This window comes from Mytilus trossulus, chromosome 9 (genome assembly GCF_036588685.1).
Source record: "Mytilus trossulus isolate FHL-02 chromosome 9, PNRI_Mtr1.1.1.hap1, whole genome shotgun sequence".
Taxonomy (NCBI): domain Eukaryota; kingdom Metazoa; phylum Mollusca; class Bivalvia; order Mytilida; family Mytilidae; genus Mytilus; species Mytilus trossulus.
Window position 1 is genome coordinate 76800026 of NC_086381.1, and position 144179 is coordinate 76944204.

Here is a 144179-nt window from a genome sequence, read left to right on the forward strand (position 1 = left end):
AAGGGTTGCTGTCTGATACTTCCTATCTGTATACAACTGAAATATTGTGATTTACTTTATTACACTGATGAATACCACTCCAGTTTGTTTGTCAAATGGTTGCTGTCTGATACTTCATAACTGTATACAACTGAAATATTGTGATTAACTTCATTGCACTGATGAATACCACTCCAGTTTGTATGTCAAAGGGTTGCTGTCTGATACTTCATAACTGTATACAACTGAAATATTGTGATTTACTTCATAACACTGATGAATACCACTCCAGTTTGTTTGTCAAAGGGTTGCTGTCTGATACTTCATAACTGTATACAACTGAAATATTGTGATTTACTTCATTACACTGATGAATACTACTCCAGTGTGTTTGTCAAAGGGTTGCTGTCTGATACTTCATAACTGTAGATTACTGAAATATTGTGATTTACTTCATTACACTGATGAATACCACTTCAGTTTGTTTGTCAAAGGGTTGCTGTCTGATACTTCCTATCTGTATACAACTGAAATATTGTGATTTACTTTATTACACTGATGAATACCACACCAGTTTGTTTGTCAAATGGTTGCTGTCTGATACTTCCTAACTGTATACAACTGAAATATTGTGATTTACTTCATTACACTGATGAATACCACTCCAGTTTGTTTGTCAAAGGGTTGCTGTCTGATACTTCATAACTGTATACAACTGAAATATTGTGATTTACTTCATTACACTGATGAATACCACTTCAGTTTGTTTGTCAAAGGGTTGCTGTCTGATACTTCCTAACTGTATACAACTGAAATATTGTGATTTACTTCATTGCACTGATGAATACCACTCCAGTTTGTATGTCAAATGGTTGCTGTCTGATACTTCCTAACTGTATACAACTGAAATATTGTGACTTACTTCATTACACTGATGAATACCACTCCAGTTTGTATGTCAAATGGTTGCTGTCTGATACTTCCTAACTGAAATATTGTGATTTACTTCATCAAACTGATGAATACCACTCCAGTGTGTTTGTCAAAGGGTTGCTGTCTGATACTTCATAACTGTAAACAACTGAAATATTGTGATTTACTTCATTACACTGATGAATACCACTCCAGTTTGTTTGTCAAATGGTTGCTGTCTGATACTTCCTATCTGTAAACAACTGAAATATTGTGATTTACTTCATTACACTGATGAATACCACTCCAGTTTGTTTGTCAAAGGGTTGCTGTCTGATACTTCATAACTGTATACAACTGAAATATTGTGATTTACTTCATTACACTGATGAATACCACTCCAGTTTGTTTGTCAAAGGGTTGCTGTCTGATACTTCCTATCTGTATACAACTGAAATATTGTGATTTACTTTATTACACTGATGAATACCACTCCAGTTTGTTTGTCAAATGGTTGCTGTCTGATACTTCATAACTGTATACAACTGAAATATTGTGATTAACTTCATTGCACTGATGAATACCACTCCAGTTTGTATGTCAAAGGGTTGCTGTCTGATACTTTATAACTGTATACAACTGAAATATTGTGATTTACTTCATTACACTGATGAATACCACTCCAGTTTGTTTGTCAAAGGGTTGCTGTCTGATACTTCATAACTGTATACAACTGAAATATTGTGATTTACTTCATTACACTGATGAATACCACTCCAGTGTGTTTGTCAAAGGGTTGCTGTCTGATACTTCATAACTGTAGATTACTGAAATATTGTGATTTACTTCATTACACTGATGAATACCACTTCAGTTTGTTTGTCAAAGGGTTGCTGTCTGATACTTCCTATCTGTATACAACTGAAATATTGTGATTTACTTCATTACACTGATAAATACCACTTCAGTTTGTTTGTCAAATGGTTGCTGTCTGATACTTCCTAACTGTATACAACTGAAATATTGTGATTTACTTCATTACACTGATGAATACCACTCTAGTTTGTTTGTCAAAGGGTTGCTGTCTGATACTTCATAACTGTATACAACTGAAATATTGTGATTTACTTCATTACACTGATGAATACCACTCCAGTTTGTATGTCAAATGGTTGCTGTCTGATACTTCCTAACTGTATACAACTGAAATATTGTGATTTACTTCATTACACTGATGAATACCACTCCAGTTTGTATGTCAAATGGTTGCTGTCTGATACTTCATAACTGTATACAACTGAAATATTGTGATTTACTTCATTACACTGATGAATACCACTTCAGTTTGTTTGTCAAAGGGTTGCTGTCTGATACTTCCTAACTGTATACAACTGAAATATTGTGATTTACTTCATTACACTGATGAATACCACTCCAGTTTGTATGTCAAATGGTTGCTGTCTGATACTTCCTAACTGTATACAACTGAAATATTGTGATTTACTTCATTACACTGATGAATACCACTTCAGTTTGTTTGTCAAAGGGTTGCTGTCTGATACTTCATAACTGTATACAACTGAAATATTGTGATTTACTTCATTACACTGATCAATACCACTTCAGTTTGTTTGTCAAAGGGTTGGTGTCTGATACTTCATAACTGTATACAACTGAAATATTGTGACTTACTTCATTACACTGATGAATACCACTCCAGTTTGTTTGTCAAAGGGTTGCTGTCTGATACTTCATAACTGTATACAACTGAAATATTGTGATTTACTTCATTACACTGATGAATACCACTCCAGTTTGTTTGTCAAAGGGTTGCTGTCTGATACTTCATAACTGTATACAACTGAAATATTGTGATTTACTTCATTACACTGATGAATACCACTCCAGTTTGTATGTCAAAGGGTTGGTGTCTGATACTTCATAACTGTATACAACTGAAATATTGTGATTTACTTCATTACACTTATGAATACCACTTCAGTTTGTTTGTCAAAGGGTTGCTGTCTGATACTTCATAACTGTATACAACTGCAATATTGTGATTTACTTCATTACACTGATGAATACCACTCCAGTTTGTATGTCAAATGGTTGCTGTCTGATACTTCCTAACTGTATACAACTGAAATATTGTGATTTACTTCATTACACTGATGAATACCACTTCAGTTTGTTTGTCAAAGGGTTGCTGTCTGATACTTCCTAACTGTATACAACTGAAATATTGTGATTTACTTCATTACACTGATGAATACCACTTCAGTTTGTTTGTCAAAGGGTTGCTGTCTGATACTTCCTAACTGTATGCAACTGCAATATTGTGATTTACTTCATTACACTGATGAATACCACTCCAGTTTGTATGTCAAATGGTTGCTGTCTGATACTTCATAACTGTATACAACTGAAATATTGTGATTTACTTCATTACACTGATGAATACCACTTCAGTTTGTTTGTCAAAGGGTTGCTGTCTGATACTTCATAACTGTATACAACTGCAATATTTTGATTTACTTCATTACACTGATGAATACCACTTCAGTTTGTTTGTCAAAGGGTTGCTGTCTGATACTTCATAACTGTATACAACTGCAATATTGTGATTTACTTCATTACACTGATGAATACCTCTCCAGTTTGTATGTCAAATGGTTGCTGTCTGATACTTCATAACTGTATACAACTGAAATATTGTGATTTACTTCATTACACTGATGAATACCACTTCAGTTTGTTTGTCAAAGGGTTGCTGTCTGATACTTCCTAACTGTATACAACTGAAATATTGTGATTTACTTCATTACACTGATGAATACCACTTCAGTTTGTTTGTCAAAGGGTTGCTGTCTGATACTTCATAACTGTATACAACTGCAATATTGTGATTTACTTCATTACACTGATGAATACCACTTCAGTTTGTTTGTCAAAGGGTTGCTGTCTGATATTTCGTAACTGTAAACAACTGAAACATTGTGATTTATTCCTTACACATGTTATACTGATGAATACCACTCCAGTTTTTATGTCAAAGGGTTGCCGTCTGATACTTCTTAACTGCATACAACTGAAATATTGTGATTTATTTTATTATACTTTATGAACCTTACCATACACTGTCATGGTATTCTATAAAAAAAATCCTTTGGTTTTACATAAATCTTGCATCATCATGACACAAGACATGATACATGATCATACAACATTCATTTACCACTCCTGTACTGAACATGTCATGTGACACCTGATCATACAACATTCATTCACTACTTATGTTCTGAACATGACATGTGACACCTGATCATATAACATTCATTCAACACTCCTGTACTGAACATGACATGCGACACCTGATCATAAAACATTCGTAACCACTCCTGTACTGAACATGACATGTGACACCCGATCATACAACATTCATCCACCACTCCTGTACTGAACATGAGATGTGACACCTGATCATACAACATTCATCCACCACTCCTCTACTGAACATGACATGTGACACTTCATCATACAACATTCATTAACCACTCCTGTACTGAACATGACATGTGACACCTGATCATACAATATTAATTTACCACTCCTCTACTGAACATGACATGTGACACCTGATCATACAACATTCATTCACCGCTGTTGTTCTGAACATGACATGCGACACCTGAGCATACAACATTCATTACCACTCCTGTACTGAAAATGACATACGACACCTGATCATACAACATTCGTTACCACTCCTGTACTGAAAATGACATGTGACACCTGATCATACAACATTCATCCACCACTCCTCTTCTGAACATGACATGTGACACCACATCATACAACAGGCATTAACCACTCCTGTACTGAACATGACATGTAACACCTGATCACACAACATTCATTAACCAGTCCTGTAGTGAACATGACATGTGACACCTGATCATACAACATTCATCCACCACTCCTGTACTGAACATGACATGTGACACCTGATCATACAACATTCATTAACCACTCCTGTACTGAACATATCATTTGAAACCTGATCATACAAAATTCATCCACCACTCCTGTTCTGAACATGACATGTGACACCTGATCATACAACATTTATTTACCACTTCTGCACTTAACATGACATGTGACACCTGAACATATAACATTCATTCACCACTCCTGTACTGAACATGAAATATGACACCTGATCATACAACATTCGTTACCACTCCTATACTGAACATGACATGTGACACCTGATCATACAACATTCATCCACCACTCTTCTACTGAACATGACATGTGACACCACATCATACAACATTCATTAACCACTCCTGTACTGAACATGACATGTGACACCTGATCATACAACATTCATCCACTCCTCTACTGAACATGACATGGGACACCTCATCATACAACATTCATTTACCACTCCTGTACTGAACATGACATGTGACACCTGATCATACAACATTCATCCACCACTCCTGTACTGAACATGACATGACACCCGATCATACAACATTCATCCACCACTCCTTAACTGAACATGACATGTGACACCCGATCATACAATATTCATACACCACTCCTGTCCTGAACATGACATGTGACACCTGACCATACAACATTTATTCACCACTCTTGTACTGAACATGACATGTGACACCTGATCATACAACATTCATTCACCACTCTTGTACTGAACATGCCATGTGACACCCGATCATACAACATTCATTGTTCCCTTTAAAAAGTTTTGGATTCTCATATATTCTATGTATAATTTTTGGACTAGTTTGAATCTCGGTCTATTTCTGTAATTTATTCTTACATACTTTTGATTTTTTAACCCTGTATGCGTACATTGCCTATGTAAATTTTAAAATTGTTTGTATGCACATTGAACGACAAATTTATGTGACGTATATAATTTTTCTGACGTCGGACACTCAAGTAGATCCATGTGTTCGTGGATAGGTTTTTGTGTCCTGTTAAATTGTTCCTTTTAAAAGTTTTGGATTCTCATAAATTCTATGTATAACTTTTGGACTAGTTTGATTTCTGTAATTTATTCTTACATACTTTTGATTTTTTAACCCTGTCTGCGCTCATTGCCTATGTAAAATTTAAAATTGTTTATAATCCAGGTACTTTGGATAACTATTGTATGCACATTGAACGACAAATTTATGTGACGTATATAATTTTTCTGACGTCAGACACTCAAATCAATCCATGTGTTCGTAGATAGTAGATGTTGTTGTGTCCTGTTAAATTGTTATACGATGATGACTGATGTTCCCATATTTTGACTATTTTATTGATTGTGACTGTTTATTTAACGCATCATGTAAATGTAACGGAATTTGATGAGACTGTTATTAAAGTGAGAGGGTTAGCGCTATAGAACCAGGTTTAATCCACCATTTTCTACATTTGAAAATGCCTGTACCAAGTCAGGAATATGACAGTTCTTGTCCATTCGTTTTTGATGCGTTTTGTTTTTTGATTTTGCCATGTGATTATGGACTTTCCAAATTGATTTTCCTCAGAGTTCAGTATTTTTGTGATTTTACTTTCCACCACTCCTGTACTGAACATGACATGTGACACCTGATCATACAACATTCATTCACCACTCTTGTACTGAACATGACATGTGACACCTGATCATACAACATTCATCTTCCACTCCTATACTAAACATGACATGGGTAACCTGCTAACATGTGACATAGTAATGACATACTTACACCAACATGTGACATTGCAAAAACACTCTTATACTCAATACCAACCTGACATGTGACATAGCAATAACACTCTTATACTCAACTCCAACATGTGACATAGCAATGACACTCTTATACTCAACACCAACATGTGACATAGCAATGACACTCTTATACTCAACACCAACATGTGACATAACCATGACATGCTTATCCTCAGCACCAACATCTGCATAGCACTGACACTGTTTTACTAAACACCATCATTTGACCTAGCCATGACACTATTTTTCTTAACACCAACATGAGACATATCACTGACACTCTTATACTCAACACCAACAATTGAAATATCACTGACACTCTAAACTCAACCCTTATATGTGACATAGCAATAACACTCTCATACTCTACACCAACATGGCACATAACAATGGTACTTATACTCAACACAATCATATACCATACAATTGACACTCTTATACTTAACACCATAATGTCACATAGCAATGACACTCTTATACTCAACACCAACATGTGACATAGCAATGACACTCTTATACTCTACACCAACATGTCACATAGCAATGATACTTATACTCAACACAATCATATAAAATACCATTGACACACTTATACTCAGCTCCAACATTTGACATAGCAATCGCACTCTTATACTCAACACCAATATGTTACTTACCAATGAAACTTATACTCAACACCAACAAGTGACATATCACTGACACTCTTATACTGCTCACAAACATGTGACATATCACATTTATAGGCAACGCAAACAAAAAGTAAAAACACGGCTTATTGAAGTTCTTCATTTATATTCCACACAAACATTTTACATGGAAATACCACTGAATTCTTAAAAGCTTTGATCAGTATTCTGAATCAACACAAAATACTGTTAATCGAAAGGTGTAATGGGCATTAAATACTTGTTAGAATTATATAAAGTGGGGTCTTATTTTCCTGTCTCATTAATCTGACTTAGAAAAAATAACTCGTTTTTATTTTTTTTTTAATTTTGCTTATTCGTCATCGTTAATCAGACAGATTTAATAACAAATATTTGTTAGAATTATATAAAGTGGGGTCTCATTTTATTCGTAACACAGAACTGAATCAGATAGTAAAGGTTTTATTTTGTTTTCTGACGAAAAATTATTTTGTAAACATCTGATTTTAATGAGAAGTTGATGAGAACAAGTTGTGTTAACATCTTTAGTCAGATAATGTTAATTCTACAGATCTAAAGTAAAACATCTTTTAAAAATAACAAATACTTGATAGAATTATATAAAGTGGGGTCTTATTTTTCTTGTCTCTTCGTACTGAATCAGAAAATATAACTTGTTTTAATGTTTGTTGAAAAAAGTTTTTTTTTTTTAACTTTGATCATTCTTCTTAATCATTGTTAATCAGACAGATTTAATGGACAACACATATTTGTTAGAATTATATAAAGTGGGGTCTCATTTTAATTATCTTGTCCAGCTGAGTCCATTGATATAAATATTGTTCATGTTTCTTGAAAAAACTTATTTTTTAACCTGACAGTTCTGATGGAAGTTCTGACATCTCACAATAAAACATGTTGTTTATTTGTTGTTTATGTAGAATATAAATACAAGTGTGACTGGTCATTTTCTTCAGTTTTGACCACTGATTCATGTGATATATATTTTGTTTATATTTATTACACAACTTTGTCCAGTTTATGACACAGGTTTTGATGTCTGTTTTATGTTGATATTACAGTATGGATGGACATCATTAATGTGGGCGGCTGATAGAGGACACCTGGAGGTAGTGACGTACCTCGTCACTCACGGCAGTCAGTTAGAGGCTTCAGACCGCTTGGTAATGATAGATATAATCACCTTACTCTGATAAAACACAACTTTATACAGAATCTACACAAAATCATGTTGTTAATCAGACAGGTTTAATGGACAACAAATATTTGTTAGAATTATATAAAGTGGGGTCTCATTTTATTCGTAACACAAAACTGAATCAGATAGTAAAGGTTTTATTTTGTTTCCTGACGAAACATTATTTTGTAAACATCTGATTTTAATGAGAAGTTGATGAGAACAAGTTGTGTTAACATCTTTAGTCAGATAATGTTAATTCTACAGATCTAATGTAAAACATCTTTTAAAAATAACAAATACTTGACAGAATTATATAAAGTGGGGTCTTATTTTTCTTGTCTTTTCGTACTGAATCAGAAAATATAACTCGTTTTAATATTTCTTGAAAAAAGTTATTTTTTTTACCTGACAGTTCTGATGGAAGTTCTGACATCTCACAATAAAACATGTTGTTTATTTGTTGTTTATGTAGAATATAAATACAAGTGTGACTGGTCATTTTATTCAGTTTTGACCACTGATTCATGTGATATATATTTTGTTTATATTTATTACACAACATTGTCCAGTTTATGACACCAGTTTTGATGTCTGTTATATGTTGATATTACAGAGTGGAAGGACACCATTAATGTTTGCCGCTGAGAGAGGACACCTAAAGGTGGTAACGTACCTCATCACTCACGGCAGTCAGTTAGAGGCCAGAGACACCGTGGTAATGATAGATATAATCATCTTACTCTGACCAAACATCATTTTATACAGAATCTACACAAAATCATGTTGTTAATCAGACAGATTTAATGGACAACAAATATTTGTTAGAATTATATAAAGTGGAGTCTCATTTTATTCATAACACAGAACAGAATCAGATAGTAAAGGTTTTATTTTGTTTCCTGACAAAAAATTATTTTGTAAACATCTGATTTTAATGAGAAGTTGATGAGAACAAGTTGTGTTAACATCTTTAGTCAGATAATGTTAATTCTATAGATCTAATGTAAAACATCTTTTAAAAATAACAAATACTTGACAGAATTATTTAAAGTGGGGTCTTATTTTTCTTGTCTCTTCGTACTGAATCAGAAAATATAACTTGTTTCTATGTTTCTTGACATTTTTTTTTTTTTTAATTTGATCATTCTTCTTAACATGCTTAATCATTGTTAATCAGACAGATTTAATGGACAACAAATATTTGACAGAATTATATAAAGTGGGGTCTCATTTAAATTTTCTTGTCCAGCTGAGTCCATTGATATAAATATTGTTTATGTTTCTTGAAAAAACTTATTATTTTTAACCTGACAGTTCTGATGGAAGTTCTGACATCTCACAATAAAACATGTTGTTTATTTGTTGTTTATGTAGAATATAAATAAAAGTGTGACTGGTCATTTTCTTCAGTTTTGACCACTGATTCATGTGATATATATTTTGTTTATATTTATTACACAACATGGTCCAGTTTATGACACAAGTTTTGATGTCTGTTATATGTTGATATTACAGGATGGAAGGACACCATTAATGTGGGCCGCTGTGGGAGGACATCTGGAGGTAGTGACGTACCTCGTCACTCACGGCAGTCAGTTAGAGGCCACAGACAGGGTAATGTTAGATATAATCACCTTACTCTGACCAAACACCATTTTATACAGAATCTACACAAAATCATGTTGTTAATCAGACAGGTTTAATGGACAACAAATATTTGTTAGAATTATATAAAGTGGGGTCTCATTTTATTCGTAATACAGAATTGAATCAGATAGTAAAGGTTTTATTTTGTTTCCTGACGAAAAATTATTTTGTAAACATCTGATTTTAATAAAAAGTTGATGAGAACAAGTTGTGTTAACATCTTTAGTTAGATAATGTTAATTCTACAGATCTAATGTAAAACATCTTTTAAAAATAACAAATACTTGACAGAATTATATAAAGTGGGGTCTTATTTTTCTTGTCTTTTCGTACTGAATCAGAAAATATAACTCGTTTTAACGTTTTTTGAAAAAAAGTGTTTTTTTAAGCTGACAGTTCTGATGGAAGTTCTGACATCTCACAATAAAACATGTTGTTTATTTGTTGTTTATGTAGAATATAACTACAAGTGTGACTGGTCATTTTATTCAGTTTTGACCACTGATTCATGTGATATATATTTAGTTTATATTTATTACACAACATTGTCCAGTTTATGACACAAGTTTTGATGTTTGTTATATGTTGATATTACAGTTGGGAAGGACACCATTAATGTTGGCGGCTGTGGAAGGACACCTGGAGGTGGTGACGTACATCATCAGTCACGGCAGTCAGTTAGAGGCTACAGACACCTGGGTAATGATAGATGTAATCATCTTACTCTGACCAAACACCACTTTATACAGAATCTACACAAAATTATGTTGTTAATCAGACAGATTTAATGGACAACAAATATTTGTTAGAATTATATAAAGTGGGGTCTCATTTTATTCGTAACACAGAACTGAATCAGATAGTAAAGGTTTTATTTTGTTTTCTGATGAAAAATTATTTTGTTAACATCTGATTTTAATGAGAAGTTGATGATAAACAAGTTGTGTTAACATCTTTAGTCAGATAATGTTAATTCTACAGATCTAATGTAAAACATCTTTTAAAAATAACAAATACTTGACAGAATTATATAAAGCGGAGTCTTATTTTTCTTGTTTCTTCGTACTGAATCAGAAAATATAACTCGTTTTTATGTTTCTTGAATTTTTTTTTTTTTTTCACTTTGATCATTCTACTGAATCAATGTTAATCAGACAGATTTAATGGACAACAAATATTTGACAGAATTATATAAAGTGGGGTCTCATTTTAATTGTCTTGTCCAGCTGAGTCCATTGATATAAATATTGTTTATGTTTCTTGATAAAAGTTTATTTTTTAACCTGACAGTTCTGATGGAAGTTCTGACATCTCACAATAAAACATGTTGTTTATTTGTTGTTTATGTAGAATATAAATACAAGTGTGACTGGTCATTTTATTCAGTTTTGACCACTGATTCATGTGATATATATTTTGTTTATATTTATTACACAACATTGTCCAGTTTATGAAACAAGTTTTGATGTCTGTTATATGTTGATATTACAGATTGGAATGACACCATTAATGTGGGCCACTATGGGAGGACATCTGGAGGTAGTGACGTACCTCGTCAGTCACGGCAGTCAGTTAGAGGCCACAGACGAGGTAATGATAGATATAATCACCTTACTCTGACAAAACACAACTTTATACAGAATCAACACAAAATCATCTTGTTAATCAGACAGATTTAATGGACAACAAATATTTGTTAGAATTATATAAAGTGGGGTCTCATTTTATTCGTAACACAGAACAGAATCAGATAGTAAGTAAAGGTTTTATTTTGTTTCCTGGCAAAACAATATTTTGTAAACATTTGATTTGAATGAGAAGTTGATGAGAACAAGTTGTGTTAACATCTTTAGTCAGATAATGTTAATTCTACAGATCTAATGTAAAACATCTTTTAAAAATAACAAATACCTGACAGAATTATATAAAGTGGGGTCTTATTTTCCTTGTCTCTTCCTACTGAATCAGAAAATATAACTTGTTTCTATGTTACTTGAAAAAAGTATTTTTTTTTCAACTTTGATCTTTCTACTGCATCATTGTTAATCAGACGGGTTAAATGGAGACCTTATACTTGACAGAACTATATAAAGTGGGGTCTTATTTTTCTTGTGTCTTCGTACTGAATCAGAAATTATAACTTGTTTTAATATTTCTTGAAAACAGTTTTTTTTTCAACTTTGATTATTCTACAGAATCAACATAAAATCATGTTGTTAATCAGACATGTTAAGGCGAAGTGTATGTAATATAACTACTCAATGGAATTTTTTTAAATTTTAGATATGGATTCTGCTAGTAAAAATACATCAGAATATAGAATAAAAAAGGGGGTAACCGTTTTCGTTTTCCAGATACAAGCTGTTGAAACTAACAGCATTATAAGCGAGAAATACAAAGGATGTATAGTAGAAATCATAAAAAACGGCAGATATTTTTACTTAAAATTATTTTCTAATTCGTTGGTCAATAGAATATTTTTTAAATTCGAAGTTCGATTAAAAAAAAACAACGAATCCATTGGTGCAAAGAAATTCCTTAGCAACCGTGCTGGTTTTCAAGCTATATTCTCTTGAAATTTGATTTTAAGCGGAGAATTATAAAATATTCGGCGACGTTATTGATGTCTTCTGTAAAGTCACCACAAATTCTATTCTATAACGCTATTATACCCATTGTACCGTACAGTATTGTCATACAAATCGTGACTGTGGTTAACACATTTTCATAAGTATTGGAGATGCTAAAAAGATAAAAGCATAATGGGTTGACATGGTTGATAATGATACAAACTGAAAAATGTTTATGAGGAATATTTCTGATGCCAAAATAATGCAAATTGGTAAATAAATATACTTCAAGTGAAAGAAAGTTACTGTATAGACTTTAACTCCATCTTTTCTTGATTAGACAGGGTTCCACATCTTTTTTTATACGACCGCAAATTGTGAAAAATTTTCGTCGTATATTGCTATCACGTTGGCGTCGTCGTCGTCGTCGTCGTCCGAATACTTTTAGTTTTCGCACTCTAACTTTAGTAAAAGTGAATAGAAATCTATGAAATTTTAACACAAGGTTTATGACCACAAAAGGAAGGTTGGTATTGATTTTGGGAGTTTTGGTCCTAACATTTTAGGAATTAGGGGCCAAAAAGGGCCCAAATAAGCATTTTCTTGGTTTTCGCACTATAACTTTAGTTTAAGTTAATAGAAATCTATGAAATTTTAACACAAGGTTTATGACCACAAAAGACAGGTTGGGATTGATTTTAGGAGTTTTGGTTTCAACAGTTTAGGAATTAGGGGCCAAAAAAGGGCCCAAATAAGCATTATTCTTGGTTTTTGCACAATAACTTTAGTTTAAGTTAATAGAAATCAATGAAATGTAAACACAATATTTATGACCACAAAAGGAAGATTGGTATTGATTTTGGGAGTTTAGGTCCCAACAGTTTAGGAATTAGGGGCCAAAAAGGGACCCAAATTAGCATTTTTCTTGGTTTTCGCACCATAACGTTAGTATAAGTGAATAGAAATCTATGAAATTCAAACACAAGGTGTATGACCATACAAGGAAGGTTGGTATTGATTTTGGGAGTTTTGGTCCCAATAGTTTAGGAATTAGGGGCCCAAAGGGTCCAACATTAAACTTTGTTTGATTTCATCAAAATTGAATAATTGGGGTTCTTTGATATGCCGAATCTAACTGTGTATGTAGATTCTTAACTTTAGGTCATCTTTTCAAATTGGTCTACATTAAGGTCCAAAGGGTCCAAAATTAAACTTAGTTTGATTTTGACAAAAAATGAATCGGTTGGGTTCTTTGATATGTTGAATCTAAAAGTATTGTGCAATGGCAAGAAATATCTAGTTTCACAATATTGTGAAATAGCAAATTTTTTTTTTAATTAGAGTTATCTTTCTTTGTCCAGAACAGTAAGCAAGAAATATCTTATTGCAAGAATTTTTTTTTAATTGGAGTTATCTTTCTTTGTCCAGAATCAACTTAAATCTTTGTTATTTACAATCTATTGTATATTCACTTTTTACTACCAACTGATAAATTTAAATAATCTTTACCATTCAGTGATAACAAGCAGTTTTTTTCACATCTTAATATTATATGATGTATTTAAATGAGTAGTTATTGTTGCAAACTCCATTAGAATATTTTAATTGAGATTAGTTTTTGAATAAGGGAAAGGGGATGTGATTAAAAAATTGGGTTCAATTTTTCTCATTTGAAATTTCATAAATAAAAAGAAAATTTCTTCAAACATTTTTTTGAGAGGATTAATATTCAACAGCATAGTGAATTGCTCTAAGAGAAAACAAAAATTTTAAGTTCATTAGAACACATTCATTCTGTGTCAGAAACCTATGCTGTGTCAACTATTTAATCACAATCCAAATTTAGAGCTGAATCCAGCTTGAATGTTGTGTCCATACTTGCCCCAACCGTTCAGGGTTCAACCTCTGCGGTCGTATAAAGCTACGCCCTGCGGAGCATCTGGTTAAATATTTGTATTGGTCTAATAATTATTAATCAAATATAGAGTTGTCCAGATTAGTACAGAACAATTCTATACATATTTGAAAAAAATCATTATAAAATTGGGATCGTTTTTTTCATTCTCACCATTTCAGGCGCTATTCGAGGTATTGTGTATACAACCCATTATATTTGTCAAGTTCACACACGTGCACGTGATTCTACAATTATACTTTAAAATTTCCTTTCACGATAGCTTGCTTTTTTCTTTAACTAAACGACATGTCATTATCTTGGAATCAATTTGTGCTTGAAATTCAAAGGAAATAATTGCTTGTACCATTATTTCTTAAATTTCCACATGTACGACTCATAAAAAGTAAGAAATCTGCAACTGCATAAGATGTCATCTTCAGAATGGCTATTATAAGGTCAAAAGAAGAACCTGTATGTGAATTTCAGAAAAAATAAAACAGATCGGAGTTTTTTTTATATAATTTCCCGTTGCATAGATCAATGCCTGTTTAAAGCCTTACATTGTGTATATGCGTATTGTTAAGTGTAATTCTAAAGTTTTGCACAATTACAGTTGTAGTTATATGCTGTAAAAAATGTGCTGGTTTCATGATATTAATGTACTGGTGTCATGATATAAATGTACGTACTATGTAATGTATTTAGGTATGTTTTAGTGTACTGCTATATGATTGTGCCAAGAGCGATGTAATAAGAATATATGCATCCATGATGCTAAAAATATTTTGTAAATTTAAAAGTACTAATTGTTTTACAAATGGTTTACAAAGTATCATTCAATACGTATATAACAAAATACCTACAACTTGAAATTTAAAGATTGAACTATCAATATATTTTTTTCAAGAAAATTAGGCCCGTGACCCTATTTTCTTATATATATATATTTCCAGAAGTATTAGTAAACGAAATTAGCCCGTCGAATCTTAGACAAATCTATTGTTAAATGTTTCTTTAATAAGAAAAACTTATGTTTTCTTTATATAAATAAAATGAATACCCTAAATGTGGTTAATTTCAATGTATTGTTACGAAAAAACAAGGCCCGCGATCCATTTTTTATATTGAAATTTGAAATTTCTTTGAACGAAAAGTCAGAAGCTTACGAAACATTTATCGCCGAAAATTTTGACACCACAGCCGCCTTATTGAATGAAGTGGATATAAGCAATTATTATAAGCAACCTTAAGGCCATCAACCATGAGAAAAATCCCTAACATTTCGTCGGTTATTAAAGGCTCAGACATAGTAACATTATTTTCTTCACCCTCTCTCTTCTTCCCTGTACCTTATACTCTAATAGTTCTATAATACTAGTAATCTTCAATATTGAGACTTGAGAAGAAAAAATACTTCAGAATTGTATTTTCTACTTCTGAATGATAAACAAAAGAACAACACAAGAATGCACATTTCGCTATCCTTTAGAAATTGGAATTTGATCAAGAAAAAACTGCATATTCTATTTTCATCATACATGTGTAGTTTCAGTTTCAACCATTGTTCTAAATATAGATTTTACTTTCCAAAAAATTGTGGACAGAATAGAAGACATCTGTTTATTTTCTGCTCAGTGAGAACTGAGATTTGGATGAGATAGATGATTAATTTTACTTATTCTGGATAAATGTCACTGTGTTAATACCTTAGTTTCTGTGTAATGTTTTGTAGACGCAATCTGATTATTTTGTTCGTTTTTTTCTCTGTAAGTTTTGTCCTGCCACTTATACTTGTTAAAATTGTTTTCCTTGAGGCCTATCGTTTAAACTTTTCACACAAAAAAAATTATCATAAAATTTTCAATTGCATAAAAAACGGGACATGCCCACCCCTTTTTAGTTCAACACACATTTACTGAAATTATTCGTTACCTTCAAGATTGCGGTACAACAATTCATTCAAATAATATATTGTGGGGTCAATTCTGGTTTGATTTTAACGAGTATGATACGACTAGAAGCAGAATTGTCACTAGTTTATTTGTTTATTCTTAATTTCTGTTGAAATAAATACAAGCGATAGTATGTACCCGGCCGCTCCTGTATGAGGCTAAAACAAAAACAGTTGCAGACTAACACACAATACTAAAATTTCGAATTGGAGTCTGATAATTTCTTTGAAATTTTGAAATAGCACAGGAATACTTATTTGGGTTCATGATAGACCGCACAAAGTCAATCAATGATTTTTTTCTTTTTCATGTGCCCATTTCCCGTACTTGGAGTTAGGGAGATAACTTGCGTAACTAATGACGCACATTTTGTATCCCTTTTTCCGCTAGAGGCGTGCAATTACGTATACTTCGCCTTAAATGGACAACAAATACTTGTTAGACTTATATTAAATGGGGTTTGCTATCATTTTTTCCTGTTTTGTAGAACTGAATCAGAAAATATATATTTAGTTTATATATCTTAATCTACCATTTATCAGTTTACACAAATATAATTGTTTATTATCCTACCCAATGTTATATTTCTTACATTTTGATAAATTGTTTGACTCCTCTCTTGATTTATTATCACACTACATTAACATGTTTATATTTTTATATTGTTATAGGATGGAGAAACAGCTTTACATTGTGCTGCTAAGTATGGACGGATTGATACAACAAAATGGTTAATAGATCAAGGATGCAGTCCTTGGATGAAATCAAAAAAGGTAACATTCAGTGTTCATTCTTATTCTGTATCTTTATTAACAAAAAATGTATACATTTTAAATTGATATATAGGACAAAATTTCACATGATATTATGTGAACCAAGTATTTAACATGGAGGAGTCATCTGATTTACCATTAATCAAACCAACCCACAATCCACACTTAAAATGATGTCAAAACACTGATCACCAATCAAATGTTAACACACGGACAAATAATCAAATGTTAACACAATGACAACCAATCAAATGTTAACACAATGACAACCAATCAAATGTTAACATAATGACAACCAATCAAATGTTAACAAAATGACAACCAATCAAATGCTAACACAATGACAACCAATCAAATGTTAACACAATGACAACCAATCAAATGTTAACATAATGACAACCAATCAAATGTTAACACAATGACAACCAATCAAATGTTAACACAATGACAACCAATCAAATGTTAACACAATGACAACCAATCAAATGTTAACACAATGACAACCAATCAAATGTTAACATAATGACAACCAATCAAATGTTAACAAAATGACAACCAATCAAATGCTAACACAATGACAACCAATCAAATGCTAACATAATGACAACCAATCAAATGTTAACACAATGACAACCAATCAAATGTTAACACAATGACAACCAATCAAATGTTAACACATGGTGCAGTCATTTGATTAACAATTATTAACATGAGTCATAAAAACTGAAATACCATAATTCAAACAATGTCAACAAAGGGATAACCAATCAAATCATGTCAATACAATGATCACCAATCATACACTACAAACACAACTTTTCATCAATCATACATTACAAACACAACTTCCACCAATCATACATTACAAACACACCTTCCACCAATCATAAATTACAAACACACCTTCCACCAATCATACATTACAAACACAACTTCAACCAATCATACATTACAAACACAACTTCCACCAATCATACATTACAAACACATCTTCCATCAATTATACACTACCACCATACCTTCCACCGATCATACACTTCCGACACCTTCCACCAATCATACACTACAAACGCAACCTCCACCAATCATACACTACCAACATAACTTCCACCAATCATACACTACCAACATACTTTTCACCAATCATACACTACCAACATACTTTTCACCAATCATACACTACCAACATACCTTCCACCAATCATACACTACCAACATACCTTCCACCAATCATACACTACCAACATACTTTTCACCAATCATACACTACCAACATAACTTCCATCAATCATACACTACCAACATACCTTCCACCAATCATACACCACCAAAATACCTTCCACCAATTATACACTACCAACATACTTTCCCCCAATCATACACTACAAAATACCTTCCACTAATCATACACTACCAACATACTTTTCACTAATCATACACTACCAACATACTTTCCAACTATCATACACTACCAACATACCTTTCCACCAATCATACGCTATCAACATACCTTCCACCAATCATACACTACCAACATACTTTCCACCAATCATACACTACCAACACACCTTCCACCAATCATAAACTACCAACAAACCTTCCACCAATCATAAACTTCCACCATAACTTCCACCAATCATACACTACCGACATACTTTCCACCAATCATACATTACAAAACACCTTCCACCAATCATACACTACCAACATACTTTCCACCAATCATACACTACCAACATACTTTCCACCAATCATACACTACCAACCAATATACCTTCCCCCAATCATACACTACCAACATACCCTTCACCAATAATGCACTACCAACATACCTTTCACCAATCATACACCACCAACATAATTTCACCAATCATACACCACCAACATACCTTTCACCAATCATACACTACCAACATACTTTCCACCAATCATACATTACAAACACACCTTCCACCAATCATACACTACCAACATACTTTCCACCAATCATACACTACCAACATACTTTCCACCAATCATACATTACAAACACACCTTCCAACAATCATACACTACCAACACACCTTCCACCAATCATACACTACCATCCTACCTTCCACCAATCATACACTACCAACATACTTTCCACCAATCATACATTACAAACACACCTTCCAACAATCATACACTACCAACATACTTTCCACCAATCATACATTACAAACACACCTTCCAACAATCATACACTACCTACATACCTTCCAATCATACATTACAAACATACCTTCCACCAATCATACACTACAAACATATCTTCCAATCATACATTACAAACACACCTTCCACCTATCATACACTACAAACGCAACTTCCACCAATCATACACTACCAACATACCTTCCACCAATCATACATTACAAACATACCTTCCACCAATCATACACTACAAACATACCTTCCACCAATCATACATTACAAACATACCTTCCACCAATCATACACTACCAACATACCTTCCACCAATCATACACTACCAACATACCTTCCATCAATCATACACTACAAACATACCTTCCACCAATCATACATTACAAACATACCTTCCACCAATCATACACTACCTACATACCTTCTACCAATCATACATTACAAACATACCTTCCACCAATCATACACTACCTACATACCTTCCACCAATCATACACTATAAACGCAACTTCCACCAATCATACACTACCAACACACCTTCCACCAATCATACACTACCAACATACCTTCCACCAATCATACACTACCAACATAACTTCCACCAATCATACACTACCAAAATACATTCCACCAATCATACACTACCAACATACCTTCCACCAATCATACACTACCTACATACCTTCCACCAATCATACACTACAAACATACCTTCCACCAATCATACATTACAAACATACCTTCCACCAATCATACATTACAAACATACCTTCCAACAATCATATACTACCAACATACCTTCCACCAATCATACATTACAAACATACCTTCCACCAATCATACATTACCAACATACCTTCTACCAATCATACACCATCAACATACCTTCCACGAATCCTACACTACCATCATACCTTCCACCAATCATACACTACCAACATACCTTCCACCAATCATACATTACAAACATACCTTCCACCAATCATACATTACAAACATACCTTCCAACAATCATACACTACCAACATACCTTCTACCAATCATACATTACAAACATACCTTCTACCAATCATACACTACCAACATACCTTCCACCAATCATACATAACAAACATACCTTCCACCAATCATACATAACAAACATACCTTCCACCAATCATACACTACCAACATACCTTCCACCAATCATACATTACAAACATACCTTCCACCAATCATACATTACCAACATACCTTCCACCAATCATACATTACAAACATACCTTCTATCAATCATACACTACCAACATACCTTCCACCAATCATACACTATAAACGCAACTTCCACCAATCATACACTACCAACACACCTTCCACCAATCATACACTACCAACATACCTTCCACCAATCATACACTACCAACATAACTTCCACCAATCATACACTACCAACATACATTCCACCAATCATACACTACCAACATACCTTCCACCAATCATACACTACCTACATACCTTCCACCAATCATACACTACAAACATACCTTCCACCAATCATACATTACAAACATACCTTCCACCAATCATACATTACAAACATACCTTCCAACAATCATATACTACCAACATACCTTCCACCAATCATACATTACACACATACCTTCCACCAATCATACACTACCAACATACATTCCACCAATCATACACTACCAACATACCTTCCACCAATCATACACTACCAACATACTTTTCACTAATCATACACTACCAACATACTTTCCAACTATCATACACTACCAACATACCTTTCCACCAATCATACGCTATCAACATACCTTCCACCAATCATACACTACCAACATACTTTCCACCAATCATACACTACCAACACACCTTCCACCAATCATTAACTACCAACAAACCTTCCACCAATCATAAACTTCCACCATACCTTCCACCAATCATACACTACCGACATACTTTCCACCAATCATACATTACAAAACACCTTCCACCAATCATACACTACCAACATACTTTCCACCAATCATACACTACCAACATACTTTCCACCAATCATACACTACCAACCAATATACCTTCCCCCAATCATACACTACCAACATACCCTTCACCAATAATGCACTACCAACATACCTTTCACCAATCATACACCACCAACATACCTTTCACCAATCATACACCACCAACATACCTTCCACCAATCATACACTACCAACATACTTTCCACCAATCATACATTACAAACACACCTTCCACCAATCATACACTACCAACATACTTTCCACCAATCATACACTACCAACATACTTTCCACCAATCATACATTACAAACACACCTTCCAACAATCATACACTACCAACACACCTTCCACCAATCATACACTACCATCCTACCTTCCACCAATCATACACTACCAACATACTTTCCACCAATCATACATTACAAACACACCTTCCAACAATCATACACTACCAACATACTTTCCACCAATCATACATTACAAACACACCTTCCAACAATCATACACTACCTACATACCTTCCAATCATACATTACAAACATACCTTCCACCAATCATACACTACCTACATACCTTCCACCTATCATACACTACAAACGCAACTTCCACCAATCATACACTACCAACATACCTTCCACCAATCATACATTACAAACATACCTTCCACCAATCATACACTACAAACATACCTTCCACCAATCATACATTACAAACATACCTTCCACCAATCATACACTACCAACATACCTTCCACCAATCATACACTACCAACATACCTTCCATCAATCATACACTACAAACATACCTTCCACCAATCATACATTACAAACATACCTTCCACCAATCATACACTACCTATATACCTTCCACCAATCATACATTACAAACATACCTTCCACCAATCATACACTACCTACATACCTTCCACCAATCATACACTATAAACGCAACTTCCACCAATCATACACTACCAACACACCTTCCACCAATCATACACTACCAACATACCTTCCACCAATCATACACTACCAACATAACTTCCACCAATCATACACTACCAACATACATTCCACCAATCATACACTACCAACATACCTTCCACCAATCATACACTACCTACATACCTTCCACCAATCATACACTACAAACATACCTTCCACCAATCATACATTACAAACATACCTTCCACCAATCATACATTACAAACATACCTTCCAACAATCATATACTACCAACATACCTTCCACCAATCATACATTACAAACATACCTTCCACCAATCATACATTACCAACATACCTTCTACCAATCATACACCATCAACATACCTTCCACGAATCCTACACTACCATCATACCTTCCACCAATCATACACTACCAACATACCTTCCACCAATCATACATTACAAACATACCTTCCACCAATCATACATTACAAACATACCTTCCAACAATCATACACTACCAACATACCTTCTACCAATCATACATTACAAACATACCTTCTACCAATCATACACTACCAACATACCTTCCACCAATCATACATAACAAACATACCTTCCACCAATCATACATAACAAACATACCTTCCACCAATCATACACTACAAACATACCTTCTTCCAATCATACACTACCTACATACCTTCCACCAATCATACATTACAAACATACCTTCCACCAATAATACACTACCAACATACCTTACCATCAATCATACACTACCAACATACATCCCACCAATCATACACTACCAACATACTTTCCACCAATCATCCACTACCAACATACCTTCCACCAATCATACACTACCAACATAACTTCCACCAATCATACACTACCATCATACCTTCCACCAATCATACATTACAAACATACCTTCCACCAATCATACACTACCAACATACTTTCCACCAATCATACACTACCAACATAACTTCCACCAATCATACACTACCAACATAACTTCCACCAATCATACACTACCAACATACCTTCCGCCAATCATACATTACAAACATACCTTCCACCAATCATACATTACCAACATACCTTCCACCGATCATACATTACAAACATACCTTCTATCAATCATACACTACCAACATACCTTCCACCAATCATACACTATAAACGCAACTTCCACCAATCATACACTACCAACACACCTTCCACCAATCATACACTACCAACATACCTTCCACCAATCATACACTACCAACATAACTTCCACCAATCATACACTACCAACATACATTCCACCAATCATACACTACCAACATACCTTCCACCAATCATACACTACCTACATACCTTCCACCAATCATACACTACAAACATACCTTCCACCAATCATACATTACAAACATACCTTCCACCAATCATACATTACAAACATACCTTCCAACAATCATATACTACCAACATACCTTCCACCAATCATACATTACACACATACCTTCCACCAATCATACATTACCAACATACCTTCTACCAATCATACACCATCAACATACCTTCCACGAATCCTACACTACCATCATAACTTCCACCAATCATACACTACCAACATACCTTCCACCAATCATACATTACAAACATACCTTCCACCAATCATACATTACAAACATACCTTCCAACAATCATACACTACCAACATACCTTCTACCAATCATACATTACAAACATACCTTCTACCAATCATACACTACCAACATACCTTCCACCAATCATACATAACAAACATACCTTCCACCAATCATACATAACAAACATACCTTCCACCAATCATACACTACAAACATACCTTCTTCCAATCATACACTACCTACATACCTTCCACCAATCATACATTACAAACATACCTTCCACCAATCATACACTACCAACAGACCTTACCATCAATCATACACTACCAACATACATCCCACCAATCATACACTACCAACATACTTTCCACCAATCATCCACTACCAACATACCTTCCACCAATCATACACTACCAACATAACTTCCACCAATCATACACTACCATCATACCTTCCACCAATCATACATTACAAACATACCTTCCACCAATCATACACTACCAACATACTTTCCACCAATCATACACTACCAACATAACTTCCACCAATCATACACTACCAACATAACTTCCACCAATCATACACTACCAACATACCTTCCACCAATCATACATTACAAACATACCTTCCACCAATCATACATTACCAACATACCTTCCACCAATCATACATTACAAACATACCTTCTATCAATCATACACTACCAACATACCTTCCACCAATCATACACTACCAACATACCTTCTACCAATCATACATTACAAACATACCTTCCACCAATCATACACTACAAACATACCTTCTTCCAATCATACACTACCTACATACCTTCCACCAATCATACATTACAAACATACCTTCCACCAATCATACACTACCAACATACCTTACCATTAATCATACACTACCAACATACCTCCCACCAATCATATACTACCAACATACTTTCCACCAATCATACACTTCCAACATACCTTCCACCAATCATACACTACCAACATAACTTCCACCAATCATACACTACCATCATACCTTCAACCAATTATACACTACCATCATACCTTCCGCCAATTATACACTGCCATCACATATTTCACCAATCATACACTACCAACATACCTTCCACCAATCATACACTACCAACATACCTTCCACCAATCATACACTACCATCATACCTTCCACCAATTATACATACCATCATACCTTCCACCAATTATACACTGCCATCACATATTCCACCAATCATACACTACCAACATACCTTCCACCAATCATACACTACCAACATAACTTCCACCAATCATACACTACCATCATACCTTCCACCAATTATACATACCATCATACCTTCCACCAATTATACACTGCCATCACATATTCCACCAATCGTACACTACCAACATACCTTCCACCAATCATACATTACAAACATACCTTCCACCAATCATACACTACCAACATACCTTCCACCAATCATACACTACCAACATACCTTCCACCCATCATACATTACAAACATACCTTCCACCAATCGTACACTACCAACATACCTTCCACCAATCATACACTACAAACATACCTTCCACAAATCATACACTACTAACATACTTTCCACCAATCATACACTACCAACATACTTTCCACTGATCATACACTACCAACATAACTTCCATCAATCATACACTACCAATATACCTTCCATCAATCATACACTACCAACATACCTTCCACCAATCATACACTACCAACACACCTTCCACCAATCATCTTTACAAACACAACTTCCACCAATCATACACTACCAACCTACCTTCCACCAATCATACACTACAAACACACCTTCCACCAATCATACACTTCCAACATACTTTTCACCATCTTACACTACCAACATAACTTCCATCAATCATACATTACCAACATACTTTCCACCAATCATATACTACCTACATACCTTCCACCAATCATACACTACACACGCAACTTCCACCAATCATACACTACCAACATACCTTCCACCAATCATACACTACAACATACCTTCCACCAATCATACACTACAAACATACCTTCCACCAATCATACACTACCAACATACCTTCCACCAATCATACACTACCAACATACCTTCCACCAATCATACACTAACAACATACTTTCCACCAATCATACACTACCAACATAACTTCCATCAATCATACACTACCAACATACTTTTCACCAATCATGCACTACCAACGTACCATCCATCAATCATACACTACCAACATACTATCCATCAATCACCAACATACCTTCCACTAATCATACACTACCAACACACCTTCCAGTAATCATACACTACCAACATATCTTCCACTAATCATACACTACCAACATACCTTTCACCAATCATACACTACCAACATACCTTCCAACAATCATACACTACCAACATAACTTCCATCAATCATACATTACCAACATACCCTCTACCTATCATACACTACCAACATACCTTCCACCAATCATACACTACCAACCTACCTACTACCAATCATAAACTACAAACACACCTTCCACCATTTATACACTGCCAACACACCTTCCATTAAGCATACACTACCAACACACCTTCCACCAATCATACACTACCAACATACCTTCCACCAATCATAAACTGCCAACACACCTTTCACCAATCATACACTACCGAAACACCTTTCACTTATCATACACTACCAGCACAACACCAATCTAATCATACTAACCTAACACACATAACATCAATCATACACTACCAATACAACAACAATATAATCATACTCCAACTAACACACATAACATCAACATGCCGTAAATCAATATCACAATGAAGAACACAACTAAAATCTAATCATATTCCAGCATAACACCGTTGACCAATCATACACTGTCAACACACCTTAAACCAATCATATAATGTAATCATACTTTACCCACACACCTACCATCTTATCTTACTTTACCCACAAAACTACCATCTTATCTTTCTTTACCCACACACCTACCATCTTATCATAGTTTACCCACACACCTTCCATCTGATCATACTTTACCACACACCTTCCATCTGATCATACTTTACCACACACCTTCCATCTGATCATACTTTACCACACACCTTCCATCTGATCATACTTTACCCACACACCTTCCATCTGATCATACTTTACCACACACCTTCAATCTGATCATACTTTACCCACACACCTTCCATCTTATCATACTTTACCACACACCTTCCATCTGATCATACTTTACCCACACACCTTCAATCTTATCATACTTTACCCACACACCTTCCATCTTATCATACTTTACCACACACCTACCATCTTATCTTGCTTTACCCACAAAACTACCATCTTATCTTTCTTTACCCACACACCTACCATCTTATCATACTTTACCCACACACCTACCATCTTATCATAGTTTACCCACATACTTACCATCTTATCATACTTTACCCACACACTTACCATCTTATCATACTTTACCCACACACCTTCCATCTTGACATACTTTACCACACACCTTCCATCTGATCATACTTTACCCACACACCTTCCATCTTATTATACTTTACCCACACACCTTCCATCTTATCATACTTTACCACACACCTACCATCTTATCTTACTTTACCCACAAAACTACCATCTTATCTTTCTTTACCCACACACCTACCATCTTATCATACTTTACCCACACACCTACCATCTTATCATAGTTTACCCACATACTTACCATCTTATCATACTTTACCCACACACTTACCATCTGATCATACTTTACCCACACACCTTCCATCTGATCATACTTTACCCACACACCTACCATCTTATCATAGTTTACCCACACACCTTCCATCTGATCATACTTTACCACACACCTTCCATCTGATCATACTTTACCACACACCTTCCATCTGATCATACTTTACCACACACCTTCCATCTGATCATACTTTACCCACACACCTTCCATCTGATCATACTTTACCACACACCTTCAATCTGATCATACTTTACCCACACACCTTCCATCTTATCATACTTTACCACACACCTTCCATCTGATCATACTTTACCCACACACCTTCAATCTTATCATACTTTACCCACACACCTTCCATCTTATCATACTTTACCACACACCTACCATCTTATCTTGCTTTACCCACAAAACTACCATCTTATCTTTCTTTACCCACACACCTACCATCTTATCATACTTTACCCACACACCTACCATCTTATCATAGTTTACCCACATACTTACCATCTTATCATACTTTACCCACACACTTACCATCTTATCATACTTTACCCACACACCTTCCATCTTGACATACTTTACCACACACCTTCCATCTGATCATACTTTACCCACACACCTTCCATCTTATTATACTTTACCCACACACCTTCCATCTTATCATACTTTACCACACACCTACCATCTTATCTTACTTTACCCACAAAACTACCATCTTATCTTTCTTTACCCACACACCTACCATCTTATCATACTTTACCCACACACCTACCATCTTATCATAGTTTACCCACATACTTACCATCTTATCATACTTTACCCACACACTTACCATCTGATCATACTTTACCCACACACCTTCCATCTTATCATACTTTACCACACACCTTCCATCTGATCATACTTTACCCACACACCTTCCATCTGATCATACTTTACCACACACCTTCCATCTGATCATACTTTACCCACACACTTTCCATCTTATCATACTTTACCACACACCTTCCATCTGATCATACTTTACCCACACACCTTCCATCTTATCATACTTTACCACACACCTTCCATCTGATCATACTTTACCCACACACCTACTATCCTATCATACTTTACCTACACACTTAACAGCTTATTATAACTTACCCTCACAACTACCATATTATCTTACTTTATCCTGCAATTGGGTGTCTTACTATACTGATACAGCCCTACATATATCGTTATGCTGTATCTGTATACTACTGCTGGACTGAGTGTTGTATGAACCTGCGTGACCTCAGAATGTGTATTGCAGTCGCATTCAAATGACGTATTGTTTGACCTTATGCGAACTAACGATTACTTTTATACGTTCTGTTTGTTTTCAAACTTTCTTTAGAGCAATAAGAATTAAACCAATTTTCTGATAACAGACAAAATGAGGAGCAGTACTTTCTACGACAACAATCATCGATTTCAAAACTTGAATGTGTACATGTGCAACAAAATCAACCATGTCAATTTCAGCATGCATGTTAAAAGTAAATGTCAAGTTCAGGTCAAACATTTTTACTGTTGAAATTAGTTGTTATGTTAAAATAGATAATTATTCACCTTGAGCAATGTATTATTGTTGACCATTCGAGATTCTTTTTTTGCGAACCTGTCTTCAGCTGAATGTGTGATTTTAATATTACTACGCTGGCCGCAAGGGATTTTAAATCGAAAATAAATGTAAAAAATGTGAGTTTTTGTGTCTTTCATAGCACAAACAATATACAGAATTAATTGCAGGATAAAGACAACCAGAACACACCCGCGAAATCGCGGGCATTTAGAGCTTGGTTGAAAGTATGTAAACTGTTGTAAGGAGAATTTTTGTAAAAGATTTCATGTCTGGAGAATTTCAGAAAAGGTATCATAATTCATAGGTACTTGGAAACAGTTTAAGCCCTCTCCCTTGCTTCCACAGTCCGTTATTATTTGTTTCTGTTAAATTCCATTATTTTCGCGTTTCTGTATGTTATGAACATACATATACTATAATTAAAGTGTATTTGCTATCAACTATCAAATTCAAGTTCCTTCTTAGGATAATTTTTTGTAAAAGATTTTATGTCTGGAGAATTTAAGAAATGATATCATTATTTTCGCACTTCCGTATACTATGAACATACGTATCTATATTATACATATTAAAGTGCATTTAATTTTCTATTAACTGTTAATTCTAAGTTTCTTCTCCATGGCAATCACTGCTATATTATATAGACAGTCTCTATAAATTATAGTAGTATATTAATCATTGCAGATAAACGCGAAAATAATTGTCCTGTCCCCGACCAAGTACTTAGGAAAAGTATGTGCAAGTTTAAACCGAGGTATAATAGTAGTGGTTCTTACGATCTAAAAACCACGGTATGGACAACGCCCTGTTTGGCTTATTTATATTTTATTTTTGTTATCTCTCATACGATTGGTTCTCAATGTTAAAACCGGAAGTCATATCTGACTTAAAAGTCCGTTTTGAATACAGAATCAATATTAGGACGCCTTTATTTTCGTTTTTCTCCCAAAATAACCCAAACTGAATAGTCATAAGAATGGATGACAAATGGTACTATGCACGGTACATAGGACACAGAGTCATGATGATTAATGTAGTGTGGGAGGAAGAGAAGCAACACACAAAATGAGGTCTTCTCGTTTAATAGTATAGATAACTGTTTAGTGTCTTTAAATATCAGCTGTATTTGTACTCGGCTCGAAACAGGAGTAATAGCTCACTAAAGCTCACATTACACTTGTTTCTTAGCCTCGCACAAATACAGCTGATTTTTAAAGACACTAAACAGTTATTGTCTATTTACCCACACAACTACCATCTTATCATACTTTACCCACACAACTACCATCTTATAATACTTTATCAACACATCTTCCATCTTATCATAGCTGGTAGGTGTGTGGGTAAAGTATGATAAGATGGTAGTTGTGTGGGTAAAGTATGATAAGATGGTAGTTGTGTGGGTAAAGTATGATAAGATGGTAGTTGTGTGGGTAAAGTATGATAAGATGGTAGTTGTGTGGGTAAAGTAAGATAAGATGGTAGGTGTGTTGGTAAAGTATGGTAAGATGGTAGTTGTGTGGGTATAGTAAGATAAGATGGTAGTTATGTAGGTAAAGTATGATAATATGGAAGTTGTGTGAGTAAAGTAAGATAAGATAGTGGGTGTGAGGTTAAAGTATAATTATATGGTAGTTGTGTTGGTAAATAAAATTAAGAATGAAAACGGGGAATATATCAAAGAGATAACAACTGGACCAAAGAGTTATGTTCTTTTCATATATTTTATGATGGTAGTTCTGTGGGTAAAGTATGATAAGATGGTAGTTGTGTCGGTAGTGTTTGATGTGTTGGTGGAGTATAATAAGATGATAGTTGTGTGGGTAAAGTATGAAATTTATTGCAACAATTACCTATTATTTATCGTTTTATATTGTATAGATAAAATTATTGCAACAATTACCTATTATTTATTGTTTTACATTGTATAGGTAAAATTATTGCACCTATTACTTATTATTCATCGTTTAACATTGGATAGGTAAAAGGAGTGTGTTCAATAAGGTTCTAAAATGGCCCCCTTTTTTAGCCTAAATTTCAAATTCGGATTTATCGACCAATATCACGATATATTATAGCTAATACATTGACTAGCTAGGATATAAATCATTTTGTTGAAAATTTTACGTTTCTGCGTTTCATTATGACGTCACAAGTTGTTCTCATATTGATTTTTCACGAAAAAATCAATGAAAATAGGTGAATTTCCATAGATGATTGGACAGGGAACATAGAGGGCATACATGGACAACAAAGACCTTTTAAAATAATGTTTGTGAAGACATTTCACATGTCTTTTTTGAATCTTAAGCTTGTCGACGCCTCTATGTTTTACAGTTTATGAAATAAAAGAAGATGTATATGTGTATGGTTGATGAAAGATTATTTGATTGTATTTCAGGGTCAGACTCCCTATGATATGGTAACAATGGAAAGCTATGATAATTCTGAAAAGAAAAAGAAAAAGAAAGAAGTGATGGACTTCCTTAAGGTAAATATTTTTTCTTAATAAAAAAGAGATATTCACAAATATGTCACAGATATGTTAGAGTCACAACAGACTTGGTACAAAGAAGTTTCAATAAAACATTTGCCTTTAGTTGTCTATGTGGTATTTGTTGTCATTTAACAATGTAAGTTGACAAGCTTGTTACCTAATGTCAAAATGTAGATGTTGGCATATGTGAAAGAAAAATGTTTGAAAACTGTGTACTCATCTGTTTGGATATCTTTTTGGTATTTGTTTTGTCGGCTTGCTGTCTTCTTGGTTGATACATCACATCTCCTTTTATTTAAGCAAAATATGTGCATTATGTATCAGTGTATAAAAAGATTGATTTAAATGTTTCTCTAATTCTATGGAAATTTATCCCTTTCCGAAACCATTGTAAAAAAATATTAATCAGCGTGTGGTTGCTGGTGATCTCAAAAGATCATTGGATGATTTTAAGGGTCATAACCTTTCTAGCTAACTGGATGAATCAAAATATGCTAACAGGTGTTAATGAAATTGACAACTTCGTGGAATGTGAAAGGCACACGAAGGTGATTTTCGTTTAACAAAAAAAGAAAATTTATTTTTAATCATTAGAGAAACAGATTCTTACATAGTTATAGATTGGATATATCAGATAATCCACTGTTATCTATGTAAGAATCTTTATGTATGTAAGTATGTGATAAACATATATATAAATGCACTTCTTTACATCATTTTTTACATGTGTAGAAAAACCTGTGTAAAATCTATTAGAATCTAATATAAATACAATTACAAGTTAATCACATCATTATTAAATATGCTAAATTCTACCATCATGTTGTTTTACATACATTTGACATATAAGAAAAACAAATTATCAGACTAGTAAAGGATAATGATTTTTTTTCAGTGCGTGCAAATACAAATATTTGAGACATTATTTGTAGCTATAGTAACGATGCTCTCAAAATTTTATTAGTTATAAATGGTACCTCAATTTTAATATTTTGATTAATTTTTCCACGTTTAATTAAAAAAAAAAGTAAAACTGTGTACAATAGTGTATATACATACATATGCAGATACAGTGAGGTATTTTCAGTTTGAACCTGGTACACAAATAAAGCAAGTTATTTACAATTTGAATACATCATGAATCTAGTCTTTTGTGATTTATTTGTATGCTAATCAAATATAACAGTATTATTACAAGAAGAAGATGCATAACCCTTATAATGTAAATATACTTTTTTGTGGTTTGTAAAATATTTTAAAGATGTTGTTTTGATTGTTGTTATGCCCCAGCGACAAAATGTCAGGGGGCATATTAATTTACTCCTGTCTCTCTGTCCGTCCGTCTGTTCGTCCGTCCAGATTAGGATACATTGTTCGTCCAGCTATCTCCTCCTACAGTTTTGGAGGTACAACTTTAATGTTTTGTAGGATGTTCATAAACATAATAAAGGTGTGCATGGCCACAGGATTTAGATTTTTTTCAAATATTCTGAGAATGAAAGGTAGTTGGACTTAGTCATGTTTTTGGTACTAGCTGCATAAAGAGATCATGGTTTGTCCGGCTATCTCCTCCTACAGTTACATCATCATTAAAACATAGTGTTAAATTTATAATTTCCTATGGTCAGCCGGAGGCATCATTTGTGTCTTACAGACAGCGTAACAATTTCAAGTTGTATGCCAACATCACTGTCAAATCTAAAATATGTGGAACTATACTCGTGCATGTGGTAGAGCAGAAAAGGGAGTTGAGGGCATTGTCCATATCTAGTATTGTGTATAGTCATGTTTACATTTTTTCATGGTTTTTAGCTCACCTGTCCTGAAGGGCCAAAACAGTTTTTGTCATCACTTTTCGTCCATTTCAAACTGATGCGTTAGATATTTTCAAACTGATATGTTATTGAGTTGTGTTGTTGCACCACTGTCTCAAGTTTAGGGGGATTGAGCACTCACAAACCTCTTTAACCACCACTTTATGTATGTGCATGTTCCAAGTCTGAAGCCTGTACTTCACCAGTTGTTTTTGGTTGCTGTCTGATATATTTGTACTTCAATTATTGATTGCTTGATATCAAACTGTTGATTTTCTCGTCTTAATGGCTTAACATTTTACCGTGGACACACCAAGTTTATGAATTGATATGTGATATCAGATTGTTTATTCTTTTGTAGACTGTCATGTTAAAGACTCCAGAAGGTAAGTCTAGTTATGATCTCCCAGTATTCTTGTCTATCATACCGTTATTTAAGAATAAAGTGTTTTCCTGTACTAGTATTGATAGTTAGTTTTTGGATGTCTGTTTTGTTAAACTTCTGATCGTGAATAAAAGAAGGTTGGGGTTGAGATATCAAAACACTAATTTAAAACTTCCATATATCTGTATATTCATGTGCTGTCCCAAATCAGAAATTCTGAAAAGAGTTGTATTTATGCTATACCTTTTTCGTTATTTTCAGAATTTGGTGTTTATGGCAGATCTTGCGTTGTATCTGTTTAAAACAACATCTATACTAATGTTTCTGCACCAGATACGGATGTCCACATTAAATTTCTTTCACTGATACTTTTTAAACTGACCAATTTAAAAAAAAATGCAACAGAATGTAAATAAAAAAAAGTAGAATTGGTACCATTAATATGTTATGCTCATTCACAATATACAGACTTCATTTGATTTAATTTTTCAATCTGTTTACATAAATTTACTAAACATGTGTCTTTCTACAGGCAGATATTTTCTTCGAAAGTTAATATTGGTCGAAATTTGCCACGGCTTCTTCAAACCAATCTCCTGTATTGTTAAATGTTTCAAAAATATCTTGTGCTCCTTGACCAATCAAATATAACAGTAATGTCCATGTCTGTCCTCCCCAGATACATTAGAAGCTGTCATGTAATACTCAAACATTTTATTAAATTGTATCCATCATTGTGAAAGTAAAGATTGTTCCCCATAACTGCTCTAACACAGCAATGAGAAAAAAAGACTGAAATTAACACTACCTTAGTTCTACTGTCACCATTACAAATTGGTTGACTGATATACGATGTGTCTGTGTCTTTACTCACTGATTCTGTAAATATTTAGATACCATTAAAGTTCTCTGATCTGTTATTTATTGATTGAGTCCTATTTTCGAATGTGACTTTACTAAGTGAATTTGCATGGCGGGTGATGTTTGCATAGCAGGAGACGCTTACCATGTTGATGCACCTTTGGAGGTTCCCTCCATTTTTGTTTGTTACCTTTATCTCTTTCTAATCAATTTTCAGAATTTGAGCATCAATAAACTACTGTTCCCTTTATTTATAGGTGTTATTCCCCTTTGATTGCCAATTTGCGGTTAAGGAAACAATTTTGAATTGATCAGATTATTATTTTAAAATGAACATATATCTTCCTGACAGAGTTGGCCTAAATGATACATTCCTGATTTTATGGTTTGTTAGATGATTGGTCAAATTATTTGTTCCATATATGATCAAAGTTTGAATGGATAATACATTGAGGGTTGTTAAAAAAAGTGTCATCTAGATGATAGGATGCAACACCTGCTTGCTATAGGAAATCTTTAGTTCTGATTGGTCAAACTTCCTGAAGCTTTTTTGAAGCTACACGAACACAGTGAGATCATCAGATTTGGACATCTGAAAATAAATTTTAATATACATTGTTCATTTTTTTCTATTTTTGGAATACATACCAGTAAAAGTTTATTTTGACATTAAAAGACCTAAAACAAAAATGGATGTTAATATCTATCACCATGGTAGGCAATGGGATTTTAAAAATCCTTTTTATAAGGAGGTATTTTAACATCAAAAGTAACTTTTATATTTATATTTGTATACCTCCAAGATTTTTTAAAAGAAAGGATATTTAAAAAGTCACATAAAGACCCATCTCTGACCAAGAAGAACATCACTATATCATTAAGTGGTAAATTGGAATAGTTAATTGTTAAAGGAGCATTAGCTACAAATTCGATAAGTAATCTAAACAGTTGGACGGCAAACGATTTAATGGCTTCTTAGGTCAAGTCATTGGTCACGTGACAGAAGGTTGGAGTTTGCGGTTTCTTTTGTAAACGTGCATGCTTCGTAGTTTTTATACGACCACAAAAAATTTGCTGCCGTATATTGGTATCACGTCGTCGTCCGAAGACACTAAGTTTCCAGACAATAACTTTAGTTTAAGTGAATGGATCTCCATGAAATTTAAACACAAGGTTTAAAACCACAAAAGGAATGTCGGGATTGGTTTTGGGGGTTATGGTCCCAACAGTTTAGGAATTAAGAGCCTAAAAAGGGGTCCAAATAAGCATTTTTTTTCTAGTTTCCAGACAATAAGTTGAAATTTTGTACCACAAGGTTCCATACCAAAAAAGGATGGTTAGGATTGATTTTGGGGGTTATGGCCCTAACTGTTAAGGAATTAGGGACCAAAAAGGGGCCAACAACAATACTTTCTAATACTTTGTATAAATTGCTTATTTCTTGACCAATTTCAATGGGGTTTTATTCTTCAATTATTTGAGTTCTTTAATATGTTGAATCTAATCGTGTATAAAGTTTTTGGATTTTGGGCCCCTTTTTAAACTGGTCCACATTGAGGTCCAAAGGGTCCAAAATTAAACTTTGTTTGATTTCATCACAAATTGAATTATTTGGGTTTATTTGATATGCCGAATCTAATCGTGTATTCAGTTTTTTGGAGAACCATTCATCATATCATTTAATAAACGTTTTTGTTCCAAATCGCAAGTCGCGGGTTTGTTTATGTATTAATGCGCATGCGTATAGTTTTCTTGATTTCAAGGGGTATCAGATTGAGTGGTTGCTCTGGATTCCCCGCTTTATTGATTAATTTGAAACTCATGGGATTAATTCTATGTCTGTCTGATATTGAGGGTTATTGTTGTTGCATAATTTAAATCGTATGCATCATTTAAATTATAAAAATAAATGTCCACATCATAACGGGTTTACCTAAAACACCCCTTCAGCCGAAATGGAGTCTTCCATATTATCGTTTCGAGTTGTCTCCCATCCGGAAGTATTTTCCGTCAAAATTGAAATACAGTACGACTCGTCAAGACAAATTAACTCGTTAGATGTCGATAAACGTCGTATTATATTAAGAACAATCTCAATTTAAACAGAGGAGTGTGTACGGAAAGGAGTCATGCCCACTGACCCAAAGGAAATTAATATTTAAAGAGTTAGAAATGGGGTTCCTCCTAGAATTAACGGTGATAAGATACGAAGTGAAATACCTTCTCTCATTCTCAGTGACTGCTGTGGAAAGTAAACTTGGAATTGATTGTACAAAAATAAAACACAATAAGAACGTTGCTCATACACTTGTATGGTATTGTATCCGGGATTGGCCATTTTTAAAGTTGAGTGACTATTCTGATTATTACATTTTGCATGTGCAGTTGAATTAGTTTTGAAAATTAATGATACTATCCAGCTGTACCAGGGCTACCAAAAATGCGTGAGACTTACACATGTTCATGCTTTTTTGCCGCAGTATCCTTGGATCTATTTTTTGTCGAGCCTTCGACTTTAGTCGAAAAAGCGAGACATAGCGATCCTACTTTCCGTCGGCGTCGGCGTCGTCGTCGGCGGCGTCCACAAATATTCACTCTGTGGTTAAAGTTTTTTAAATTTTAATAACTTTCTTAAACTATACTGGATTTCTACCAAACTTGGACAGAAGCTTGTTTATGATCATAAGATAGTATCCAGAAGTGAATTTTGTAAAAATAAAATTCCATTTTTTCAGTATTTTACTTATAAATGGACTTAGTTTTTCTGCCGGGAAACATTACATTCACTCTGTGGTTAAAGTTTTTAAAATTTGAATAACTTTCGTAAACTATCCTGGGTTTGTACCAAACTTGGACAGAAGCTTGTTTATGATCATAAGATAGTATCCAGAAGTAAATTTTTTAAAAAAAAATTTCCATTTTTTCCGTATTTTACTTATAAATGGACTTAGTTTTTCTGCAGGGAAACATTACATTCACTCTGTGGTTAAAGTTTTTGAAATTTTAATAACTTTCTTAAACTATACTTGATTTCTACCAAACTTGGACAGAAGCTTGTTTATGATCATAAGATAGTATCCAGAAGTAAATTTTTTAAAAATAAATTTCAATTTTTTCAGTATTTTACTTTTAAATGGACTTAGATTTTCTGCCAGGAAACAACACATGCACTTTGTAGTTAAAGTTTGATTTTTTTTAATAACTTTTTTCTTTCCTATACCATTTTGGATTTGTACCAAACTTGGACAGAAGCTTTTTTATGATCAAAAGCTAGTATCGAGAAGGAAATTTTGTTAAAATTTTGTACCTGTGTATCTGCATTTTACTTATAGATGGACTTAGTTTTTCTTCCAGTTAACATTACATACAGTCTGCATTTAAAGTTTTAAAACATTTATTAGATTCATAAACTATCTTGGATTTTTACCAAACCTGGACAGAAGCTTTTTACGATCAAAAGATAGTATCAACAGGAATAATTTTATTGATTTTTTTCCTCATTTTTGTTGAGCCTGTGATTAACAGCAAAAGTAGGCGAGACACTGGGTTCCGCGGAACCCTTACGCATTTTTTCCTCTTTGATCTTTTAAATTTTTGCCAAATCTCACGCATTTGTTTAAAGAAAAGTTGGCAGAACTATTATTCATATATGTCAATGAAATCTATGGCAATCATATCCCTCAGAGCATTCTGCTCTTTGATTTGATTTTGGGTCCCGTTTTTAAATTGGTCCACATTGAGGTCCAAAGGGTCAAAAATTAAACTTTGTTTCATTTCAACAAAAAATGAATATATGGGGTTCTTTGATATGCTGAATCTACCCGTGTATTAAGTTTTTGGATGATACGCTCGTTTTTAAATTGGTCCACATTGAGGTCCAAAGGGTCCAAAATTAAACTGTTTGATTTCAACAAAAAATGAATATATGATGTTCTTTGATATGCTGAATCTATCCGTGTATTAAGTTTTCGGATGTTACGCTCGTTTTTAAAATGGATATAGGAAGATGTGGTGTGAGTGCCAATGAGACAACTCTCCATCCAAATTTCTTTGATATAATGAATCTAACCGTGTATTAAGTTTTTTGATTTTGGGCCCCCTTTTTAAATTGGTCCACATTGAGGGCCAAAGGGTCCAAAATTAAACTTTGTTTGATTTCACCACAAATTTATTTATTGGGGTTCTTTGATAAGCCGAATCTAACCGTGTATTAAGTTTTTTGATTTTGGGCCCGATTTTTAAATTGGTTCACATTAAGGTCCAAAGGGTCCAAAATTAAACTTTGTTTGATTTCATCAAAAATTGAATTCTTGGGATTCTCTGATATGCTGAATCTTAACTGCATATTTAGATTCTTAATTTTTGGTCCCCTTTTCAAATTGTTCTACATTAAGGTCCAAAGGGTCCAAAATTAAACTTAGTTTGATTTAAGAAAAACTGAATTCTTGGGATTTTTTGATATGCTGAATCTAAACATGTATTTAGATTTTTTATTATGGGCCTAGTTTTCAAGTTGGTCCAAATCGGGGTCCAAAATAAAACTTTGTTTGATTTCAACAAAAATTGAATATATGGGGTTCTTTGATATGCTGAATCTATCTGTGTATTAAGTTTTTGGATGTTGGGCCCTGTTTATAAATTGGTCCACATTGAGGTCCAAAGGGTCCAAAATTAAACTTTGTTTGATTTCAACAAAAAATGAATATATGGGGTTCTTTGTTATGCTGAATCTATTTGCGTATAAAGATTTCGGATGTTGGGCTCGTTTTTAAATTGGTCCACATTGAGGTCCAAAGGGTCCAAAATTAAACTTTGTTTGATTTCATCACAAATTGAATTATTAGGGTTTCTTTGATATGCCGAATCTAACCGTGTATTAAGTTTTTTTGATTTTGGGCCCCGTTTTTGAATTGGTCCACATTGAGGGTCAAAGGTTCCAAACTTTAACTTTGTTTGATTTCATCAAAAAATGATTTATTGGGGTTCTTTGATACGACAAATCTAGCCGTTTATTTTGATTCCTAATTTTTGGTCCACTTTCCAAATTGTTCTACATTAAGGTCCAAAGGGTCCAAAATTAAACTTAGTATGATTTAAAAAAAAATTTGAATTCTTTGGATTCATTGATATATGTAATCTTAACATGTAATTAGATTTTTGATTATGAGCCCAGTTTTCATGTTGGTCAACATCATTGCACATCGGGGTATAAAATTAAATTTTGTTTGATTTCAACAAAAAATGAATATATGGGGTTCTTTGTTATGCTGAATCTATTTGCGTATAAAGATTTCGGATGTTGGGCTCGTTTTTAAATTGGTCCACATTGAGGTCCAAAGGGTCAAAAATTAAACTTTGTTTGATTTCATCACAAATTGAATTATTAGGGTTTCTTTGATATGCCGAATCTAACCGTGTATTAAGTTTTTTTGATTTTGGGCCCCGTTTTTGAATTGGTCCACATTGAGGGTCAAAGGTTCCAAACTTTAACTTTGTTTGATTTCATCAAAAAATGATTTATTGGGGTTCTTTGATACGACAAATCTAGCCGTTTATTTTGATTCCTAATTTTTGGTCCACTTTCCAAATTGTTCTACATTAAGGTCCAAAGGGTCCAAAATTAAACTTAGTATGATTTAAAAAAAAATTTGAATTCTGTGGATTCATTGATATATGTAATCTTAACATGTAATTAGATTTTTGATTATGAGCCCAGTTTTCATGTTGGTCAACATCATTGCACATCGGGGTATAAAATTAAATTTTGTTTGATTTCAACAAAAATTGAATATATGGGGTTCTTTGATATGCTGAATCTATCCATGTATTAAGTTTTTTGATGTTGGGCCCCATTTTTAAATTGGTCCACATTGAGGTCCAAAGGATCCAAAATTAAACGTTGTTTGATTTCATCAAAAATTAGATTACTGGGGTTCTTTGATATGCCGATTCTAACCGTGTATTTATACTTTAAATGTTTGGTCTCGTTTCAAATCGATCTACATTAAGGTCCAAAGGGTCCAAAATAAAACTTTTATAAAAGTTTTATTTTAACAAAAATTGAATTCTTGGGGTTCTTTGATATGCTGAATTTAAACATGTATTTAGATTTTTGATAATGAGCCCAGTTTTCAAGTTGGTCCAAATCTTTATTTTTACAGAATACACTATGTTAAATCGTTTAACGGGTAAAGGAACCTACGAATCGTATGACATGCGCTGTATGGTTACTGGCCAGTTCGCCGTCGGAAAATCGACTCTGGTGGATCTATTAGTGGGGGACATAATTCCCGAAGGGAGACATCCTACAGATGGTATCTCTCTTCTTGAAGGTCGATGTGGCCTTGACGTCCAGACAAGAGAATGGATTCTTATAAATCCAGGTAAGAGGTGAAATATACAAAATGTTGGTTTATGCCCCTGTGGCATCGGAGGGGAAATTAAGTGTTACCCTTGTCTGTCTGTATGTCTGTCCGAGCATTATGTGAAGTTCGGACATATATCCCAAAATTAGTGTCTGTACTCTTACATTAGTTTGCCTCAACCAAATTTTTATGCCCCACCTACGATAGTAGATGGGCATTATGTTTTCTGGTCTTTTTGCCCATTCGTTTGTCCGTCAGTCCGTTTGTCCGTTTGTCTGTCCCGCTTCAGATTAAAGTTATTGGTCAAGGTAGTTTTTGATGAAGTTGAAGTCCAATCAACTTGAAATTTAGTACACATGTTACCTATGATATGATCTTTCTAATTTAAATGCCAATTTTTGACCACAATTTCACAGTCCACTGAACATAGAAAATGATAGTGAGAGTTTCTGGTTAAAGTTTTTGGTGAAGGTAGTTTTTGATGAAGTTGAAGTCCAATCAACTTGAAACTAAGTACACATGTTCCCTATGATATGATCTTTCTAAAAATGATAGTGCAAGTGGGGCATCCGTGTACTATGGACACATTCTTGTTTGAAACTAATATACCATGCTCATTACCACAAAACTAACAACAGTTTGAATTTTGGTGGCGTCCGTTTTAACATTCTTGAGTTATGTACCTTCATAACATTATATGCAAACAGGGCATCATGTGTGTCCCATGGACACATTCTCAATCTATTTTAAAAGATATAAGATGACCCGGCCCTTTAACAGTGCACAGTTTTAACCGCATTTTTCTAACGACAATCGCCTTGGAAACGATCGCTTTGAGGGGTCTTCTAAAAAAATAGTTTTTACGACCTTGAAACGTGGATGTGTCTGAAAGCACCCTTTTCCGATGTCAACAAGCAATGCAAAACTTTCCATGTAAAAATGGAAATACGTCAGAAATACAGAGTGGTTTGTTGATTTTTCACATAAAATTTTAAATACAAGTCTAGAAATATACATGATATAAGAATAAAGCATAACAATAAAAAAAAAAAAAAAAAACATTGACATGTTGTTGTACGACTGCCAATGGCGCAATGTTAACCCGTAAACAAACTGTTAGAGAGGACTGCAATGCTAACAACTGCATGTCAAAAACAAGTTAAACCCATATATAGTAAGCGATGAAGGTGTCGGAGTTCATCAGCACGCTATCTGTTTTGCGTATTACTACATTTTGTCACTGTTAAAAAATTCTTTTTATTTTAACATGAACTATTTTCATTTACAAGTATTGTCAGGATTTTATTCCGAATATATGTGAAATATTTTCTTACTGCAAAATTTTAGTAATAGTTAGGTATTTTTTTATACCGTTTTTGAACATAACAATTTTCAAGTAAAGACTAAATACTTGACAGTTACATCTAACATTTTAATTTACAGATGTATATACTCTATCAAATCATGGGCACGAAACAGCACTTTTAAACAACCACTGTCCTCTAACTGGAAATTTTGTTGTTGTATTTGTTACCGTAAAGAGGATTTAAAACAATTTTTTTCATATCATAATTCCATGATCTCCGGAACTTAACATAAAACCTAGGGGCCACTGTTTTCTACTTATGATATTATTTTTTACTTGTTTTGATATTTGTTGTTTGGTATTTTATGTTTTATCTATCAATGTGCCAAGCGAGTTCACATTTAAAAAGAGGAAATATCAGCGTAAAAACGTTAACAATTGAATATTAAGAATGTGTTATAACAATAGACTACCGGCACTTGAGCAATACATTTCACTAAATTGATTATTTGTTTTACCCAGAAAAAAACCAGGTCAATGCAATTATCCCTCAATACCGCATGCTTTGTGGAGAGGCACAAAATATTTGGTTTCAATAAGTGAGGATTTAGCCTAGGACACCTGCAGTCTACCAGGCAACTCCAAACACTACCAGCTAAAGGCCTTATAAACACAAAATTTATACTACTTACTTGGTTCTGGAAAAGTTGGGATTGGAATTCTAAATCTCCGCGCAGTACGCAGGAAAGCTATATAAGGTGATGTCGGCAAACTTTAATTTCTGACTTACTTGTTGACATGCGTTTTTTTATACGACCGCGAAAAATGTATTGGGATCGTATAATGGTATGATGTCGTCGTCTGCGTCGTCCGAAAAACATTGGTTTCTGGACAATAACTGTAGTTTACGTCAATGGATCTTTTTAAAATTAAAGAAGAAGGTTCAATACCACAAAAGGAAGGTTGGGATTGAGTTTGGGGATGATGGTCCCAACCGTTTAGGAATAAGGGGCGCAGAAGGGCCCAAAAACAAGCATTTGTCTACTTTCAGGATAAAAACTTGTGTACAAGTATTTCAATTGCTCTGAAATTGTTCTTCAATGTTTAATACCACAAGTAGAAGGTTTGGATTCATTTTGGAGGTTATGATGCCAACAGTTTAGGAATTTAGGGCCAAAAAGGGGGCCAAAAAAGCTTGAATTATTCTCCTAAATGACCATGTTCACCCATTTTATGATTTGTTTGCAGTAACTTTGATAGATTGGTAGCAATAATAATTTCAAAAATGGTCAGGATATAAGATAAACCAATAAGTCAACCTGGTTGAAATCCTCATTTGGGCCTTAGGTCAGCTGTTGCCCTTAAATTATGATTTTTTCCATTTTTGCATTTTTTTGGAAAGATACTACACAAATGTATAAAAGATGGAAAGAAACACTCAATTGCATCTTTGGAGCCTCTTGTTTACTGACTGTCTGCAAAAATTTTCACAGATAGCTGAAACGAAAACAATTCATTTTATGATTTAACTTTTTCTTCTTTCGTATAAACATTTACAGACCATGTTAAATGGCATAAGGTGCATGCTCAGATTTCAGAAAAGTTGTTTCTGTCCTAGAAAATTGTTACTCTGATATAACAAAAAATAATAAGGGGAAAAAAACAATCTTAAAGACTTACATGTACTTGCTTCAGAAATATTTGAAAACCAGAGTGCAGAGAACTTCTTAATTATCACGTAAAATTTGAAATTTAAGTATTATTATTTTCGTTAAAATTCAATATCAAATCTTCTTTTTTGAGAGACATCATGATTATTTAATCGACTTCTTTCATTCCAAAGGTCAATTTGCCAGTTTTACGCAAATTATGATCTCTTTAAGAAGTTATGTATTTTATTATTTTGTTAATCATTTCATTCATTCACCCTTTACTTTTTTATGCTTTTCATGACAACATCTTTTCAAAAGCCTAACTTACTAAAAAGCTCGTTTCTTTAGAATTTTTTCATGTGCCTGTATAGATTGTGTGTAAAAAATAACATTGTGCTTTCTATTTTTAACTTTTCATATTCACGTATTCTGGTAATTTTGCAGTCATTTCGTATATGTCATTGACATTAAGAGATCAAAAGATTTTAGTAATGAACAGATACAGTGCAAAACTAAGTACAAAAACTGTTCAACCACTTTGTCAAGACGTTAAAAAAATCTAAATTTGCAAATTTAAGATTATTTTTCGTTCATTATATATCAGAAACTTACAAAACCTTTAAATAGACTGATTAAGAAGGTATATAATTACGATACTGTTGTCAAGTCATTAAAGATTGCATATTTTGGCGTTAATATTGAGTCACTTATAAGGTCTTTGCGTCGGAACTAAAGACATTTATTCTAAAAACAGTTGTTGGCACGACACGGGTTATGTTCTTCTCATATATGTTATGATGGTATGATACTAAACCCCTAACGGGAAGGATTGTGCCTGATGTTCATATGATGAAATCATAATCTTTCAGTCAGTTTAATTGAAGTCTGGAGCTGGCATGTCAGTTAACTGCTAGTAGTCTGTTGTTATTTATGTATTATTGTAATTTTTTTATTTTCTTTGGTTACATCTTCTGACATCAGACTCGGACTTCTCTTGAACTGAATTTTAATGAGCGTATTGTTATGCGTTTATTTTTCTACATTGGTTAGAGGTATAGGGGGAGGGTTGAGATCTCACAAACATGTTTAACCCCGCCGCATTTTTGCGCCTGTCCCAAGTCAGGAGCCTCTGGCCTTTGTTAGTCTTGTATTATTTTTATATTAGTTTCTTGTGTACAATTTGGAAATTAGTATGGCGTTCATTATCACTGAACTAGTATATATTTGTTTAGGGGCCACCTGAAGGACGCCTCCGGGTGCCGGAATTTCTCGCTACATTGAAGACCTGTTGGTGACCTTCTGCTGTTGTTTTTTATTTTGTCAGGTTGTTGTCTCTTTGACACATTTCACATTTCCATTCTCAATTTTATTACATTGGTTCAACAAAAACTTTAAACATGAGCTTAAGAGACGCAGCAACCAAATAAAACACATTTTTTAACAGATTCCATATATTCTTATGTGATAGTATACAAGTAGCCCACAAAGCATTTTGGTTCACTGTGCAATTCTAATGTCAAAACTCTAGTGTATCGATATTTGTCTTAAAACTGATAAATACAATTTGAGCTTACCTGGCCAAAAGGTCCAAGTGAGCTTTTCTCATCAATTGGCGTTCGTTGTCGTTATTGTGATTGTCTGTTAACTTTTACAAAAAATCTTCTCCTCTGAAACTTAACTGAGCCAAATTTCACCAAACTTTGCCACAATCATCATTGGGGTATCTAGTTTAAAAACGTGTCTGATGATCCCGCCTGCCAACCAAGACAGCCGACCTGGCTAAAATAGAGCATAGGGGTAAAGTGCAAGTTTTGTCTATTATTTCGAAAAACTGTTATAAAGGAGCAGAAATGTTCATAATGTTGAGTGCCAATTGTCCATATACGTCAAAACTTTTAGACAACTTCTTATATGAGTTATTGCCCTAAAATGACAAATTTTACCATTTATTTTCATACTTGCCTATTATCTTGAAAACTAAATAATAGATGTAGAGAAACAATGATTAGCAAGACAATTTTACAAATAAGTCGAAACCGACAGCCGACTCCTTGTTAGAGTTATTGCCCCATTGATGATCATGTGTACCATTTTTTTGGGCGTCTTTTGCCTTTTATCTTAAAAATTATAAAAGATAGATAGAAACTAAATAACAATAAATGACCAGCAACACTAGATCTACAATTAAGACATATATAGAAAATCTTCCGATGACTCCTTATTGGAATTATTGCATTTTAAGGTGGCTCGGGTGTCTTCCTCCATCTTGAATTTTGAAGTAGCAGATAACAATTGGTCTAGATCTTTAATGAAATGTGCCAATTTTGAAAGTTGTATGTAATTCATGTGTAAGACTTTTAACGTTGATGTAGAAAATTATCATATTTATTTTATGGACACCATCATGAATTGGTTGATCTATACTATGTGTCTGTGTCTAAACTAACTAATGACATTTTTACCACGTCTTAGATTGTGGTTTAATTTCTATGTCTTCTGTCTGCTTAATACTGAGAGTGACCTATTCCCTAATGTGAATGTTATACTGAGTGTGAATTTGCATTGCTATACGAAGTGTCTCGGAATTTGTACATCCAACATTCATGTATTTATTTTTGATGAGTCTGATATGGTTTCGATTGGATAATGTGTTAGTCCAAAACATTATAAAATTGCCTTTCAATACCATCATTGTTATGAAAATTGTTTGGACTGGTATTGTAAAAATAATTGTATAAAATTCGAGATTGCATGTTCCTTGCGTAAGTGCGATGTCCTGTGGTGTATGTTAACGTTGTTGATGGAAGATGTTCGTTTGTGTTCTGTAGTTTGCATGTTGTGTGGACTATTATATTATTTGTTTGTGCGTTTCTCTGTGATGAGTGTTTTTGCTGTATTTCTGTCACAAATTGTTGTCATTTGAGCGATATTTCTAACATTGTCGTATAAGCGGGAGGTTTGGCTAACCAGTACATAGCCAGTGGTTCAACCCACCATTTGTTCTTAAAAAGTCCTGTACCAAGTCAGTAAAATGGCAGTTGTTATCAAATAGTTCGTGTCTATGTATATTGGCGTTAGTTTTTGTTGCACTTCATTATTCCTGTTGTTCCTTTGTTGTCCTCTTATAGTTGATGTGTTTCCCTCAGTTTTAGTATGTAACCCAGATTTGTTTTCTCTCAATCAATTATGACTTTTGAACACAGGTATTCTACTGTTGCCTTTATTTACTTTTCTTTAGTTATGTCCATTTATATCATTGTATGCAAGCGGGGGCATCATCTTAGTCCCATTTACACATTACCTATATATTTATAGAACTTCACTTGATCTCTGATGGATAAGTCTCTTGTTTTTGACCCGTTGTTATGTCATCAGTCCATTAGTCCGTCTGTCCTTCCTGTTCTTGTCATCGCAACTTCTATGAAACCATACAACATAATTTATAAAACTTTGTAGATAAAAACTAAATTATACTTCTGCAACAGTTTGTCAGTGCGACTCCTCTGAAAAAACACAGCAGAATTTTTTGAAACTTTGTAGTTAATGGGGACATAATATGTAGATGTACATATCCACAACAAATAATATTATCAAATGACGTTTGTTTGAGTTATCTGTCTTTAAACTTAGAAATCGAATGAGATTGTGTTTGCCAGTGACAAAATGAAGGCATGGGGTATGAGAGCGTGCTCACAACGGTTCCTTAATTTTTATATGTATGACAATTATGACAGAATCTCTCAGAATCAAGAAATAGCACACAGAACTTTTTTTAGCTCACCTAACCTGAAAGGTCAAGTGAGCTTTTCTCATCACTTGGCAACCGTTGTCCGTCGTCCGTAAACTTTTACAAAAATCTTCTCCTCTGAAACTACTGGGCCAAATTTGACCAAACTTGGCCACAATCATCATTGGGGTATCTAGTTTAAAAAATGTGTCCAATGACCTGGCCATCAAACCAAGATGGCCGCCATGGCTAAAAATAGAACACAGGGGTAAAATGTATATTTTGGCTTATATCTTTAAAACCAAAGCATTTAGAGCAAATCTGACATGGGAGTAAAATTGTTGATCAGGTCAAGATCTATCTGCCCTATATCTTCAGACGAATCAGACAATCTGTTGTTGGGTTGCTGCCCCTGAATTGATAATTTTAAGGAAATTTTGCAGTTTTTGGTTATTATCTTGAATACTATTATAGATAGAGATAAACTGTAAACAGCAATAATGTTCCGCAAAATAAGACCTACAAATAAGTCAACATGACCAAAATTGTCAGACAACCCCTTAAGGAGTTATTGCCCTTTATAGTCAATTTTAACAACTTTTTCATCATTTTTTGTAACTTGTACACAACATTTTTTTTAAACTACTGGGCCAAATTTAAACTTACTTGATCACAATCATAATGGTGGTATATAGTTTAAAAAATGTGTCCAATGACCCCACCTACCAAACAAAATGGACGACATGGCTAAAATTAGAACATAGTGGTAAAATGCAGTTTTTGCTATATATCTTTGAAACTAAGACATTTAGGGCATTTTTTTTAAGATTTAAATGTCCATCAGAATAAGATCTATTCCTTCACAAATTTTCGTATCAAACCTACAACCCGTTGTTGGGTTGCTGCCCTAAAATTGGTTATTTTAGGGACATTTTGCAGTTTTTAAAAGCAGTGCTTTAAGGCCTGATTTTCAAGTCATGAGGTACATCTTTCATACGCAACGTCCAACAAATCTATGTAGGGGGTCATTTGGCCAGAAATAGATCCGGAAATGTTAAATTTTCTCCTCTCCTTTTTATGGTATGATATGGTTTTTGTTTCTTTCATTTACATTGGGAAATAAAGAAACGATCAGTGTGTATTGTTTGTTTTAAAAAACTTGTTATTAATGTGTATTTTGCATTATAAGCAGTCAACCTGATTACAAACTATCATTATTTGTATTCCGTGTGGAAAGAGGTCGGGTCAATTTCGAGTGTTGTCTGACATCTAAAGATTTTTTAATCAGTTCAGACGTCAATGAAAGGTCGACTGAACATGATTAATATTGCATTTTCTATGATTCAAAGCGGAATTTGGTTTATGAACGAGAAACCTTAAGCGTTTTCAATTTCGTTAGTTATGTATGTTGTCTACGTATTATCATGGTTCTCGTTACTAGGTTCCGGGCATTAGTTTTTGTTATATATGTGTAACATTACGATCGGGTACCAGTCAATCTACGCGTGTATGTGTATATGACTCAGTTGACAAGAGCAGTACGTTCTACGTTGCTGTTGGGAGAATTTTTATTAAACTCTAAATGCTCATAGAATAAGAAATATAATCTAAACTAAATGTACCTCCTTCTGAATAATTTATTGCAATATAAATATAAATCCCTTTTGACAAGAGAAATCTGACTTTTGTCAGAATTTTTTTTTTCACATGTGCAAGTGTAATCACGTGTAGCGGCCATATTGGTTTGTTTACAAATTTGTGAAGAAGCCTCCAGAACTATGACCTAAACATAAATAGTCTTCCGAAAACATAAACTTTATGCAATACTACTTTATCAATCATGATTATTTTCATAAATTTAAATGTGATTAATTAAAGAAATAAAATTATAACAATAACGATTTTAGATTAGAGATTCTACACAGACATGCTTTGATCTATTTATAGCCAAATTAGTTTACCTGTGTACATAATGGATATTAATTTGTTTACTAAACAAGTAAAGACAAACTATGGATGGAAGATAATAATTCACATAAATATTTCAGGACATTTGATTTATTTTAATAAATATAGGATTTAAAAACTGCAAGTGCAGACAAATTTAATCATTACATAATCAGCTGATAATTTTTTACGCAAACATCGTGGTGATGTACTTGATAAAAATCACTCCATCAATCCTCCAGCCCTTTTCACATATTAAGCAATATATCTACTTATTATTGTAGAATATTCAATGAATATACATTCATCGTCTAATTAAATATATCGGGTAATCGGATATTTTTAGCTGACATTTTTGGGTACCCGATTGGCCATGTTGGCCGGAGTCTTACTGTACTACCATAAAGATAATAAATAGTATTTTTTTTCACTAATTTATTGACATAATACTTGTTGTAACATATTGTATTTTTGTATGCAATTAAATCATTTAAAGGACAATGTACTATTCTTTTTTCACAAAGACCAACAAACAGGTTGTGACCCCCTCCCCCTCCCATTATGAGTGGTGTTCCTTAAATGAGGGATTGTGCCTAAAACAAGGGGTCATTTTACTGTTGAGAAAAAAAAGAAAGAAAATTTTAAAGATTTTGAACTCAAAAGTGGGAAAATTCATTATATTTGGAACAACTTTTCTAAAGGAGGGGTCAAATTAATAAAGAAGATATATATAAGTTTAGATTTTTTACCATTTAATACTTAATAGATGCATAGTTCTTGGGGAAAAGTTTCATCAAATAATATGAATATAAAGGTGCTATTTTTTTTACAGTGGGTTGTAATGTTCTTCCAATGAGGGTTACCCCTCATTTGGAGTGTTGTTCCCAACCTGTTAAAGGTCCATCTTAGTGCATAATTCAAAATTGGAAATTTCAACAAGCATCTAATATTCTTACACAAATAAATAAACCCTGGTCTGCTAGCTACATGTTCATCTTTTCTACCGATTTAATAATAGAATCATGCAAACAGACTTAAGAAAAAGGCATGTGAGTTCATTATACAAATATGACACTTTTTCTAGACAATCAAGATCGTGCAAAATACTTCGCTAAAATTTGTAATGTTTAAAATTGTTGTTGCGCACTAAAAAAAACCACGGGAACTTTCAAAAGTTGGCGGGTATCTATGTAACAAGTCTTACTATCTTTATGTCCCATTTATGGGTATTATGTTTTCTGGTCTGTCAATCTGTCCTGCTTCAGGTTAAAGTTTATGGTCGAGGTAGTATTTTATGAAGTTGAAATCCAATCAATTTGAAACTTAGTACACATGTGTTCCTTATGATATGATCTTTCTAATTTTACTGCCAAATTAAAGATTTTACCTAATTTTCACAGTCCACTGAACAAAGAAAATGATTGTACGGATGGGAAATCCATGCACTTATGACACATTCTTGTTTGAAGAATTTTTTTTACATCATAACGATAATGGAACAAAGCAGCCTGTGTTAGTGGGGCTGCTTTTATGGTATTTCAAGTTACCTTTTATTCACCTTATTCCACCTCAGAGCTATCAGCTCTTTGATTTGTACCTGTTAAGAGTCGTATACTAAATTTTATTTTTATATAAATGAATTTATATTGTGTAATTTAAGAACTAGTATGTTGCCAAGGGATGCATAAATGAAAGTGGTGAAATTCATTTTGCTTTGATATATAGATTTGAATTACAATTGTAAATGTTATTGTAATGCATATAAAGATAAGGAGATGTGGTATATACATGATATTTAATGAGTTTATCAAACTAAAGTGCATAAGAAATGTACAATCTCCAACAATGAGAAAAACTCAAACCGTAAAGAGAATTTCAATTTATTTACAAGTAAGTTCTGTTTTTGCGTTGCATCATTTTCTTCTATTGTCATGATTGTCTTAATTGCAAATATGGGAAGTGGTTAAAATGCTAATGAGACAGCTATTATAAATGACCACCAGATGTCATTATTTTCTTAATTAAACCTCCTTTTTCATTCATACCGGTAAATTACTTTATCATGTTTATACTGAAAAATAATTTTGCTTGGAGTTAGAAAAAATATGGTCATCAAAAGAGTTGACATGTTACTATGTACATGTACCACGGTGACAAGTCAATCTTTGTGAACTACTTTTCATATTCATTGAAAATGCGTATATAATCAATAATTAAAAATAGTCTATTTATGTGAAAAGTTCTTTTATGTCTTAAAAATGCATTTCATGGCGAGGTACAGAAAATATACTGAAACAGTATACTATGAATATAGGTGAACTAGGTACAAGAGAACTTTTAATCTGAAATACTACAAACCACCTCTGTACTATGGAAGATAATGATATAACTGGACTAGAAATACACAACCTGTAATTAACTGCCTTTACAGCGCTTTCGCGCTTTGATTGGTTATTGTCTTGAATACTATTATAGATAGAGATAAACTGTAAACAGCAATAATGTTCAGCAAAGTAGGATCTACAAATAAGTCAACATGACCAAAATTTTCAGAGAACCCCTTAAGGAGTTTTTGTCCTTTATAGACAATATTAACAACTTTTCATCATTTTTGGAACTTGTACAATATCTTCTTTTCTAAAACTATGGGCAAATTTAACCAAACTTGGCCACAATCATTACTATGGTATCTATTTTAAAAAAGTGTGTAATGACCCTACCTACCAACCAAGATGGCCGACATCAGTAAATACAGTAACAGGTGAGCGACACAGGCTCTTGAGAGCCTCTAGTTTTCATTTTCCTGTATTTTTCTTAATAAATGGATTAAGTTTTTTAAACAATAGTTCAAAAACAGCAACAGCTGCAAGCGGGAAGCATAGTTCTGTGGAACTCCTTACACACTCTGGTTTTTTAGTGGTTTTTATACGACCGCAAACATTTTTTTGGGGATTGATTTTGGGGGTTATTGTACCAACAGTTTAGGAATTACGGACCAAAATGGGGTCAAAAACAAGCATTTTTTGTGGTTTAAGGACAATAACTTGTGTGTAAGTGTATGGATCTCTGACATTGTACCACAAGGTTCCATAACACAAAGGGAAGGCTGGGATTGAGTTTTGGGGTAAGTGCCCCAAACATGCATGAATTAGGGGCAAAAAAGGGGCGAAAAACAAACATTTTTCTAGTTGCCAAACAATCACTTTTGTTTAAGTGTTTGGATCTCTCTAAAATTGTACTACAAGGTTCCATACTACAAAGGGAAGGCTAAGATTGAGTTAGGGGGTAATTGCTCCAAAAGGGGGGGTAATTTTCAATTTTTTAAGGGGTTCATATTTCATGTATTTATTTTTTTCAAAATTTTTCAAATTTCAAATTATTGACAAGTTTGAAGAACACAGTACTGCGCAATAGATTTTTAAGATCTTTGACCACATTTATTTTGTGTCAGAAACCTATATTATGTAAAAAAATTGAACACAATCCAAATTCAGACAGTATCAAGCTTGAACATGTTGAATATTGTGTCCAAAAATGCCCCCAACTGTTCAGGGTTCGACCTCTGCGGTCATACTAGGCTGCGCTCAGCAGAGCATTATATTATTTTTGGAAGGGGAAGGTTTTTTTTATTGTAATTTTTGTTTTAGAAATATGTTTAAGTTATGTAAATGCAATTTAAGAAATATGCATGCAAGCCATAGATTTGTTGGACATTTTGGCATTGCCTGAGCTGTTGAAGATTGAAATTGAAATTTTATACAAAGTGTTAGCCTTATTTTCAAGACTGTCAACATCAAATCAATCAGGGTAAGTAAAGCAGCCGAAACATTTTAGCATTTTTACTCTTGTTTTTAATTTCAATTTTAACTCAGTGAAATTGAAAAAGTGTATGCGCATAGGTTATCATACATGTAGATTTATGTGGAGGTAAATTGTAACAGTCAATTACATCTGCGGTAGGTATATTTATATGTATAGAATTTTATTACTCTCTTATGTACAAAGCGAAAAAAGCACTTCTTATGAACAAAGCAAAAGAAGCACTTCATATAAAAATTAGCATTTATATTTATCTTTTTATACTTCTATAAAGTGGTGTGTTTTTTTTTTCATACAGAAACTTATAATGCCATGGATGTGGTATACAATAAGGTTTTAATGACTTCAACAGAAGAAAAGGATCCTCATCCAATAGAAAAGTTGGACCAACATCAAGCATCAGATAATAGTCCTTCTAGAAGTAAGGATGATGACTTGAATAATCCAGGTGTTCTACAGCAGTCACAAGCTATTGCATTGCCTCTCCCATTAAACACATCAGTTAATCTCACCAACCAATCTCCAGCAGCCCTAACTTTGTCACCTCAGGCGTCCTCCGTTGTGCCTCTATCACGACAGCAGTTGAAACAGAAAATGAAAGCAAAGATGACTATAGATGAAATCAGAAGAAAAATGGAAAAAGTCCTAAAGAGTGGAAAGTACAAGATGAAAGTTGGAAGACTCATTTTCTGGGACTTTGGTGGACAGTACGTATATTATACTACACACCAGACCTTCATGACCTACAGAGCTTTGTTTCTGGTTGTATTTGATGGAAGTAAAGGATTACATGAACAGGTCCCTGATGTATTGTGCTTTCCAGGGCAGCATATGACTCCAACCCCTGCAGGTTATATAATATAAAACCATTCATTTTATTAATATAAACATATAACACGTTCAAGACTTACAAATCATTACAACATGAACTATGTTGTTAACTGATCATACAAATTCTAAATTCATCGGTCGGACCAGAGGGTGTAAGTAAGAGTAAGGAAATCAATGATGAAACATGCTGAAAGACAGGAGTTTTTATACAAAATGAAAAATGCAGAGAGAAACAGGTGTTTGGAATCGCGATCTTTAATATGTTTAAATCAAAAGGGGTTCGCAAGGTATTGTTAACTTGGTGATATGGGCAGTGATCAAAATTGAATTCATAGAGTCAGAGAACTAACTTTGAAATAGCAATGTTACCTTTGAAAATAAAACAACATTTTATGTATTTAGTTACAGACAAAAAACACAAGAAATTTCTAAAAACCCATATCAATATTGCAAACTCAAGCCAGCTATTTAACCCGAATAACCATATAAATGGACGTAAGAGATGTATTGTATTGATATGTTGTTTTATTTTCAGTATTTTTACAACACTGGGTAAACTGTATCCTTACGTATTGTAAGGCAGTATATCCAGGAATTCCAAAGATCTTGTTTGTTGCTACCCATAAAGACAAAGTACCAAAGGTAAGTGAACTAATGTTAAGTTATATACAGCATAGGTGGATCCAGGGGCCCCCCTTACGTATGAAAAATTTAGTTGATTATATAGGGAATCACTGAAACATGACTGGAGTGCCCCCTTTAGGTCAGTCAGCGCAATTTATAATATTATTTTATTGGTTGTCCAGCTGTAAGGAGAAACTAAAATAATATTTTCTTGAAAAGTTTATTGTTTTATAATTAGATAATTCATAATAACTACTGTCCCTACTGTTACAAGGTTGCAGAAGGGATATTACTAACTGTTGTGTGGTTTATGCGTTAACGTTTGTGAATTAATCAGTTAGAGGTAACCACTTAATATGAAGTCAATACTGTTTGTTATAAAGTTTCATTAGCATTAGTTAGTGCTACGAATGAGCAAAACACGTCGTACCTTTGTTGCATAAGTTACAATGAAGTAAAACTTATTTGTAAAATCTTTCAATCATTCGTCAAACCTTTATCATTTGCTTGATTTGTCCATTGTGAAGGAAAAGATTCCTTCTTTTGTCGGGGGAAGTTGTTTAATAATAATCCAAACTTAAGGTAAATAAATTTGTGTCAAACAAATATGTTACACAAATGTTTGGACAAATATTAGATCAATTGAGAATGAAGCATCGTTTCAGTCAAAGGTCAAAATCACAGCAGCAAATTGAAATTAAGGCATGTTTGTTGTTAGAATATAACAGAAAAAGGCAAATTTAGGATTATTGAGAATACCTATACAAGATCTGACATCATTATTTTAATTGCACCAGATGCGATGCACATTTCTGCAATGTCTCTTTACTAATTCGAAAGGTTCAAATATTTTAAAATCAAGAATCTATTACAGACTTTGAAGATAGGATTTTTACCAACAAATTGAAAAACCCGAGTTTTTTTCAGTTCAATAACTTTAGTTTTAATGATGACACAATGGAAATAAATTTCTATATCGACGTATTTCACTGTTACAGTTATCGTGTAGTGATCATTGATTGTATTGAAAATGTACCAGAATGTCGTTTCTGTGCAAAAACTTCTATATCTAGTCCGCTTCCAAAATGATGTTTGTGATGAAAGTATGGAGGTCAAATTAAATATTCAAAATTCCATTGATGCTTTATTGGAATTAATCCATGATTCATTGGAAAATAACACTTTATATCAATTTGTGCAATTACTAAGAACACTTAACATAGTTTAATGTAATTACATTTCAATCTCAATATGTTGATTCGTTGAATATTCTATTTTTTTGGCATTTAGGAGTTGGCCCCATGAATTGCTTAATTGTTTTACATAAACAACCAATAAACGGTTTGCTGTCATTTTACACGCCCTTATTTAGTTTTTTCTATTAATTGTTTAGGAGAATTAAACTTGTCTAAAATCATCAACTTTTAATTTTGGATTAATGGATTCAGTGATAAATTAGTTTTACATGAACTATGTCAGTACATACATTGCGTTTCACCATAAAATCTTATTACATTCTGTACTTCTGTATTTCTTAATAGGAAGATATTGAAACACGGCGTACAGAGTTATATAGAGGAGTAGAAGAGTTATTTAAAGATCACGAAGGACGAGGACATCTGGTGATTGCCAACCAAATATTTGTCAATGCCACAGACAAAACAGACCCAGAGATCGATGTCCTTAAGAAATCAATCACAGACCTTACCTTTCAACATCCTTGTTGGGGAGAGGAAATGCCCAATGCATCTGTTCCTCTTGAACTTGAGATTGCTAACCTGGTAGCAAAAGGGAAACAAGTATTGTCATTGAGAGAAGTTGAAGAATTGAATTCCATCAGCAAGGTGTCTGTCTTATCAAATGAAGAGCTGAGAGATTTTCTACAATTTCACCACTCACTGGGGAAATTGGTCTATTTTGATACCCCACAGTTGAAAGGTTATGTGATCATCAGTCCGCTGCTTCTGGTCGAAGTGATGAGATCCTTTGTTACAGGTATTATATGATATACTATCCACTTGTATATTCTCCATGGCCATCAAACACAGCCACGTGTCTATATAATATGCTAATAATCTCATTATTTTACATTGTCATATAGCGGCCTTTTATAGCTGACTATGCGGTATGGGCTTTGCTCATTGTTGAAGGCCATACGGTAACCTATAGTTGTTAATGTCTGTGTCATTTTGGTCTCTTGTGTACATTTGTCTCATTGGCAATCATACCACATCTTCTTTTTTTTTAATTAGGCTAGATGATTGTCAAAACAATTCAAAAGACTTTCAAAACTAAAAATTTGCAGTTCTAAAACTTTCTAGAAAAATTCTCAAACACAGACTCATAAATCAACCAATTATAATACTGGATATGATGTTTGAAGTTGTACAAATGAAAGTTTTAAGATAAAAGGCCTTACATATATACAATCACAGATACAAAAGGCAGTGAAACAAAGACTTAATCACCTGACAATTGCCATTTCTTGATGTCAAAAATGTTCTTCTCTGAAACTACTAAAACAATTCGACCAAATGTTCATTGGAGTATCTTTTCTAAAGAGTTTGTGCTTGTATCGCTGCTGTCAGTCATTCAAATGGCTGCAAAATAATACATAAGGTTAACATGTGTTAATGGTCTCAATATCATTACGTATGATAGATAGGGAAAATAGAAGTAGGTCAAACATGATCAGAACATTAAGATCTTCCTATTTTCTGCCTTTATTTTAATGATCAGCTAGTATAGGTCATCTCTGTAGTTTGTAAAAGAAAACATTGCATATTACCAATTTTTTTTATCAATATAAGATCTCGAATATATTTATTTAACCAAAACAATTAAAAACTTCAATAAAGTCGTTAATTGTAGTATCAAGTTTGACTCGAACCCAAAATTTAGTCAAACTAAATACATGAACATTGATATTTGCCATTTTCTCTGCTTAGTACGCATCAAGAGTATGCGTTATAACTAGAACGCTCCGAGTCAGAATATGATGTCCAGCTAGATTGACAAGTCTTTCTGTTGACTGTAAACGTTTCAATTCTGCTATAACAAAAAGTACAGAAACACTAAAAAAATTATCCACCCAATTCGAAAATAAAAAATGAATCTCAAAAATCATTGATAAATCATGAACTAAAAAGTTAAATAACAAAAGTGCTGAACTTCAATAAAAATTCAAATCGGAAAGTCTTTTATTAAATGTCAAAATCAAAAGCTGAAACACATCAGACAAATCGAATACAGTCATATTCCTGACAGTTGCATAACATTTCATTATATTGTCAACAATGTATTCTTTTTACTTTTAATGCAATCTGTTATGTTTGTTAATTTGTAGATCTGTTTAGTATCCCTTGTTCACCTCTTTTCTCACTATTTGTTGTTCGTTTACCTATACAAAACATCATCGTAATGTTTGTAACCTCTTAGCAAAACTTAAACAAATTAGACCAAAGTCATTATCAGTGTTATTAGAGTATATATATTTTTTAAACGGGTTCAAAGATTGAACATAGGGACGAAATGCAAGCTTTGTTTATTGTAATAAAAATGAATAGAGAGAAAATATGACAGTGCCAAACATTATCAAAAGGTTGATATCTTGTAATAAGCTATTCTGTAAAAACTGTCAGACGTCGTTTTATAGGAGTGAGTGCCCTTAAATGGCAAATGATAACAGTCTTTTGTTTTAAATCTTTGCCTATTTAGTTAAAAAGTATAAAAGAAAGATGGAAACAACAAAAGCCGACATAATCAGCAAGACAAGATTTACAAATTAGTCACATGTATGTCCCGACATCGTTAGTAAACTCTTTTTAGAGGTCACAAAATTATTTCCTTCAATTGATTTTTTCTTTTTGTGTTTTGAGCTAGTTTTTTATCATAAGATTTGTTTAAAACTTTTTAAATTTGTACTTTGTTTGAATTTTACTTTACAGATATTGCCTTCTGGCCAAAGAAAGGCCTTATTAGAAACACTTTCGAAAAGATGTCAGAAAGTGGAATAATACAAAGAAAAGATCTTTATCTTATTTGGGAACAAAAGCACTTCAATAAGATATCACCCTACAAAGAGTTCATATTTGATATGCTTATCCACCTTGATATTCTATCAGAGCAGCGTAGATATGATACTAATACGGGAAGTCGGTTACCAGTGGAAAACTTCTTTGTTCCCTGTATGCTCACTCAAAGAAATGACACAAGATTCATGACCCATGAATGCACACCAGAGAAAGCCATTAGTCTAGCATTTGTATTCAAAGGGACAATAATACCACCAGCCTTACCGAATCGTCTCATTAGCGCATGTCTCAGCATGTGGGCTGTGAAGACATATGAAGAAAAACAACTCCTGTTTTCAGGATTCATTGGATTATCATTCGACAAAGCACATGATATTGTTGTATGTGTTGAAGGCAACAAGATATTTCTCTACATAGTCCATGAAACCTCCAATGGACTGATTGTACCAGATATTGCCACTGGTATCAAGGAATGCATGTATACAACATTGGAGAGAATCTCAGAGTTCTATAAGTCCACAGTCCAGGCCACACCTATCAGCCAAAAACTACCCTTCTACATTGAATATGCATGCTCCAGGTTAGAATGCCATATAACTGAAGAGGCAGCACTCACGACTGATGAATGGATCTGTAATAAACACAAGATTGTACATACTAAAGAAAAGTGGAATATTTGGAATCAAGATCAGGTAATAAATCATATGGCTTTAATAGAATAAGTTTATTTGTTTTGGAATACTTTGTGGTTCTGCTAGTTTTCATCTAAAGTACAAATTGTGATGTTTTAAAATGTTATCTTGTAATCTGTTTCTAGGTTTTATAGAATAAAGTGATGGATAGTTTATGTTGGAAAAGATAAGAATTATATTTCAGTGACTTTTTTTATATATCTACAGAGTTTCCACTGGGTCAATTATTTTTTTTCGCCACCATTTTCGGCAAAACAATATATTTTTCGCCACTTTATTATTTTTTCCTTTTTTTTTAACCCCCCCCCCCCCCCCCTCCTAAATAAGATGAGTTTGCTCCATTGTTTTCTGGGATTATTTTCTCAAACTTATCTTAGAGTCTACATTTAATGAATAAACACTAAACCTTTACTTTTGAAAAGAAGAACTTTTTTTAACTTAAAAAGGGGAAAATTCATTATATTTTGAACAACTTTTCTAAAAAAGGGAGCCACTAACTTTTAATAAATAAGATATAAGTCGAGGAATATAACAAAATTCTTGGACATGTTTTGACCATATAATACCAGAAAGATGTACAGTTCTTTGGGGAAATTTCTTCAAAAGAAAATTATGTGCCCTTTTGTACTAAGAAGTGGTTTTTACAACAAAACAAAAGCTTTTATCACTCGAAATCAATCCCTCATTTAAGGTGTAGTCATTACAGTGAGTGGTTTCTCTCATTCGAGGGGTTATTTCCAACCTTTTGCATAGATTTCTTCATAACCATATTTTTCTTTTCTAGACCATCGTAAATGAAAAAGTTGAGACGTAAAACTATGCTTGAAACACGTCATTTATAAAGTACTCTCTCAAATTAATTATCTATATCAAAGTCAACATGGCCAAAGGATAAAGTTTAAATCGAAGATTTTTCTTGCTTCTGCACATTTTCCGTTATAAAAACAGTTTTATTTTCTGGACTATCATCACAAGAAGGAGAGGAGACGTCAAAAGTTTGCTTCGAACACGTGCGTCCCCAAGGGGTTAATAAATCCTTTATGTGACATGTGACGAACGCCATTTCATCATATTATTTTGTCAAACAACACAATCAACACCTTTATTAATTAGTACTTTGTTGTCGATACCTATCAAATGCAATCAGCTGATTATTGATTTCCTGTCAAAATATTAATGAGTTCAAGACGAATTCCGAGTATTGTCTGATCGGATAAAATGCGAGAAATCCGTAAAAAAAGTAAATAAACAAGCTAAGATGGATGACAACAAATAGTTATATATATTTCTTTCAAACAAATTCTTTCGCAAATGACGAATTTTAATCGCCACATTTATTATTATTTCCAGCAGAAACCCTGTATCTATACATACATGTATACCCTTTTGGCTTCGTCTTTCTATATTTTCGTGTACAGGTTGACCGGTTCTTTGTAATTTGAAAGTAATCTACCCTAGTCAATAGCATGTTAAAGTTTTTAAGGTTTATGAGCCCTTCTGTAGCCATTTTTGTGTGAACTTTTCAAACGTCAATTGAATCAAAACTACATATATAATGAATAATATTTCATTGCATTTAATAGAAAAAAAAGGACTTTTTGGCAAATTAATCAAGATTTTTATAGAAAATCAACAGCCTTTATCCTTGTACTCTCATGTTTGGCAATTTGATGACTGATAGAAATAGGATTACTGCATACAGTGCTAGCATTGATTTTCTTAAAACAAGTTTATAAATGTAGTTATTGGTTGAAACAAATTTAAATATGGACAAAATCCAGTACGCCTTTTAGGGTGCGCTCGACTTTAGGGACTCAGCACCAGGTGTGTTGGAATTTACAGGTTGCTTAGATCTTTTTGTAAAAAATAAACACTGCAAATCATAGAAAATCAAGTAAGTAATTTATGTTTCAAATTTTATAACAAAAATCTCTGTATTAAAGGCTGTGGATTTTTTTATAAAAATCTTGATTTATTTGCCACAAAGTCCTCTTTTTCATTTAGATTTAATGAAACAGTAAAAAATAATGCCTTGCATCAAGTTTCCCCTTGGAATATGTACAAAATGGCCTATCTATATTATTCATTATATCTGTAGTTTTGATACAATTGAAGTTTGAAAAGTTCGTACAAAAATGGCTACAGAAGGGGTCATAAACCTTAATGGAAATACACGATGTGACGTCAACACTGTTTTCCTATTAACTTTAATTTAACATGTTTAACATAGCCCGCCTTATTTATATGTTTCAGGAAAAAGAACAATGTGAAGAGGACTGTCCAGGTAATTAACCTTAATTAGATATTACTGATCTGTTCATTACACTAGTTTATACCTTGCTGCAACCCAAAGACGTTTTCGCTCCTAATCACATTGATGAACTACTTGTTGTAGATCCAGACCCTCAGCAACGAGCTGTGAATCAAATCAGATATCATTTTTCTTCGAAATTCCTTCAGAGCAAAACATGTTCATTAACTGCTTGTGTTAGGGTTGTTTGCAGTTTCAATCAAATTGATATCAAATCAGGAATCCTATATTTACTTCTTATTTTATCAAAAACAGCATCAACTTCTTTTCATCCACTGCCCTATTGTTATTATACTATCTTTGTTCTTTGTCCTCTCCCAACCTTTGATATCTTATAAACGATTTCTTCGGTATACTTTTTTGAACATTTCTTATTCATTTTTGTATTGCTTGGTTTGTTTATTTTCGCTCAAACATCATATGCTGCACGTTTGAATGATCTCATTTCCGGTTTTGGCAAGATAATACATTACACATGCAACAATCTGCTTACGTTTGGAAATTGATTCAGATCAATTAAGAACTAATTCATGGGGGCTTGAATATATCTTGATTTTACCACGGGTTGTCCCTTTATGCCGATATTTTACCCCCCTGCTATCGCTCAGGGTAAAATATTTGTCATAAAGGGACAACCTGTGGTAAAATCAAGATATATTTAAGCCCCCATGAATTATTTCGATTATAATAGGACAAATACGACAATTGTTTTGGATCGAAGGGCTCTAGGTAAAGGCATTATTTGCCGTTCTGATAAATGAACGCACTATTAAATTGACGTAAAAGAACGGAGCAAACTGAATAAGTGGCAGCTAAAACTATTTACAATAACATATTTAGATGGGTTTGGAGGAACTTATATAAGTGTATTTATATGTCTTATGTGTATATGTTCCGGACCATATGAGTATTTGGACCATACGCGTATGGTCATGGCCATATGCGTATACTCATATGGTCCGACCATACGCGTATTTGGACCATATAGGTATTTTTTTTTAAATTACATTATAAACGTTTCAGTAATACAAAAACTTTATCTAACAAAAAACAATGATTGTTTAATACATGACAAAGTATTAATTTTATAAATCAAAGACTACGTTAAGATTAAATATTGATGCCATAATTAGTTTTCATCGCTAATTACATTCTTGCATGTAGGCTTGGGGTGACATTTACTTCCACACGGTATCATAGCTTTTTGCATTTGCAAGTCTTGGTTGTGCATGATCTTTTTCATTTACACCTTTTGTTTGCGAGTGAAAAGTTAGCCTTTTTTGCAGCTATGTACAGTGATACCGAGGTCTTGTGTCATTCCGATATGTCTACGGTGTTTTTATGAAGTCTAGATCTCAGATATCGTAAAATGACTGCAAAACACCATATTCACAAGACACCATAAATAAACTATGTTACTTTCCAGTGACTTCTTGTGTAACAGTTCTGAAGAAATTTTTTGGATTTATTTGTTTAAGTTGACATATTGCAATTCACTCGTAATAACAAATTGGTAATGACCATCGGTAGTGACATTCAGTATAAACGTGTTTATTATAGTTTTGACAAGTAAGTAAAATTACCTATATGAAACTTCTAATTTTTATTTAGCTAATCTTTTTATTATAATATAATAATAAAATTACCTATATGATAGCGTCTTTTCAATGAACGGTCATACCATATGAAAAGTTTAGAAGTATTCAAAGTAAACTGTAACATAGTGTAAATTACCCCGACCATACGCGTACGGTCGGACCATATGAGTATATACCCATATGGTCATAACCATACGCGTATGGTCCAAATACTCATATGGTCCGGAACATATACAAAACATGGCTTATATAACACATTTTAGCATCGTTTGTTTGCGTTTCCTTGTTGTGATGATTTTCCTTTTTACAAAGCGTGTATTTTCTCGTAAAATGCTTATATTCTGACGTTATCGTTTTATGACGTCAGGTAGCTCATTCATAAAAAAGCATATGACGCGAGAGTATGATCGGAACAGCCCAAACAATATATATTTATATTTTACCACGGGTGTGTACTCAAAGCGTTTAAAGGACGTCATGTTAGAATTCCGCATATCCTTGGTACAAATTCTCCGTTTTGCTCCACATGCTCCAATGACATTCTGATTTCAATTATACAGCAATCGATCTGGTGCTGCATAGTATTGCCATATTGCCATTGTCCAGAAGACAAACGTAGGAATTATGGACAATTTGCCTAAAAGATTCCAGTGCTCATGTGGGTGGTTCTGATGCTCTCAGAGTTATTTCAGGATTATGTTTCCTTTGTACCAAACGCTAATCAGAATTTGCGAGATAGCTTTGCTTGTTGAAAATTACTAAAATCAAGGTTTTCAATTCAACTTTAGTTGTAGAATCTCTAAATTTGAATTGAAGCAAATTCAGGGAATGTTAAAGCATGCTGTTGATTGATTTGCAAAAATTGCGGAAGATATTTCGCACATTAATTAATCTCATTGGAACAGTGACAATGGCTTGACGATTAATTTTTAAGGTTGCAGTTCTGTAAATATTGACAATGCAATTTCCCATAGGAACTCTTTTTACGGCTAAAACTGTACCACTTCTACTATGAAGTTTTGAAAAAAATCTTATTCTAGAATTGAAAGTTCATATGCACTACGATTTTTTTTCAAAGGTCAAAATATAGGGCTGTGCGGCATATTTTCAACGGTTGTATGCCCTGAACTTTTCAGAGTTTAAATTAACACTAATTTTCTGAACTACCCCAACCTCGAATAAAGGGTTACCACAGATTTCCATGTAAACAATATATGCACATGTATATTTACTGGTAACATTCCCACATTATGCCTCTATGAGATGGAACACAGAGAGCATAACTGGGAACCAGTATGTAAACAAAATTAATTTTCTATTAATATTCTAAATCTCCCAAAAAGAAGCGTGGTTTGAGAAACAGCTGTATTTACAAAGTGCAACCTATATTAAAGCAATAGAAAAAAATGTTCTTTATCATAATTCTGATAGTCATGCTATTGGTAGCTGTACGCTTTAACTTGATTGGATGGTCAAACCAATATAGGTCTGATTCGTAGACTAAGGAAATTATTTAATCTGTCTCAACGTTGGTCAAACATCAATAAAAATGTTCTTTATCATAATTCTGATAGTCATGATATTGGAAGCTGTATGGATTTTACTTGATTGGATGGTCAAACCATTATAGGTCTGATTAGTAGAAAAGGAAATTAATTTAATCTGTCTCAAAAATGTTTGTTGGTCAAAAATAAATAAAATGTTCTTGTCGAACATCATGTGACATTATTAATGAATTTAGCAAAGGTGTGGGAATATTCACTACCAAACTTCACATAGCAACCCAGTCAATGTAAATATGTTTCAGACTGGTGTCAGCATTGTCAATTGGAGATTAAAGTAGAACATATAGAAGATGTGGTGTGATTGCCAATGAGACACCTCTCCACAAGAGACCACAATGACACAGAAATTAACAACTATAGGTCACCGTACGGCCTTCAACAACGAGCAAAACTCATACCGCATAGTCAGCTATGAAAGGCCCCGAAATGATAATGTAAGACAATTCAATCGAGAAAAGTAACGGCCTTAATTATGTGCACAATATATTTTGTGGTTGTCCTGCCTTGCTTATATAGCAAATCTAAGTCCTCAAAAGGTCGATCGGAATTGTCAGTCCGATATCGGTTATATTCACAGTATTAGTGGTATGTGTTGTTTTAAACAGGTTTACAAGAAGATGCATTGATCCAGATTCCAAGTGATATTGAACTACAGAGATTTTCATCGAGATTTGACGAAACCACAATACGAGAATTGGCCATACATCTTGGAATGGCTTTACAAGAATGGGATGATCTTAAAAGTAATAATCCTAGATGTGTTCAGATTGTCAAGTATAGAATACTGGTCAACTGGAGAGAAAAATGTTCAGGAACTTTCAAGAAAATGTGGAATGCTTTAACACAGATGGAATTAACTACCCATATGCTCTGCCAAGTAAGCTATATTTTTAATTTTTTATTTCAATTTTTGGTTTTTAAATGAATACTTAAGTGTAAAGAATCACGTATTCTCTGTATAAATCTGCATGTCGAAACTGAGCATGGTTGTTACAAACCTCGTCAGCTTGTCTTTGTTGACATTAAATATCAATGATTCTTTCATTTTCTGTAAATTTTCTGTTGATAGATTTTGAAATATCGAATAAAATTTTACATTTCTTGCCACCACCCCTCCCCCTAAAAGCACACCCCATACCTTCCCCCTCCTAACAAAAATTCTTATTTGGCACAAATTTTCCAACTTTTAAGTTTAAAATACTCTTCCACTGTGTGTTAGATTTGGCTTTCCAACTGTCTTGTTTCTAGCAGGGACGAGTCTTATGTTACCGAAACACGTGTCTGATGTACAAACCTTTAAGGCTTACTATCGTCGACGAGATTTTATAAATCAACATGATCTTTTTATAGTATGTCTATCTGTATAAATAAAATGGAATCAACATGCTGTTTAAGAAAATGATGTATTCATAAATTGTAGAAATAAGAAGAAAAAACCTATAAACACATTCGAACATCTGGCTTAACAAATGGCTGTTATTGTTATGTGCTATTGGTTTTATGCTCTAAAATATGTGCAAATTTTCCCAGATTTCAAGCCTTCATGTCCATGATCATAATGGTATGTCAAGAAAAATTTGATCTGCTTCCCCTTCCGTAACACCTTGAAACATCCCTAGTTTTTGGTGGTCGTGTTGTTTTTGTACCCTTATTTGTGACATTTTGTTCATGCATCATTGTCAATATAATGGAAATTGACGCGACTGTCGTACAAGTGAGAGGTTAAGCGCTATAAAACCAGGTTCATTCCACCGTTATCTACATTTGAAAATGAATGTACCAAGTCAGGAACATGACATTTTCCTCGGAGTTCATTATTTTTGTGAACTTACTTTTTTTAAGAGTCCGAAAAGTCATCTGATTGAATATCTCTTTTTTCACTTTTGTCGCAGAAAGCTCGACATAGGAATGATTTCCGGCGGCTGCATTATTTAACTTATCAAAGGCTTAAAAATTCAGAAGGTAGAAGACCTGGATGCTCCATAATTTGTATATATAAGCCTTACGATATGAAGTTTGTATGTCTTTCATATGTCCACTGTCCTTGACCTCATCTTATTAATTAAGTGACTACTTGAAAAAAAAAATGTAATGTTAATTTCTCTCTTATAATGCGTAATAGGATAACTATATTGGTACATGTATATTCGTTCTTTACAAGGTCAGCATGCCTTTCACACAGTTGGTTTACTTGACCTCGACCTCATTTAATGGATCAGAGAACAACGTTAAAGTTCGTGGTCAAGTGCATATCTCAGATACTATAAGCAATAAGTCTACTCTATTTGATGTATGATCGTAAGGTGTACATGTACAACTTGCAGTTGTCATCTGACCTTGACCTCATTTTCATGGTCCAGTGGTTAAGTTAAGTTTTTGTGTTCGGTCTGGTTTTCTTTTACTGTATGAAATAGGTCAACTATATCGGGTGCATGGAAATATTTTACGATGTGCAGGTTTGACTTGCAGGTTAACTTTTATTTGACCCTGACCTCATTTTCATGGTCCATTTCAGAATGTTAAGCTTTTTTTAGCTCACCTGGCCCGAAGGGCCAAGTGAGCTTTTCCCATCACTTTGCGTCCGTCGTCGTCCGGCGTCCGTCGTCGTTGTTAACTTTTACAAAAATCTTCTCCTCTGAAACTACTGGGCCAAATCAAACCAAACTTGGCCACAATCATCATTGGGGTATCTAGTTCAAAAAATGTGTGGCGTGACCCGGTCAACCAACCAAGATGGCCGCCAGGGCTAAAAATAGAACATAGGGGTAAAATGCAGTTTTTGGCTTATAACTCAAAAACAAAAGCATTTAGAGCAAATCTGACATGAAGTAAATATGTTTATCAGGTCAAGATCTATCTGCCCTGAAATTTTCAGATGAATCAGTCAATCGGTTGTTGGGTTGCTGCCCCTGAATTGGTAATTTTAAGGAAATTTTGCTGTTTTTGGTTTTTATCTTGAATATTATTATAGATAGAGATAAACTGTAAACAGCAATAATGTTCAGCAAAGTAAGATCTACACATAAGTCAAATGACCAAAATGGTCAGTTGACCCGTTTAGGAGTTATTGCCCTTTATAGTAAATTTTTAACCATTTTTCGTAAATTAAAGTAATCTTTTACAAAAATCTTCTCCTCTGAAACTACTGGGCCAAGTTAATCCAAACTTGGCCACAATCATCTTTGGGGTATCTAGTTTTTAAAATGTGTGGCGTGACCAGGTCAACCAACCAAGATGGCCGCCACGGCTAAAAATAGAACATAGGGGTAAAATGCAGTTTTTGGCTTATAACTCAAAAACAAAAACCTTTTGAGGAAATCTGACACAGATAAAAATGTTTATCAGGTCAAGATCTATCTGCCCTGAAATTTTCAGATGAATCAGTCAATTGGTTGTTGGGTTGCTGCTCCTGAATTGATAATTTTAAGGAAATTTTGCTGTTTTTGGTTTTTATCTTGAATATTATTATAGATAGAGATAAACTGTAAACAGCAATAATGTTCAACAAAGTATTATCTACAAATAAGTCAACATGACCGAAATGGTCAGTTGACCCGTTTAGGAGTTATTGCCCTTTATAGTCAATTTTAAACCATTTTTTTGTAAATCTTAGTTATCTTTACAAAAATCTTCTCCTCTGAAACTACTGGGCCAAATTAATCCAAACTTGGCAACAATCATCTTTGGGGTATCTAGTTTAAAAAATGTGTGGCGTGACCAGGTCAACCAACCAAGATGGCCACAAAGGCTAAAAATAGAACATAGGGGTAAAATGCAGTTTTTGGCTTATAACTCAAAACCAAAGCATTTAGAGCAATCTGACTTGGGGTGAATTTGTTTATCAGATCAAAATCTATTTGCCCTGTAATTGGAAGATGAATCTGACAACCTGTTGTTGGGTTGCTGCCCCTGAATTGGTAATTTTAAGGAAATTTTGCTGTTTTTGGTTTTTATCTTGAATATTATTATAGATAAAGATAAACTGTAAACAGCAATAATGTTCAGCAAAGTAGGATCTATAAATAAGTCAACATGACCGAAATGGTCAATTGACTCCCTAAGGAGTTATTGTCCTTTATAGTCAATTTTTAACAATTTTCATAAAATTTGTAAATTTTTAATTAACATTTCCACTGATACTACTGGGCCAATTTCATTATAGATAGAGATAATTGTAAGCAGCAAGACTGTTTAGTAAAGTAAGATTTAAAAACACATCACCATCAACAAAACACAATTTTTTCATGAATTCATCTGCTTCCTTTGTTTAATATTCACATACAAGGTGAGTGACACAGGCTCTTTAGAGCCTCTAGTTTTTTGTTTTGGTCTGTTTTTCTGATACTGTATGTAATAGGTCAACAGCATTTGGTGTATGGAAATATTTTATGACGTACATGTCAATTTTGCAGGTTTTATTTGACCATGACCTCATTTTCATTGTGCATTGCTCAATGTTTAGCTTTTGATTTTTTGGTCTGTTTTTTCTTAAACTTTATATAAAAAGTCAACCTTATTTGGTGTATGGAATGATTTTAAGGTCTGTCTGTCTGGCAGGTATCATCTGACATCCACCTCGTGTTAATGGTTCATTGGAAAATGATCGTTTTTTCTGGCTAAATAGATATTACAAGATGTGGTATGATTGCCGATGATACAACTCTCGATCCAAGTCCAATTTTATAAAAGTAAACAAATATAGGTCAAAGTACGGTCTTCAACACATAGCCTTGGCTCACACCGAACAGCAAGTGTAAAACCTTTCAAAAGGGAAAACCAACTGTCTAATCAATATACAAACGAGACAAAGAAACAAATAAACAAACGTCAACTACTGAACAGCAGGTTCTTGACTTCAGACAGGTGCAAACAAATGCAGAGGATTAAAACGTTTAAATAAGTACAAAATCTGTATTCTTACCTGAAACAAAAGAATAACATAACAACAAAGAAAGACACACTTAAAAATATCAATTGAAATGGCTTAACTCGATCATACACACAATAGATATAAAACTGAAGTCTATATAGGCAGTTGATGACTGTAGATCAATGTGTTGTTCGTTTACTGACTATTCAAAGTCATGCAGACTTATCCATTTTTTAAAGTCTTGATGTACCCTTTCCTGCAATAGGAATATTTTCCTGATAGTATTGACAACAAAACAGATTTCTGTTTTTCTTGCAAAGTGTTTTGCCTCTCCTGATTCAAAATACAAACTGACTATACGACATACGTCTGCTTTGTCTGTTAAAAAGTACCTCATGAGCTCGTCCTTGATGGCTCTTATACCTCAGGAAACTTAAATTGCTTGTTTTAAGAACAACACGGTTGAGATGAAATTGTTCTTCAATCGTCATTGTCCGTAAAACATTCCACCATTTCTATTTTACCTTCGAATAGTGTGAATTTGTGGTAATTAAGTCTTTCAGTCGCCAATGGCATAACAGTACAGAGCCTTACTGGAATGCCTAAATTTTATAAAATCTACTCCTTGAGTGCCAAAAAATGAATCCGATATATTTTGTTTTAGATATTGGGTGTTGTTCTAGAACAACATTTAAAAAAAAGGTAGTTGAAAGGTAAAATTATTTTGAAATCAGATGGAATCATTTATAAAGAAAATGATATAACTAAATATAAAAGGAATAAGATTTAAACAAATGAATAAAACAAAAAGTAATATTACAAAAATACTGAACTACGAGGAAAATTCAAAACGGAAAGTCCCTAATCAAATGGCAAAATCAAGTGATAAAACACATCAAACGAATGGACAACAACTGTCATATTCCTGACATTGTACATGAACATTAATTTTCAAATGTATAAAATGGTGAATTAAACCTGGTTTTATAGAACTAAAATGTTCACTTGTAAAGAAGATGTTTTGGTATCATCAACTTGAAACGCAGTACACATATAATCTATATTTATTTATAAAATATCTTTATAGGTTAAAAGAATCAGAAAGAGACAGTGTGGTATGTTTTTCAATTAAAATACTTTAAACTGTGGATGAAAGCAAAACATAGGTTCATTATTGAAACAGTTGATTTATTGTGGTATTTCATGGCGTTACTTTTATTTGTTGAGGTTGCCGGAGTGCGTGCATAGACTCGCCAATCATCTGTAGGAAAACTGACTATATAGTCACTTAAGATTAGAGCTGAGCACACCTGTCACCTGTGGGATTCGAACTCACAACCTCAGTGTTGACAGGCTAGTGATTGGTACAGTAGTTGAACTTCTTAGACCGCTCCGCCACCGAGGCGAAACAGTTGATGGAAAGTAGTAAAGTAAATATAAAGGCATATAACATATGATTAGATGGAGATTCGTGTAAGCTTGTGATGCACGTTTATGCAATACACAGTCTGATTCGCATTCTATTTTTATTTAATTATTGGCTCAATGAGCAAGTAATTTAATGGGCAATGGATGGTGCTAAATTCATTATAACGTCAAACTATTTGAAGTGTCATTGAAAACAGCCTACGTTTTTTATTTTACATTTTTATTGTGCTTTACAGGAGAAGAAAATATTTCAAAACGATAAAATACCTAACATGTGTTTGCTTATATAAATGAATTTGCTTATGATTAAAAATAAATCTTCATTCTTAACAAGTTAAGCTAGTATCTTGAAAATGTTGATTAAAACATTCAAGCAGGGAAATATTGAAACTCACTGAAAAAGAATAAGTGTGTTTCGGTAACAATGATGGGAACTTTGAATGCTCAACTTCATATTTCAGAGGTTCGAAAAATTAAATAATTTGTATGAATAGTTGGTGCCTGAAAGTTATTATCATATAAACATAAGATAATGTTGTATGATTGACAATGAGACATTACTTTTCAGTTAATCTTGATATTTTTTGGCTTGATGGTTTTGAATCTTGTCTTTTTTTCTTTGTCGCTAACTGGATATATGTGTGTGTGGTGGTTGCTGTGGAGTCCATTTTAATCCTTCAAATGATATGATAGTTGGACTATGTATATCAAAATATTGGAGAACTCTAAAGGATATCAAAGAAGTTGAGAAAAAAAACCTTTAGTATGCATACATACAATAATGATAAATAGGGGGTATTTTTTTTTCAGTAGAAGTTTGAAATTGAGACATTTTTAGGTTTTAGTTTAAGTGTTTAACATTGAGTTTGAGGTCACATCAACCTGAACCTGAAGGTAAATTAAAATAAACTGTATATTATGCTTTGAACTTTTTAAAATCATATCCCATGTAAGGGGTTTGACTTTAATTTCAGTTAGGTTGCCAGAGGCATGGTGCCCAGGAATATAAATTCTGGTTTTGTTTGTCTTTGATAACGTTTGTACTGTTTATCTTACTTTGAGTATAAGACAAGTTGGCAAAGACAATATATATTGATTTCAATACTGGCTTTATGTGTGATTATAAATCTACCACACACAGTACTAGATTTGTTGATTTGTTGGTGTCATATTATTAGGTATTGATGCATCGCTGACTTTTAAATGATAAGTTTGAATATTATCGATGAACTTCAAGTTAAATCCAGATAAGACCTTATTCTAAAGTGAAAATATATAGAAATCGTCAATTGAACACTTATATGAGTACCTTTGAAGCATTTTTTGTACATAATGTACATGTAGCAGAAAAAAGAAAACATTGAGAGAATCTAAAACAAAAGAAGAATGATCAGCAAATTTAGATCTACAAATAAGTCAGCATTGCCAATTAATCCAATACTAGCGTTATTGCCATTGAAAGACGCTTTTTTACCCTTTTGCCTTTGTTGTGGAAACTGTGGCAGATATTTTTTTTTTATTGATAACGTTCTGTAACAAAATCAGATCTACAAATAAGTCGACATTGAGGAATTTTTCAATTGATCTCTTTCGCGAGGTATTGCCTTTAGAATTTAGTGTTTACCATTGTTGCAAAATAAACAATAGTTTGAGGAAAAGAAAGGGCATCATGATGCGAATATCAAACAAGAAAACATGTCTGTAGTTGTCAATTGCATGATTCCTAGTCAATTGGGTTCAGCTTATCAACATATTTATCCAGAGTAACACGACGGATGTTAGATGTGGAACAGATTCTGATACTCTTTCAAGAGCACCTGCGATCACCCCTAGTTTTTGATGGGGTTTGTGTTGCCCAGTCTTTAGTTTCCTATGTTGTGTTATGTACATGTACACTGTTGTTTGACTTTTGGTCGTTTTGATTTTTTGTCATGGCCTTGTCAGTTCATTTTTGACTAAGAAGTTTAACTATTACTTTGGTGTAATTAGTCTCTTCTTAAGAAGTAATTTCCCTTGAAAAGCAAGTTCTACCCACATTTGTATGCCCCACCTACGATAGTAGAGGGGCATTATGTTTTCTGCTCTGTGCATCCGTTCTTCCGTTCGTTCGTCTGTGCTTCTGTTCGTCCCACTTCAGGTTTAAGTTTTTGGTCAAGGTAGTTTTTGATGAAGTTGAAGTCCAATCCACTTGAAACTTAGTACACATGTTCCCAATGATATGATCTTTCTAATTTGAATTCCAAATCATAGTTTTGATCCCAATTTCATGGTCCACTGAACACAGAAAATGAAAGTGGAGAGTTCAGGTTAAAGTTTTTGGTCAAGGTAGTTTGTGATAAAGTTAGTCCCATCTACTTGAAACTTAGTACACATGTTCCCTATGTTATGATCTTTCTAATTTTAATTCCAAATTAAAGTTTTGACCCCAATGTCATGGTCCACTGAGCATGGACAATTATAGTGTGAGTGGGGCATCCGTGTACTATGGACACATTCTTGTGTGCTTTTTGTTATTATCTTTAAAACTTGCAGACACAAATTGATACTGTCAAATGTAAATATGATATGTGAGACAATATATATGACTACTGAACACTTATCTTGACTAATTACCAATAAGAAACCCTCATTCAGTTATTCGTAAGTTCGATTTATATACACACACACACTAAGAAGCACGTTTAACCCTTGTCCGTCTTAACGTCCGGCAGTATTTCCGTTCTCTAACTTTAGTTTGCCTCAACCAAATGTTATAAATCTTAAATACAATGAATATCATAACAAATTTCAGATCAATTTTGAATTTATGTTGCGTCACTTTTACCTTTTTAGAGTTATGCCCCTTTACAATTGGAAAACAAATTTCGTTTCCTTTCTCTCACTTTAGTTTGCCTCAACTAAATATTATGAATCTTATACAAAATGATTATCATCACAAAACGCAGATAAGTTCTTGAATTAAGCCCCTTTCTGACGTTATATGCAAGTGGCAGCATCATCTGTGTCTCATGGACACATTCCCCATTTATTTGTTAAAAAGTCAACCTTTTATAGGATCAACAATGGATGTGCAGTTACATTGTGTAAACATAATGCACTTAGAAACCGTTAAATGATGCATGCTTTCAATACTTCAAAACACCAGTGCTCCTTTTTGAGCGAAATTGCTTTGATGTGAACCTTTATTTTTGTCACCGTTTTTCATAATGTTAGTATTTTTGCTAGAACATGACACACTGGTTTATTAATTTATATTTATATTTCGAAAGGTTATGTGATGTATATGTTTGAAGTACTTGTATTTATATTATTAACTATTCGTAAATAACTTAATAAAAATAAGAATATTTTACAGATTTCAATGAAGAATACTTGGATTTAATTCCAACAGATGAAATATTAGATAAGTTGGCACAAGTAATTGGTGAAGTATCCTTCCCTCTTGGTATAGAACTAGGATTACCTGTAACATTATTAAATATAATCCAGTATGAAAATGGATTACATTTAGTGGCAGAATGTAAGGAAATATTATTCCAATGGAGAGAAGATCAGAAAGTGAAGCCCACCATAAGTGTGTTGGTTCAAGCCTTGGTAAATGTAGGGAGAGGTGCTAGATGTTTGGAGGAAATCATTAAAACAGTTGGAGTAAAGGAATGTATTCAACCTGTGGAAGTTGAAGAGGAGAAACAAGGAAAATTTAAAACATTTCTGCAAAAACTAAATCCTTTTCAATAGCAGAAGCAGTACAAAACATTCAGTTGGCATTACTTTCATTATTCCCTTGTCCTGGTTTAGTAAAAAAGAAAAAAAATATGGACCATTATTGCGTTGACGTTGTTCTTTATGTTGGCTCCACATTTAACAGATTCAAGATAACTTAACATCACGGTGGGTATGGTTGTCCTGCGAGAGAACGTACTGTGCTGGTGATTTGGTCCTGACGGGTGCTGGTGGGTCCTGATTCTGTGCTGGGGGGTTTGTTTACATTGTATCAGAACGGCAATAAAACGACTGTTTTATTGCTTAATTTTTCTCTAATGTGTCATAAGTACCATGCAAAGTACATAACAACAATATTATAATGCAAAAGTCGTGCAAGTTCGTTAAACGGAACTGTCCTGACGCTGTGCTGGTGATAAAAAAAAACGGTCCTGGTTCTGTGCTCCTATGTCCTGGTTCTGTGCTCCTATGTCCTGGTTCTGTGCTCCTATGTCCTGGTTCTGTGCTTTTATGTTTTAGTTAAAAGTGGCATATATTCAAGATCATTGATGCTGTACTGTTATTGACTAATTAGCTGTTGTCTGCTTTCTTGAAATTGACATTGTTGTGAATCTGTTTACTGTATTTATGAGAGAAAGAATACCCCTATTTTTTTTTATTTTTTTTTAAATTAACTAATCTTATTTATTGGCCGGTTAATGGCACCCTTCTTGCCCCCTTTTAAGATAAGAAAATATGTTTACGATTTTCGGGATAAGTTAGAGCGAGGTTACAGTGAAAGCTTGGAAATAGTTTCCCGTAAGATTTAAAAGTTGTATTGTAAAAGAAAAATGTATCTTTTAGCTGTTAAGAATCACTCGCTGTTAGATTTTTCCAACATATTTGTTTTGTCTAAACGGTTATCAGGTATTTTTTTTTTTTCGAAAGTTCGATAGAACACTAAAAACATCACTATTTTATGAAAGGACAGGCTAGAATATGTCAGAGTATGAAGACGAGATAACCTAGAGAACACTAACAAAATTAAGATTTCTTAGCTTTTTCATTTCAAAATAAATATTTTTGATAAAGAATTACGGGGGAGGAAGTGAACAATGTGTCCTTCTTTTCTATATTTAAATATTTTTCATGAATAAAAATAAAATGTGCCTTGATTATAATTGAAAATGAGTAAATGGAAAAAATACCCAACTAAAATACACTTTTATTTTAATATTGGAAACATCACTAAGCTTTTAATTTTTGTGTGTCAAACACACCATCTCTGTAGTAATGACTCCTTACTAAGATATTTCACTTCATTCATTTTTTTTTTCTGCAGTTTTTTATATTGTGAATTCATAGAGTTATTATATAATACTGTAGCCTTAATTTATATTTTAAAAAAACTGAATCTAATGCCAGATATATCAAACATTTTTGTTTCCATCCGTTTTCCGACTCGGTTGTCTGTAATCGACCATTTTTAGACACCACAGGCTCCTAAAAAATAAGCCGGGATGGAGGTTCATAGATGCAAATTAAGTACTTATATAAATATTTTATCTTTTTTTTTGTGTACGGTTTATGACCCCTCCTGTGGCCTGTCAATTCCGAAATGTGCAAACTGCAATAGTATCAAAACAGCACAGACAATGAATAATAGGGATATATATTTGTACATATATCAAGGGGAAACTTCTTGCACAGCATTATTATTTATAGTTCATTATTGTATTTAGTAGAAAAAGAGAATTTAGTGAAAATAAAATCACTATTTTTGTAGAGAATTCACAGACCTTTGTACAGAGATTTTTGTTATGTTTAGCATGGGATCAACACAATGGTTCATTACCGAGTAAAAAAAATCAAAATGTCTATCTACCTTGCACATTTTAGAAAATTTAGATCAGATAACGAAACTGGTTCCAGCAACATTTATAAGCAATTTAAGATTGTTACCCTCACAGTTTCCATTCACCACAAATATTCTCGTTACAACGAATCATTTTAAATACAAAAATACGTGTTGCAGCCTTTTGTTTATCTATTAATATATGTATACTGATAAAGTTATGAAAGGCAGCAGGGTCATCAGGGTGAGGAGTCCATGTCATCTGAAATAAATGCTAAGCATAGATCTAGAAAGCGACAGATAATCATGACATTAAAAAAAGTCTCTTCTTTTCGACTTTTTTCGAACAAATCGACACATAAAATGAATTATATAGTATTGTGGAATTTTTAACTTATTTTAGATACTATATATTGTTATCTGATATTGTACGAAAGATGTTGCCCTTTTATGTTATTATGTAATACAAGTTCAGATCATTTGAAAACACATATCAAACAGCCAAATGTATGCACAAGAGCTAACATAGGAGTTATAGATCCTGTTGGCAACAATTATCTGGCTAACTTTATTGATTTTGTAACATTTGTTTCAAATATGACCAACTTCTTATCCAAAATCACCAGCACCGTATCAGGACCCACCAGCACAATGACAGGACCCACCAGCACAGTATCAGGACATGTATAAATTGAGAAAATGCTAAATTTTAATAAATTGCAATGTTTTTTCACAAAATTGTTTTGTCGTGTGGATTGCGGTATAGAAAGCGGACTAAATGAGCATTTTTGTTTTATTTTTTCAGTTCGCGATTTTCTGAAAATTAGCATTTTTGTGTTACGCTTACTGAAACAGTTTAGAGAGTCAATTTTTTAATGGTTTATATATGAACCCATAAGAAACGAAATTGAAAAATCTCAACTGTTTTCGTCCATTTTTTATGAGTGAAAACGTCAAAAATCATCATTTTCGTCTTTGTTTACATTTTTTCATTGATCACCAGCACCCGTCAGGACCGAATCACCAGCACAGTACGTTCTCTCGCAGGACAACCATACCCACCGTGAACATGGTTAATTAGACTGGTCGATTTATACAGAATAACACAACACAGTCAAAATAAGTTTATTAAATTTTTATTGGGTTCCACATCAGTTATTCAAAGCATACAGTTAATGAACAGTATTATGTTATTATGTCAGTCTTTGATTAAAGTTTGAAGGTAACCAATACATTTGTCAAACGTGAAATGTTGACAGAAACATTGTAAAGTGTTAATAATAAGAGTAACATTTTGAAAAAAATTTATAATTTTAATTTTTATACGACCACAAAAACTAAAAAAAAATTGGTCGTATATTGGTATGACGTTGGCGTCGTCGTTGTCCGAAGACATTTGGTTTTCGCACTCTAACTTTAGTATTAGGGAATAGAAATCTATGAAATTTAAACACAAGGTTTATGACCACATTGGGAAGATTGAGATAGATTTTGGGAGTTTTGGTCCCAACAGTTTAGGAATTAGGGGCCAAAAAGGGCCCAAATAAGCATTTTTCTTGGTTTTCGCACAATAACTTTAGTATAAGTAAATAGAAATCTCTGAATTTTTAAAACAAGGTTTATGACCAAAAAAGGAAGGTTGGGATTGATTTTGGGAGTTTTGTCCCTACAGTTTAGGAATAAGGGGCCAAAAGGGTCCACAATTAAACTTTGTTTGATATCATCAAAATTGAATTATTGGGGTTCTTTGATATGCCAAATCTTACCGTGTATTTAGATTCTTAATTTTTATTCCCGTTTTCAAATTGGTTTAGATTAAGGTTCAAAGGGTCCAAAATTAAACTTAGTTTGATTTCAACAAAAAATAAATATATGGGGTTCTTCAATATGCTGAATCTAACCATGTATTGACAATTTGATATGGGGGCCCGGTTATCAAAGTGGTCCACATTGAGGTATTAAGGGTCCAAAATTGAACATTATTTGATTACATCAAAAAATGACCTCTTGGGGTTCTTTGATATTCTGATTCTAACCATGTATTTAGATTTTGGATATTGGACCATAATAGGTAAATGTCCAATTTAAATTTTTAAGGTTTTAAGATAAAGTTCTTAAACCACATTCATTATGTGTCAGAAACCTATTTTGTGTCAACTATTTAATCACAATCCAAATTCAGAGCTGTATCAAGCTTGAATGTTGTGTCCATACTTGCCCCAACTGTTCAGGGTTCGACCTCTGCGGTCGTATAAAGCTTCGCCTTGGAGCACCTCGTTTAACTTAGTTTGTGTTTACAGCTAACATTTATATTTAGTATAAGATTTTGTCAAAGTTGAAACCGTCATTGAAATTTACATAAGTTGGACATAAGATTCTTTGTATGATCAAGAGACAGTTTTCAGAGCCATATAATGAATATATTTGTTTATGAACCCACCGTTGCATTAAGACTCAATCAAATGTTAAGAAAAAGGTAAAATCCAAAAATTTCTGCACTCTGAGGAAAATTCAAAATGGAATGTCCCTAATCAAATGGCAAAATGAGTCATCTTCTGTAGCTTTATGTGTGTACAGTATTATTTAAACTGATTACCTTTTAATATCTGTATTCCCTTTTTATTACCAATAAACATCAGTTGTCTGAAGATAAAAAATAATCTTGAAGTATGACGTGTCATACAAATGATGAGCAGGAATGATGTATATATCTTACTTGTTAACTGCAGTACTGTTGTAGATTGTATCCCCACATCTATCTTACAATTTGTATCGTATTATTGATAACATAGTGTTCCAATGTAGCTGTCACTTATTTTCCACTACTGTTGTAGATCAAGTCAATCATTGCATATTTCTAACAAATTGTGTCGCATTAATGATAACATAGTGTTTCACAGTATTATTTTGTACACTTATTTTGCAACTGTTATAAATCGTGTCATTTTTGTCTAGCCTGCAAGTTTTGTCGCAAAAAGCTCGACATAGGGATAATGATCCGGTGGCGGCTACGACGGTGGTGTCGGCGTTAGCTCACTTATTAAAAGCTTTGTATTTTAGAAGGTGAAAGACCAGGATGGTTCATACTTTGTATATAGATGCCTCATGTTACGAAGTTTCCGTCAGTCACATGTCCAATGTCCTTGACCTCATATTCATGGTTCAGTGACTACTTGAAAAAACATGTTCAGATTTTTTGTAATGTTAACTTCTTTCTTATTATAAGTAACAGGGTAACTATATTTGGTATGTGCGTATCTTGCAAGGTCCTCATGCCGGTCAGACAGTTTTCACTTGACCTCGACCTCATTTCATTGATCATTGAACAAGGTTAAGTTTTGGTGGTCAAGTCCATATCTAAGATAATATAAGCAATATGTCTAGTATATTCGGTGTATGGAAGGACAGTAAGGTGTACATGTCCAACTGGTAGGTGTCATCAGACATTGACCTCATTTTCATGGTTCAGTGGTGATAGTTAAGTTTTTGTGTTTTGGTCTGTTTTTCTTATACTGTATGCAATAGGTCTAGTATATTCGGTGTCTGGAAGGACTGTAAGGTATACATGTCCAACTGACAGGTGTCTTCTGACCTTGACCTCATTTTCATGTTTCAGTGGTCAAATTTAAGTTTTGTGTTTTGGTCTTTTTTTCTAATACTATATACAATAGGTCAACTATATTTGGTGTATGGAAATGTTTATGATCTATATGTCAGTCGCGCAAGTTTTATTTGACCATGACCTCATTTTCACGGTTCATTGCTCTGTGTTTAGTTTTTATACGACCGCAAATTTTGAAAAAAAATTTCGTCGTATATTGCTATCACGTTGGCGTCGTCGTCTGCGTCGTCGTCGTCGTCGTCTTCCGAATACTTTTAGTTTTCGCACTCTAACTTTAGTAAAAGTGAATAGAAATCTATGAAATTTTAACACAAGGTTTTTGGCTATAGAAGGAAGGTTGGTTTTGATTTTGGGAGTTTGGGTCCGAACATTTTAGGAATTAGGGGCCAAAAAGGGCCCAAATAAGCATTTTCTTGGTTTTCGCACTATAACCTTAGTTTAAGTGAATAGAAATCTATGAAATTTTGACACAAGGTTTATGACCACAAAAGAAAGGTTGGGATTGATTTTGGGAGTTTTGGTTTCAATAGTTTAGGAATTAGGGGCCAAAAAAGGGCCCAAATAAGCATTATTCTTGGTTTTCGCACAATAACTTAAGTTTTAAGTAAATAGATATCAATGAAATTTAAACACAATGTTTATGACCACAAAAGGAAGATTGGTATTGATTTTTGGAGTGTAGGTCCCAACAGTTTAGGAATTAGGGGCCAAAAAGGGACCCAAATAAGCATTTTTCTTGGTTTTCGCACCATAACGTTAGTATAAGTAAATAGAAATCTATGAAATTTAAACACAAGGTTTATGACCATAAAAGGAAGGTTGGTATTGATTTTGGGAGTTTTGGTCCCAACAGTTTAGGAAAAAGGGGCCCAAAGGGTCCAAAATTAAACTTTGTTTGATTTCATCAAAATTGAATAATTGGGGTTCTTTGATATGCCGAATCTAACTGTGTATGTAGATTCTTAACTTTTGGTCCCGTTTTCAAATTGGTCTACATTAAGGTCCAAAGGGTCCAAAATTAAACTTAGTTTGATTTTGACAAAAAATGAATCGGTTGGGTTCTTTGATATGTTGAATCTAAAAATGTACTTAGATTCTTGATTATTGGCCCAGTTTTCAAGTTGGTCCAAATCTGGGTCCAAAATTAAATTTCATCAAAAATTGAATAAATGGGGTTCTTTAATATGCCAAATCTAACTGTGTATGTAGATTCTTCATTTTTTGTCCCGTTTTCAAATTGGCCTACATTAAGGTCCAAAGGGTCCAAAATTAAACTAAGTTTGATTTTAACAAAAATTAAATTCTTGGGCCTCTTTGATATGCTGAATCTAAACATGTACTTAGATTTTTAATTATGGGCCCAGTTTTCAAGTTGGTCCAAATCAGGATCTAAAATTATTATATTAAGTATTGTGCAATAGCAAGTCTTTTCAATTGCACAGTATTGTGCAATTGCAAGAAATATCTAATTTCACAATATTATGAAATAGCAAATTTTGTTTGAATCAGAGTTATCTTTCTTTGTCCAGAATATTAAGCAAGAAATATCTTATTGCACATTATTTAAGGAATAACAGTACTGTAGTTGAAGAGTTGTCACCGTCAATCGTAGCGGAGACAGTAAAACGGAGATTTGCGACCGTCAAATCCAAATTGACGGTGGCAACTCTTCAACTACAGTACTGTTATTCCGATTCTAATGCATTACAAAAAGAAAAAATACGATTAAACTTGAAAAAGTGTCTTAATTTGTCAAATAAAAAAAAAATCCGCGAAACTTCATGAATGATTTTGGCACAAAGACGTCATGGCTAAACTTGACGTCATACAAATGAAAACTTACAAACTGGAGGTTATGACGTTACTTGTACGCTTCAAATTCGGATAAAATTACATTAAAACGGCAAATTCGAGGTAGGTGTTGTTTTATTTTCGATTATATAGTAGTAATCGAACATTTGTTGATTCATCAATTCAAAATGGCGGGTCTCTCCTTAGTTACGCCTGGTCAACTGTAGATTTGACGGCAACTTTTAGCCAATGAAAAAAATTGTTACATCCAAATTGCATTAGAATGTGCAATAGCAAGATTTTTTTTTAATTGGAGTTATCTTTCTTTGTCCAGAATCAACTTAAATCTTTGTTATATACAATATACAATGTATATTCACTTTTTACTACCAACTGATAAATTTAAATAATCTTTACCATTCAGTGATAACACGCAGTTTTTTTTACATCCTTATATTTTATGATGTATTTAAATTAGAAGTTATTGTTGCAAACATCATTAGAAATTTTAATTGAGATTAGTTTTGGAATAAGGGAAAGGGGGATGTGATTAAAAAAATTGGGTTCAATTTTTCTCATTTGAAATTTAATAAATAAAAAGAAAATTTCTTCAAATTTTTTTGAGAGGATTAATATTCAACAGCATAGTGAATTGCTCTAAGAGAAAACAAAAAAATAAGTTCATTAGAACACATTAATTCTGGGTCAGAAACCTATGCTGTGTCAACTATTTAATCACAATCCAAATTTAGAGCTGAATCCAGCTTGAATGTTGTGTCCATACTTGCCCCAACCGTTCAGGGTTCAACCTGTGCGGTCGTATAAAGCTACGCCCTGCGGAGCATCTGGTTGTGTTTTAGTCTGTTTTTCTTACACTATAAGCAATAGGTAAGCTATTGTTGTTGTATCGAAAAATTGTTAGCTGTACATGTCTGCCTGGCATGCTTCATCTGACATTTTCGTGGTTCATTGGTCAATGTTTAGTTTTCTTGGTTAATGTTAAGTTTATGTGACAGTTGTAATATAGCTTTATATTTAGGACTATCAACATAATATCAATGATTAGTAAAGAAGTCGAGACATTTCAGCGTGTGCACTCTTGTTGCATACGTTCTGAGACTACTAAACTATAACATACTATCTGTTATAGTAGTATCAGGTACGTTTTACAATTTTAACTGTGTAAATAAAACTATGCTGAATTGTTTCTGTTTTGTTTGTACACTTATTTTGCTCTCTATTGATGTTGATTGTGTCATTGTTACAATGTGTGTCTTGTAAATAAAAGCATTTGTTCAACTCGAACATGACTGATGTTTTTTTTATATATATTTTACATTTTGGTAACTAACACAACTCAATAGATATAGGGTGACGATAACCATTTGCAATCAAAATTTATAATTTGAAGAAAACCAGATTATACAAAAACGAAAAAGAAAGAAAAACACCCCAAAAAATGCAACCGTCTTAACAACGTACACCTGGGAACAGTATATCTAACATAATATATATGTTCCTGCGTACACTAAGCAAAATTGGTAAGAAAAGGGCAACACCATCACTAAAAAAAATGGATATGGTCGCAGGTGCTCAGGAAGAATAAGTAGTTCCTGCTTCGCTATTGTCAATGAGTATAAAACGGGAATGATCACAGGTGCTCAGGAAGGGAAAGTAGTTCCTGCTTCACTAGTGTCAATTAGTTTAAAACGTGAATAATCTCTGATGTTCAGGATGGGAAAGTAGTTCCTGCTCAACTATTGTCAATGAGTATAAAACGGGAATGATCACAGATGCTTTGGAAGGATAAGTAGTTCCTGCTTTACTATTGTCAGTAAGTATGCAAAAGAAATTATCACAGTTGCTCAGTACGGGATGAGTAGCTCCTGCTCCACTTTTGTTGGTGAATGTAAAGCAGGAATGATTAAAGGTGATCAAGAAGGGAAAGTAGTTCTTCCTCCACAACTGTCAATGAGTTTAAAACGGTAATAAGTACTGGTGCTGAAGAGGGGTAAGTAATTCTTGCTCCATTATTGTCAATGAGTATATAACAGGAATGATCGCAGGTGCTCAGGATGGGAAAGTAGTTCTTCCTCCACCATTTTCAGTGAGTTTAAAACGATAATGAGTACATAGTACAGGTGGTCAGGATGGGAAAGTAGTTCTTGCTCTATTATTGTCAATGAGTATAAAGCAGGAATGATCACGGGTGCTTAAGGGTACGTAGTATTTGCTCCATTATTGTCAACGAGTATAAAACAGGAATGATCGCAGGTGCTCAGGAAGGGTAAGTATTTCCTGCTTCACTATTGTCAATAAATATACCAACAGGAATGATCACAGGTGTTTAGGAAGGGTAAGTAGTTCTTGTTCCACGATTGTCAATGAGTCTAAAACGGGAATGATCGCAGGTGGTCTGGACGGGGTAAATAGTTCCTGCTTCACTATTTTCAATGAATAGCAAACGGGAATGATCGTAGGTGCTCTGGACGGGGTAAGTTGTTCTGTTCCACTTTTGTCAGTGCATATAAAACGGGAATGATCACATGTGTTCAGAAAGGATACGTAGTTTTTGTTCCACTATTCTCAATGAATATAAAAAGGGAATGATCACAAGTGCTAAAGACGGGGTAGTAGTTCCTGGTCCACTTTCATCAATGCGTATGCAATCGGTATGGTCATAGATGCTCAGGACTGGGTAAATACGATTTTTGACAATATCTTTCAGAATTTGTTGTCCTCAATACTCTTCACATTCGTACTTTATTTAGCCTTTTAACCTTTTTTTTTATTTGAGCGTCACCTGTGGGTCTTTTTCAGGCGAAACGCGTGTCTGGTGTACACCATTTGAATTCAATGTATCTATGATGATTTTATTCATAAAACATACTGTAATTTTTTTTTATCAGATTGAAGAGATTTTATAAAATAACTTAGTAGTGATCATGTTTTTTTAATAGATTGGTTTATACTAACACCCTGTAATTTTCTTTTGTATATTCATTTGAGAAGTACAAAAATGTATGTATGTTACAGTAAATAGGTGAAATTGGGAAATTACACGTAATTACTAAAATTAGGAATTATATGTTATTCCTGATGCACTTAATTTATACAAGTAATTCCTGAAACTGTCCAGTTATTACCAGTAATTACTAATTTTTAAATGAATTTTTACACCTATTTATTAACTTATTAAACGATGTTGTAAAATGGTAATCTGATCAAAAGTTAGTGATTTAAAATATCTGTGAGTTATGAGTAAGTTATTAAAAGTGACCAACCTAAAATATACCTTCTAGTTAAACTCTTTCAAACAAATTTGTAGAAAATGGCCGATGAGAATGAAAATATATTTACAGGAGAGTTGTTCACATTGTACAAAGCAACATGTGATAGACTCTTAATGTAAAAGGAGAAGCTGAACAATATCGTCAGCAGATTTCAAAATGTTGTTTGAAAATGAAACAACAATAAAGACGAGAGATGACTACAGTCTTCCCTAAAGGTGTTTCTGTCGTATTTTTCAAATAATTCAACTCTTACAAGCTTTTTCACAGTCCTGTCTAAAGAGTACAGTTATGAAGAAGGTTGATAAGTGCATGTGCACAACTTGATATGCCGACCGTAAGCCCCTTCCAGGTCCCTTTCCTGGACCCGTTTGGAAATGGTCGACGGGAAACAAAGATGAGTCAACAGACTTACTGACTGACTTAGTCCTTTCTATGCCTGATGGCACATAGGGCAAGGACAAGTTTCCTCCACTCTTCTCGGTTGTTCGCTTTTCTTTCCACTGTGCCCCAGGTATATCCTCTTTCCTTTAGCTCATTTTCTATTGTGCGTCTCCATGTTGTTTTATGTCGGCATCTTTTTCTTTTCCCCTCTGGTGTCCATCTAAGTGCATCCTTGGTCATGTCATCAGATGGTTTGCGTATAACATGACCTAGCCATCTCTATTTTTTTTGTATCAGCAAAGTCTCCATGTCCTTAGTGCTGGCCATCTCATGTAGGTCTTTGTTTGAGATTTTGTTTGGCCAGAATATTTTCATTATCTTACTCAGACATGTGTTATGGAAGCTGGAGAGTCTGTTGATATCTTTCTCAGTCATTCTCCAGCACTCTGAGCCATATATGAGTACAGAAAGTACACATCTGTTATATAGTCTGAGCTTGGTCTTCTTTGAAAAGGCTGTTGTTTTCCAGATGTTGCCTAATCTTATGAATGCGAGTCTAGCTTTTCCTATTCTGATCTTAATATCGCTTTCAGCACCACCTTATGTTGTTATACAACTGCCTAGATAATTAAATTAATCTTCTGCTTCCAGCTGTTTCCCTTCTATAAATATGACAGGATGTCTCTCTGTATTGAGGTACATTAACTTTGTCTTTTTGGCATTGATCTGAAGTCCAATCATTTTAGCTGTTTCTTCTAGTTTTCTCCTGCATATGGCCTTCGGTATGGGATAAAAGTACTAAATCATCAGCATAGTCTGTGTCCTCAGCGTGGTACGAAGTGTCCATCTCAGTCCGGTGTTACTTTCTGCTAGGGTTCTCATTACCTAATCCATAGCAATTATGAACAGCACATATTACATAACACATCCTTGTCTTACTCCTGATTTTACATGGAAACTAGTGTCAGCTTTAGAGTTTACGGTACATGAGAAATTTGTATAGAACTGCTCGATGAGTTGCACTATCTTACTTGGTATTGGTATTCCATAGTTTCTCAGAATTTCCCAAAGACTTTCCCGGTGTAAGCTGTCAAACGCTTTTTCAAAGTCCACAAAATTTACTAGTAGTTTTCTCTGCCACTCATGACACTGTTCTAAGATGTAACGTAGGACAAATATGTGGTCTATGCAGCCTTTATCTGTTCTAAAACCAGCTTGTTCTTGTCTTAGTTTCTTATCCACAGCCTCTGTATTTCTTGATATTAAAATTATGCAGAAGACCTTACTTGGAATGGAAAGAAATGTGATTCCTCTCCAGTTGTTGCAGTTAGTTAAGTCTCCTGATTTTGGTATTGTTATGATGTTGCCTTCAGACCAACTGTTAGGAATAACAGCTTGTTCCCATATTTTCTGGAATACTGGATGTAAAGTATCCGCTGCTAGCACTGGATCTATCTTAAACAGTTCTGCATTTAGTTGGTCTATGCCAGGTGCCTTTTTGTTTTTCAAGCTTTTAATGGCTTTCTGTATTTCTTGTTTTGAAGGTGGATCTGTGACTATTTCAAGGTCTAAGGGTGCCGTAGGAATTGCTAGATTACCTGGATCTTTTCGATTAAGAACCTCTTGAAAATGTTCCTTCCATCTCAGATATTGATCTCGTTCTGTTGTTAGCATATTGTTGTTTTTGTCTTTAATTGACATATTAATCTTAGCTTTTTTACCACTAAGTTGTTTAGTTACTTGATAAATCTGTCCCATTCTCTGATTTGAAGCTGCACTTTCTGCTTCTTTTGCTAGGTCTTCCATAAAATCTCTCTTGTTCTTTCTTGTTGCTGTTTTTACCTTCTTGTTGCATTCTGTATTCTTTGTTCTTAGCTTTTTCTTAATTCTCTCAGAATGTGTTTGACAAATTTTGTTGTTCACTTCTTTTCTTTCATCTATCAATTTCCAAGTTTCAGGTGTTATCCATTATTTGTGTACTTCATCCTCTGCTTCATTTGTTGTAGCATAGCATTGAAAGATGATTAGTTTTCCCTGCCTTGCTTGGAAGCGAGCTCTGATTATTTTTTCGTTTACAGGGGCATACTCTATCATGGCCTTTGTTACGTTTCTGCTCATTATAATTGCTACTCCTGCTTGATGCTTTTCGTCGTTTCTACTCGAATACACAATTGTTTCACCTGTATTTGTAATTCTTTTACTACATCCAGTCAACCTACATTCACTAATACCTAACAGGTTGAGTTTGTATTCTCTCATTTCTCTGATAACTTGCGCTTGTTATCCTGTTTCGTACATTGTTCTTACATTCCAGCATCCAATTTTTCGTTTTGTTCTCGTGCTCAAAATATTTTTCATGTTGTCAGCTTTCGTCAGGCTTTCACTGACATCATTTATACTTGCAGATGTCTGCTGGTACTCTGATCTTAATACGAGATGAGTTAAGTTTTTTCTTGTCCTTGTTTCCGTAACTGCATTTGTTTATGAGACGAGATATTTGGTCTTCTGCTCAACCCCCAACCTGGAGTGTCAGTGGATTTCGTGTTAAGGTTCCAGTACTCTAGATCAGTTGCCAACCAAGGCTTACGAGACATGAGCTGTCAAAAACTCACAAAATAACCATTTTTCAGTTTCAGTACGCAAACTGTAAATGAAAAGTATATAGTTTGGAAGGTCCTTTGATACCTTAACCTTAAAGAAAGACCTACAAACCCTTCCCGTTTACTTTATTATTCGGTTTATTAGAATATGTCTAAAAATTTGAAACAAAATTGATTAGTAAATACAGGTATTTACTGATTGTTCAGTAATTATGTGTAACTCCTAAATTTACCTAATTACTGTAACATATATACAAGTAAAATGAAAGTTTACATTTTGCTGGTGTCTTCTAGTTAACAAAATATCAACATAAATTGCTTGGAATTTATGACTTGGCTTGCATTTTGCTATCAGTTAACTATTTTATGAACGATTTAAGAATTGCCTTTGGTGACAACTATTGACTGTTTGGAACATATCCCCGTTTGGATCAATTATTTACGTCTTAAATCATACATAAAGTTCTTTTTTTTTACAAAAGCCATTAAATCATTGATAAGATATAAAACACATATTGGTCCAAATATTGACCCTAGGTGTACCGTTCATGTCACACATGCTTTTTGTACCTGATTAATATCTGGCATTATTCGCTGGGACCGTTTTTAAAAATGTAGGACATGAATGTTTCCTGGTTGTAAGATTATTGGATTAGTATGAAATAATGTTGATTTTGATATATCATATTATTGTGACATTACGATTCTTTCACTTACAAAAATAGCCTCATTGGGCGAGTAGTTTACGTAGAGGAACTACTGTATCACTAGCCAATCTACACTGAAGTTGTGAGTTCGACTCCCAAACATACAAGGTGCTCTTAATTCTAATCTTAATTGACTACCGAAGGTCGGTGATTCTCTCTGGGCACTCCGACTTCTTCCACTAATATAAACGTACCGCCACGAATAGCACAATAGTGGCGTTTAACACCAATTAATCAAACAATCAATCATTTATAAAAGCTTTATATTACTTGTCCAGACTTTTCTGCTTTAAATGATCATAGAGCATTTATCAAATGAAATATTTTTCAATTCTAAAAGGGATTTACCGAAACTTCATATTTTTGTTGTCGTTCGACCAACAGGTATATGATCAGGGACCACAGTCATATAGTCCCTACATAGTGTGGACAGTGTAAGCCAAATCTGTAGCCTTTTAGGATGTTACGACCTTTAAGCATAAGTGGTATGCTAAATTTCTATCCGACATTTGTTCATATTTTGGTGTTGATGTTTCTTGATTTATTAATCAGTGGAGAGGCCAAAACCTCGAGAAAAGTAGACTCAGTACCATATTGTACAAAATGTGTTATATTTTTGTCCTGCTCTAACGGGCTGTTTGAAGCACGTGCAATTTGAAGACGTATTAATCAGTGGAGAGGCCAAAACCTCGAGAAAAGTAGACTCAGTAACAAATTGTACAAAATGTGTTATATTTTTGTCCTGCTCTAACGGGCTGTTTGAAGCACGTGCAATTTGAAGACGTATTAATCAGTGGAGAGGCCAAAACCTCGAGAAAAGTAGACTCAGTAACAAATTGTACAACATGTGTTGTATTTTTGTCCTGCTCTAACGGGCTGTTTGAAGCACGTGCAATTTGAAGACGTATTAATCAGTGGAGAGGCCAAAACCTCGAGAAAAGTAGACTCAGTAACAAATTGTACAAAATGTGTTATATTTTTGTCCTGCTCTAACGGGCTGTTTGAAGCACGTGCAATTTGAAGACGTATTAATCAGTGGAGAGGCCAAAACCTCGAGAAAAGTAGACTCAGTAACAAATTGTACAAAATGTTTTGTATTTTTTCCCCTGATCTAACGGCACGTGCAATTTAAGGAGAGCTCCATGTACATAGATACTGAAACCCTTCATAAAACTTTCACTTAATCTGTATAAAAGTATTTAACAATGATTGATTTACCTGAGTCATGTCATACGCACTACTTCAACAGAATTGACCATGTGACCTGAAATTTCTTCTAGAAGACTTAATTTGGAGTTTTGTTTTATTGTTCAACAGTTTTGTTTGTTTTGAGATAGTTCAGTAGCTCAAAATACGATCTGAGGAATGACAGAAAAAGTAGCTAGATTATTTTTTACGTTAACTGTATTTAAAATTGGGCGTTTGACACTTACACTATTGGAAAGGGGCACTTGATGCTAACATTATTAGAAAAAAGAAAAACAAAATGGCTGGCAGACACCCCATTAAAAAAAACCATAAGCAATAGGAAAGTCAAAATCAAAACAAAAACAAAGCACAATAAAGCAATGGCGGGATGCATAAATACCACGCCACGCCAAAAGGATATTACCAGAAATTGACTAAACAGTAAAGTTGAAAGATATGCAAAGACAAACAAAAAGAACACTATAACACGTTATTAAGATGATATTAAGCAACATCCGTACCTAGAATATGTACATCAATACCAGCATGTACTATTTGTGAAGTTCATGTACCAGAGGGACATTTAAACTTATATGTAAGTCGAAAAAAAAAACTGACAACGCCTTGCAAGAAATCTTGCTACCAGGGAATTCATATATATCTTATATAGAGCGCTTTTTTTAATCAAATTTATGGCTTTCATCTTGCATCGAGGAGTTAGGTATGGTGCATCTGGCCGTTCCAAGATTGACATAGCTGTAGTTACTGCGCCTCTGGAGATGGCATTATAAATGGCGATGTGTGTGGTGGTGTACAGAGTAACTCGTAATCATCTCGATCAAATCCCTCGTCAAAGTAAATCCGACATCGCTTGCCTATGTGGTTGGTTGGGTGAAGATAATATTGGCGATGGCATGGCTTCCTAGGGTTGAATGGACTGATAACAATGTCCGTCTCAATGACGATCCCCTTAGGTTCACCTTGATATTTGGTAGGTATTATCTCTCTGATTCCCTCTAGCGATGTTCTGGCTTCTGTCTGGTGGTTCTGGTCTACGCTGACGGTGGGTGGTATTACTTCAGCGGAGGTACAGCAGATCTTTTGGCCTGCACCCACTGGTCGTAACACTTGACGTCCCTTCTCCTGGTGAATGGTGATTTGCTCTTTTTCAGGACTTTTGGGTTTACTGGAGGATGCCTCTGTTTCCTTAGCCTTGTTCCATGTTACCTGAACTGTCACCTGGTCAGTACTTACCGAAAATTCCCATGCAGGTTCGGTTCTTTTCCAGACACGTTTATTGCAGCCACTAACGCGTTGAATTCATCTGAGAATTCCATTATGGTTTGTTCAAGAAGTGTGTTGTGTTGTGAGCTGTGATCAGTAAAGTTAACTAGCTAGTAATCTAGTAGACCAAGTGCAAAAAAGAGCTGTACGATATATACTTGCAAAGATTTCACAACACCAGCATTGTTTCTGTGACGCTTCAACAGCTGAACTGGCAAACCACACAAGAACACAGGCTCACAACAAGACTTCAAATATTCCAAAAAGTTATGAACAATGATAATTCAATACCATCGCAGGATATTCTAATAAACAGCAACGGTTTCTAACGGTTTAGAAATCTTTGGTTTCTGTGTGTATTTATAAAATACCAACAAAGATATCTATATAATTTGGGTAAATATTTAATTATGTTTTATCATGTACCCGATATAAGATCATTCATGTCCATCTTAGGTATTTTAATTGAATATATCGATCGCACTGTATTTTGCCAACTACACAACAACTTGCATTGTGACGTCATAAAATTATTGATCGTTAATAAAACTATGCTAGCTGCTTCTGAGATTACCCAGATAAACAGACTGTTGGAACCTGTCGATTCCCATATGGACAATTTTATAGTATAGGAAAAACATGACAATAGTAGTTAAAATCTTCTTACATCAGATTTACAAACATGACAAAGGGTATGGTTCGGGAACACTTTTACAAAAACACACATCGATAGTGTAGTGTCAACAACTTGGTAAAAAGGGGAACAATAGTCGGTAAAAAATGATCCAATATCAACGATTATGTTTCCCGGGTTTTTACTCTTTAATATACGTTGAAAGTGGCTCTTCTTATTGATAGAAACAAGTACCTGTGAAATGATCCCAAAAAATTGATACAACATTACAAAAACTACTTAATATGTAACAATTAAACTTCATGTTGTACAAAATGTACAATATCATGTTTTTCACTGACTGCTTATGACGTCTTTACAATAAATCCATTGGATGTTGGAGGTGTACGGATTGATGATTTAGTCTTAGATGCATGATTTTTTTATCAGTTGTTAGTGGCTTCAAACTAGCTGTCAGTTAACTGCGTGTACTCTCAGATATGTTTCTAGTCTTTTTGCTGTTGGGATGTACAAGAACCCGTACACGTCCTCTTGTATTTTTGTCCAACTGATTTCTATAGTTCGTTCTTATGTTGTACTGTTATACCACTGTGCCAGGTTAGAAGGGAGAGCTGGTATCCCGCTAACATGTTTAACCCCGAAACAGTATGTATGTATGTGCCTGTCCCAAGTCAGTAGCCTGTAATTCGGTTGTTATCGTTTGTTTATGTGTTACATATTTATTTTTCGTTATTTTTTTAATATGAATAAGGCAGTTAGTTTCTGTGTCATTTTGGTCTCTTATGGAGAGTTGTCCCATTGGCAATCATACCACATTTTCTTTTTTATATTCTTTCAATAAGTATAGTTACGTAGTCTTTATAATTATATGTTTGCAAACCTGTCATCATTTATCTGTATACATATGACACAGGCATTTTAGATATGTGATTGTTTACATGTTTTCCCCTGTAAGGCTTACACAATTGTCCCAACGTACTAGCATTTCAAAATGAAAATGGAAATTCAAGATGGCTGTCATAGTCTTACAGAACCTATACAGATGTCTTCAAACATATCCCCATGGTGTTTATTTGCTTATCCATACTTTGATAATCCTATTCGATTGTTTTGTTTCAAAATTTTCAGTTGAGAGCCTCCAATTGTTGGCACGATCAAACTAATTTAAACACAAATGTATGCAAGTCAGGAGCTTTCAATTCAGTAGTTGTCATTTGTTGCTGTACATATCATATTCTGTTCATAGTAGTTTGTACATAATCAGGTAGTTTACTTTCTCCTTCGAACATCTAGTATGTCTAAGTCTCAGTCTGTGCCTATATATCTTCACATCAGCTTAAAGGGCAAACAGAAGTACCCCAACGTGAGAACAGGCTTCCCCTATGCCAGCCATGCAAGTACGTTGAGCGGAAGAAACTGACCAATCCTGCTCTAAGATCAAATACTGAGGGAAACTTTGGTTTAACATGCGCTGGAAATGCTTCACTTTTCCAAAAGAAAACACTTTTCCCATTGATACATATATGTCCAATGTTCAAAACAAAACCACTAATAACATCGTTTTATCCCTGTATATATTTACGCTTTCAATTCCGTAAGAGTGTATGCACTTTAAAAGTAAACCACGTTACCAGGAAGTTTAATTTATCTGGATATGTAACTTTAAGCCAGTGCACAATATCTGCAGAAAACTCACACTTTTGCGTCTAAGATGGGTCTTTATCTCCCATCTATTTGTCGTGCAGGGCCTTTTCTAGATTACTATGTGATATGGTAATTTCTCATTGTTGAAGTCCATAAAACGACCTATAGTTGTGAATTTCTTATTCATTATCATGTTTGTCTCTTGTGCAAGTTGTCTCATTGGCAATCAAGATATCACATCATCATATCTTTATATCTACATTTATCGCTATTTTTTGCATTTTCCTTTGATATTTTTTTGTAAAAATTTTTCATATCATGCTACTCGCTTGAGATGGAAAATTATTGCTAGAAACTAAGCAGGCACGTGGCGTTGCTAACAAAATTGACATGAAATTGATGACAACGTCGTCATAAGTAGACTAGCGATAAACAGATTATCACTGGTCATCTCAACTATATTGCCTTTCTCGCTTTCGCCGTCCCGGCTCAAGCGAGAAAAAATTGTCTCATTGAGATAATCAACGATATTCTAATAGTATCATATGCCTGAATCTCTATCCATAATTGCATGCAGGTCTTTATTATAATTGATCAGAAACTACAGCAAGTTGTAATTGAGGATATATCAGTTGATTATGGTGATCCAGTCAAAATCATATCAACAACGTGAGTGGTCTGAGTTCTGGTGGTAATGTGTTCACCTTGAGTGCAAGAGGTGGTGACTGTGAACCACCCAAAACCAAATGTTTGGAAATTGGTATTTGCTACTTTGCGGCTCAACACGCAAGCTTTAGAAGTAAGAGCAAAACATGGACGGCGTGTAGTTCGAATAGTGTGTATGTGCAAGGTGACATGACTTCCTGCCTTTACCTTGCAAACTAGCACTTTTAAAATTCAAGCTCAGTATGTCACTCTGGTATAAGGTTTTATGTATACTCTGATCACATTATAATGTGTTTGGCCACTGAATATAGAACATGAATGTGCGAGTAGGACATCCAATTTTGTTTAGGACTTAGCTTAAGCACGCCTCATGGTGCCAGATTGTATTTCCTTTCTTAAATGAATGATTTTCGAAATCACTGATTCAAGAATTAGTATGTCTACAAAGGTTGGAAGTAAGAGTTGTCTTTCTTTAATAATCACCTATTCAAGTAGCACAAATACCTTTCATTTGAAAAGTTAATTAGCTGTGCAAAGTCAAGAGAGAACATTTTCCTGCCAAAGGTTCAAGGGCTCATATCTTGAAAACTAGCACATTGGCCAATATATATTTTTTTGCTTGTTTGGTTCCTTTAATAAACCCCTATCAATATATACTGTTGTTGTAAAACGCTTATTATTTTGAAACTGAGTAGCGAACTTTTCTTAATTGTGGTTGCTTATGTGCGGACTTCAAATCTGATGAGTTTTGATCAAGTGAATATTACATGTAGTTTGTTCTAATGGTGTACTTACTAAGGATAAGGAATTACTGAGTCTTCATTATATGAATGGTTTAGATGAAAGCTATGAATAAGTGTTTCATTGGCATGTTTTTTTAGATTACAGTATTTTTCCAGAGGTGTACAGATATATATTAAACAGTTACGACATGCCTTACAAGGAAAGGCAGGTGAAGCTTTAAAAGTAAATGAGGTTAGTTACATTCTCCAGATGTTTGATTCACTCTACCACAAAACTATCATAGCAAAGAATATAAACATCCCTGTTTCGAAAAAATATCATAGCAACGAATATAAACATCACTGTACCAAAAAAAAAATATCATTGCAAAGAATATAAACACAACTGTACCAACAAAAAATATCATAGCAAAGCATATAAACATCACTGTACCAAAATAATATCATAGCAAAGAATATAAACACAACTGTACCATAAAAATATCATAGCAAAGCATATAAACATCACTGTACCAAAATAATATCATAGCAAAGAATATCAACATCACTGTACCAAAATAATATCATAGCAAAGAATATAACCATCACTGTACCAAAAAAATATCATAGCAAAGAATATAAACACAACTGTACCATAAAAATATCATAGCAAAGCATATAAACATCACTGTACCAAAATAATATCATAGCAAAGCATATAAACATCACTGTACCAAAAAAATATCATCGCAAAGTATATAAACATCACTGTACTGTACCATAAACATATCATAGCAAAGCATATAAACATCACTCTACCAAAAAAAATATCATAGCAATGAATATAAACATCACTGTACCAAAAAATATCATAGCAAAGAATATAAACATCACTGTACCATAAAAATATCATAGCAAAGCATATAAACATCACTGTACCAAAATAATATCATAGCAAAGAATATAACCACCACTGTACCAAAATAATATCATAGCAAAGAATATAACCATCACTGTACCAAAAAAATATCATAGCAAAGAATATAAACATCACTGTACCAAAAAAAATTGCATAGCAAAGAATATAACCATCACTGTACCAAAAACATATCATAGCAAAGAATATAAACACAACTGTACCATAAAAATATCATAGCAAAGCATATAAACATCACTGTACCAAAATAATATCATAGCAAAGCATATAAACATCACTGTACCAAAATAATATCATAGCAAAGTATATAAACATCACTGTACTCTACCATAAACATATCATAGCAAAGCATATAAACATCACTCTACCAAAAAAAATATCATAGCAATGAATATAAACATCACTGTACCAAAAAATATCATAGCAAAGAATATAAACATCACTGTACCAAAATAATATCATAGCAAAGAATATTAACATCACTATACCAAACAAATATCATAGCAAAGAATATAAACACAACTGTACCATAAAAATATCATAGCAAAGCATATAAACATCACTGTACCAAAATAATATCATAGCAAAGAATATAACCATCACTGTACCAAAAAAATATCATAGCAAAGAATATAAACATCACTGTACCAAAAAAAATAGCATAGCAAAGAATATAAACATCACTGTACCAAAAAAATATCAAAGCAAAGTATATAAACATCACTCTACCAAAAAATATCATAGCAAAGAATACAAACATCATTGTACCAAAAATATACAGTAGCAACTAATACCGTACATCCGTTTTTTTAGCGTCTGCTTTTTTTGCGATTTCATTATAAAATACAATCTCTGATGCAGAGATCACATATCCGTTCCGTTCAATACTACGTTACACTTCACTCAATATGACCTCTGCCATACCTTTTTTTTTGCGTACTTTTTCTTGTCAATCTCTCAACAAAAATAAAATTGCTTATGAAGATTTGTTTATAAAATTTAAACAATCAATCTTCATATTTAAAAGATTTACCAAAAAAATTTAATGAAATTTACTAAAAAAATTATGTTTATTGAATAAAATTTGATTGTCGCACTTCTGTTATAGATTGTATTTCCTTTCAAATTATGTAAACACAGTTGTCAGCAAAGGGATTATTTTTATTTATGTATCGGTGTATTTTATACATATTTCACTTTTTATTGTGGATTTCCTCTTCAACAAGTTTTAGCAAAAAAGTAATATTAAAGGGGTAAGAAAAAAAGTGCATCCAGTGGACCAAATTTGACTAGGGAACTAACCACCAAAAACGGTTATTTATCAGTATCTATGATATCTCTATCTAATTTAATTACATCAATATAGACAAATGTTCTTACATATCCCATCAATATATAGATGTATATAATACATGTTATACTATAGTTATCATGGTAATGATTTCAATTTATTTCGAAGGCCTTAGGAATTATTATAGAAATAAATCATGGACTGTCACTTTTACCTCCACAGAGGACAAATTCATGTTGGCAAGATCTCCTGTTTCCGTTTGCCTGTTACCACTAATGTATTTTTCTTAAATTTTTTTGAAACTTTTTACTTATCATCATGATCATGATTATAATAATTATCAAATTGCCAGATTTATCTGAATGTTGCGAGTTGTCCTAACTTTTAAAATGCATTTAAGTAATGACTGTAATATTTTTTCTGTCTATGAAGAAATAACATAAAAAAATAATTGGTGCACACTAAATAACGCGCGTAGCGGATTATTTAACAGTGTGCATCACTTTTTTATGTTATTTCTTCATAGACAGAAAACATATTACACATTTTACAGTTATTAAATATAATTTAATTCTAAATTCCATTTTAAACCGTAGAAAACCACGAAAAAACGTCGATGATGTCAAGGTCACATGACTAAATTATGTCTATGGGCTCATAACAAAATAACGTCAGCCAATCAGAAGACGCGTTACATGCAAAATTAAATTATCCATATATAATGGCAATACAAGGATGTAGCTAATAAGTTATCTGTTTATATACCAGTATTACAATATTGAATACAACATAACTTGAGATCATTCATTTTTATAATCATATTACAGGTATAAGAACATTTTTATCAACATTTTAAAAGTTAAAACATTATAGGACATTTGAATTATTAAACATTTTTAAATAATGAATGTACCTTTGTCATGTTTATTTCTAAGGCATATAATAAAAGCTGTAGAATGTATATTAATTACATATGTTATGGTTAAGATAGCTCTACCTACAAAATTCTACTTATAACAGGCTATTATTTAAACTTGGAATTATTCTTAATAATGGCATTTGCATAATATATAGTGCTTAAAAGTTTTGATAAATTCCATATTTTTTTGTACTATGATATAAGAGAGTAGTTTTCAATATAATGTACTGTGCCGCTCACAACAATATCTATACAAAATACATTGTATGGGAAGTGTTAAGGACTGCTCAATACAAATAACCATATAATGTATTCAAAAAGTAATACAATGTTATATATGTTTGAAGTCTAGAACCTGGTCTATCACATACAGTTGGTCCAGCAGGGGATGCTTGCAGTATAGACAAATCAGATTAAGTAATTATCTGTAAGAATTTTGAAATAAGTGATGTCAACAAAAGAAGATGTTGTATTATTGCCAATATGAGACAACTTTCCACAAGAGACCAATTGACAAAAAAGAAATCACAGATATAGGTCACCATCAAGCCTTTAACAATGAGAAAAACTGTTAAGGCTTAGTCAGCTAAAAAAAGACCCAGTAATCACAAATCTAAACAATTTAAATGACAAAACGTATGGCCTAATCAAAGTGCCAAAACATAGACGAAAAATAAATATGGAGCACAGCAACAAACAGCCACATCTGAGTTACAGGATCTTGGCTTGGGAGAAAACAAATGTGGTGGGGTTGAAAATGTAACCAAGGACAGAGGTGTAACAATACAACATGAACATGAATAAGAAACGTGGGCTACATGTCAATGAGATAGCTTCCCCAATTAAAAATCATTCAGAAGCAATTTATCCATATCCTGTCTGTGACATAACAAAGGTATTCAAACACCAAATATAATATTATAGTATATACTGCAGCTGTGCTATTTGAGCAGTCAAATTGCCTTGACCGTATATTTATATGTGATATACAGTCACTGACCTATATCTCCTTGTTTATGACGTTGACAATGTGTTTCCGTAGAGTTTTATTTATGACGTCAATCTAAAAAAAAATATCACCTATTATTTTGTACTATTTTACATAATGTGAAATTATGAGTAAAAACATGTGGTTATACTCATTTCAACAGTTGTATATAACTTTTTTCAGTATTAATGGCACAGTTATTCCAGAGAAGGATTGCATAATATCATCAGGAGTAAAAAGATCTTCTACAGAGTATATATCATCTATATGTTAAGGTTACACTACATCTCAGGTTGATTTTGCTTTGTTCACCCTTCCACAGTGGTAGTTGGCACTGGGTGGGCAAAATTCTAGCTTGTTCTAATGATATCTCTATATGAATGGGCATGTAATTTCTGTTGTTTAATCAAAAGAAAAGTTTTGCAAGTACAATCAATTGAAAAAAAAACAGATAGGCATTTGTAATTAAGGAATAATAGTACTGGTGTTGAAGAGTTGCCACCGTCAATTGTAGATTTGACGGTCGCAATTGCAGTTTTACTGTCGACGGTTATTTGCGACTGTCAAATCAAAATTGACAGGGTCAACTATTCAACTACAGTACTATTATTCCGATTCTAATGCATTTAAACAAAATAATACGTTACAACTTCAAAAAGATTCAAATTCGGTTAAAATCACATTAAAATTGCGAATTCGAGGTAGGTGTTGTTGTAATTTCGATAATATTGTAGTCATTCAACATTTGTTGTTCTAAGAATTCAAAATGGCGGGTCCCTCTTTAGTTACGACTGGTCAACTGTGGATTTGACGGCAACTTTTAGCAAAGGAAATCAATTGTAACATAAAGATTGCCTTAGAATAAATATTTAAAAAAAAAAAAATATTACTGAAATGTGCACGGGTGGGCTTTCCACAGTGGGCCAGTGGAAAAAGCAAAATCTACCCAGGCTGTTTTGTCATATGGCCAACTTTTTTTAACTTCAAATAAAATCCATAACTTTCTGTCCAGAGTGTACATAACCAAGCATAAACTAAATTATTTATGAGTTTGAACATAGTTTATGCTTTAATAATTTATAAATGCTGAGTACATGTATCTTGAAAATTTTATATACAATACTAATCAAAATTTTCCACCAGGTTGTTTTTTTTTTATAAATATGTGGTTTATGAAGAATCTGTTTAAGTTGCCAAAGATTTCATACTTAAATTGAGGAGTAGAATCAGAAAAATCCTCACTAGTTTAATAATAATATCCTCAACTCTCATACAATTTTTGTAGATTAAGTCAATGTCTATGAAAAAAACTTTTACTACCATTACATGTTCATTTTTTCAGTGATCATTCATATATCAACAAAGGGCACAATGCAAGTGATTTAAATGACATAATTAACATCACCATAATTTTCTGCAAGCATTTTTAGGTCAGATTTTCTCAAAATGATTTTTGATATGAAAATATGGAGATTTAGCATGATTGTCAATGAGACTACTATATTGGTAGAGATAATTTGACTAAGATATAAACAATCTAAGGGTCATCAAATAACCTTCAACAATAAGCATAATCTTTACCTTTTAACAAACTAACTGTTGCATATTAATCTCTAATGTTTGCTTAAAACCACAAAACCTCTGGTATACAAAGATGTATTACCCCGTTAGCAGTAAAAGGAGATGCAAATGATGAGGTACGAAGTAATGTTGTACAATATAGTTTGTATAAATGTCATTTAAGATATATTTTCTGCAGCAGGAGACCCAGTGATGATTATTTAATGGTATAGGCTCATTTTTTTTTATGGAGTTTGGTTATTAAAGATTGCACTTTTAAAATACAGCTGTTAACAAACCTTTGCATTTTGGTAAAACTAAGGCTTTTCTACCTCAGGAATAGATAACCTTAGCTGTATTTGGCTAAACTTTTAGGAATTTTTGGTCCTCAATGCTCTTCAACTTCGTACTTTATTTGGCCTTTATAACATTTTAGATTCGAGCGTCACTGATGAGTCTTTTGTAGACGAAACGCGCGTCTGGCTTAAATATTAAATTTTATTCCTGGTATCTATGATGAGTTTATTCTCAAACCACACTTCTTTTGGGGAGATCTAGAATATTCATAAAAAACTAATTCTGTTTACATACTCGGGTTCCCAGTTCTAATCTGTATGTTGCATCTCATAGAGACATACCTTTGGAATGTTGCCAGTGAGTATACATGTGCATATTGTTTATATTGAAATTTGTGGTAACCCTTCATTTGAGGCACGGGGCAGCTTAGAAAATTAGTGTTAGTTTAAAATATGAGAAGTTCAGGGCATATAAACGTTGTAAAAATGCCACATAGCCCTGAATTTTGATCTTTGAAATAAATTGTAGTGCATATGAACTTTAAGTTCTAGGATAAGATTGTTTTCAAAACTTCATAGTAAAAGTGTTACAGTTTTAGCCGTAAAAGGAGTTCCTATGGGAAATTGCATTGTCAATTTTTACAAAATTGAACCTAAATCTCAGTTAATTGAAAATTCTTATGACTTGAATTGTACTCTATACCTAGATATTCTTAGGTTTTCATGATTATTTACTGTTATGCCACTTGTTTTGCTTCCTCAAGGCTTATTTTTCTATAACTATTACTGCATAGTGCCTAACCTTTCCCTTTTGGCTGTATCTCAAAATATAAAATCTGTTTTTATATTCTATCAATTATGAAAGCAATGAATACAAATAGTTTTATGTTTTCCATTATGGCTGTTCCAAAAATAAATGTATGAGGACACGTTTTATTTGACCCCTCAATGCATGAATTTTTAATTGAAAATGTCCTTTAAATGTTAAAGCAGCTAACCACTACCCATCAAATTGTATTTAAAGTGACTTCTGAGCTCCATACAATTAGTTCTGAAACAACACTTATTGTATACTGTAAATTCATCCCATGAATAACAAATATATGTCTAATTAAATCAATTATTGGAATTTCTGTTCAAGTTTAATACTTATAGATATATGTACAGGATATTAGAAAACTACAGTTATTTTTCTTTGATTTATGGTTACCAAGTTGCATAAATCATAATCATTTCTGAATTTACAGGATACTTTTGCTTTCCATTTAGGTAACAGCATTACTCTCCTTTTACATTGACAAAATACAGTACATGAAAGTTTGTATAAAATGGTAAATTCAACTGCAGACAAACCAATGTATCTTAGTCTAGCTAGCTATTTTAACACTTAAACTGTGAAAGCATTTTTATGAGCATGTTGGTACAGGAAGTATAAAAGAAATGTTATTCAATATAAAATTTTTAAAAATTCTTTTCCTATGATTCTATTTAAAAAAAAGAATTCAATGAAAAATTAGCTTTTATTATATATTTTACAAAATTTCTGATTTTTCAACAATTACACCGCGTTTGGCGTACTAAATTATCATCCTGGTACCTTTGATAACTATATACAAATTGGGACAAAAACATTTATCATTGATAAGAATGACCTCACAGTGCTTACGGCTATTTTTGGTGATGGTGCATTATTAACCTAGTTACAAATACATCAGAATAATTGATAATGACAGCACTTTTTTATACATGTTTTATTTTAGATTATATTTCATAGTTTATCAGAAGATTGATCAGGATGTCGTCAAGCCTTTCCTGTTCTGGAAAAATAAGAATTATTGATAAGGCTGTTGCTGCTTCACATAATATGCTGGTTGAGGCAATTCGTACAAACCCTTTAATGAAAATTACTGGTGATAACTTTGATATGTATATCAGAACAAACCACCAAAGGACAGACAATAGCAACCAGGATATACACTAATTTGCCTCTAATGCATTTTTCACCAGACTTAATTACCAAAATTTTCCGGGAAACACACCAGAAGTTCATCCAGTTTATGTTGCTTATTTTGTAAACATGGCTGACTTGTTCTTAAATTTTAATTTTTTTTTCAATTGGTTGAAGACTGGAAGTATTATTTCTCATGGATTGTTATCTAATTATTCCGTTACAAAGGCAGTAACTGTTTTAGTGTCCATACCACTAATTAATTAAAAAGAAAAATTCTATCAAAATCAATAATCAAATTTTGATGAAATAATGACATAAATATAATTGGAAACTGTGCTTTACAATACGATTCCTTTATTATAATCTATTGATTGATTAAGAATGTGCAAACAGTTAAGACATGTAATTTGTGTATTCTTGCAAATTCTCAGTCTGGGAATTAGAAAATCTTATGTAGTTGTAAGGTAGCATGCATTTATATATATCATGTATATGTTTAACATCTTTTTACAGCTTTAACTCAAAAAAAATATTTAACACAACATGTTATTGAAGCCATTTTTTATGAGTTATGTTTTTCAGACTGATGTTTTCTTACAGGTTACATGTTCTAATTATTTTTTGAGACTTGTGGTCAATATGTGTTTTTTCCATTCAATGGTTTTTCATATTAAAAAAAATGATGATTAAATTGTACTGTTAAAGTTCAATTGATAATATTATTTCAAGTTCTCAAGGTTATAGTATATGGTGTAAGTGTAGTACAGTTGAACATGTCAAATTCAAGATGGATTTCTTACATTTTTGCTGTTCATGAATTATGGTTCTAAAAGATTGGAAAATTGAATTCATTTTACATTTTTATACGTTTCTTTCCCAGACAAAATTGAAATTAAGATTTACCTTCAAACATTGTGCAAGTTTGAATATACATAAATTATGACTTTTTTTTAAGTTAGACTGAAAGAGATAGATGCAGAAATGTTTGTATTGACTGGAGGGGAAACAATGAAGCTGAATGATGTAAAGAAGGTTTTAATAGGACGTTTCTATGTGACAAGGAAGACTTTCAGTGGCTTAACAATAAACTATCACAACATATACCACATCGGTACAAATTTAAATCTAAATATATGGAAAAATACAATTACACCTGTCCTCAATTGAATGTGTTTGAGTAGTGCCAAATGTGATTGCATTTTATATCATGCATTTATGTTGAACATATTTCTACATATTTTTCCGCAAACCAAATGGCATTTGCTGTCAAGATTAATATGGGATATAATAAAAAATAAAATAAAGGATATAGTTAGCTGACTTTACCGTATAAATTTTTTTCATGGTTGAAGGCTGACAGTGACCTTAATCTTAATATATGTGTCATTTAATCTCTTCTTAAATGTTATTTAAATACGTTCTCATCATTTGCTCCTAGATCTTTTATTTGTCGCTGTGTGAACTTAGTTTGATAAAAGTGCATTTTTTTCATATATCGACACAAAACTGATGTATAACAAAACACAAAATGCAGCAGAATAAGGTTTTAATTGCTATTCCTCATTTCAAAACGAGTGATGACTTCAGCATGAAGCAAACACTCTCACCTCACTACATGTATGATATCAAATGGCTCCCTGTACTAGTTTGATTGACTTTTATAAACATATTACATAAAAGAATTACTGAAGTAACAGAAATATCATATCAATATAGTACCTAATATTCTACCATAATACATGTATTTCATTTGGCATTTTTTTTCTTTTAAGTTATAGTGACAGCATGTTTATATGTTGAAAATAATGTTCAAGAATGAATCGAAACATGAAGACAATGAAGAAGGGATTGATAGTTTAGTCTTAGATGCATGATTTTTCTATTAGTTGCTAGTGGATTTGAACTAGCTGTCAGATCACTGCGAGTACTCTCAGATCTGTTCATTGTGTCTTTTTGTGTATGGATGTATAAGCACCCGGCCACGTCCACTTGTATCTTTGTCCATCGGTTGGGTCGGGGCCCTTTATAGCTGACTATGCGGTATATGTTTTGCTCATTGTTGAAGGCCGTACGGTGACCTATAGTTGTTAATGTCTGTGTCATTTTGGTCTTATGTGGATAGTTGTCTCATTGGCAAGCATACCACTTCTTCTTTTTTATACTGTCTGGATATAATGGGCGATTACGAGGATCAAATAATAAATTTGCACACAAAGGTATATGATTTTAAAGGAATTACAGTGAAACCTGGCTAAACCGAATACTGCATAAAACCAAATACCTGTATAAACCAAAACTGTTCTGAAGCACGGTCATATCAAATTGTATGCGTTGTGAACCTGATAAAACCGAACATTCTTAATTTCTAAGGAGGTTCCTTTTAAACATGTTTCATTGTAGTTTCCCTTGCATACTGTTCATATTGAACATATATTCGTATCTGATTTTGATTTCAGAATCCTTTCTATTATCATTTGCACCTTGGCGTTCTTACTAATATAAAAAATGAAGTATTGTATTTGAATTCTCCATGATGGCTTCAAAATTCAATTGAAATTTACAATGTTTTAATATTTGTAATATCCCTATTACAGGACATACAGACAATTATATGAACATGGAGTAGTTTTAGGAGCAGATATGTTGAACAGGGAAAGATTACAAAATGCTAAAAACATCACATGTTTAGCTCCAACACCAAGGGGTAGATTTGAACATTTAGCCCCAGTCATTTGTGAACTTTGGCCTGTGAAACAATATCTTCTATCTGTATGTTTTATTGTACTCATACTAAGTCCTTTTAGCAATTTTGTTATCAACAAGCGTTCTGAGTGCAAGGACCATAACTCTCAACAAATTTCTAACTTTATCAAAACTGTTACTTGTCATGATAAATATAGATTCTACCACTGCAAAGAGTGTGATACGATATTTATCCACTCGAGACAGTTACATTTTAAACTGTCAAGATTGGATAAATATCGTATTACACGAGATTTGGTGGTAGAATCTGTTTCTCTAATGATTTTCAAACAATAATCAGGCAAACGTTTTCCTTCTTTTCGACTGATCTGCAAAAAAATCTTCTTTCTATGTGATGGCATTCAGCATGATTGCCTTTATTCATGTCCGAAATTCAGAGGGAAGCAAGAAAATTCGACGTCATAATCAGATTTTTACCAATGAAGAATTGAGATCAAACGAACCACACGTTGATTATTTTTGTTTATACAATGGGTGCAGAAAGGGATAATTTGACGAAGAATTAGAGAAAACAATATACCAAATTTTAAATCAATATATTCAAACTGTAAGTAAAAGTATGAATAGTTATCAAAAGTACCAGGATTATAATTTTAAACGCCAGACGCGCGTTCCGTCTACATAAGACTCATCAGTGACGCTCAGATCATAATAGTTAAAAAGCCGAACTTTAACTTGTCAATGATAAAGCTATGAAAAGTCAAGAGAGAATATTATCCCGCCAAAATTTCAATGCCTCATATTTCGAAAACAAGCACGGTGACCTATATATGTTTTTGCTTTTTGGATTCCTTTATTAATTCCTTATCATTATAAACCAGTGTTTTGAAAAGTTAATTACTGAGAACTGAAACTGAGAAGCGAGCTCCCTTAATTCACGTAGCCTCAGTTGCGATAAGGGAAAGCAGAGAATAGAACAGATACTTTGTCCTTACTAGTGTTTTTTCAAACAAATATGGTTTGTATAATATAATAATTTTCATGTAACTATTTCATTGGTACGATAACAAAAGTAATTACTTTACATTTATGTTCATTGAATGTAAAGATTTCAAATTGTACATGGCTGCATACTGACTGTGACAGAACCATGAAATCAAGTATTCCACATTAAAAAAAAAAGGTTCCCAAGAAAAAAAAAAATAATCTACACTATTGAGAATAACATATGTATACAGTTAAAACAAAAGACTGGAGGCTTTTCTATGTACACTTAATGACCAAGCTAAATAAAATATTTAACTGTATGTGTTTACCTTAACTATTGTATTTGTATTTATATTATATGTTTCTCTGTAAACTTGTATTATTTTAGAGAATAAAGTATCTATCTATCTAACTCTGTTGGAAAAGTAATGGTTTAGTTTATGAACAAACAATGAACGAATACCAAATATGTATAACAGCAACAAACGGCAATTTCTAATTACTGCCTTCTGTTTTCGAACACAACATACAGAATGAACCGTGGTTGTTATCCGTTCGTTTGCTGTGTTTATGTCTTTGATTTAGCTAGTTGATTTTTGACTTTCTGTTTTTTTTAATTTTCCTAGGAATTCAGTATTTTTGTGATGTTACCTTTTTAAACATCATACCGAATAAAAAAGTACCTGATGATTGGTTTTTAAATAAATGGTCCTGTATACTTTTAAAACCGGCTACCCATAATGCCCTAGATAATGAACGGAGTCTGTGTATTTATCTAATAACAATCAATTAAATGTATCATCATAAAACCAGTGTTGTCACCTACAATCATTGATTAGAGTATATAAGTGTAATATAAACTAAGAAGTTAATCCGGTCAATTAGGACAAATGCATGCTGACTGATGCCGGTTTACTTGTCGAACCTGTTTCATAAACCAAGCTTATCATGTTGTGACGAATCAAAATTAACGCACATGCTACACATAAGTAGTCATAACTCTTGAAACATATTGAAAACGTTAAAAGGTGAACAACTTTATAAATAAGAAATACCATTACTGTATGATATGTTTATCTATTATTCCTGCAAAAAATTGAAATAAGATGAAATAAAAAGTGTACCTGTATTTTATGATACATATAATATAGAAAACAAAAATTTACAGAAACATAAAGGTCAAATATATTTTCAAATATCCCGAAACACATTTATAATAAGGGAATTAACTCTAAGTGATTTAAATGTTGACGAACCAGCCATCCTTGAAAAGCGGCCGTTTTCTGTGGTCTGACGAGAGGCCAGTTTGTGAGACGTTTCACTTTGACAAAGTGTCGACTGCTATAACTATTGTTTTGACATTTTTCCTATTATGTCTGTTTATTTGCTCACAGATTGTTTTCAATATAGTTGAATTATATGCAACTGTCATACAAAAATGAAGGGTTTAGCAATGTATTAAACCAGGTTTAATAAACCATTTTCTAAACAAGGAAATGTCTTTACCAAATATGGAATATAACAGTTGATTTACAGTCGTTTCATGTGTTTAAGGTTTTCATTTTGTAATTTGATACAAAAAAAAACTTTCCGTGTTAAATTTTCCTATGAGTTCAATAGTTAAATTATTGTATATGTTGACAGTGCGCACAATTCGGATGAATACGTATAAAGACTGTTTACACCTGAAACTATATAAAATATTGCTTTTTTAAATACCCAAGGTAAAATATAACCAAGGACATTGTATGTTTGTTCAAGCGGATATCTGTTAAATAAAAAGACAAATAACGTGTCTTTGATCTTTATTCAGTAACTACACGCGACGTTATGTAGTCTGAAGTTTAAATTTTAAAATGGGATATACGTGAACGGTTTGATAGTGAATAACTCTCATATAGATATTTGACGGATATTAAAGACAGTTTGAGGTAAGAACATGTTTTTTCTGTCTTCATACGATAGTTTATCTTTAACAATTAACTTCTTAATATTTAACAGTTGAAAGTCATCTATATTTAGATGAGATAAGTATTTTTTTTTCTTCTAAAAATAAAAGGTCAGGTTTATGAAAACTTCGCTATTAAACACTTCTTTAAGTTTCATAACATCATTCGGTGCGTCCGAATATTTTGCTGATCGTCGATTGTTCTCTTTTTATAGAAAACATTTTTCAATTTCTTATCTGTTAAGTTTCTATGTAGAAAAAAAACATGATTCATTGTTGCATCCTCAGGGTATGTCTGTCTATGTCGAAAACATCAGTTCCACAACGACACCCTCTTTTCCTCTCAAGTCTTGAATACGTATAGGTAGGAACGTACTGCATTCCCTCAGACCCTTAGTGGTTTTAATAAATAAATGTAAATGCAGAGAAATGTCTAGAAGGTTTTTAGGCTGTATGGTATAGTCTAAAATTTGATGTTGGTAATAAATAGCAATTTCAATCAACTAACATATATACCAGGATTCTAATTGTATATTTGAACCAGACGCGCGTTTCGTCTACAAAAGACTCATCAATGACGCTCAAATGAAAAATAATGTTAACAAGGCCAAATGAAGTACGAAGTTGAAACGGAATGATGAGATAAATAAAACAACAGAAATAATTACAAATAAAATCTAACACAAAAGAATATATATAAAAATAAGGAGATGTGGAATGATTCCAAAGTTCAAAAGAAGTGGATGTTTCCAATTATATCCCTATTGTATGCCTACTTTGCAAGTACCATGGATAGTTGAATTGGCACTACAATATAGACAGCGGCACCTCTTTTTCAGGGGAAAAGGTCTGTCAATCAATTTATCATTTACATTTAGCCTGTACCTCACGAGATTTAAAAAATTCCGCAAAGCAGTGTAAATCTTTCATAACATAAGACCATCAACAGCCGTTAATAAGTACCCTATGAATTCATTACAACTCGCAGAAATAAAAAATAATATTTTAAGTGTACAGAAAATATTTCAATTGAAATTATTTAAAGTTTTCTGAAACGTTTACGTAACCCAATACTTCTTTTAAATACTTAAGGTGCAATATTACTGAGGCATTTATGTTTATTCATGCGGGGACCTTTAACAAAAATCACAAAAGGCACACAATGTGTACGTGGTCGACGGTTTAGTAACGACACTATTGTTAGACTAGGATATAATATTTCAAAATTGGGTTTTGTTGAAAGGTTTCATATTTTGTTTTCGTATTCATTATTGAAATATGTTATACAAGTTTTTACTATTATAAAATCACAATTGTAGGACATAATGTGTTTAATGATTATCAAAAAAGCTTCGATAGTTGGATATTTATTCTAATCAAAAATGGAATGCAGTTTAGTTACTATAATATAAAATCACTGTAATTTCTTTTCATTTCCCTCTGGAATATATCATATTATCTGTTTTTGGAAAACAAACCTTTCAGGATTTCGGGCCCTGTGTTTGACCTTTTAATCTATCAGATCCGAGGTTCACTTATGAGACATTTTTTTAGACCAGCCCCCTTCTGAGGTTTTTATAAATCTGCATTATCTACTGCACAATAACACATTAAGTACTTGTTATAATTCAAGAAATATAAATGACTGTTGAGTAGACACGTTTTAATTTTCTCGTATAAAACTGTAAAATAGTCTACTTACTAGTTACTAGTTATTGTCATTGCGGGGCCTTTTATATCGGAATTGGCTTTGCTCATTGTCGAAGACCCTACAGTGACCCATAGTTGTTATTTCTGCGTCATATGGTCTCTTGTGGAGAGTTGTCTCATTGGCAATCATACCACATCTTCTCTTTTATATGACATGGAATATATTGTTGATAGTCAGTTGTATCATGTTACATGCCATTCAATTCTCATATATACGATAAATATTCTGTGTTATACGTTTTGTAGATATCAAAATAAATGAAACGTTGTCGTAAACACTCAAGCTTAAATTATTTAACCGAGACTCGAAAGGACTATTTCACGTAAGACAATATTCACAAAACATTATATCGTAGCTCTTATAATTAGTTGATGTTTGTATTTCTTACCTCTTACCTTTTATTTCACATTATTGTGTTTTTCATGTGAATCAAAGATCACAATTATGTAAACAACATGTTAAATTTGCTTCATGCTTTTCAATATAATTTTCCCCCTTTTTTGTTTACCAAACCTGACCAGAAGCATAAGATAAAGTTACCTCCAACACACTGGACCAGTTAATGGGTTATTTTTATACATTATTTTCACATTTACAATTGTGTCGAATTTAACGGTCTATCGTTATAAAGACTCTGTATAGTATTAATTAACGTAAATCCAAAGACAGGATACTACAGACCAAGCCAAAGCCAAGTTTTTGAAATTTAATTAATATGGCATATTTGTTTATCTCTTTGAATTATTCCTAACTTTCAAGAATTTGGATACTTACTAGTTTAAAATATTGCGTTGTCATCTATTTATTGTTGAAGAATGTTTAATTAATCTAGACATATTGTTGCTTCTTCTGTCGGCGGTTTTGTTCCTCAATAATGTACACCCAACTCTTGCTTTGTTACATGTCGATCTTAACAGTTAGACTGAATAAAGGGTGGACAGCTGCATTGCGATGCTAATTCATATGATCGATAACGAAAGCATAATTTCGAAATTACTGAGATTTCCAATTACTGGCCAAATAGTATTTACGAAATGATTGCCGGCAAAGGTTAAGAAGTAAGCTCCTCAAATTGGGAAAACTTGTTATCGCTAGCATATAATTAGGAAATGCAACCAGAATGAAATGTTCATTAATAGTATGACAAGTCTGTTTACACAATTGTAACTACACATAATATACTTCTTTTAAATACTTTCAGTACAATATATCAAAGATCCTGTTTGTTTATTTAAGAATAAAATTTTAAATGAATAGACAAATCGCGTGTTTTCATTGATTGCTTAGTAACTAGACGCTACATTGGCTACAATGACCTTTTAAATGGAATGCAAATGAAAGATATAATATTGTATTACACCCATATTCATATATAAAAAAATGTAATTGAGAGCTTTAGGTAAGAATATTTTCTATCTCTCTTCGTCACATAATTTGTCTTTATACATGTATTACTGAATATGTAACAGTGACGTGATATGAATGTTACGGTGGTATGGTATTTTTTTAAAAGGAGAACATAAGGAAAGAATAATTAGTGCTTTGCAATTGCACAAAAGTTTTTGTTTTCTTTAAATTCAATTGCCCTTTTTATTGAATCATTTAGATCTTTTTTTTTCTTAAGGTAAATCTGATTTTTGTTTTGCTTTCTCTAATTCCCTTTTATCGACATAGACCTCAGACTATTCGATGCCTCCACGACCCCCGACTTTACGGACCGTAAAGCATGTGCACCAGATAAAAAAAATACACCAATACAAAGGTTAACGTCATATTTGCGCGGATCATGAAGAAATAATAGTCACGTAAAATTGAATCAAAGAATACTGACGTCCTTGACGAAACAAATTATTTAGAAAAGACATGATTTTAAAGGATTTTATGAACAAATGTTTTTTGACTTACATTTATTCTGTTCAAAAGAGGAGTGTCCGCCAAAAAAATAGTCAATTGAAACATGCAAATGTACAAAGTAAAAAAATATCCAATGAAACCATGTGTTGCATCTCGCAGAAGTAACGAAGTTAAAAATTTGTATAAGTTTATTGAATAATGCACAGTTATACCTCAATGAGATAGAAGACATAGATAAATCAACAAAATAAGTTTACAAGTTATAAGTGTACAGGAAATATTTCGAGTGAACAAATATTAAAGTCTTTGTCATTGTTGTTTTCTACACCAAATAATTCTGTTAAATACACCAGGTGCGATTTAACAAAGAGCCATACAAGTTTATTCATGTGTGGAAATTTTAAATGTATATACAACAGACACATTGTTTGAGCATAATAGATAGTTCAATGATTAATAACACTAGAATCTCACATATTATATTCGGATGTCATTTAAAGGTTCTAATTTAACATATGGCAAAGAGGGCTCGTTTTATGTCTCTCTTTTTCATATAGTTTGTATTTAGCCATGTGTTATTGACGATTATTAGGTTTGAGAATGTATTTAAAGTTTGTATTTAAAGTTTTAATAGCTTTTCTCTTGAACTTACCCCACTAAATGATTATGCAATTTCAGCGATGTTTAAGTTTGTCAAGCAATTCATAATATTGTATACCTTTCAACGTTTACATATTTAATATTCCGGATTTATTATTGATAAAGTGATATTTTATTTGTCAAAAGGACATCACTTGAGTTAAGCCTGTTTATATGCAGTTTATTTTATAATAAAACCATTATTCAATGTGTACATAAGTGTATAAGAGAAACATATATACAAGTACGTATGGATTTGACCGCAACAAGTTTATCTCGACACCTAAAGCATTTCATATGATTGTTTTTAAACGTTCGTTTTGCTTTCTTCCGATTATTTTTTTGTCAACCTCATAATTTAAATATAAAAACGAAATGAAATTTTGACATTTTATGAAGTATTATTTTGCAGTAGCAAACCTTGTTGTTTGTATTATTTGCCCATTGTATTGCGTTTACATGTCGCAAAGGATACGTAAATTAGGGAATGTTCGTTATAAACCAACTGCTTAAGTAAGGGCTGTTTTGACATAAAACGAAAAGAAATGTCGCAATAGTGTTATGAGATAAAACCATTAAACTAGCAGAAATTTTGCGTTATTTTTACGATCATCATCAATAATTCTTTGAACGTCATTTCTCAATTCACGAGCGACTACTCTGGTATTAAATATCGAAAGAGTCTTTAGATCTATAAATATATCGACGATGTCCTAATCTACTTAAACAAAGTTTGGACGAGTCTTGATTTGTAAGACGGGAAATAAATATAGAATGTAGATGCTTTTCTTGTCGTTGCATGCGGTCGCGCTCAAATTTGAGTGTCTCTTTTATTTGTATAATCTAAACAGCTTCATGAGATTGAACGTACCTGCTGCCTGTCTGTAAACACCTCGTTTTACACTAAGTTAAAAGGTTGATATTATGAAGTAACATGTATTCTAATAGTGTTCTTACGAGGTAAACAGGCCTGATAGTATTTTCGGGAAGTATAATACAATATCAGATTATAAAAGGGGCTATCTTGTTACAGTTGAAGTTATTTGCGTGCGTTTTATTATTGATGTTTGATAGTTTGACCTTTGTTTTTAATATATGAAATGAGATTGTCTACTTCATTTCTACAGTCTCATTCGCATGTAAAATAAACGATATCCACTTCATATTGCTTTCGCGAGAGAAAAAAAATGTTAATAGTTGGTGATTTCAGTCACCTTGTGTATCTAATCTGATGAAAGAAAACAAAGAACAGCGCTTCGGACACATGCAATTTATAACGTGGTGTTTTCATTTTTCATATCACTGAGTCGATATATCTTCTTGGTGGCTTATCAGTCCCAAAGGGTATCATCAGTTGAGTAGAGGCTACTGTAAACCTTCCCAAAGCAATGTTTTGAAAAAAAGGAATAGTTAATTATTCGGATTGATTTGTTCATAACTTGTTCAGAATTAGGATGATTGCAAGTTTGACACATTGAAAAAAACATGTCTGTTACTAAAGACTGTATAATGCTGTAATACTTTACTGTCAGTAGGTGTCTGCCCAAATGACGTATACTTCACATCTACAATTATGCTTATTGTCGAACTTTTCATTTCACCCGATTTACTTCTGATACTCAGATATGCTAAAAAATAATGAATTTAAAATATGTTCATATTCTTTATCGTACATACATGACAGTGTATCATAAGGTTCTAATGCTGGTTGGTAAATGCAATGATTGAAAAAAAAAGTTCGGTGCATAATATGTCAGGAGTGCAACAAAAACAGGGGAAATTGGATGTATTTTCTATTTGATATATCTTTTTTATTAAAAACTTTATTTATCAATTTTTTGTCCTCAGTGAATTTAAAAAAAGGTTAATTTTGATAAGAAGACGGTTTTTTATCAACTAATTGATGAACTATTTTTTAATCAAAACTTTTTTAATCAACTTAAAAAAATTGATACAAAAAATAGCCAAAAACATTAAAAAAAAAATCAAAGATAATGTTTGGATTTTTGCAATCAAATGGGGTGAACAAAATATTAATATTTGATAAAGTTTTTCTGAAATCATATTCCCAAAAGGTATACTTGATTTAATTTTTTATTAATTTGATTATCATGATTATGTCAATAAAGTTTCAGAACTTGTTTTGTTTCTTTATACTTTTTTATATGCTTTTGGATTTATTAACTTGAATGTATATGTATCAAGATACAATAACAGAAAATGCACTAAAACTATGTTGACATTTGACCAAAAAAAATAAATTTGGACCATTTGTTTTTACTTTGCCCATATACTTAAAAATAATCACATGTTTGAGATTGTAAGCGTATTCGTGTGGTTGCTTAACCTTACAAGTGTATACAAAATGTAATGTATGTAATCATTGAACTCTTAAATACAATATTCATCTGTCTCTAATTCTAACAGTTGTATAATGCATATTACTTCTATATTTTTTTTAATATATTTTCTACAACATTTCCTACAAATGTTTCTATTCACATTTCTTTTTTTTTAAACATAAAGGTTTCCATTTATCAATAGTGTAATATGTGATCATCAAGTTTTATACATAAAATCAACAACAATATATATAAAATGGTACCATAAAATTCATATATTTTTTATTTGTGTTGCCTTGTGGCAGTTGTCGTTGCTGTTTTTATTGTTATTCTCTCCCTAGGAGTAGCCGAGTCTAAGAGATAGGGGTCTGCAATAAACTTGGCATCTATTTTTGGTTTGTAACCAGAGGGTGATCTGGCTGGATATGTTGCTGACATAGGTCGTCTCTTGCTATATTTATATTCTGTCGCTGAAGATACGCGCTGAGCATAAGGTGATCTTGGGACACTGAAACAAATTTTTTTATGAAAATATGTGAATCTTTCAAGAATCAATTATTGTTGACATACTTCTTCAAAGTATCTTGGAAATGGATCTCACCACTAAAAACTAAGTGTGACCAATGAACCATGAAAATAAGGTCAAGGCCAGAACTGTCAGTTCACTTAAAGGAGCTGTTGCCCTTGTATGACAATTTTATCCATTTAAACAGGGAATAATCAAGGAATATATCTTAAAATAGTGACCAGAAAGATAAGATCTACAAATACATGTAAATCCATTTTTAATTAATTCATATGGTTCTCTTTTTTATATAGATTAGACCTTTGGTTTTCCTGTTTGAATAGTTTAAAACTAGTCATTTTGGGTGTACTTTGTAGCTTATTGTTCTGTGTGAGCCAAGGATCCATATTGAAGGTCATACTTTGACCTTAGGGTTCTCGCTAAGGACTTTTGAAGGCGAGTCCAGGGACTCGTCTTTTTTAGCCATGGTGAGTCCAACCGCAAGAAAAATATATTTTATTGCAATATAATGTAATATTAAATCTTCCATGGCCTACATGGCATAACAGAGCAATGAAATGACATTAAATTCAGATTACTTTTTAAGCTTTTGCTATAAAATGATGATATTTGTGTTTAACTGTGTTCAGTTTATACAAATTTTAGTCTTGATGCATCTGTGGACTCACCAGTTTTGAAAATGGTGAGTCCAGACAGATTTTGATGAGTCCAGGACTCATGGACTCACCTTAGCGAGAACCCTATAATGGTTAACTTTTAAAAATTATGACTTGGACAGAGAATTGTCTCATTGGCACTCATATTGCATCTTCTTATATATCTAACTACATGTAAGAAGACTGAAGTCTACTGTGAGTTGTCAAAAAATAAGATCACCACAACTTTTTGGTGTGGTTCGTGTTGCTTAATCTTTAGTTTTCTTTGTTGTGTCTTGTGTACTATTATTTGTCTGTTTATCCTCTTTTTTTTTAGCTATGGCGTTGTCAATATATTTTTGAATCTATGAGTTTGAATGTCCCTCGGGTATCTTTCGTCCCTCTTTTATTAACCTGTCCTTTTGTCCTTTATGGTTTAGGTCTTTTCATAACTATCATTACTTAAAGTATTTTGTAATTTATTAGGTAGTATGGGTGTATTTTGCCATCTTGGATTGTAAAAAACATAGATCCTTATATTATAAGGTCCAAAATTTGATGTAGGAATGCAGATAACTATATAATACTAATGTGGAGCATAAATTTCTTGAGAGGCTAACAACACTTTCTTTGTTTTACCCCCCCCCCCCCTTTTCCCCCTTGACTTACTATTATTTCTTCTGATCTCTACTTTAGTTTTCTTTGTTTTTACACCCCCCATGACTTTCTCTTTCTTCTTCCTCATTTCTCCTTACCTTTTTCTTTGTTTTTACAACCCCCATGACTTTCTCTTTCTTCTTCCTCATTTCTCCTTTAGTTTTTCTTTGTTTTTACAAACCCTCGGCCTCATAACTTACTCTTTTTTCTTTCTCATCTCTCCTTTAGTTTTTCTCAGTTCCTCAAGATACTGAGCAATCAATAGATCTTCATAACTGACCATGTCTGTATTAGTTCTACTGAACTGGACTGATTGTTCCTTTGGTAAATGGATCTTAGGTGGGTCTTCTGTCTTCTTCGACATTCTGTAACAGAAAAAAAACAAGTCTTTTAATAGAAAAATGTCATTGTATTTGCTAGATATAATTAAAAGAATTTCAAGATTCAATGTTTTGCAAAATTTTATGCATTAACCAAAAACAGCTAATAATTTGCTATCAAGTTTTGGTCAGTGTATTGCTACATTTTTTTCTTCTTCATTTCTTCTAAATAAAGTGAGATTCTGAAGGTTTTTTTTTTGTGTCATGGTAAGCATATTGTTATAAATATTTTTGACATTGTTTCTAGTAAATAAAGTGTGATTCTTTCAACGTTTTCTTTGGTGTTAAATAAATGGTAAGCATGGTTAGTGTATTGCTATACTGTAAAAAAAATTTCTCTTCATTGTTTCTAAATATAGTGAGATTCAATAGCAATTTGGATTCTGACAATGTTTTGCTTTTTTGGTTGAATAATTCAAGTTTTTGGATAGTGTATTGCTATACAAATATCTATTAATTCATCTAAAATTCAAATAAAAATTGGGTGCAAACATGTAGGGTGGGAACAAACTTTGTGAGGTGCGAAAGTGTATTCAGCGCGTATGAACCAGATACCGGTAATGTTAGGGCAAACAAACATATTCTTTTAAATGGCCTGAATGTTGTACAAAGTAAACTAAAATAATCAAAAAGAAGGTCAGGGCTCCTTAAAATTTTAAGAAGAAAGCAGGTTTTCTGTCTCAGGAGAGGAAATTCATCAGAAGACATATCAACCAAAAATTACAAAATATAAGTGTAATTAAAGAAACCTGTATTGGGTGAACTTAGCTTGAAATAAAACTCCTTAAGCAAACATTTCTCTAGTAAAGTGTCTCTATAAATTTGTAAGATTTGGAAATATTATTAAATCATAACGCGACATGGCGCTGATCAGCAGAACGAGCACCTGCTAAAATAGAGCGGTACACTTGTTCAATTTCGGATATTTGTTCTTACTTACTCGGACTGTAAATTTTATGGTACCATGTAACAAATAAATTATCAGATATGTCGCACTTCTAAGGACAAAACTTGTTAAAACGATATTGTTTTGGCTTTATTTACACTTGGCTGCCATCTTGAAATATTTAGATATCACCAAGGCGACTACGTCACTAGAGTTGGATTATCGCCCCTGATTTTCTAACTTTATAAGCGATTTTTATAAAAAAAAACAATTAGATGTATCGTAAGAAGTAGAAATGTCTGAAGTTTAATTGTTTTCATTATCTGATGGGATGACCCCAGGCTAGCTTGTCATGTTTGTCAGAATTTCGGGGTAACAAGACATATCTGCACCCAAGTCCGAAGACATTTCGCACCCATTTTGGACATTTCGGTATCCGCACAAGTCGGCACCAAGACAATCCGGCATCTCGTTTTTAAAAATAAATGTATTATCAAAAATTAAAGAATTGTTGCATAGATATTATAATTTGCATATAAAATATGCATTACAAAAAGATTAATCATCATTTAATTAAACTCTTAATGATTATGTATGTATGAATAAACATAATTTAATAAATCATAATTGATTGTTAGATATGTTGTTGATCGTTGTTGTTTGAATAAACCGTGATTATTAAATTGAATCATAATTAATTGTAGTTATGCATTAATCAGTATTTTATGTTAAATCTAATAATTCCTCAATAGAGATCAAAAGTGTATAGCTTGTGTTTAATTGCAGCTTGTGTTTAATTGCAGCTTGTGTTTAATTGCAGCTTGTGTTTAATTGCAGCTTGTGTTTAATTGCAGCTTGTGTTCTCGTTTGATCCTTACATCTGTTAAGACAACACGTACAATACTTGAAAACAATATTTTAAACATAAACATAACAGCGTGTGCAAGCCATCATGAGTAACAGGGGCGTAGCTAGGTATTCAGCCAACTGTAGGCACCAATCGGCAGGGGATCTTGGGGCCGCTCAAGGCCCCCAGTAGGTCCAGGGCAAAGGCCTGGTAGGTGGTTCAGGGGGGGGGGGGGCGAAGCCCCCCGACGGAAAACAAGTTTTCAGCATTTTACTCGCGGCTGCATAATTCTATGTACAAAAGTATTAAATTTACTGGTAATTTATTCATGATAATTATAATATAAATGATGAAAAGTTCGAAAAATTATGAGTAATCTGACTGAATAAGATAACGCAGTACAATCGGAAACATGGAAAAAAAATACAATATGCTCTGCCCAGCGTAGATCAGCGTTGGCTTGCCGTATCCCTTTAATTAAGCAGTACACCCTGTTTGGTATTTTCATATATATTCCGTTCTGATTGATATATACGTATAACTTAATTAATAGTAAATATTGTGACGATCCTTCATTAAAAAAAAATAGGCACCCACGTAAACACTGATATTACTATATAATAAAACTATCCTTTTGGCTAGACAAAAACCATCAAAGTTAATCTTTTTTTATTCTTAAACATTCACCCTAACCACACGTCAATTGACACACATACATGTACAGTTCTGTTCATAATATCGTAACAAAATTCAAGAAATTCGTATTTCTTTATATCCTCTACTGAAAAATCCCTACCTGCTTAGGAATTAGGACAAAAAAAAGCCCAAAATTTACAATAAATACATTAGGGAGCTAGGTCCTGTAATAGGTGTCGTCTGAGTACGAATGTCTGGAAATTTGAAAATGCAATGCATTGGAAAATGAGGGATTCATGGATAGGAGCAGAAATCTTGCCTTTCAGTAGACCAACTACGAACTCCCCAAAGAGTGGCATTCTCCCTACAACTAGGCATCGGATTTAATGTCCCCATTCTGACCTGACGTGACTGCGTATTTATACATCCTGTACAGTCAAACGGACAACCAACATTGGCAGGTCGGGTGAAGGCAAAGTGGAAAGCTAGTTGAAAACTAACAACAACTAATTAAAGTAAAACATTCATGTGTTAAAGTTGAGGTTCATCCAAGTTTTTGTTGAAAGAAGTGAAATGATCTGAACCAACTCTAGTTTATAGATTCTATATAAGGTAAAATCATAACATTAATTTCTTTCCAATATTCCATTCACTAAGAACGAGAGACTAGTGTACACATGACATTTTATAATTAAAGAGTTTTGACAACTTCACTGGCGTTCATCTACAGAAAACGTTGTTTATCTTTTTTTTAATAAAAAAAATATTTGTGAAAAATTATGTGTAGGCACGTGCCTAAAGTGCCTGACAGCAGCTACGCCCCTGGGTAAATACCTAGAAACATATCAATTTAATTAAAATATTGATCTCTGAATACGTTATACTCATATGTAGTATAACGTAATCAGAGATCAATATTTTAATTAGATTGGACACATAATTATATAAAGGTCAACACTTATGGGTTACTCTTAATTTCTTTCACAATGTCAGACGACAGTATGTACTGTTGCACGATTACATTGATGTGATTGTTTTTGGCCTCCCATTCGAAATAAAACCTATGGCATTTAGGTTAAAATTTGAGATTTATGGAGAAATCCAAAAACTTATATCTCCGACCTTCAAAGAGTTCCCTAATATACAATCGGGAGTGAGAATTGTGCGTATGAAAAAACTATACCGGCAAATCCCCAAAAAAACTACATATTAAAGGTCAGTCAGTGTCAATTAAATATGAAGGTCAACCACAAGGAAAGAAGTGTTACTCTTGTGGTGATCACGGACATGTCTCAAAAGATTGTCTGCAAAATTTTCAGGTCCCAGATTTTAATCCAGTTCCTTGCTTGAAATGCGGGAAACAAGACCACACGGAACTTCAATGTGCAAATCAACCCATGCTAGAGCACAAGGACAAAAATGAAAATAATGTGGAAAACAAAATGTCCTATTTAGTGTTTCAGCCAAATTCAAATGTCTTAAATTCTCTTGCTAAATTTGGAAATGGGTTTAACTTTGACTTCACATTGAGTGAAAGGACGCCAATTTCGGGGAAGTCTACTAAAACAGATGTGCCTCCACAGGGTCAAGAAAAAACAAAAGATTTAGATGAGGATAAAACAATGACCACACCGTCTTTTAAAACTAGTAAGGGCGAGAAACATGCAAAGTCAGGTGAAGAGATTGTAGCCCGTATGTCGTCGTCGAACAAACCTTATTCTGAGGCTGTCAAAGAGGGTTGCGACATATATAGCGGGTGATAAAACTCCCCTACCAAAACGCAAATCTTTAAGTGCGAAAAGAGTTGATAAAAATAAAGAAAAAGACAAAATACAAATTTCGGAAAGAGAAAAGGTCCAGGAAAAAAAGAGAAACATTTACAGGAAACTGGTTATACGTCGCCAAATATTATACAAGATATGAAACTGAAATTTTATAAAAATGTAGTCTTTTCAAATGGTGTAATTAAGTAGATCTACAGGTGTCATAATAATAGTAAATAAAGATTTAAAACTGTATCAATCTCATAGGGTTCCAACACCGCTAAAAGGTAGACTAATCCACAATAGTTACGTCTATAATCATAAATCTCTGGAACCTTTATGCACCATAAAAGTGGTTTGAGGGAGGAACAACGATTATTTTATGACATTCTGCTAAACTATGTCTCAAATGTAGAACAATATAGTTAAAAAAAAGTATATATTGACTGGAGATTTTAATTTCATAGAAGACAAAATAGATTCAAATAACATGAATTGTAGACTTAGGTTAAGGCCGTCTTTTTGCTTTGTGGGACGAGTACTGCAACAACAGCATCTCCGCGTCTAGACTCCCGAAGGAGTGTGCCAGTGTTTACGGACCACCACCAAAGTGACTTTGAGTCACGGTTAAAACTTATTAGTCTAAGTGAGTGTTGATTTTCATTTGTAAACATGTGATTTTTGCAATGTTGCATGTTCACCGATGTCCAGATATTGTGCGAGAAAATATTTAAAAAAAATAAACGATGAAATTTGTTTGGCGAGGGGTGGGGGCCGCCCAAGGCTCCCAGAAGGCAAGCTCTGAAAACTTGAAATAAAGCAAAATCGTGCATTCTGAGCGTTTCCCGGACACTTTCTTATATTGAAACGCAATTATTTTTTAGATATTTTTTTCGACAACTTTCTTGTCTCAAAGCAAAAACATCGATTTCACGCATTGTAATTTAAGACTTAAAGGTTTTACGGGGACATCATTCTGAAAAGTAGACCGATATGTAGGACAAAGGAAAAAAAACGTAATTTTGCAATAAAGATTATAGTTATGACTAGATTTTACAAATTTGGTGACAAAAAGGGGTCCCCATTCAAATGCATTGATTGTAAAAAAAAAAAAAAGGGGAGTTCCCACCCCCGGACCCCCCTCCCCCCCCTCTGGATCCGCGCCTGCCTGTTTTGTCTGTAAAGGGTCTCAAGACAACACGACTTAATGCAAATTCAAGATCATTCAATGATTCAATGTAAAAGGTCATATGGCAAACCATTGATGTTTTTATAGATGATTTGATACCGGGAAATTTGTGGTCTTACTTTAATTTAAACCATGTGAGATATATCTAGTTTTATCTACAATAAAAAGAACCAGTTTTGCATTCTTTGTCTTTGGGCTAGGTGCGCTAGAAAGGTCTTTAAAGTGATCACGATTAACCGTATTTGATAGTTTAATTGAGGGAATTTCCATACAAAGACTTTAAGTTTACATAGACTGTTCCTGTTATTTGTACAGTAGAAGAGCTTTAACTAGTTCATTGCCTCGTTTTGACTTTTAAACTTCCTGGTCTTCCAGAATATGCTGTCAACCTAAAGTTTAAAAAGTCCGCTTTAAACCAACAAGAAATTTAAAACAGGTCAGTTTTATTTCGCTCTGTTCTGTCACACTCTTGTGCAGAAATGACACTCCTTGCCGCTCCGTTATTTTTATATTTTATTTACTTCTTTTTGAACGGGACATGCACTTCACAGGCATGCACTTGTTTATATGGAAGACCCACTATCAACGTATATTTACGATACGTCGATAGTGGGTCTTCCAATGTATATACTGCGTAAACCCTCAGGGGTTTACACAACAAGTGCCTGTGATGCAGTTACAAAGCCTGAAAGGTCGGTCGAAGTTTTATAAAAAATAATTTCCGGGTATCAATTCTTCTGTTCAAGATCATGCCTCGGGGATCATGCATGGACAAAGAAGAAATCTAGTACTACTGAGATTCTTCTTAATTTCTTCAGTTTATCAAGGATTTCTTTGAGTTTATGAAGAGGTTGAATTCCGAAACCAAACCAAAGGAATTCATTTAAGCACTGCCGTGACTGGTCATTCAAAATTGCGTTGACATACATGTGTAATTGAACAATGATAACAAAGAAATGCAATCGTGAGTCTTAATGCCTTGTTTGCATGAAAGATTATATAATTGTAAAAAAAAGATGCATGGTTTTACCTCATTTTTAGTTCACCTGGCCCAAAGGGCCAAGTGGGTTTTTCTCATCACTTTGTGTCCGTCGTCTGTCGTCGTCTGTTAACTTTTACAAAAATCTTCTCCTTTGAAACTACTAGGCCAAATGAAAACAAACTTGACCTAAACCATCCTTTGGGTATCTAGTTTTAAAAATGTATCTGATGATTCTGTCAATCAACCAAGATTGCCACCGTGGCTACAAAAAGAACATGGGGTTAAATGCAGTTTTTGGCTTATAACTCTGAAACTAAAGCATTTAGAGCAAACTTGACGAGGGGTAAAATGTTCATTTGGTAAAGATCTGTCTTCCCTCAAATTTTCAGTCTCATCAGACAACTCGTTGTTGGGTTGCTGCCCCTAAATTGGTATTTTAGGGAAATTATGCAGTTTTTGGTTATTACATGTATCTCGAATACTATAATAGAAAGGGATAAACTGTAAACATAAAAATTGTTCAGTAAAGTTAATGATACAAATAAGTCGGCATGACAAAAATGGTCTATTGATCCTGTAAAGAGTAATTCCCCTTTAAGGTGGTACCCAACACTTTCACTAAAATTGATTTGGCTCGTTTAATTTTCATAAAATTTTGTCAAAGTATTTACTTTGACCCTTCAACAAAAATATAAAAATTTATAAAAAAAATGAACCAACCGTTTTGTCAGAAAAATTACACTGGTTATATATCAAAAACCAATTCTGATCATTGAGAAGCTTAATATTCCTTTTACAACACAACATAATTAAACGTTTAGATGACTTTACAGAGTTATCTCCTTGTAGTGTTAGGTACCACCTTTAAGTCAACTTTTCACAATTTTTTCTTAATATTTTTTATTGATTTTACAAAAATTTTCTCCTCTGAAACTACTTGGCCAAATTGGACTACACTTGGCCTAAATAATCCTTAGGGTGTGTAGTTTTAAAAAATGTATCCGATGACCCTGCCTATCTAGCAAGATGGACGCCATGGCTAAAAATAAAACATTGGGGTCAATGCAATTTTTGGCTTATATCTCTATTTACTAAAGCATTGAAAGCAAATCTGACACATAATTACAAAAATCTTCTCCTCTGAAACTATATAGAGTACTGAGACAAATTTACCGGGATTGACCACAATCATCATTAAGGTTATCTAGTTTAAAAATGTGTCAGATAATCTTGCCACTGCTAAAAATACAACATAAAGTTAAAAAGCAAGTTTTGTCTATTAATTTTTGAACCGTTAAAATAAAAAGAGAATCTGAAAGGAAAAAATATGTTCAAAAAAATGAGCTAAACCAGTTGTCCATAAATATGTATGAACTGTTAGACAAAACTTATAGCAGTTATTGCTCATAAATGACAAATTTTACGATTTTTGTTTTCATTTTTTCACGACTGCAAACATTTTATTGCGTTGTATATGTGCTATCATGACGTCGTCTGCGTCGTCATCCGAAGACGAATTTAGTGTCCGGACAATAACTTAAGTTTAATTGAAAGGATATCTCTATAAATTTTTACCAGAAGGTTCAATATCACTGAAGGCAGGTTGTGATTGATTTTGAGGGTTATTGTCCCAATGCAATATTTTAAAAGAATGTCTGTTTACCATCTCCCCCAGTTAACCCTTTGTAAACAGACCAGGAAGGCATGCATGTTTTTTAACTGGATGTCAAGCATAGTATGGTCACATGAATGGTTTGACTGGTCTAGTCGAGGCCACTTATCAGTTGTTTTTGCTCAATTTGAGTGTACTTATTTAGATTATTAATCCTTTTGCTTTCAAGCACTTTTAAAAAATGGAAACACATTATTTTTAGGAAGAAAAGTTATTTCGATTTTTTTGTTGAAAATATTTTTTCATGTAAGCACTTGGTGTACGTCGTCATTCATCCGTTGTTCATCTGTTTTCATCGTTAACTATTTCAAGAATCTTTTCTGAAACTGCTGGGCCAAATAGTTTCAAAATTTAACTGAATGTTCCTTAGAATATCTAGTTTATAAAATGAAATTGTCTTCCAAGTTGTGATCCATCAACAAACATGGCCAACATGGCTAAAAATAGAACATAGGGTGGTTAAATGCAATATTTGGCTTATATCTAAAAAAATAAAGCATTTAAATCTATCAACCCTGAAACTTTCTGACGAACCGAACAGCCCATTAATGCATTATTGGGTTGCTGCCACTAAATTGGTAATTTTTAGGAAATTTTGCAATATTTGGCTATAATCTTTAATATTATTGAATATAAATATAAACCATGTAAACTGTAAACAGCAAAAATGTTCATCAATGTAAGATCTAGAAAAAAGTAAATTTCATCAATCATGATTTTGATTGAATTTAGTGATTACGACTGGCGTTAATTTGGTTCACAGTCATCATGGTCATTAGACATTTTTGGAACAACCATTTAAAGTTTAAACAAATTGATTTAATTTAAACAAGTTATTATGATGATAAAATAGTATATGTTCCTTTGGATTGTAAATATCTATTCATCTCTTCTTTGTGTGAAATACAAACTTTATCTCCGTGATATTCTAAATTATGGAAAATAACTTCATATTTATGCTGCTTTACAAACAAATGCTAGGTTTACCCCCTGTTTCGTGCCGAATACAAAACATTTCATTTTTAAAACACTATACATACCCGCTATATTGTCTTGATACTGAAATCGATACAAAAGTAAAAAACAAAACGTAACAATGTTTTTGTTAAAAAGAAGGGTTCGGAATTACCCTCTAGGGATACCATTGTTGGGTATTTCCCTTTATAACGTAGTAATTCATCAGGTCCAGACGGTAAGACATTGGTATTTTGAAGAAATTGAAAGAGAAAATGAATCAAATTAATAACAGAGTGACATTTAATAAGCATAGTATGTAACTTGTTAATTGAAAATTTGAAGACAAAAAAAGTTTAAATTTACAGAAGTTTGACAATTGTTACTACATGTTGTCACGTGACATTGTTGATGAAATAAAGTAGTTCTAGTAATTTGGCGTGGCTAATAGGTTAGTCGATGTCATTGACGTATATAAAGCTCACATTTATACGTATAGCTCTATCTGAATAGCATATTAGCTGATTGCAGTATAATAATTTTATATAGATATAGGGTTAGTATCATCAAAAGCATGTATGAAGTAAGTAAATCATGTGTAAAGGTAAATGAAAACTTAACAAATTCCTTTTCAACGCACCTGGGGGTGAAACAAGGAGACAATCTGAGTCCAAACCTCTTCAAGATCTTTATTAATAATTTGACAAACTATTTAAAACACTCTGAAGACCCAGTTTCAATAAATGATCAAGATTTACACTGCCTTATGCATGCTGACGATATTGTTTTATTGTCAACATCTCCGAATGGTTTGCAAAAAAAATTGAACATTTTGCAAAATTACTGCAATGATTGGTGCTTAAGTGTGAATACAAACAAAACAAAGGTTCTTATATTCAACAAGGCAGGTAGATTGATTAACAAATATGATTTTATGCTAAATGGTGTAAAACTAGAGTGTGTTAAAACATATAAATATTTGGGTATACATTTTTGTGCATCTGGCTCCTTTACAGTAGCCCAGGATGAATTGTATAAAAAGGCTCTAAAAGCCTATTTTAAGTTATCTAAAGATTTTTTATCCTTACATCCTTCAGTCAAAACAAGCATGCATGTTTTTGATCATACCATCAAACCCATCTTGCTATACAGCTGTGAGATATGGGGTGCCTTTAATCCTATGTCGTCTAAATATAGAAATGGAATTTTTTCATTTGACCATATTTATTCTAAATTACCTGCTGAAAAACTTCATACTAAATTCTGTAAATTTATTCTTGGAGCTCCAAAAAAAAGCACCAATTTTGCAGTTTTAACTGAGTTGGGAAGACTACCAATATATTTTAACATGATTAAAGCAATGACTAAATACTATTACAGATTAGAAAAGTCAGACACTAACTTTCCATTGTTATATAATGCATTTATAGAATCAAAGAAATTGTATGAGTCAAAGAAACCATCATGGTATATGTCATCTGAAAAACTTCTTTCACTGATTAATAATTATCAAATATCCTCAGACATGGCTAAACCAATCGACAACAGAAAACTAAGAATTGCCATGTTAAAAGATTGGGAAAAGAATCTCAAAACTCACTCAGAAGGAAAACTTTGCACATATGTTACGTTTAAAGCAAATTTTGGTTGTGAAAAATATCTTGATATTGTTAAAAAATTTGAAGATAGACGTAGTCTAACAAGATTTCGCATATCTGCTCACCATTTACTTATAGAGAGAGGTAGATATAGTAATACTCCCCGACACAATAGAATATGTAAGAGATGTTGTAGTAATGAGGTCGAAGATGAAACACATTTTCTTTTTAACTGTGATAGTTTATCAGATCAAAGGAAAGACATGATAACAATGATAAATAATTGCTGCAAGAATTTTCAATATCTTGACCCTAAACAAAAACTGATATGGTTAATGAATAATGAAGATGAGAATTTATTATCAGAATTATGCATGTTCATTAAGAAATATGAAAAGTTTTAATGGGATTTATTTCCCTCTACTACTTGTAATTTGTACTTTATATTTTCTCCATAGTGAGTTCTAGAGCACCGTCCCTTGATGAATATTGTCCAGTAGCAATGTTAACCCTTGCTATTGTGCATAAGTCATGAGGAGAATCACTATTGGAGTAATCTCGTGTATCTGTAGCTAGTTCTGAAGGATCCCCCCTTGATGACCTTTGCATTGTTGTGATGAAGTCCCTCACTACTGTGCACTGGTCATGAGGAGAACTACTGCAGATTGAGATACTATATTCCCGGTTCTATTTTTGCTATTTTTTAGTTTTTACGTATTTTAAAAATAAACTTAATATCATATCCTTTTAATATTAAATCGGCCTCATTGCACTCAATGTCTCTTACTATAATTATATCCTACATTGCTCATATTATCAATTTATTATTTGTGTATTACTTATTGTGTATTTCACTTATGTTAATATAATCATTGTATTATGATGTTTTTGTATCTTGCCTGACAAGGGCCCATGATTGGAAAATAAAATAATGTCTAGTCTAATGTCTATAGGAAGATGTGGTGTGAGTGCCAATGAGACAACTCTCCATCCAAATAACAATTTAAAAAGTAAACCATTATAGGTTAAAGTACAGCCTTCAACACGGAGCCTTGACTCGCACCGAACAACAAGCTATAAAGGGCCCCAAAATTACTATGTAAAACCATTCAAACGGGAAAACCAGCAGTCTAATCTTTATAAACAAAATGAGAAACAAGAAACACGTATATATTACATAAACAAACGACAACTACTGTACATCAGATTCCTGACTTAGGACAGGTGCAAACATTTGCAGCGGGATTAAACGTTTTAATGGATCCAAACCTTCTCCTTTTTTCTGAAACAATAGCATAACATCACAACATAGAAAAACATACGATAAAATATCAATTGGCAGACTTAACTCAATCAAAAAACGTATGATTACACAATGAACGAATAAATTTGATCTGCAATATCTGAATACAAATGCAGTTAATTAAATATTAGAGACAAACATTTATGACCAAAAAGCTAACAAACATATGCATGTTTACGGGACGTATAATGGTATACCGTTGACCATCTGTCCGTCTGTCCGTCTGTTTGTCGTCAACATGCAGGACATATCCTCAAAAATGCTTAAACAAATATGCATGAATTTTTGGTGAACTGTTTATATCTATTAAAATGATCTCCCTTTAGTTTTTTTTTTTTATAAATTTTGGTTTACCGTTTCCGAATTTTGGAGTTTTATTCATTAGAAAAGGAGGGATTTTCCTCTTTTCAGACTATAACTCAAAAACAGTTTCACCAATCTGCAAGAAACTTTGGTGAATTGACATATTGGTTTTCGCACTATGACTTTATATTAGTGAATGGATCTCCATATGGTTCAATACCACAAAAGGAAGGTTGGGATTGCTTGGGGGTTATGGTACCAACATTAAAGGAATAAGGGGCCTAAAATAAGTAATTTTGTAACTGCCAGACAATAATTTGTGTGTTGGTGTATGGATCTCTCTGACATTGTACCAGAAAGTTCCATATCACAAAAGAAATGCTGGGATTGATTTTGGGGGTAATTGCCTCACAATTTTAGGAGTTATCTGGGGGCAAAATAGGGGCAAAAACAAGAGTTTTTTTCTAGTTTCATGACAATAACTTGTGTGTATGTGTATGGATCTTTCTAAAATTGTAATACAAGATTCCATATCACAAAGGGAAAGCTGGAATTGAGTTTTGGGATAATTGCCCAAAAGGTTCAGGAATAAGGGGCCACAATTAAGCATTTTTCTAGTTTCCAGACAATAACTTGTGTTCAAGTGTATGGACCTCTCTGAAATTGTACTGCAAGGTACCATACCACAACGGGAAGGCTGGGATTGATTTTGATGGAAATTACCTAAAAAAATGAGGAATTGGGGTCAACAAAGAGATTTTTATAAAATTGTACTACTAGGTTCCATATCACAAAGGGATAGCTGGGTTAGAGTTTGGGGGTAATTGCCCTAAACGTTTAGGAATTGATGGGGCCAAAACTTGGTTCAAATTAGGGTCCAAAATTAAACTTTGTTTGGTTTCAACAAAAATTGAATAGATGAGGTTCTTTGATATGCTCAATCTAACCATGTATTTATATTTTTGATTTTTAGACCCTGCTTTCAAATTGGTTCATATTGAGGTCAAAAGGGTCCAAAATTATATAAACTTTGTAAGATTTCATCAAAAATTTAATAATTGGGATTTTTGATATGCTGAATCTAACCATATGCATGTATTTATATTTTTTTCATTTTTGGGCCCCGTTATCAAATTGGTCCACATTGAGGTTAAAAGGGTCCAAAATTAAATTTTGTTTGAGTTCATAAAAAATTGAATATTTGGGATTCTTTGTTATGCTGAATCTAACCATGTATTAAGATTTTGGACTTTCGACCATAATATGTAAATTAAAAAAAATGGGTCTTAGACCACATTCATTCTGTATCAGAAACCTATCCTGTGTCAAATATCTAATCACAATCGAAATTCACAGCTGTATCAAGCTTGAATGTTGTGTCCCTACTTGCCCCAACTTTTCATGGTTCGACCTCTGTGGTCTTATCAAGCTGTGCCCGGAGCATTTTTTTTTTTTTATAAAAAGTCATAGATTTATTTTTCATATGTTTCATTTTTTATAAATCCGCGCAAATGTAGTAACTTTTTAATGTGTTAATAACATGACCCTGTAGGGTGTTCATTTAGCGATAGCATTGCAGAGCAATTTAAATTTACAATTTACTTAAACACTGCAATAAAATGTATTTTTTTCAAAGTTTTGATTATTGAAACAATGCTTGAAAATTAACAAGCTATAAGATATCATAAGATATTGACGTCATCTATTGACGTGAGCTCCCTTTCATGTTTCATAAATTTTAGAGTTTATGTTTCCGAGAAAATGGGGTTTTATTCATTAAAAAAAGTATTTTTCCAGTTTTCAGACAATAACTCAAAAAGGCTTACTCCAATTTGCAAGAAACTTTGGTCAATTGTTTTTATCTATTGACATGAGCTACTATATTTTACGGTTCCGAGAAATGGATTTTTATTCACTAAAAAAGGGGGATTTTCCAGTTTTCGTACAATAACTCAAAAATGCTTTCAGCAGTTCTCATGAAACTTTGGTTAATTGTTAATATCTATTGATGTAATCTCCCCTTTGATTTTTAGAAATTATGATTCCGAGTTATGGTTTTATTCATTATAAATAAGGGGGATTTTCCAGTTTTTGAACAATACCTTTAATACCAATAAACTTTGGTGCCTGGTTTATATAAATTAAGATTTGAACCTCCATTTAGTTTTTCATGAATTTCTGATATGACATTGAGAAGTTATTAATCTTTGTTCTTAGAAAACATGACAGGCGTATCATCCATTAATGGTGCAGCTGTTTATTATAGGAAAATGAATGCCCGGAGAAAACCATTACCTTAGATAGGAAAACGGACAATCCTAGTTAATTAAGATTGGAATTGAGTGCACCTGCACGAGCGTGGTTTTAAAGGGAAACTTCGTCAAAAAATCAAAAATTGACATTATGTTCATTCTGTATAAAAATGCTCAAATTCATAGATATTAAAGTTTTATTCCGCTAGATAAGCGATCACCATCGATTTTAAATTTAGAGTATCAATTCTCTTCGTTCAGCCATTTTGTTTTCTTTCCCGATTTATAACACCGATATGTCTATAAACCACAAAGAAACAAAACTACAGTAACCGATGTAGGCGTAATTGCGTGTCGATATCTTGTCAATCGTACGGTTGTTTTATCCGACTAACTAACTTGATACGGAACATATTCTTATTTTTTTTTAAATTACCATGGTCCGTTGTTTTTAAACTGTTAATATTGGAAATAGGTATAAAGTCAAAGTTGAAATCATAAATAAATGTTCCGTGAAAATTGTTTTGGAAAATCTTATTTGTTCATAATACTTTAAAGTAATCATTTTTATTCAAATACATTCTTATCTTCCCTCATCTGATCACCAGCATGACTAAAGGTATTACTTCCAAAGGTATTGTGAGGGGTGTGAGGTGACACGTCCAGGGGTGGTGTTCTCGAAGCTATCTTAGGATTAGGACGTGTCCTAAGTCTATCTTAAGTCGTGTTCTTGAAGCTCTCTTAACTTATGGTATATCTCATTTTTCGTCCTAACTTTAGGACATCCAACAAGGTGTCTTAAGATCATCCCATCTTCATCCTAGCATAATAAAGTTTGGATTTCGCTTTTTGCTCATTATTTTACATGAAAATGAACATGAAATGAAACGCACCGTTTGTTATTAACTCGTATATAAAGAAATTGTGCATGATTTTAAACTTTGAACTTCGTCTTTCACGATACGATTACCTGATTACACTACAAATTTAATTCTCATTTCAAAACGAATTGTTTTCTAGTTGAAATTACAATCCTTTTTGATATTATTACATTGGTAATTATGCCTTTCATTCAATTTCTATACATGTTATTATAAAATTCGTAAACAATTTTATTAAATAATTTTGTCATTAATAAATGTTTTACAAAAAAATTACTTTAACAATTTAAAATTTAGACTTAGGATATATTTAGGACATCCTAACATAAGATTCGTCTGAGAGAGCTTCGAGACACAACATAAGAGTGTCCTAAGTCGATCCTAAGTCCATCCTAAAATTGGTCGTATCTATGACTTAGGACGAATCTTAGGATACTTTCGAGAGCACTACCCCAGGTATTCAAGCGATTTCCTGTCGGGCTTGCAAGTTCATGCATCGGTTCACTTCTGCAGGTATTGATCAGTGTACACGGCCGATAACTTATAACTTTCCATTTTGAATTATCAATTGTATAATATACAACTGTCTTACTTGTCATTACTAAACTCACACGCTTGTTTATAAATAACATATCTGGTGTAAAGAATATTATTCATAAAAATAAAAATGATACCAAAAAAATAAGATTTGTTGAAATTAAAATCTAATTAAATATTTTTCAAGGGTGAATTTTGGAAAATGTAAAATATACTCATTGTCAATAGTTAAGGACAGATTGGAACATACCAGAAAAAATGATTTAAAAAAATGTACGCACTTGCATGACTTGTCGACGATTCGTTTATTCGACTGGGTAAAAAGTTTCGGAACTATAGCGCAATTTAAAATATATACATGTATACATTGAACATAAGAAAAAAATATATTTCGAATACATTGGGGTAAAAGTTTTGTAAATAGACTAGTCCACGTATGCCAACAGTATGTAATCATCGAATGTCGGTAGACTATTGTATACCAGAAGAAGAAGAAGAAGAATAAGAGAACTAATTTGATTTAAATACAGGTCGATGTATAACTTGCTTTGGTTAATCGAAGTTGTGGACATAGTAAAATCACAGATTTATATTTCAATAAGATTGTTCTCGGACAAAGGAAGGAATTCGTCATCACAATTGTTATATATGCCACTGGACGAACACTCATTATCCCAAAAGGACGGGAATATTTTGCTGGGAAACTAATGAATATCAAAGTTTCGAATTAATTTCGGGATTTATTTTCTTTCTTGGTATTCGATAACAGAAAAAAGAATAAATTACTTGTCCGCTAAATAGGGGTATTCTTGTCAGATAAAAGACTTTTAGTTATATTTAAAAAATAGGGAAATATGACATTAAATTGGTTCTGTCTTTTTTTTTAAATATCGTTAAAAAGTTGTGTGTGTAAGGTGAACGCCACAAGAACCCTGTAATACTAGTACGAGAGTATAGCCTGTAAACATTTCTTCTCAATGATATGGTTGTATTGGAAATCTTTTCATACAGATTGACAAATCATAGTCCGATATGCATGTAATATTTGCCACATGACGCCCATAGTTCTTTCTACCATCATCATCTTATTCTTTGATATTGCTGTAAACATCGATGGTTCACACCCAAACAAAATGGGAGTAATGTACCTTCAGAGCTTCTTCGTGTCATACACTTGTGAAACTTAACATATAGACGAAATTTCTGTATTGAAATGAATCTACATTTCACAAACAGGATTTTCAAATAACGATTATGAGTAATTTCCTTACAAACCAATAAAAACGTTTGGCAAGATATAACCATGGAGGAATTAAGTTTTTGTCAGACGCAAGATCTCATCACTATAAACGTATACGTATATATGCATGCAGTTTCAGAACAAGCGGTCGATGTCGATAGTCCGTTTTCTAACTGTTCAGAGTAACACATGTCACTTGTTCCTTCTTGGAAGCCTGCATATTCCCCGTCCAATGATGGGAACTCTTTTTGGTTGTGTTGACTATAAATGCTTGTATGGTAATTCTGTCGTTTATCTATACAAGTGGTTGCATTTTCTCTCCTCTCCTTTCCTAACAAACAAACTAACGAAACGCTACTAGTCTGCTTTCCCTGGAGCTCAAAAAGACATCCTCAAAGGCGCTTATACGTCAGGAAACTTACATGTATACTAATAATGATTGTTTCAAGAACAACGACGTAGGGATGAACTATTCTACATTCGTCAATATCAGTTATGCATGTCTAAAATATAAGTTTTATTACAACTACTGTATTACTTATTTGGATTAATGACGGCTATCATGTTCAACAATGCACAATTATTATCATAGAATTTAAAAAAAAAAATGTACAAAATTCCTCAAAATAAGTAATGCCTTAGCTTAAGATTTGAATACAAGTTAAAAATTCCGGTAAAGTCAATAATATCAAACAGATGTGCAATGGTATATCAAATTGGGTAATATTGCATTCAGTTTTATTAAAGATTAAAACTACTATTTTTTACTTCATATTTGAATCTTTACGCCAATTGCCGCTAAGAAAGTAATCCAATATTGTTTCCTGTTATTTTTATACGCTTTCGGAATTACGAATCTGAATTTTACTTTCAATTAATTTACACAATTTAATTATTGTATCTTTATTCTCATCGTGTATTAAATCTTAGTGTATTAGCATCGTGACAGCATACTCTTTCTAATACTTTCTGTTTATCCTTTCCAAATAACAACATTCATACCTGTGTACGCTTCAACTCACACCTGCGGCTAAATAGCTACAAGGTAAACGAATAGACCTCAAGCCAAGAAATATACAGTGACCTTTACAAAATAATATACACAATTTGCTCACACATTAGTTGCATTGAAATGATTATCAAAACAATAACGGTAAATAGAACTGAAATATTTTCAGTTCAATATCAGTGAAAATGTTCAAAAAATATTTTATGAAAAAAATCTCAACAATAATTAATGAAATTTATTCGAAAACATTTAGCTAGAGATAATTTTATAGGAGTTTAATTCAATCAATACAAACCGGTATATGCATATTCATTTTCGTTCATTCTTTTATTGTGGTTAATAACTACGACCATTCGTCAGCTGTGCGCTTTTAATTACGTATATTGTCGATAAGCTATAAGAGTTAAACAGATTTTATGTTTTCCCAGAATTCAACAAATCGGGCTAATACGTCACTACCCACTCGAGAATTCAACCAAAAAAGTTACAAATACTTGATTTTCTCCGTTATTAGAAGAAATATAAATTTAAAACTTTGCAAATGTGTTTTTTATGTTAAGATGAACATAATTAGATGATAAGTAAAAAACATCAGTGTTGACCGGCTAGTGTTTGTCAGTAGTAGAACTACTTAGACCAATTGGCCACTGAGGCCCATGCCTGAACAAAGATGTACATCAAATAGAACTCAACAATTTGCTTACAAATGTACAACAATCGACAACTTCAGTAAAACAAAGTCAAATGAACTGAAAAATAATAGAAATTGAAAAAGAAAAGTAATTAATAAGTGTTAGTTTGCAAAAGAAATAAAAAAAGAAAAGTATTTCAAGTAAAATGAAATCTAATGAGAGTTGTAAAATTCATAAGTTAAAGTTAAATTTAAAAAGTAAATGCAATAGACTACTTTCACCGGAAAAGTTCGTCAATTTTTGTGTACCTTTGTGATGTCATTTACCAGATAGAGGGAATCGCCTGTATTCTAGTTCTATTAAAGTTCATGAAGTGTCTGTAATTGTCATTATGCAAGATAAACTAGAAATAATATGTGTCCCTTAAGTACCTAATTACAATTTCCTTACAACAACAGTGCTGATTATCATTTATAAGAATTTAATTTGCTGAAAAATAAGTGCAATGTAGCATTATAATTTTTTCAACCAATCGCTCAACAAAGGATCGGAAGAAATATCAAATAAAAATTTGTAAGGGTTCGGCGGAACCCAGTGTCTCGCCTACTATTGCGAAAAAAATTCAGAAAAGCTAAGAAATTTTAATATATTGAATATAAAGTTTTGCCATAAAAGGGTGCTATAAACAGTTTCGTATAAAAAACTAGGGGTTATTCCCTGACTAAAAATAACCATAGAGGGAAACCCCTGTTTATTAACTCAATTGGTGCAAAAGTATCATGTTTTTTGTGTTTGATTGTAAAAAATAGTTAATTAGCTTTCAATTAAAACAGTTTGAATGATTGAAATATTTAAAAAAATTAAATTAACTTTACATGTTTTGAGGGGAGACAACTTTGTAAACATCCTGTTTTTTTGGCAGTGAAAATTGAAAACTTATTTGCAGCCACTGTAGCTCTTTTCGGAGCAGGAAACCGTACCCTGAAACAAGATTTTTTCGAAAGGCCAGGTAAAAACCTACAAATTTCATACAGTTTTGATTATGAAAAATGTGCATGGATCATGTCTTCATGTCTGTGCACATGACCTGGTTTCAAGTTTTTTCTGTCAAAATTAGAGCTTTTTTCCCCCATGTTCATTGGATGGAATGTTTTTAATATATTAAAAGTACACATTATTTTTATTTCATTATAAACTAGAGAACATTCTGATTCCAGTGATATCAAGTTTTATACAAGTATCTTTATTAATCAGTCCACCACTAAGGGTCACTTATGCATGGTCCGTAAAAATGTGACGTCATAGAAAAAAACTGTTGATTGCACCCTTAAAGGGACAAATATATATTATAGTGATGTTTTAGCATAGAAAAGTGCATGCGAATGGAGTAAAATAATTCTGAAAAATATTGTACGGCATGTATACTTTAATTTAAAAGCATCAGTTTGGTATATTTAATGCAAATATTACAGATTTGTACATAGCAACCAGAAATAAGAAAACCAGACTCTGCGCGAATATTGAAGTTTTTTGCATCTTTTTGCGACGTCATGATATTTTATTTAATCTCTCATATATTTGAAACCATAGGTTGCACATTTAAAGTGTAGATATTTTCTACTTTGACCTTTACTACTGATCAGTGTGACATAAATCTTAATTCATTTTATTATATATTTGGTACTTTTTATAGTCTTAAAGGTACATATGCCATTCCTAAGAAAAACACTTTTTCCATATTTTTCTCAACTCAGCTATAACTTAGTTCACATAATACTAGGGACAAAATATATTTCAAGTAACTTTAGTCATGCTTATTTCATAGTTTTTATTCTATTTATTCAAAAGAAACCCTATGTTATGAATTATTTTCTTTGTAAAACTGATGAAAATGAGATACAGGAAATGTTTGGAATTAGCTGGTTTAACTGTTTGCCACTGGCCAATATGTCAGTACTACGCGACATAAGAAAAGAGCTGTATTATCACTATTCGTGGTCACAATCCTTAAAGTAAGACATCATTTTAATCGGTATAGTGTACAGATTCAGAAAAGCTAAGAAATTTTAATATATTGAATATAAAGTTTTGCCTTAAAAGGGTGCTATAAACAGTTTCGTATAAAAAACTAGGGGTTATTCCCTGACTAAAAATAACCATAGAGGGAAACCCCTGTTTATTAACTCAATTGGTGCAAAAGTATCATGTTTTTTGTGTTTGATTGTAAAAAATAGTTAATTAGCTTTCAATTAAAACAGGTTGAATGATTGAAATATTTATAAAAATTAAATTAACGTTACATGTTTTGAGGGGAGACAACTTTGTAAACATCCTGTTTTTTTGGCAGTGAAAATTGAAAACTTATTTGCAGCCACTGTAGCTCTTTTCGGAGCAGGAAACCGTACCCTGAAACAAGATTTTTTCGAAAGGCCAGGTAAAAACCTACAAATTTCATACAGTTTTGATTATGAAAAATGTGCATGGATCATGTCTTCATATCTGTGCACATGACCTGGTTTCAAGTTTTTTCTGTCAAAATTAGAGCTTTTTTCCCCCATGTTCATTGGATGGAATGTTTTTAATATATTAAAAGTACACATTATTTTTATTTCATTATAAACTAGAGAACATTCTGATTCCAGTGATATCAAGTTTTATACAAGTATCTTTATTAATCAGTCCACCACTAAGGGTCACTTATGCATGGTCCGTAAAAATGTGACGTCATAGAAAAAAACTGTTGATTGCACCCTTAAAGGGACAAATATATATTATAGTGATGTTTTAGCATAGAAAAGTGCATGCGAATGGAGTAAAATAATTCTGAAAAATATTGTACGGCATGTATACTTTAATTTAAAAGCATCAGTTTGGTATATTTAATGCAAATATTACAGATTTGTACATAGCAACCAGAAATAAGAAAGCCAGACTCTGCGCGAATATTGAAGTTTTTTGCATCTTTTTGCGACGTCATGATATTTTATTTAATCTCTCATATATTTGAAACCATAGGTTGCACATTTAAAGTGTAGATATTTTCTACTTTGACCTTTACTACTGATCAGTGTGACATAAATCTTAATTCATTTTATTATATATTTGGTACTTTTTATAGTCTTAAAGGTACATGTGCCATTCCTAAGAAAAACACTTTTTCCATATTTTTCTCAACTCAGCTATAACTTAGTTCACATAATACTAGGGACAAAATATATTTCAAGTAACTTTAGTCATGCTTATTTCATAGTTTTTATTCTATTTATTCAAAAGAAACCCTATGTTATGAATTATTTTCTTTGTAAAACTGATGAAAATGAGATACAGGAAATGTTTGGAATTAGCTGGTTTAACTGTTTGCCACTGGCCAATATGTCAGTACTACGCGACATAAGAAAAGAGCTGTATTATCACTATTCGTGGTCACAATCCTTAAAGTAAGACATCATTTTAATCGGTATAGTGTACAGATTCAGAAAAGCTTAGAAATTTTAATATATTGAATATAAAGTTTTGCCTTAAAGGGACAAATATATATTATAGTGATGTTTTAGCATAGAAAAGTGCATGCGAATGGAGTAAAATAATTCTGAAAAATATTGTACGGCATGTATACTTTAATTTAAAAGCATCAGTTTGGTATATTTAATGCAAATATTACAGATTTGTACATAGCAACCAGAAATAAGAAAACCAGACTCTGCGCGAATATTGAAGTTTTTTGCATCTTTTTGCGACGTCATGATATTTTATTTAATCTCTCATATATTTGAAACCATAGGTTGCACATTTAAAGTGTAGATATTTTCTACTTTGACCTTTACTACTGATCAGTGTGACATAAATCTTAATTCATTTTATTATATATTTGGTACTTTTTATAGTCTTAAAGGTACACATGCCATTCCTAAGAAAAACACTTTTTCCATATTTTTCTCAACTCAGCTATAACTTAGTTCACATAATACTAGGGACAAAATATATTTCAAGTAACTTTAGTCATGCTTATTTCATAGTTTTTATTCTATTTATTCAAAAGAAACCCTATGTTATGAATTATTTTCTTTGTAAAACTGATGAAAATGAGATACAGGAAATGTTTGGAATTAGCTGGTTTAACTGTTTGCCACTGGCCAATATGTCAGTACTACGCGACATAAGAAAAGAGCTGTATTATCACTATTCGTGGTCACAATCCTTAAAGTAAGACATCATTTTAATCGGTATAGTGTACAGATTCAGAAAAGCTAAGAAATTTTAATATATTGAATATAAAGTTTTGCCTTAAAGGGACAAATATATATTACAGTGATGTTTTAGCATAGAAAAGTGCATGCGAATGGAGTAAAATAATTCTGAAAAATATTGTACGGCATGTATACTTTAATTTAAAAGCATCAGTTTGGTATATTTAATGCAAATATTACAGATTTGTACATAGCAACCAGAAATAAGAAAGCCAGACTCTGCGCGAATATTGAAGTTTTTTGCATCTTTTTGCGACGTCATGATATTTTATTTAATCTCTCATATATTTGAAACCATAGGTTGCACATTTAAAGTGTAGATATTTTCTACTTTGACCTTTACTACTGATCAGTGTGACATAAATCTTAATTCATTTTATTATATATTTGGTACTTTTTATAGTCTTAAAGGTACATGTGCCATTCCTAAGAAAAACACTTTTTCCATATTTTTCTCAACTCAGCTATAACTTAGTTCACATAATACTAGGGACAAAATATATTTCAAGTAACTTTAGTCATGCTTATTTCATAGTTTTTATTCTATTTATTCAAAAGAAACCCTATGTTATGAATTATTTTCTTTGTAAAACTGATGAAAATGAGATACAGGAAATGTTTGGAATTAGCTGGTTTAACTGTTTGCCACTGGCCAATATGTCAGTACTACGCGACATAAGAAAAGAGCTGTATTACCACTATTCCTGGTCACAATCCTTAAAGTAAGACATCATTTTAATCGGTATAGTGTACAGATTCAGAAAAGCTAAGAAATTTTAATATATTGAATATAAAGTTTTGCCTTAAAGGGACAAATATATATTATAGTGATGTTTTAGCATAGAAAAGTGCATGCGAATGGAGTAAAATAATTCTGAAAAATATTGTACGGCATGTATACTTTAATTTAAAAGCATCAGTTTGGTATATTTAATGCAAATATTACAGATTTGTACATAGCAACCAGAAATAAGAAAACCAGACTCTGCGCGAATATTGAAGTTTTTTGCATCTTTTTGCGACGTCATGATATTTTATTTAATCTCTCATATATTTGAAACCATAGGTTGCACATTTAAAGTGTAGATATTTTCTACTTTGACCTTTACTACTGATCAGTGTGACATAAATCTTAATTCATTTTATTATATATTTGGTACTTTTTATAGTCTTAAAGGTACATGTGCCATTCCTAAGAAAAACACTTTTTCCATATTTTTCTCAACTCAGCTATAACTTAGTTCACATAATACTAGGGACAAAATATATTTCAAGTAACTTTAGTCATGCTTATTTCATAGTTTTTATTCTATTTATTCAAAAGAAACCCTATGTTATGAATTATTTTCTTTGTAAAACTGATGAAAATGAGATACAGGAAATGTTTGGAATTAGCTGGTTTAACTGTTTGCCACTGGCCAATATGTCAGTACTACGCGACATAAGAAAAGAGCTGTATTATCACTATTCGTGGTCACAATCCTTAAAGTAAGACATCATTTTAATCGGTATAGTGTACAGATTCAGAAAAGCTAAGAAATTTTAATATATTGAATATAAAGTTTTGCCTTAAAGGGACAAATATATATTATAGTGATGTTTTAGCATAGAAAAGTGCATGCGAATGGAGTAAAATAATTCTGAAAAATATTGTACGGCATGTATACTTTAATTTAAAAGCATCAGTTTGGTATATTTAATGCAAATATTACAGATTTGTACATAGCAACCAGAAATAAGAAAACCAGACTCTGCGCGAATATTGAAGTTTTTTGCATCTTTTTGCGACGTCATGATATTTTATTTAATCTCTCATATATTTGAAACCATAGGTTGCACATTTAAAGTGTAGATATTTTCTACTTTGACCTTTACTACTGATCAGTGTGACATAAATCTTAATTCATTTTATTATATATTTGGTACTTTTTATAGTCTTAAAGGTACACATGCCATTCCTAAGAAAAACACTTTTTCCATATTTTTCTCAACTCAGCTATAACTTAGTTCACATAATACTAGGGACAAAATATATTTCAAGTAACTTTAGTCATGCTTATTTCATAGTTTTTATTCTATTTATTCAAAAGAAACCCTATGTTATGAATTATTTTCTTTGTAAAACTGATGAAAATGAGATACAGGAAATGTTTGGAATTAGCTGGTTTAACTGTTTGCCACTGGCCAATATGTCAGTACTACGCGACATAAGAAAAGAGCTGTATTATCACTATTCGTGGTCACAATCCTTAAAGTAAGACATCATTTTAATAGGTATAGTGTACAGATTCAGAAAAGCTAAGAAATTTTAATATATTGAATATAAAGTTTTGCCTTAAAGGGACAAATATATATTATAGTGATGTTTTAGCATAGAAAAGTGCATGCGAATGGAGTAAAATAATTCTGAAAAATATTGTACGGCATGTATACTTTAATTTAAAAGCATCAGTTTGGTATATTTAATGCAAATATTACAGATTTGTACATAGCAACCAGAAATAAGAAAGCCAGACTCTGCGCGAATATTGAAGTTTTTTGCATCTTTTTGCGACGTCATGATATTTTATTTAATCTCTCATATATTTGAAACCATAGGTTGCACATTTAAAGTGTAGATATTTTCTACTTTGACCTTTACTACTGATCAGTGTGACATAAATCTTAATTCATTTTATTATATATTTGGTACTTTTTATAGTCTTAAAGGTACATGTGCCATTCCTAAGAAAAACACTTTTTCCATATTTTTCTCAACTCAGCTATAACTTAGTTCACATAATACTAGGGACAAAATATATTTCAAGTAACTTTAGTCATGCTTATTTCATAGTTTTTATTCTATTTATTCAAAAGAAACCCTATGTTATGAATTATTTTCTTTGTAAAACTGATGAAAATGAGATACAGGAAATGTTT

General features: G+C 32.9%; 2 protein-coding genes across 2 annotated transcripts; both read left to right on the forward strand.

Annotated features, from left to right (window-relative positions):
* Positions 1–10039: 10039 nt before the first annotated feature.
* Positions 10040–17539, forward strand: LOC134684949 (protein TANC1-like). The gene is made up of 4 exons (XM_063544270.1): positions 10040–10153; positions 10784–10885; positions 11678–11776; positions 17277–17539. The coding sequence occupies exons 1-4, from the start codon at positions 10040–10042 to the stop codon at positions 17442–17444; spliced, it is 483 nt and encodes a 160-aa protein (XP_063400340.1). The 3' UTR covers positions 17445–17539.
* Positions 17540–31995: 14456 nt separating this feature from the next.
* LOC134683421 (uncharacterized) lies at positions 31996–75767 on the forward strand. The gene is made up of 11 exons (XM_063542710.1): positions 31996–32081; positions 34263–34287; positions 41309–41530; positions 54262–54813; positions 55330–55436; positions 56960–57413; positions 59366–60144; positions 62398–62428; positions 66224–66495; positions 71576–71603; positions 75272–75767. Exons 1-11 carry the CDS (start codon positions 32010–32012, stop codon positions 75652–75654), a joined length of 2925 nt encoding a protein of 974 aa, XP_063398780.1. The 5' UTR covers positions 31996–32009; the 3' UTR covers positions 75655–75767.
* Positions 75768–144179: the final 68412 nt, after the last annotated feature.

Excerpts from the sequence above, each read along its gene's own strand:
- LOC134684949 (XM_063544270.1), top strand. The coding sequence starts at position 10,040 with ATGTTGATATTACAGGATGGAAGGACACCATTAATGTGGGCCGCTGTG. Across the intron at positions 10,154-10,783 it reads AGTTAGAGGCCACAGACAGG|TTGGGAAGGACACCATTAAT; the intron begins GTAATGTTAGAT and ends TTGATATTACAG. Across the intron at positions 11,777-17,276 it reads AGTTAGAGGCCACAGACGAG|GATGGAGAAACAGCTTTACA; the intron begins GTAATGATAGAT and ends ATATTGTTATAG.
- LOC134683421 (XM_063542710.1), top strand. The coding sequence starts at position 32,010 with ATGGTAACAATGGAAAGCTATGATAATTCTGAAAAGAAAAAGAAAAAG. Across the intron at positions 57,414-59,365 it reads GATGAGATCCTTTGTTACAG|ATATTGCCTTCTGGCCAAAG; the intron begins GTATTATATGAT and ends TTTACTTTACAG. Across the intron at positions 60,145-62,397 it reads ATATTTGGAATCAAGATCAG|GAAAAAGAACAATGTGAAGA; the intron begins GTAATAAATCAT and ends TATATGTTTCAG.